Source organism: Pleurodeles waltl, chromosome 6 (genome assembly GCF_031143425.1).
Source record: "Pleurodeles waltl isolate 20211129_DDA chromosome 6, aPleWal1.hap1.20221129, whole genome shotgun sequence".
Taxonomy (NCBI): domain Eukaryota; kingdom Metazoa; phylum Chordata; class Amphibia; order Caudata; family Salamandridae; genus Pleurodeles; species Pleurodeles waltl.
In genome coordinates this window covers 220,033,221-220,177,399 of record NC_090445.1, presented here as the reverse complement: position 1 = coordinate 220,177,399, position 144,179 = coordinate 220,033,221, and the positions used below count along the sequence as shown (strand labels likewise).

The 144,179-nt window shown below is 46.7% G+C and overlaps 1 protein-coding gene across 1 annotated transcript; it reads left to right on the top strand.

Annotated features, from left to right (window-relative positions):
• Positions 1 to 72,481: 72,481 nt before the first annotated feature.
• CCDC43 (coiled-coil domain containing 43) lies at positions 72,482 to 143,517 on the top strand. The gene is made up of 5 exons (XM_069237922.1): positions 72,482 to 72,726; positions 97,423 to 97,513; positions 109,151 to 109,286; positions 141,877 to 141,932; positions 142,691 to 143,517. The coding sequence occupies exons 1-5, from the start codon at positions 72,496 to 72,498 to the stop codon at positions 142,876 to 142,878; spliced, it is 702 nt and encodes a 233-aa protein (XP_069094023.1). The 5' UTR covers positions 72,482 to 72,495; the 3' UTR covers positions 142,879 to 143,517.
• Positions 143,518 to 144,179: the final 662 nt, after the last annotated feature.

Sequence of the window (144,179 nt, the reverse complement as noted above, 5' to 3'; positions counted from 1 at the left end):
GCTCCTTCCAGCAACTGCAACATTTCCCCAGCTGTGCAGTCTCTGAGAATGGCAAGTCTGCAGTCTGCACCAAGAAGCAACAAGGAATCTCCCTTGGAGTGAAGGGGTCACTCCCCTGCATTCACGAGTACCAACTGCAATGATGACCGGCCACGTGGATCCTCTCTCCTGCAACTCTGCTTGGATCTTGTGACACAGGTGGTGGTCTTGATTGGTCCACTTGGTCCCCTCTACCAGCTGTCCAACTTTGGAGAATGTGAGTCTTTGTCTCTCCTTGCAGGACGGTACCCCTGTGCACCGCGACTCTTGCAGCTACCAAGGTTTGTTGGCTCTTCTTCCAAGGGATCTTCAGGCTCTGTGTAGCCCTGTTGTGTAGCAATTTTAGTTATAGCTCCATGCACGTTATTTTAACACACTAGGGGCCGCTGTGCACTTTAACCTAGATATATTTTATTCAGTTTCGCTTTATTATTATTACAATAACCATTTTTACGGTCTTGTTTAGTTTCACCTATCTAACTGTTTTTGCCTAGGCCAGCACTCTGTTCTTAAACAAGACATTCTTGATCACTCTGTGCTTCATTCAAGGCTGCAGTTGGGTACATTGCCGGCGAACATGGTAGAAGTTTAGTCTCCAACATTCGTAGAAAATACACATCCTTACTTAGGGACATTTTTTCAGAACATCAGCTGTGTTATTATATAAACACTTCCTTGTCCCTTACACGTTAGAGGGAGATTCCAGCCAGGGAACCACGACTGTCTGCTGATTGCTGAATGATTCGCTACAAATGCTAATGCAGACCAGGCCTTTGCTCAGGTATGGGGGTTAATGTCTTCCCAGGGGAACCTGAAAGGCAGAATTAGAGTTTAACATGCTGTGCTCAAATTATAACCTAGATAGGATATAGTCCATAGATTATAGTGACAATATGATAGCGTTGTTTTTATGCTTCACTCTTCTCGTCACAATTCTGATACTGTCATGTTGTGTCATCCTGGTTATTGCAGCTCATGCTTTGCTATCTAAGATGCAGTTGTTTTATTAAACTCATCATTGAAACATATACTGCTTCTGTTTGTCATTTATATATGAGACTAAGTTGTAAATGAGAGAACCGGATGCGACCTGAGTGACCGCAACTTCCCTGAGAAGCCTAGTATGTCATGCTCTTAGCTGCCCAATCATCACTATCCTGTGGTAGGGATGAGGCACTGCTAGTTAGCCGGAGCAAAAACCTGGATTAGAGCGACATGTGTCACCCGCAGTGGGTTAGACTCAGTCTCCCACCCCGCAGGCGATTCTGCTGCTCGAAATCCAGTAGTCTCATTAGAATAATGAGAGCCTACGTGACAGCCCCAGCCTCCAGCACTCTTTCCTGTAACGCGTGGTCTCCTGCCTGCTACTGCACAGTCCTTTCACAAGGTTTCTCTCTGGGTTTGGGAAAAAACAGGTACTTACCTCTTCTCTCCTGGTCGCTGGGGGGCACTCTGGTACTTACCTTTTGGGGTCCCTAGTTTCTCCATCCCCCCATACAGATTCCACTTACTTGAGTGGGGGTCCATCATTCGTATTCCATTTTTTTAGTATATGGTTTGGGCTCCCTCTAGGGTCACCACTGTCTATTGTTATTGCACTGCTTTCTATGCTCATTCCTGACAACTAATGTGTATATAATAGTGTATTTACTCACCTGCTAGTAGAGTATTGCCTATATAGTATTTTAGTATTTGTGTCACTAAAATAAAGTATCTTTATTTTCGTACCACTGTGTGGTTCTTTCATGTGTGTAAGTGCTGTGTGACTAAAAGTGGTATTGCATATGCTTTGCATATCTCCTATATAAGCCTTGGGTGCTTATCTACAGCTACCTCTAGAGAGCCTGGCTTTCTAGACACTGACTACACCTCACTAATAGTTGATACCTGGACCTGGAACACCATAGGTGCTCACCACACACCAGCCAGCTTTCTATACAGTATGCTCTGCTGTTCCCCGCAAAGTTAAAGGTGATATACAAAGCATGCACTTACTTTTTCGAAACACAAGAAAGTGCCTGGGACTGGCTGGAGGTACATTTCATTTTCCAGACACGCCAGGGCAAAATAGGGCCACACTGAACTCACCTAAACCTCAGAGGGACAGGGGGAGGAAGCGGCGCCCGGTCACACAGAGCAGTCCTAAAATAGCCCCTTCACCGCAGCAGGCCCAAGAAGGACAGCAGGCAGCAAGAAGAACAGTGGGCAGCAATCACAGCGGTAACATCCTCCTCTGACCTTCTGGTCAGCGTCTGTTGCCCTCCCCTGTGCAGCTCTACCTGTTGCTGCTGGCTCTGCTTTGAGCGAACTGAGAGCCTGCTTGACTCTCAGTTCGAGGCCCATCTCCACCTGCAGGCTCCAGTCTGTGCCTCATCCCTGGTGGCCATCTGCAAGTAAGTATCTTCTGTCTCTCTTTACTCCTGCCTTTTACTTTTGCCTTTACTTCTGACCTTTACTTTTATATTCTTTGTCTTTTATTTCTTTTTTCTCCCTCTTGTCACTTTTTTCTCTTCCTTTTCTGTCCTGTATTTTCCCTGCGTCGCTGCTGCCCCTGTGGCCCCGCCCCCTCTCCGTGAAGCGCTTTTTCTGCCATCTGCCCCCCCAGCTAACTGGACCTCCTGCCTCCCCCCCTTCATAATGGTGGCCGCTGACACACCAACGGCAAGCCCATCTGTGCCTGCACTGCGCCCAGCACCATGGACCCTGGTTCTCACCACATCCGCCAGTTGGACGCCAGCACTCTACGTGCCCTCAACCGGGAATGATCCTCAGCCTGCCACCTAGCTGACCCCAGGAACACTCATGGACCTTTTTCATGCTGTGCATATTCCAGCACCCTCCACAGACTACCTCATGATCCTGCACCAAGCACGGACGACCACCTCAAGTGCCTACTCCTCAACACACGTTTGCTCCTTAAGCACGCAGTAGAAGTCTGGGGCCTCCTCAACTTAACAGCCCTGAACGTAGCCTTCTTCACAGAGACATGAATCACCCCCACCGCTGCCCCAGACATTGCCACGGCCATCCTGGACAATTACAAATTCATCCACAAGGACAGAGCGAACCGGCCTGGAGGAGGCATTGCCAATGTCTACAAGAACAACCTCCGCCTGACAACCAGCAACGAGTCTCAGTCACCCCAAGAACACCTACACTTTCAGATTCAGACCAACCCCAACGCCTTCCTCTGTGGCACCCTCATCTACAGGCCGCCCGGACCCCGACACCAGTTTTGTGAAGACATCACCGACCTTGTCGCCCCCCAAGCGCTCACCTCCTCCGACTACATCCTACTGGACAACCTCAACTTCCACCTTGATACCCACACTGACCCCAACACCATAAACCTCCTGGACAACCTCACAACACTCGGCCTCAAACAACTCCTCAACGTCCCCATCTACAGAGTCAGACACATCCTCGACCCCGTTTTCTCAGCAGAAGACAACATCACCATCTCTCACACCTCCGAACACTATTGGACTTACCACAAGTGCGCCCACATTACCTACACAAAGAACACTGCACGTCACTATGCTCCTATCCCCTCAGCAGACGCCAGGGCAGAGTTACAGAAGCACTGCTCACCAACGCTCTCAACTACTCCCTCCCACCAGACGCAACAGACGCTAATGAAGCCTCACTCAATCTACACTACTGGTTATCGGAATGTGCCAACAACGTGCCCCCCTAAGGAAACCAGCAGGAAATCGACAGAGCAAAACACAAAAATGGTTTACGGCAGACCTACAGGAATCCAAGCACACCTGCAGATGACTGGAACCGAAATGGAGGAACAGCAATCAACCGAAGACCCCACAGCCTACAAGAATGCAGTCACCACGCACCACCAGAACATCAGAGCCACCAAAAAAGCCACCATTCAAGCACTCCTCAACACCAGCACTCACAACAGCAAAGAGCTCTTCACCATCGTCAAAGAGTTCACGAACCCCAGGACAGACACCACATACATCCCTCCCTCCCAAGACCACTGCAATGAATTTGCCACCTTCATTCACTGAAAAATCCAGGACATTTACGAAGGCTTCAGGAACAAAAAAAACGCCAGAATCCCTCACCACCACGGACCTAGGACCTCACCAGATCCTGAATTCCTGGACCCCCATTACCAAAGCAGACACTCAAAGACTGATTAACTCAATCCACTCTGGAGCACCCTCGGATCCGTGACAGTGAAAGGCCTTTGCAGTGCTTAAACTGTTTTGGTAGAGTGATGAGGTGATACAATGGGGGCTTGCTGAAAGCGATGCACTTCATCGCAAAGTGTTTCGAGGACTCAGGAAAAAACCTATCTCCTTGGAGTTGGATGCCCTCCAGGAGGGGTTTAAAGTACACGATATGGCACTTGCTTGACCATCCTAAAATACACATGCACTGCTCCTAATGCGTACACTACTCAACTAGCACTACCCACATACTGCAAGGTTCATCACTGCATGGCAGTTGCCCTGCCCATTTCCCTTCTAACCCCTCCTGGACAACAGGCTGATTGGATAGAATGCTTCTTGTTTTCTTTCTCACATGAGGCTGCAATCCATCTCTTCTCTTCCTCTGTTGCTACACACTGGTACTCTGCAGTTGGGTGACATGGTTACTTGGGTATGGGGGATTAGTTTGAATTCTCCTCTTTATTTGTTTATAAGTTGCGATTATGTCACTAACTATGATGTAATTGGCGATTACATGTGCCATTGCCATGATGTACCCGAAATGCATATTGTTGAAGTTCAGATGTAATGTAACAAAACACAATAAAATTTGTTTAAAAAAAAGTGAATGCTCATTGCAGATCTTCACACACCTTCTGCAGAGCTAGCACTTCTGCTGGAATAAACAATTCACAGTGTACTAATGGAGGCAAAGGGCCTGATTTAGAGTTTGGCGGACGGGTTACTACATCACAAATGTGATGGAGATCCCTTGTGCTCAATTCGATTCCCAATAGAATATAATAGGATCATAATACAGCAGACTAGATATCCGTCATGTTTGTGAGAGAGTAACCCCATCCTCCAAACTGTAAATCAGGCCTTTAGTTTCTGTGATTGTGTAACCAGCTTGGAGGGAGTAGGGGAGGATCAAAGGCACCTCGAGCAGAATTTTTTTTAATTATTAATCAACACGCTATCAGCTTCCAGGAGCTGATAAACTTGACAAATTTGTGACTCTGTGATAATGCCCCAGGTACTTACCGGTAATCTTCATGACCCTCCGTCTATCTCATCTTCGTCACAGTTATTACAAAACAAGATAATGTTACCTAATGACAGGTACAAAAACAGGATCCTTGAGTGCTAGCCCCACCCACCCAGCCTGTCTGCCATAAGGGGGCTAGCACTTCTGGCTTCTCCTGTAAATATCCAAGCCCTCATTAAAGGACTGAAAGATAGGGATGTAATGGCTGTGATGAGGAGAAGATGGACTTAGGGGGATTAACATTACTGGTAAGTAACTGGGACATTACCCCTATGTTTTTCATACCATTCATTACAAAATGAGGGATGTAAGGAAATGCCTCCTTGGCATGGTTACCCCCTGACCTTTTGCCTTTGCTGATGCCAAGTTATGATTTGAAAGTGTGCTGAGGCCTGCTAATCAGGCCCCAGCACCAGTGTTCTTTCCCTAACCTGTACTTTTGTTTCCACAATTGGCACACCCTGGCATCCAGGTAAGTCCCTTGTAACTGGTACCCCTGGTACCAAGGGCCCTGATGCCAGGGAAGGGCTGCAGCATGTCTTAGGCCACCCTGGGGACCCCTCACTCAGCACAGACACACTGCTTGCCAGCTTGTGTGTGCTAGTGGGGATAAAACGACTAAGTCGACATGGCACTCCCCTCAGGGTGCCATGCCAACCTCACACTGCCTATGAAGTATAGATAAGTCACCCCTCTAGTAGGCCTTACAGCCCTAAGGCAGGGTGCACTATACCATAGGTGAGGGCATAAGTGCATGAGCACTATGCCCCTACAGTGTCTAAGCAAAACCTTAGACATTGTAAGTGCAGGGTAGCCATAAGAATATATGGTCTGGGAGTCTGTCATGCACAAACTCCACAGCACCATAATGGCTACATTGAAAACTGTGAAGTTTGGTATCAAACTTCTCAGCACAATAAATGCACACTGATGCCAGTGTACATTTTATTGTAACATACACCCCAGAGGGCACCTTAGAGGTACCCCCTGAAACCTTAACCAACTACCCGTGTAGGCTGACTGATTTTAGCAGCCTGCCACACACCAGACATGTTGTTGGCCACATGGGGAGAGTGCCTTTGTCACTCTGTGGCCAGTAACAAAGCCTGTACTGGGTGGAGGTGCTTCACACCTCCCCCTGCAAGAACTGTAACACCTGGCGGTGAGCCTCAAAGGCTCACCCCCTTTGTTACAGCACCCCAGGGCACTCCAGCTAGTGGAGTTGCCCGCCCCCTCCGGCCACGGCCCCACTTTTGGCGGCAAGGCCGGAGGAGATAATGAGAAAAACAAGGAGGAGTCACTGGCCAGTCAGGACAGCCCCTAAGGTGTCCTGAGCTGAAGTGACTCTGACTTTTAGAAATCCTCCATCTTGCAGATGGAGGATTCCCCCAATAGGGATAGGAATGTGCCCCCCTCCCCTCAGGGAGGAGGCACAAAGAGGGTGTAGCCACCCTCAGGGCTAGTAGCCATTGGGTACTAACCCCCCAGACCTAAACACACCCCTAAATTCTGTATTTAGGGGCTCCCCAGAACCTAGGAACTGAGATTCCTGCAACCTCAGAAGAAGAGGACTGCTGAACTGAAAAACTTGCAGAGAAGACGGAGACACCAACTGCTTTGGCCCCAGCTCTACCGGCCTGTCTCCCCACTTCTAAAGACACTGCTCCAGCGACGCGTTCCCAGGGTCCAGCAACCTCTGAAACCTCAGAGGACTACCCTGCATCTAGAAGGACCAAGAACTCCAGAGGACAGCGGCTCTGTTCACCAAAGACTGCAACTTTGCAACAAAGGAGCAACTTTGAAACAACACACGTTTCCCGCCGGAAGCGTGAGACTTTGCACTCTGCACCCGACGCCCCTGGCTCGACTTGTGGAGAACAAACACCACAGGGAGGACTCCCCGGTGACTACGAGACCGTGAGTAGCCAGAGTTGACCCCCCTGATCCCCCACAGCGACGCCTGCAGAGGGAATCCCGAGGCTCCCCCTGACCGCGACTGCCTGCTTCAAAGACCCAACGCCTGGTAAAGACTCTGCACCCGCAGCCCCAGGACCTGAAGGATCCGACCTCCAGTGCAGGAGCGACCCCCAGGTGGCCCTCTCCCTTGCCCAGGTGGTGGCTACCCCGAGGAGCCCCCCCCTTGCCTGCCTGCATCGCTGAAGAGACCCCTTGGTCTCCCATTGATTTCTATTGCGAACCCGACGCTTGTTTGCACACTGCACCCGGCCGCACCAGTGCCGCTGAGGGTGTACTTTCTGTGTGGACTTGTGTCCCCCCCGGTGCCCTACAAAACCCCCCTGGTCTGCCCTCCGAAGACGCGGGTACTTACCTGCTGGCAGACTGGAACCGGGGCACCCACCTCTCCATTGAAGCCTATGCGTTTTGGGCACCACTTTGACCTCTGCACCTGACCGGCCCTGAGCTGCTGGTGTGGTAACTTTGGGGTTACCCTGAACCCCCAACGGTGGGCTACCTTGGACCCAAACTTGAACCTTGTAGGTGGTTTACTTACCTGCAAAAACTAACAAACACTTACCTCCCCCAGGAACTGTTGAAAATTGCACTGTCTAGTTTTAAAATAGCTATATGTCATTTATGTGAAAACTGTATATGCTGTTTTGCTAATTCAAAGTTTCTAATGTTCCTACATGAAATACCTTTCATTTGAAGTATTACTTGTAAATCTTGAACCTGTGGTTCTTAAAATAAACTAAGAAAATATATTTTTCTATACAACAACCTATTGGCCTGGAATTGTCTCTGAGTGTGTGTTCCTCATTTATTGCCTGTGTGTGTACAACAAATGCTTAACACTACTCCTCTGATAAGCCTACTGCTCGACCACACTACCACAAAATAGAGCATTAGAATTATCTCTTTTTGCCACTATCTTACCTCTAAGGGGAACCCTTGGACTTTGTGCATACTATTCCTTACTTTGAAATAGTGCATACAGAGCCAACTTCCTACAAGGGATAACAGCTGAAGTAATTTGACAAACTAGAAACAAATGATAACACATGCCCTCTTACGTATGCAACACCCCAAGGTTTAATGTAAGCCAAAAGACTAAACAGAAGTACAAAATTCACCACATTATAATGTAGAGTTAAAAACACCTGTTCCCAAACTCAAATGCAAATCGGAGACATTATTTAAGTGGAAATGTTTTTAACAAGAGTATGCTCTAGTAAAAGCTTAAATAGAAGCCCCATGAACGCCTGGGATTAAATACCCCTACATTTCTACCCAGGAAGTGGCCAACCCCCTTGTGGATTTCCTTGAATCAACACATCTCCAGGAATGTCTTGCAAAGCCAGCAGGATAGTAGATTTAATCCACTTGCTGGGCCGTAGAAGTCACCAGTTCACCCCTTCCAGAATGCTCAAAAGTGACAAACAAGTAATCAGTCTTCCTGTATTGTTGAGACCTGTCAACATAAATCAAAAGAACTCTTTTAACATCTAGTGGCTCAACAATTGTTATCCTACATTCAAAGGAAAAGGGGAGAAGGAAGGAAGAATTATTTCTTGAGATAAATGAAAGACAGAACGAACTTTAGGGACAAACGTGGGATCAGGTTTTAAAATGGCCCAATGTTCCATAATTTGAATAAGGAGAAGACAATACCTTAAGGCCCCCAATTCACCAATCCTCCTAGCTGAGGTGATAGCAATCAAGTAAAGAACCTTAAAAGATAGAGATTTTGTCTACAGTATTCAAAAGTTCAAAAGGATAATACTGTAAAGCCCTCAGAATTGAATGAAGATCCCTAGCCGGGAAGACTGAATTTCTCACATGCCGCACCACCGAGAAACTTTTAAAAATGTTTAGAAATTAAAGAATTCACCACAGAAGGTACAGGAAATTCTTTGCAAGCCTTTATAGTGAATGATTGAGACTTCAGAGTTGAAAGAGAGAGAGTTCCAAATTAAAACCATGCAGAAGAAAATGCAGAATAGCCGAAACCTCATAAACAAGTGCTGAAAGACGGTGTGAGGAACACCAAGGGCCTCGTTACGACTTCAATCAATCAATCAATCAGTGTTTGTAAAGTGCAACTACTCACCCGTTAGGGTCTCAAGGTGCTGGGGGGGGGTGTAGCGTGTACCAGTTAGGTGGATTAAAAAAGCCATGTCTTCAGTTCCTTTGTGAAGCTGAGGAGGGAGGTGGCTTGTCTGATGTGGATGGGTAGGGCATTCCAGGCGGTGGCTGCGCGGTAGGAGAAGGAGCGTCCTCCTGATCTGGTTTTCTGATGCAGGGTACTTCTGCGAGAGAGAGCTGGGCTGAGCGTAGGGCCCTGTGGAGTATGTGGAAGTTGAGTCATTGGTTCAGGTAGGCTGGTCCGGTGTTGTGGTGGGCTTTGTGTGCGTGGATGAGGATCTTGAAAGTGATTCTTTTCTCTATGGGGAGCCAGTGCAGTGTACGTAGGTGTTGCCAGATGTGGCAGTGTTGAGGTAGGTGGAGGATCAGTCTGGCGGCGGCATTCTGGATTTATGGGTGAGTTTTTTGTTGATTCCAGCATACAGTGCGTTGCCGTAGTCCAGTCTGCTGGTGATGAGGGCATGTGTGACGGTCTTTCTATGTTCGAGGGGGATCCATTTGAAGATCTTCCCGTAGGAGGCAGAGGGTGCAGAAGCAGGTGGAGGTGACTGAGTTGATTTGATGGTTCATGCTGGATGATTCTGAGGTTGCGGGCTTGGCTGGCGGGGGTGGGCAGGTTTCCGAGGGTGGGTGGCCACCAGGAGTCGCTCCATGCATTGAGTTGAGGGTCCATGATGAGTACTTCTGTCTTGTTTGTGTTGAGTTGAAGGCAGCTGTCTGTCATCCAGTTGGTGACTGCTTTCATGCCTTCGTGGAAGTTGTGTCTGGCCTTGTCGGGTTTGTTGGAGAGGGAGAGTATGAGTTGGGTGTCATCGACGTAGGAGATTATGTTTATTCTGTAGCTTCTGATGAGGGTGGCTAGCGGGGCCATGAAGACATTGAACAGCGTGGGGCTGAGGGAGAATCCCTGGGGCACTCCGCAGGTGGTGGGTGTGGGATTTGCGAGGAAGGGGGCGAATCTCACTTGTTGCGTTCTGCAGGACAGGAAGGATTGGATCCAGTCGAGGGCCTTGTACCGGATGCCCGGCTTCGCGGAGTCTTCTTATCAGGGTGTGATGGGAGACTATGTCAGAAGCTGCTGAGAGGTCAAGGATGAGTGGCGCCGTCTCTTCCTTGTCCAGTAGGGAGCGGATGTCGTCTATTGAGGCCAGGAGGGCTGTTTCGGTGCGGTAGTTTGACCTGAATCTGGATTAGGAGATGTTGAGGATGTTGTGGTTTTCTAAAAACATGGTGAGTTGGCTGTTGACTGCTTTTTCAATGACTTTCGCAGGAAATGGAAGTAGGGAAATGGGTCTGAAGTTTTTGAGGTCGGTGGGGTCTGGCGAGGGTTTCTTGAGGAGGGGGTTGATCTTGGCGTGTTTCCAGTTGTCGGGGAAGGTGGCGGCAGCTAGTGAGCAGTTGATGGTGAGGTGGAGCTTGGGGGCGATGGTGTCTGCAGCTCTGTTGAAGATGTGATGGGGGCATGAGTAGTTGGAGGCCCCGGAGTGTATACGGCGGTCCTTTTACAAGACCACCGAAGCCACTGCAGGCAAAAGACTGCCATATTAGAAGTCCCAATCCGAAGGGGTGGGTGCATCGCCAGCACTGCCACGGCAACAGAACTCCGCCCGCAATATTACAAGCCGTAATATGGCTTGGCGGAGTCCAGCTGGTGTGGTGGTGCTGGTGATGCAAGACCGCCATGACCCATGCCCTCCCGGACGTCCTCCTCGATGGAGAAGGTAAGTGGGCGTCCGAAAGGGGGGGGGTAGAGTATGGGGGTCATTCTGACCCTGGCGGTCCATGACCGCCATGGCGGAGGGCGTCGGAAGCACCGCCAACAGGCTGGCGGTGCTTCCTTGGCGATTCTGACTGCGGCGGTAAAGCCGCGGTCAGAAAAGGGGAGCCGGCGGTTTCCCGCCGGTTTCCCGCTGGCCCAGGGAATCCGCCATGGCGGCGCTGCTTGCAGCACCGCCATGGGGATTCCGACCGCCTTCCCGCCAGCCTGTTTCTGGCGGTGTCCACCGCCAGAACCAGGATGGCGGGAATGGGTGCCGTGGGGCCCCTGGGGGCCCCTGCACTGCCCATGCCACTGGCATGGGCAGTGCAGGGGCCCCCTAACAGGGCCCCACAAAGATTTTCACTGTCTGCTTTGCAGACAGTGAAAATCACGACGGGTGCCACTGCACCCGTCGCACCCCTGCAACTCCGCCGGCTCCATTCCGAGCCGGCTTCATTGTTGAAGGGGCTTTCCCGCTGGGCCGGCCGGCGGTCTTCTGGCGGTCGCCCGCCGGCCCAGCGGGAAAGCCGGAATGGCCGCCGCGGTCTTTCGGCGGGAACCGCTTGGCGGGCGGCGACCGCCGACCGCCGCGGTCAGAATGACCGCCTATGTCTGTGTTTGGGTGCGTGTGTGTATGTGTATGTCTGTGGAGGGGGGTGGTGAATGCATGTGTGTTTGCGAGTGATTGTGAATGTGTGTGTGTGTGTGTATGTGCACGTGTATGTGGGTGTCTGTGTTATGAATGCGAGTGAGTGGGGGTGTCTGAGTGCATGTTTGCAAGTGAGTAGGGGTGTCTGTGTGGATGTATGCATATGCTGAATGGGTGTGTATGTGAATGCATGCGTGCATGAAGAGGGTTGGGTGGTGTTTGTGAGTGTGTGAACAGGTGGGGGGGATGTGTGCATGTGTGGGACATGTGTGCAAGTGTGTGCTGATGAGAGCAATGGAGATTCCTGTCTTCGGGTGCGTGACCACCAGTGTTTTCGTGGCGGGGTGACCGCCATGGAAAGCCTGGCGGTTTACAGTCTTGTAATCCGGGAGGCAGGCTGACCACCGGTCACAGTGGTGCGAGCACACCGGCGGGCCAGACTGAGTTGTGGAGGCTTGTCGTCTCCCATGCCCCACAACTCGTAATGTGGCGTCCTTCCACGGCAAGGCTGGCGGTCTAATGAGGGCCCAACTGTTGAAAGACGTCCAGTATTTTGAGTAAGATTCTAACGTGGAAAGCCTTCTGGAGTTCTGCATTATCTCCACCAAAGAAGATAGACCCTTTGCCAGGAGACTGGACATCTCAATTTTCAAACTGACAGAGTGAGTTGAAGTCGGAAGGACAGAACAGTTGACTTGAGGAGTGAAGGAGACTTTGGAAGTACTCAAGGAGGAAGAAGTGACTAAGATGTCCACAAGGGAAACCACAGTATCCGTGGCCACAAGAATATGATCTTTCTGTGCTGGGACTTGGAGAGAACCTTCTGTATCAACAGGAATGGTGGAAAGGTGTAGAGAAGATGAAGCCACTTCAACACCAATGCGCCCACTCTCCAGGCTCCTTCCTCCGGAACCGTGGAGCAGAATCTGCAAAGGTGAATTCTGTCCCTTGATGCAAACAGATTTAGACAAGTTTTCCTGAAATGTTTGCATATCTTTTGAAAGGTTTATCTGGACATTGTCCATCTTGACTAACACATTTTTCTGGAGCAGAAGATGCTGAAAATACGTCACGGCTCGGAAAATTACCATAAGCTCTCTGCAATTCGATGACCTGTGACTCTCCAAAAATTACCATTTGAACTGGCAAGCTTTGCTCAGCAGTGTTGTTCCCCAACCAAGGCTGCTTGCATCCATAGTTAGGGAATCTAAGTTCATCTACAGTCTCCTGGTAAGAGTCTGGGCATCTAGCCACCAAAGAAGGCTGTGTCTGACCTTTGAAGACAGAGGAATAATGTTGTCCAACAAATTCACTGATGAAGACCAGTGACTGTTGAAATGCCACAGGAGAGTTCAGAGATACGAGTTTGCCCACTAAGGTTTATGAACAGCTGCAGCCATGTGACCCTGAACTTTCAGCCATTGCCTGGCAGGAGCTTGTTCCCTTGAAGTTTGAGAACCGTAGACTGGAGACAGAAGATTCTCTTTTCTGGAAGAAATACTGTCCCCAGATCTGTCCTCAACCGAACCTCAAGGAACAATATATCAGGAGATACTTAGATGGAAAAAGCTGGCATTTGGAATGTTCAGTAGAAGGCCCACAAGAGAAATTGTTGCTTTTGTTGAACAGCCAGCTTTGGTCCAGGTCTGCTGCATGTAGTATCCAGTCGTCCAAGCATTGGAAGACATGATCCCTCAAATATGTAGGTGAACTACAAGTGGAGCCATCATTTTCATAAACACCATTGGAGCTGACGTTAGGACATAGGGGAGAACCTTGAATTGCCAATGATGGCCCTCTATCACAAACTTCAAAAACTTGTGATAAAATTTTGGAATCGGAGAATGCAGGTACGCATCAATGAGATCCAAGCATGTAAGAAAATAGTGGCCAGTATTAGGAGAATAATTCTCTGTAGAGTTTCCATTTTGAACTTGATGTTCTGAATGCAGTTGATGAGATTCTTAAAGTCAATGACCAGTCGATAATCCTCCAAGGCTTTTGGGACTAGAAAGACAATGGAATAACCCCCTGGCCCACTTCCTCCCTGGGGACTGGAACAATGGCTCATTTCCTCTGAAGAGCTAATTCTCCCTCCACCAAGGCCTTCCTTTTGAGAGGACTCTGAGGCAGTGTATTATGTCCCAGTACAAACTGAAGCTGACAAAAAGTCTGTCAAGTACCCTTTCCTGACGACTTGAAGAACCCACCAATCTGTTATTATGAGTTCCCATTGAGAAATTAATTGCTGAATTCATCCTCTGACCCTTAATGAAGGGTCATCTGCCTCAGCATAATCAGCAACGCTGATTCTTCACATCTACGTCTTGCTACTCTTTCTTATAGGACTTAAATGATAACGGTTTGCCTTGAGACTTAGAAGATTGGTCTTGGGTCTGTTACCTCCTAGATGGTTGACAAAATTATGATTTTGACTCTAAAGAATGTGAACCACTTGAATACTGCCATTGGAAGTTGTAGGGATGTCTTCTTTCCTTGAAGATTCGATGGAGTTTATCCTTTAGCTCTACACCAAATAATCAGAAACCTTCAAAAGGTATTTTAAGTGTTCTTGCCCTCTGAGCAATAAGAATTACCATGGCACTGTCTCCAGGCTGCCAGACTTGGGGAGATAAGAGCAAACCATTCCTCTACAATTGCGAAATTCAATAAACCCCTTCTCAGGCCCTCACGAAGGAGGCTTGCACCCCTCAGGCCCAGCCTCGGAGAATAGTGAAGCCCCAATATGGCCCAAGCTAGATCTTGGTTCAGAAAGAGTGCTTTTTATATTTTGGTGTAAAACCTTTCAGTTGTTTTTGAGCACTTAATGTTAAAAAAATGTGTTTATCTAGGGACGTGGAGTCTCCACGGATCCCAAAGATCTCCTGCTGAGTTCTGACTGGCTGTCACCACCTCAACCAGTAAGTGATGGCAGCCATATTCGGATTCGAGACATGGGCCAGAGTCCCAAGAAAAACCTAATAAGGACAAAGGTGGCAGGGCAAGAATACCCTGGGTCTGGTAATTTCTTTTTAGATTTTGCTGTCAATTCATGAAGAATCCACTGTACACAAAACACAGCCTCCTGAGCATTTAAAAATAAACCCACATGGGGAGGGAAGTGTGACATTTATATAAGGGGAAGGGGCACATGCCCACTCCTCCCTGAGCCTCCACAAGGCCCCTCTAGGTTTTCATTGCAGCAAATCAGTCCAGGCACTGCAGCCAACCCCCTGTAGCCACTCAGCCGTGTGCTATGCAGGGCCTATGGCCACAAGCAGTGGGAGTTGGCCACACGGCCTGGCCTGCGGTCACGCCCTGCGGCCAACCCCGTTTAACCACCCAACCCCATGCCACACACGGCTTTTGGCCGAGTACAACAGCAGTTGTTTTTGGGACCTGGCCTGCAGCCAGGCCCTAGGCCAACCCCCTGTAATCACACCAACCTCGTGCCAGGCACAGCCCTTGGCCATGCGTAGCGAGAGTTGGCCACAGGGTCTGCCCTGCAGACAAGCCCTGTGATTAATCCCTTTTAAGCTCCAATGCAGCACACATAGACCCAGATTCTGAAAGCAGTCATCCAATGCAGGTAAGCAGCCAAAAATGCTGTGCTGCATGACAAGGAAAGAGTAGAAGAGCACTATATTCACATTCATATAGAGTCTAGCATAGGTTTTGTACAGGAAAGGTATTCTTCCTGTACAAAATACTATGCCTAGACAGGTGGAAATGATCTTCCTACTTTGCAGGTGTGCTGTTCAGTGAAGCACACATTGAAAGTCGTAAAAGCACAGATAAATAAAAACATTTCTCCATTTAGCACCTGCTTTTCAGCAGCGTAAATTTTTGGCGTTAAACCTTTTCTACTGATGTTTCAGAATAGGGTTTGGCGCCCAGTAGCATGGGTGGTAGTACAGGTACGCCCATGTAAACCCATGTAATGCACTCTTGATGCACAGTAATGCAAAGCAGCGTTTCACACTGCTTTGCCACCCAAACCAACGCAAATACCAATTTGTGTTGGTTTGTGAACCACAAAAAAAGTTTAGTGTCGGTTTAGTATTACAAAAGTAACGCTAACCTAATGCTAAACATTTGAGAATCTGGCCATAGAAAGAGGAAAATACTGGGAGAAATAATGTTATTTCTCCCCATTGCACCACTTTAACGTCACCCCTGAGGTGGTGTAGGAATCTGGCGCATTCCCAGCCTTGTAAATCTGGGAATATGTCAGATTCCATGCATGCTGGTTAGAAACACCCACAGCAACAGCCATGGAACTCCCCTTTCATGCAGTTTTTGCGTGACAGGGGCCCATACTTACAAAGCCATGAAAAGCCTTGCAAGGTTGTATTGTATGGCCTTGTAAATATGTGAGGGCACACTGTGCCACCAGAGCATAAAACAATTATGCTCCAGTGCCGCAGTGTGCAGCTAGGGACTTGAACATTAGACCCTTTGTCTCTTTCTAGCTCGGAGTGGATGGCACTGTGCTAATCCTACGCTTAAAAACCTTGCCAGAAAAAGACATTTGAGGTGAGCAAATCTAGATTGTTGCTAGTGTTGAAGGTGGAGCTGCTCTCCACCTAAATCTGGGAACTACCCACAGTTCTCTCAACTTTTTTGCATAATGCATGCATCACTCTTGCCCTGAAAGGGCTTTGTTTTAATATATCTCTATACTGTTGTTGGTGATGTTCCTAGGAGGAGCCGGGACATCACCAATATTTGTTTAAATGTTGTGGGGGGCTGCAGAGAGCTCTGCAGCCCTCCGGCAGTAGCAGCAAACAAATATTAGTCTCCCAGGTCATTGAAACCATGACCCCTGGAGAACTTACAATTGTTTTCTAAAGCATTTCCCATGTTGGAGCTTTTGCTCTACAGCTGGGATTGCAGTCCCAGTTAGGGGGCTGTTGGATTTTATATGTTAAAGATATATTGCATAAATTACATACCCTTTATGGTGTTATATTTACTGCTGCATTTTTAGGGGTGTAAAATGTGAAAAGGTGAAACATATTTGTTTTATGGTTTTTCTTTTAGAAAAAGTAATATATCTATGACTATTTTCACAGTTTTCACCCCCAAAATGTAATATTAAAAACTGTGTAAAGAGAGTCACGTGTAGTTCAATAAAACTTTATTAAAACATAGATTTGATCACAATTATTGGTAATTTTTTGGTGAAAGATGACGTATCTGCTTTATATATAGGGTTGGTTTTGGTGTGGAGGGGTGGGGAAAAGTAGAGATTTGGCTGCCTATGGCCAACCCCCTGCTGCACACGACCAAAGCATATATATACAATATATATATACACAATATTCCAGTAGGAAATATTCCAGTCTTCCAAAGTTGCATTTTCCTTTTTTACATACAGTACAATTGGTTAAGTTCATTACTCTGCTTAACAAAGGGGTTTGATTATTTTTGTCTCCTGGGCAAAATGGCCATTAAATCAATTTTGCTAATGCAAAGGCAGTCCCTTTATAGTTCAGGATCACTTTACTGTAGGTATTCACATTCCTCTTTATTAGTATTGATAAAGGTAAACACTTCCCTAAAGTCTGTGCTGCAGAACTCATGTCCCTCACCTTCTCTCTCAGATTTATCATGTAAACAAACGTTGGTACTGCTCCCCACCAGGCATCTCTGCACAGGGCAAGTTCACTGTGTTTAGTAAGCAAGGGCTATATCTTAAAGCATTTCAGTCCTCCAAAATTCTCACATCCTCCTCATTGATGAGCCACTTTGAGCAGATTAATATGGATACCCGTCAACCTGTTGCCTCTGAAATGGATGTGGGAGCAAGTATAAGCGAGTGATCCCATAAGAATGAATGGAGAAAAAAAATGTTGACGTTAATACAAGTTTGCAAAGAGAGTGACATAATGGAAGCCTATGGAGGCTTGTTGTTTTCTAGGAGTATGAATATCATTAAATCATTCAATTAATCATCGTATTTGTAAAGCGAAGGCTTATCGCCCTGGGGGGTATCCAGCACTTAAGGTTGTTGCTCTGTATCCAAGCAACTCCTCGAAGATCCATGTCTTGAGTTTTTTTCTGAATTCAATGAGGTTGTGCTTGGTGCAAGGGGGTGGGGCGGGATCGTTCCAGTTCTTGGCAGATTGGTAGGAGAAGGATCGCCCTCCGCAGTGGCTTAGACAGATTCTCAGGACATGGGTGAGCGTTCTCGAGCGGAGCTCCTTGGTTGGTTTGTGGAAGGAGAGTCTGTGGTTGATTAGCTTGGGTCGATGTTCTGGAGGACTTTGTAGCTGATGGTGAGAACTTTGAATATGCATCTCTTGTGCACCAGTAGCCAGTGTAGACCTATAAGGTTGGGGATGATGTGGGTTCTTCTGGGAAGGTCTAGGACATGTCTTGCTGCTGCAATCTGGATGGTCTGGAGGTGGTAAATGAGCTGGGCAGGGAGTCTGGCGTAGAGGGCGTTTCCATAGTGAAGTCTGCTGGGCTTGAGTGACCGTCTTTCTGGTTTCGAGGGGGAGAGCCAGGATTCCTGGTGCTGGGCATGGTCCGGGCGCGGATGGGTCCAGGCGGGCTTGCTTTTGGTGCATATGCTACACAGCCGCATGATTAAGTAGGTCAGGGATGGGAGGGGTGCAGTGGGAGGGGGGCGGGTGGGTAAACGTTAGAGCAGAACGGCAGGAAAGGCAGCAGGGGCACAGGGCAGCAGCCAGAAAAAAAGAGAAAAAGCGGGGAAAGCTGCCACAGAACGCTCTAAACGTGAGTGACACTCGCGTGTCCCCCATGAGGTTTAGTTGACAGGTATGAATATTGCTTTGGACAATGTAAGTCCCTTCATTTGCATCGTCCCCCGGTCAAAAAAGAAGCTGTACATTTGGTGTACCACTCAAGCCCGGTGTGGGAAACACAACTTCATTATTGTTCATAAAGCAGGACAATTAGCCAGCCTGAAGCAGAGTGGCTGCAACCACAGCAAGATGTAACCTACCACTTAGCCCTCAGATCAATAGAAAGAATTTAAGATCCATCCAGGAGTACGGCTGTTACCGGGTAAAATACCAATCTGGTATTTATTGTATGTCCATGCCAGTAAATAAAACTGGGAAAAGCAGTGAGTAAGGAAATGCCTCCTTGGCATGGTTACCCCCTGACTTTTTGCCTTTGCTGATGCTACGTTATGATTTGAAAGTGTGCTGAGGCCTGCTAACCAGGCCCAAGCACCAGTGTTCTTTCCCTAACCTGTACTTTTGTTTCCACAATTGGCACACTCTGGCATCCAGGTAAGTCCCTTGTAACCGGTACCCCTGGTACCAAGGGCCCTGATGCCAGGGAAGGTCTCTAAGGGCTGCAGCATATCTTATGCCACCCTGGGGACCCCTCACTCAGCACAGACACACTGCTTGCCAGCTTGTGTGTGCTAGTGGGGATAAAAAGACTAAGTCGACATGGCACTCCCCTCAGGGTGCCATGCCAACCTCACACTGCCTACAGGTATAGATAAGTCACCCCTCTAGCAGGCCTTACAGCCCTAAGGCAGGGTGCACTATACCTTAGGTGAGGGCATAAGTGCATGAGCACTATGCCCCTACAGTGTCTAAGCAAAACCTTAGACATTGTAAGTGCAGGGTAGCCATAAGAGTAAATGGTCTGGGAGACTGTCATGCACGAACTCCACAGCACCATAATGGCTACACTGAAAACTATGAATTTGGTATCAAACTTCTCAGCAAAATAAATGCACACTGATGCCAGTGTACATTTTATTGTAACATACACCCCAGAGGGCACCTTAGAGGTGCCCCTGAAACCTTAACCGACTACCTGTGTAGGCTGACTGGTTTTAGCAGCCTGCCACACACCAGACATGTTGCTGGCCACATGGAGAGAGTGCCTTTGTCACTCTGTGGCTAGTAACAAAGCCTGTACTGGATGGAGATGCTTATCACCTCCCCCTGCAGGAACTGTAACACCTGGCGGTGAGCCTCAAAGGCTCACCCCCTTTGTTACAGCACCACAGGGCACTCCAGCTAGTGGAGTTGCCCGCCCCCTCCGGCCACGGCCCCACTTTTTGGCGGCAAGGCCGGAGGAGATAATGAGAAAAACAAGGAGGAGTCAATGGCCAGTCATGACAGAACCTAAGGTGCCCTGAGCTGAAGTGACTCTGACTTTTAGAAATCCTCCATCTTGCAGATGGAGGATTCCCCCAATAGGGATAGGAACGTGCCCCCTTCCCCTCAGGGAGGAGGCACAAGGAGGGTGTAGGCACCCTCAAGGACAGTAGCCATTGGCTACTGCCCTCCCAGACCTAAACACACCCCTAAATTCAGTATTTAGGGGCTCCCCAGAACCTAGGATTCTAGATTCCTGCAACCTAAGAAGAAGACGACTGCTGAACTGAAAACCTGCAGAGAAGACGGAGACAGCCAACTGCTTTGGCCCCACCTCTACCGGCCTGACTCCCCACTTCTAAAGACACTGCTCCAGCGACGGGTTCCACAGGGACCAGCGACCTCTGAAGCCTCAGAGGACTGCCCTGCATCTAGAAGGACCAAGAACTTCCGAGGACAGTGGCTCTGTTCCACAAAGACTGCAACTTTGCAGCAAAGAAGCAACTTTGAAACAACACACGTTTCCCGCCGGAAGCGTGAGACTTTGCACTCTGCACCCGACGCCCCCGGCTCGACTTGTGGAGAACAAACACCACAGGGAGGACTCCCCGGTGACTACGAGACCATGAGTAGCCAGAGTTGGCCCCCCTGAGCCCCCACAGCGACGCCTGCAGAGGGAATCCCGAGGCTCCCACTGACCGCGACTGCCTGCTTCAAAGACCCGACACCTGGCAGAGGCTCTGCATCCGCAGCCCCCAGGACCTGAAGGATCTGACCTCCAGTGCAGGAGCGACCCCCAGGTGGCCCTCTCCCTTGCCCAGGTGGTGGCTACCCCGAGGAGCCCCCCCTTGCCTGCCTGCATCGCTGAAGAGACCCCTTGGTCTCCCATTGAATCCAATTGCGAACCCGACGCTTGTTTGCACACTGCAACCGGCCTCCCCCGTGCCGCTGAGGGTGTACTTTCTGTGTGGACTTGTGTCCCCCCCGGTGCCCTACAAAACCCCCTGGTCTGCCCTCCGAAGACGTGGGTACTTACCTGCTGGCAGACTGGAACCGGGGCACCCCCTTCTCCATTGAAGCCTATGCGTTTTGGGCACCACTTTGACCTCTGCATCTGACCGTCCCTGAGCTGCTGGTGTGGTAACTTTGGGGTTGCCCTGAACCCCCAATGGTGGGCTACCTTGGACCCAATTTTGAACCCCGTAGGTGGTTTACTTACCTGCAAAAACTAACAAACACTTACCTCCCCCAGGAACTGTTGAAAATTGCACTGTGTCTAGTTTTAAAATAGCTATATGTCATTTATGTGAAAACTGTATATGCTATATTGCTAATTCAAAGTTCCTAAGTGAAGTACCTTTCATTTAAAGCATTACTTGTAAATCTTGAACCTGTGGTTCTTAAAATAAACTAAGAAAATATATTTTTCTATACAAAAACCTATTGGTCTGGAATTGTCTCTGAGTGTGTGTTCCTCATTTATTGCCTGTGTGTGTACAACAAATGCTTAACACTACCCTCTGATAAGCCTACTGCTCGACCACACTACCACAAAAGAGAGCATTAGAATTATCTCTTTTTGCAACTATCTTACCTCTAAGGGGAACCCTTGGACTCTGTGCATACTATTCCTTACTTTGAAATAGTGCATACAGAGCCAACTTCCTACATTGGTGGATCAGCGGTGGGGTACAAGACTTTGCATTTGCTGGACTACTCAGCCAATACCTGATAACACGACTAAGTTCCAAAAATTGTCATTAGAAACTGATTTTTCAAATTTGAGCTATTTTAAAAAAAAATTAAAAGTCCTGCTAGGGCCTTGTGTTAGTCCCTGTTAGCATTTCTTTTAGAGTTTAAAAGTTTTGTAAAAGTTTGAATTACGTTCTAGAGATAGTTTTAGATTCTTAAAAAGTATTCCAACTTTTAGAAACATAGGGGGTCATTATGACCTCGGCGGTCTTTTCAAAAGACCGCTGAGGCCGCGGGAGACAGAATACCGCCATTGCCGGCGGTATTTCTGTCTCCATATTATGACATTTCCGCTGGGCCAGCGGACGGTAACAGTGTTACCGTCCGCTGGCCCAGCGGAAATGTCACATCAACATTGCAGCCGGCTCGTAATAGAGCCGGTGGCAATGCTGATGTGCAGCGGGTGCAGTAGCACCCTTCGCGCATTTCACTGCCCGAAATTCGGGCAGTGAAATGCGCGACGGGGCTATGCCTGGGGGCCCCTGCACTGCCCATGCCAAGTGCATGGGCAGTGCAGGGGCCCTCAGGGGCACCCACCGTCCTCTTACCGCCGGGCTTTCCATGGCGGTGTGTACCGCCATGGACAGGCCGGCGGTCGGGGACTCATAATCCCCAGGGCAGCGGTAAAATGGAGGGGCCGGCGGTATGGCCGTGGCTTTTCCGCCACGGTCATAATAGCTGGCGGAAAACCGCCAGCCTGTTGGCGGTCTTACCGCCAACATACCGCCGGCCGCCAGGGTCGTAATGACCCCCATAATGTCTAATGCAGATGAGAATGTGATGGAACTCGACATCACCCCTTACCTGAATCTTAGGATGAAAGAGTTAAGGTCTCTCTGCAAAATAAAAAGATTAGAACTGGTTCAAACCCTACCAAATTACAGCTCCAGGAGCTTTTGGCAGAGTTTGCCAAGAACAACCCCTCTGAGGATGACCTCACAGAGGAGGAAACTAGTGATGTGGAGGAAGTCCCACCTCCAGTCCTAGTTAGGGTGACCAGGGCTCCTCAAGCCCTGGTTCCAAATGTGATAGTCAGAGATACTGGTTCTCTCACAGGAGAGTCCAGCAACTCTGGAAACATTGAGGACAGCCTCAATGAAGAGGACCTCCTGCTAGCCAGGATGGCCAAAAGATTGGCTTTAGAGAGACAGCTCCTAGCCATAGAAAGGGAAAGAAAAGAGATGGGTTTTGGTCCCATCAATGGTGGCAGCAACATACATAGGGTCAGAGATTCTCCTGACATGTTGAAAATCCCTAAAGGGATTGTAACTAAATATGAAGATGGTGATGATATCACCAAATGGTTCACAGCTTTTGAGAGGGCTTGTGCAACCAGAAAAGTAAACAGATCTCACTGGGGTGCTCTCCTTTGGGAAATGTTCACTGGAAAGTTTAGGGATAGACTCCTCACACTCTCTGGAAAAGATGCAGAATCTTATGACCTCATGAAGGCTACCCTGATTGAGGGCTTTGGATTCTCCACTGAGGAGTATAGAATTAGGTTCAGGGGGGCTCAAAAATCCTCGAGCCAGACCTGGGTTGATTTTGTTGACTACTCAGTGAAAACACTGGATGGTTGGATTCAAGGCAGTGTTGTAAATGATTATGATGGGCTGTACAATTTATTTGTGAAAGAACACCTGTTAAGTAATTGTTTCAATGATAAACTGCATCAGCATCTGGTAGACCTAGGACCAATTTCTCCCCAAGAATTGGGAAAGAAGGCGGACCATTGGGTCAAGACTAGGGTGACCAAGACTTCCACAGGGGGTGACCAAAAGAAAGGGGTCACAAAGACCCCTCAGGGGAAGAGTGTTGAGACATCCAAAGGGAAAAATAGTAAAGAGTCTTCTACAGGGCCCCAAAAACCTGCTCAGGAGGGTGGGCCCAGAGCCTCTTCACAATCCAATTTTGGGTACAAGGTAAAAACTTTGATCCCAAAAAGGCCTGGTGTCGTAGCTGTAATCAGCCAGGACACCAAACTGGAGACAAGGCCTGTCCCAAGAAAGGTTCCACTTCTAACTCTACTCCAGCTAACACTGGAATGGCCAGTCTTCAAGTGGGATCAACAGTGTGCCCAGAGCAAATCAGGGTTCACACTGAAGCTACACTAGTCTCTGAGGGTGGGGTGGATTTAGCCACACTGGCTGCCTGGCCCCCTAATATGCAAAAATACAGGCAGCAACTCTTAATTAATGGGAAAAGTGTAGAAGGCCTGAGGGATACAGGTGCCAGTGTCACCATGGTGACAGAGAAACTGGTTTCCCCTGGTCAATACCTGGCTGGACAAACTTATCCAGTCACCAACGCTGACAATCAGACTAAAGTACATCCCATGGCTATGGTAACTTTAGAGTGAGGAGGGGTCAATGGCCTGAAAAAGGTGGTGGTCTCTTCAAATATCCCTGTAGACTGTTTGCTTGGAAATGACCTGGAGTCCTAAGCATGGGCTGAGGTAGAACTCACAACCCATGCAGCCATGCTGGGTATCCCTGAACTGGTGTGTGTCAAGACAAGGGCACAGTGCAAGGCTCAGGGTGAAAAAGTGGTGTTGGAGCCTGGAAAAAGGGCCCAACCCTCCAAGAGAAAAGGAAAGACAACTGGGGAACTAGTTGCAACACAACAAGAAAAAGATAACCTCTCTTCTCAGGAAGAAGTTCTGCCCTCTGAGGGAACTGAGCCCATGGAGTTAGAACCTTATCAGGTTGAGCTCCTAGGCCCAGGGGGACCCTCAAGGGAACAGTTGTGTAAGTGGCAAGAAACCTGTCCCTCTCTTGAAGGCCTTAGGCAGCAAGCTGCTGAAGAGTCCAATGGAAAAATAACAGGAACACATAGGGGGTCATTCCAACCCTGGCGGTCGGTGTTAAAGCGGCGGCCAACCCGCCAACAGGCAGGCGGTAATAAAAATGGAATTCTGACCCTGGCGGGAACCGCCAACACAGACCGCCACTTTAACACTCCGACCGCCACGGCGGGACAAACAAACAGCGCGGCGGTCACCGCCAACAGACAGGCGGCAGACAATGTACCGCCCACACTATCATGACCCACCAATCCGCCACCTTTTCCGGGGCGGGCGCCCCGCCGATAAAAACACGGCGGAAACAGACTACGAACGGGAAAACGCTCACCTACACACACTCCACGAGGAATCTGGACAGCATGGAACCCGAATTAAACATCCTACCAGCCATTGTCTTCCTGCTCCTCTACCAGGAGCACGAACGCCGGCGCAGAAGACAACGGTGAGTACTGCACCTACGACACAGGGGAGGGGGGAGGAGAAAAGGTTACGGGCACACACATACGCGACACACCCACCCCCACCCTCACCCCCCAATCCCTACACACCAATGCAGAGCAACAAGTCAGAGTGACACCCCCCAAACCCCCCGGAATAATGCAAAGACAAAATAAAATGTTCATTAAAATTGAAGTATATTAAAGCATATTTGAACTTAAGTGAAATATGAAATTTATCAAATAAATATATTACAACATGAACAATATATACATAGTCCAAAAGTCCGGCACCTATTGGCTACATTCCATTGTTCGTGGGCCAATGTGCATAAACACATGGGCAAAGCCCACACACGAGACCCGATTCCATTGGAGAGAACACTGCTGGGGCATCAGATAATAAAACCACAGGCACCTCAGGGGAAAGGGAAGGGGGGGCACCTCAGCCACATGAGTCCACGACGCCAGATCCACGAGGGGCCTCCATGCCCACTGTACCATCCTGGGGAGTGCAAAGCCACAGTCTCTCAAGTCTCTACAGTGGGTGGATTGCCCATTCTACCATCCTGGGGAGTGCAAAGCCACAGTTTTCCAAGTCTCTACAGTGGGTGGATTGCCCACTGTACCATGCGGGGGAGTGCAAAGCCACAGTCCATCAGGTGGATTACAGACTCCACTGGTTATGGAGGAGGCATGTTGGCCAGAGTGCATTGTGAAGCCCTGCCCGACACAGATCCGGCCCTGCCAATGGGCCAGCGGTGCTTGAGATGAAGGGCCCAGCGGAGCAGTTCAGAGACGGCGGTGCCCAGCGGAGCAGTGCTTGAGATGAAGGGCCCAGCGGAGCAGTGCTTGAGATGAAGGGCCCAGCGGAGCGGTGCTTGAGATGAAGGGCCCAGCGGAGCAGTTCAGAGACGGCGGTGCCCAGCGGAGCGGTGCTTGAGATGAAGGGCCCAGCGGAGCGGTGCTTGAGATGAAGGGCCCAGCGGAGCAATTCAGAGACGGCGGTGCCCAGCGGAGCGGTGCTTGACAGGAAGGGCCCAGCGGAGCAGTTCAGAGACGGCGGTGCCCAGCGGAGCGATGCTTGAGATGAAGGGCCCAGCGGAGCGGTGCTTGAGATGAAGGGCCAAGCTGAGCGGTGCAGAGACGGCGGTGCCCAGCGGAGCGGTGCTTGAGATGAAGGGCCCAGCGGAGCGGTGCTTGAGATGAAGGGCCAAGCGGAGTGGTGCAGAGACGGCGGTGCCCAGCGGAGCAGTGCTTGAGATGAAGGGCCCAGCGGAGCGGTGCTTGAGATGAAGGGCCCAGCGGAGCGGTGCTTGAGATGAAGGGCCAAGCGGAGCGGTGCAGAGACGGCGGTGCCCAGCAGAGCGGTGCTTGAGATGAAGGGCCCAGCGGAGCGGTGCTTGAGATGAAGGGCCCAGCGGAGCAGTTCAGAGACGGCGGTGCCCAGCGGAGCGGTGCTTGAGAAGAAGGGCCCAGCGGAGCGGTGCTTGAGATGAAGGGCCCAGCGGAGCGGTGCTTGAGATGAAGGGCCAAGCGGAGCGGTGCAGAGACGGCGGTGCCCAGCGGAGCGGTGCTTGAGATGAAGGGCCCAGCGGAGCGGTGCTTGAGATGAAGGGCCAAGCGGAGCGGTGCAGAGACGGCGGTGCCCAGCGGAGCGGTGCTTGAGATGAAGGGCCCAGCGGAGCGGTGCTTGAGATGAAGGGCCAAGCGGAGCGGTGCAGAGACGGCGGTGCCCAGCAGAGCGGTGCTTGAGATGAAGGGCCCAGCGGAGCGGTGCTTGAGATGAAGGGCCCAGCGGAGCAGTTCAGAGACGGCGGTGCCCAGCGGAGCGGTGCTTGAGAAGAAGGGCCCAGCGGAGCGGTGCTTGAGATGAAGGGCCCAGCGGAGCGGTGCTTGAGATGAAGGGCCAAGCGGAGCGGTGCAGAGACGGCGGTGCCCAGCGGAGCGGTGCTTGAGATGAAGGGCCCAGCGGAGCGGTGCTTGAGATGAAGGGCCAAGCGGAGCGGTGCAGAGACGGCGGTGCCCAGCGGAGCGGTGCTTGAGATGAAGGGCCCAGCGGAGCGGTGCTTGAGATGAAGGGCCCAGCGGAGCAGTTCAGAGACGGCGGTGCCCAGCGGAGCCGTGCTTGAGATGAAGGGCCCAGTGGAGCGGTGCTTGAGATGAAGGGCCAAGCGGAGCGGTGCAGAGACGGCGGTGCCCAGCGGAGCGGTGCTTGAGATGAAGGGCCCAGCGGAGCGGTGCTTGTCACGGCGGGGCCCTGTTCAGCGGTGCTTGTCACGGCGGGGCCCTGTTCAGCGGTGCCTCTCACGGCGGGGCCCTGTTCAGCGGTGCTTCTCACGGCGGGGCCCAGTTCAGCGGTGCTTGTCTCGGCGGGGCCCTGTTCAGCGGTGCCTCTCACGGCGGGGCCCAGTTCAGCGGTGCTTGTCACGGCGGGGCCCTGTTCAGCGGTGCCTCTCACGGCGGGGCCCTGTTCAGCGGTGCCTCTCACGGCGGGGCCCAGTTCAGCGGTGTTTCTCACGGCGGGGCCCTGTTCAGCGGTGTTTCTCACGGCGGGGCCCTGTTCAGCGGTGCCTCTCATGGCGGGGCCCAGTTCAGCGGTGCTTCTCACGGCGGGGCCCAGTTCAGCGGTGCTTCTCACGGCGGGGCCCAGTTCAGCGGTGCTTGTCTGGGCGGGGCCCTGTTCAGCAGTGCCTCTCACGGCGGGGCCCTGTTCAGCGGTGCCTCTCACGGCGGGGCCCAGTTCAGCGGTGCTTGTCTGGGCGGGGCCCTGTTCAGCAGTGCCTCTCACGGCGGGGCCCTGTTCAGCGGTGCCTCTCACGGCGGGGCCCAGTTCAGCGGTGCTTGTCACGGCGGGGCCCTGTTCAGCGGTGCCTCTCACGGCGGGGCCCTGTTCAGCGGTGCTTGTCACGGCGGGGCCCTGTTCAGCGGTGCCTCTCATGGCGGGGCCCTGTTCAGCGGTGCCTGTCACGGCGGGGCCCAGTTCAGCAGTGCTTGTCTCGGCGGGGCCCTGTTCAGCGGTGCCTCTCACGGCGGGGCCCAGTTCAGCGGTGCTTCTCACGGCGGGGCCCAGTTCAGCTGTGCTTGTCTCGGCGGGGCCCTGTTCAGCGGTGCCTCTCACGGCGGGCCCTGTTCAGCGGTGCTTGTCTCGGCGGGGCCCTGTTCAGCGGTGCCTCTCACGGCGGGGCCCTGTTCAGCGGTGCTTGTCTCGGCGGGGCCCTGTTCAGCGGTGCTTCTCACGGCGGGGCCCAGTTCAGCGGTGCTTGTCTTGTGTTCCTAGGGAACCAGATCTGGCCAATAATTCCCGCTCAGTCGCCATCCGAACTTTCGCTTGCGGGGCCCTCCTGTGCTGGAGTCCTGGGCCCGTGGGTGTCCTCCGTCACACCCCAAATGGGGCTGGTGGGGCCCTCCTGGGCAGCTCGTCTGCTGCCGGACTTGTCCGCCCTGCTGCCCTTGCCCGCCTTGGCAGAAACTCTGGGGCCCTTGCCTCCCTTTGTGGATGGGCCAGGTGACGGTGCAAGGGTGGTGTCCTTGGGGGCAGCAGTCTCAGGCCTGTCGCGCTGGCCCTTCCCTTTTTTGGTTCTTTTCCCAGGGGGTGGGCTGGCTGTCCCCTTGCTGCTGGCTGATGTTCCTGCCCTAGGAGCTGGTGGACTCCAATAGCCCTGAACGATGGTCCTAGTAGGTGCAGGGCTTGTGGTGGCTGAGGTGCTGATTGGAGTCTTATGAGATGGAGGGGGTGGGTCAGTTGTTGGAAAGAGGTCAAGGTTGGAAAGGAAAATCAATTTAGAAGGACAGGGACGGGTAGTTGTAGTGGGTATGGGAGTGGAGGAAGAGGATATGGTTGTAGGAGAGTGAAGTCTGGTGTCTTTGGGTGCAGGTGCTTGTGCTGGAGGCTGCCGTGAGGTGGATGGCTGTTGGGTGGGTAGCTGCCTGTGTTTGTGTGGTTTGGAAGAGGGGGTGACAGACACACTGGGAGAGGACACAGGGGACGTGTAAATGGCAGTGGGGGTGGTGACTGCACGTGTGCGGACTGTTCTGGTGGGTGTGGTGGTGATGGACGTACTGGCTGATGGTGGTGTGCATGCAGGTGTGAGTGGAGACGTCACAGGGAGGGAGGAGGGAGATGAGGAGGAGGGGGACACAGAGGAGGCAGTAGCTGTTGGCATGTCTGCATGTGGATGTTGCTTGGGTGAATGCTTGTGTGATCTGTGGTGCTTATGTCTGGATGAGCTGCCCTTGGGTGTTGAGGTGTGTGCAGACTGGTCTGTAGGTGTGTCTGGGATAGGCAGAGGAACAGGGGAGTGGGACTGGGTTGAGGAAGTTGGGGGGGGAGGCTAGACACAGGGACAATTGCTGCCGTCAGTGCTGAGGCCAGAGCGTTGAACGATCGATGATGGGCAGCCTGACCCGAATGAATGCCCTCCAGGTATGCATTGCTCCGATGCACCTCCCTTTCTACCCCCTGGATGGCATTCAAAAGGGTAGACTGCCCAACAATGAGCGTCTGGAGGAGGTCAATGATCTTCGCACTGAGGGCAGCAGGGGTAACTGGGGCAGGACCTGAGGTGCCAGGGGCGAAGGAGATGCCCGGCTTCTTGGCCGTGCGGGCACGGGGCGAAAGCTGAGGGGCTGCTGGGAGGGCGGAGCTGGTGCGCTGGGTGACGGCTGTACCTGTTGTTGCGGTGGGCACGGATGTTGCCGCCACCACCAGGGAGCTCCCTTCCGAGGACGTGTCGGTGTCGCTGACGTCTCCACGGGTCCCCGTTGTGGAGCTCCACTCGCCCTCCGTCTCACTGTTGTACTCGGAGTCGGTTGCATGGCCCTCCGGAGCCATGTGAGATGCAGCTCCCTCGTGCGCCGATGCCACTTCTCCTCCGCCTAATGATGCTAATGCACACATGAACAGGAAAACCAAAAAAAAGGGGGGGGTGAAGAAAGAAAGACATGTTGAGTGCATGCATTGGCGGCACCGTTGGCGGAGAGGACAGACACAGAAGCCCCCTGCACTACGCCGCGCACTCGGGGTACACTACTCAATTATTGTGACTTGGCCTACAAGTCTATGGACGACAAATGCACACATAGGTGAGCCCGGACCATGGATAGCTGTACTTAGCACCCTACAGAGGTGGGGGGCGGGGGCACAGTGCCATGCCAAACGGAGGGGCCTAGCCTACAGAAACCGCCCTGGCCTAGAGATAGCCACAGCCCTCCTCCCCCACCCAGACACCTCCACTGTGCACTAATATAGCAGAATGTGCTGATACTCACCCCCTTGTGTCTGCTGTGATGTCCTCACGCGCCCATCCAAATCGGGGTAGGCCACCGCCAGGATCCGGGACATCAGGAGGGTCAATTGCCGTGTGACACCCCTCCTAGGTTGGGAGGCCATCCCCAGCAGAGCCTCGGCGGTCTTTCTGCTCCCGCGGCGGATGTCCTCCCACCTCTTGCGGCAGTGGGTGCCCCGTCTGTTGTGGACCCCCAGGGCCCGGACGTCCTTGGCGATGGCACGCCAAATGTCGATCTTCTGATGGGCGCTGACCTATGTGACATGTACAGGGTGGAAAAAGAAATATCATCACTTTTCTGCATGGTCGATGTGAGTGGCCCCCCCTCCCCAACCTTGCCATGTGGCACATGCTCTCATCTGTCGTGCGTTGCACTCCTCATTCGCTCCCCTCCCCACCATCTTACATCCACCCCACTCAACACAGGCATAGCCCATACTACGTGCTCCCTGTGTACTCACCTGTTGGTCTGGAGGACCGTAGAGTGGCGCATACTGGGGGAGGACCCCATCAACAAGTTTCTCCAATTCCTCAGATGTGAAGGCAGGGGCCCTTTCCCCAGTCGCAGCAGCCATTGTATCTTCCAGACCGAGGTCACAGCAGCACTTGCAGTATAGGTCCTCTCCTGTGGATGATCAGGTCTCGAGTGATTAAGCAGTTAGAAAATGGCGGTCACGCCCGTGGAGGTGCGTACCGCGATGGTGCGTACTGCGACCGCCGGCGCACATCGTCATTGGCTCCTGAGACCCATAGGGTTCAATGTTAACCAATGCTGCTTTGCGCCGCGGTCTTCGACCGCCTACCGCCACGGTGTGCCACGCCAGCGCATTGACCTCACATCCCATTGTCACACTTTACAGGTCAGGCAGCAGCCATTTCAAGGGCCCACATGGCTTAATTTCTACTGCGTCACACAGGCCTAGGCCTTGCATTGCCACTCATACAAGCCATTCAATGCATAGCGAATCGTGTACTGTGCAAGCTGTGGTTACGTACCTGTGGGTTGCTTGACTCTGTGCTCCATGTTGTCCTTCCTAGGCACCGTCCGCTGGGACTTGCGAGGAGATGGAGGAATCCTCCCGTGTACAGACCGCTGGTGGACCTGTCGACAATGGAAGAAAGACATGTCATACTGACATACAGACTTGACCGAGCCACTATACAGGAACTGTGTGCCCAGCTGGAGCCAGACCTGATGTCCCCCATTCGCCAACCCACAGGGATTCCCCCTCTGGTGCAGGTTCTGTCAGTACTCCATTTTTTGGCAAGTGGATCATTCCAAACAACAGTGGCCATATCATCTGGGATGTCTCAGCCTATGTTTTCTAAGGTTTTGTCCAGAGTGTTGTCTCCCTGATGAAATACATGCGGAGCTACATTGTTTTCCCTGAGGTGGGCGATTTGGCTACAGTGAAGGGTGATTTCTATGCCCTTGGACATATCCCCAACATCATTGGTGCCATTGATGGGACCCATGTAGCTTTGGTTCCCCCCAGTGGAAGTGAGCAGGTGTACAGGAACAGAAAAAGTTATCATTCGATGAATGTCCAGGTGGTCTGTTTGGCTGACCAGTACATCTCCCATGTAAATGCCAAGTTCCCTGGGTCAGTGCATGACGCGTACATCATGCGAAATAGCAGCATCCCTTATGTGATGGAACAGCTACAGAGACACCGTGTGTGGCTAATAGGTGACTCTGGTTACCCCAACCTGTTGTGGCTACTTACCCCAGTGAGGAATCCCAGGACAAGGGCAGAGGAACGCTACAATGAGGCCCATGGGCGAACTAGGAGGATTATAGAAAGAACCTTCGGCCTCCTGAAGGCCAGGTTTAGGTGCCTGCATATGACAGGTGGATCCCTAATGTACTCACCAAAGAAGGTGTGCCATATCATCGTGGCCTGCTGTATGCTTCACAACCTGGCTTTGTGACGCCAGGTGCCTTTCCTGCAGGAGGATGGTCCAGATGGTGGTGTTGTAGCAGCTGTGGAGCCTGTGGAGAGTGAAGAGGAGGAAGACGACGGGGATCACACAGACAACAGGGACACAGTGATACAACAGTATTTTCAGTAGCACACAGGTACGAATCAACCACGCCATTTTACATTTACTTAAAGTCTCCTGCCTCTCTACTGTCTGAGTTCCCCCCCAGTTCCTGTTAACTGAGTTGTGACTTTCCCTTCCGTTTTCAGAGCTGTGGGCCCCACTGCGTGACCTCTGCTTTGTTTGCCCATGGACTACAGCTGTGTGACAGTGGTATGTTGTCATCACAATGTAACTGAACATTTTTGCACCGTTATGTCTAATACATTTGTTTAAAATACAAGCAGACTCCAGATTTTTTAAGTGCAATAAGTGATTTAATTAAAGTGCTACATTTAGGAACATGATTGTAAAATGGTGATGGGTGATGGTGGAGTAATGTCCATGGCAGAGTCCAGTTCTCAGTCTCACAGGTGCATTGTCCATATGCCTGTGGAAGGATGGAGCAGGGGCAGTTCAAGGTTGGACAGGGTGACAATGTGGGACAGTGGGATGACATCAGGGGGTATTGTTTGCTGGCGGGGGTCTTGGCATCCTACTCTGTCTTCTTGTGAGATCTCAGGTTCCGCTTGCGGGGTGGTTCTTCTTCTGCAGGAGTTGGGGTTCTGGTGGCCTGTCGTTGTGTGGGGGCCTCCTGTCCACTAGCGCCGGTGGAGGTGGTAGGCTGTTCCTGGTCCAGGCTAGTGACAGGGGCCCTTTGTGGTGCCACATGGTCCCGCAATGTGGTGACTATCTGGTTAAGGGCCACGACGATGGTCCCCATTGCGGAACTAATGTTCCTCAGTTCCTCTCTGAACCCCATGTACTGTTCCTCCTGCACTACCTGGATCTCCTGGAACCTGGCCAGTACCGTAGCCATCGTCTCCTGGGAGTGGTGGTATGCTCCCATGATGGAGGCGAGGGCCTCTTGGAGAGTCGGTTCCCTGGGCCTGTCCCCCCCCTGTCGCACAGCAGCCCTCCCAGTTCCCCTGTTTCCCTGGTCCTCTGTCCCCTGGACGGTGTGCCCACTACCACTGCCCCCAGGTCCCTGTTGTTGTTGGGGTGGTGGGTCAACCTGGGTGCCCTGTAGAGGTGGACACACCGCTGATTGACGTGTCCTGGAGACAGAGGCATGGGCCCGCTGGGTGGGAGCTATGCTGGTGTTCCCAGAGGGGGTTAGGTCAGGTGTAGCCTGTGGCTGTCTGTGGGGAACCGACTGTCCCGAGGTCCCCGATGGGCCGGGCTGGTCATCTGGGTCCAGGGAGACAGACCTGCTGTCGTCACTGGGGGCCTCTTCTGGGGGTGGGATGGACATCTCTGGACCCTCCGTGGCGGTGTGGTGGCGTTCGGGTCCTGCAGGGGTATAAGAGTATGGTCATTGCTTCTGTGTGTGGCATTTTGTGTAATGGGTGGGTGCCCGTGTACCCCAGTGCTGGCATTCCCTTGTGGGGGCTTTTGTGACGGTGGCTTGTGGGGGTCATGAGTGTGTGCAGTGAGCATGCTTTGGGGACGCATGCAGGGCTAGGTATTGGGATGGGTGGGATGTGATGGTGAGCCATTTGCAAGGAGTTGGTGTGATGGGGGTGGGGGTGAGGGTGGGGGTATGATTTGGCATGCAGGTGGGGTGGGGGGAATGAAGTAGTGGAGATTTGCCTTACCAGAGTCCATTCCTCCGCCTACTCCTGCGAGGCCCTCAGGATGCAGGATGTGCAAGACTTCCTCCTCCCATGCTGTGAATTCTGGGGGAGTAGGTGGGGGTCCGCCGCCAGTCCGCTGTACCGCGATGTTGTGCCTTGATACCATGGAACGCACCTTCCCCCGTAGTTCGTTCCACCGCTTCCTGATGTCGTCCCGATTGCGTGGATGCTGTCCCACAGCGTTGACCCTGTCCACTATTCTTTGCCATAGCTCCATCTTCCTGGCAATGGTGGTGTGCTGCACCTGTGCCCCAAAGAGCTGGGGCTCTACACAAACTATTTCCTCCACCATGACCCTGAGTTCTGCGTCAGAGAACCTGGGGTGTCTTTGGGGTGCCATAGGGTGGTGTGGATGAGGTGAGGGGTGGTGTATGTGTTGTAGAGTGTGGTGAGTGTGGTGGTGTATGGTGTTTTGTGCGTGGAAATTGTGTGGGTGATGTTGTGATTTGCCTCTGTGTGATGGTCTACTCTATGCTGTGCTGTCTCTCTCTGTCCTTCTGTCGCAAGTGTGGTCGTAAGGGTTTGTGGGTGATGTGGGTGTGTGTTTTATATTTAATTGGGTGTGTGGGAGTGGTGTGTGTATGTGTCTCAGGTGTGTATATTTTGATTTGTCCAATGTGGTTGTGTTTTGTAAAGGAGTGTGTATTTTGAGCGTGGCGGTGTGTACCGCCAATGGAATACCGCCGTTGAAAGACCGCTGCAGGGATTTGTGGGTCGGAATGGTATGGGCGTATTTCTGTTGGCGTGACGGTGGAGGTTTGGTCATCGCCAGTTTCCCGCTGACCTTTGGTGTGGCGGACTTTTGTTGATGTCGGGTTTTTGGCGGTTTGCCAGTTGCGGGTCAGAATGACCGTGGCGGTTGACCGCGGCGGTGTTATGGCGGTCTTCTGACCAGCGGTAAGCGCCTTTTACCGCCGAGGTCAGAATGACCCCCATTGAGTCTATTGGGAAGACGGACTCCTTTACACTGAGGCAAGAGATCCCAAACCTGCTGCCACTAGGAGAGTGGTAGTGCCTCAGGAGTTTAGGGAGTTCATTCTGACCTTAGCTCATGACATTCCTCTTGCTGGGCATTTGGGACAGACCAAGACGTGGGAGAGATTAGTCAACCACTTCTATTGGCCCAACATGTCCCAGAAGGTAAAGGAGTTTTGTGTCTCCTGTGCCACCTGTCAAGCCAGTGGTAAGACAGGTGGGCACCCAAAGCCCCCCCTCATTCCACTTCCAGTGGTGGGGGTCCCCTTTGAAAGAGTGGGTGTGGACATAGTGGGTCCACTTGAACCTCCCACAGCCTCAGGGAACCAATACATACTAATAGTAGTTGATCATGCTACTAGATACCCAGAAGCAATTCCCCTTAGGTTGACTACTGCCCCTGCAGTAGCCAAAGCACTCATTGGTATTTTTACCAGAGTGGGATTTCCTAAGGAGGTGGTGTCTGACGAAGGTACCAACTTTATGTCAGCATACCTGAAACATATGTGGAATGAGTGTGGGGTGACTAACAAATTCACCACACCATACCATCCACAAACCAATGGTCTTGTTGAAAGGTTTAACAAGACATTGAAAGGCATGATCATGGGGCTCCCTGAAAAACTCAAAAGGAGATGGGATGTCCTCTTGCCATGTCTGCTTTTCGCTTACAGAGAGGTGCCTCAGAAGGGAGTAGGGTTTTCCCCCTTTGAACTTCTGTTTGGTCATCCTGTAAGGGGAACACTAGCTCTTGTGAAAGAAGGCTGGGAGACACCTCTTTATGAGCCTAAGCAAGATATAGTGGACTATGTACTAGGCCTACGTTCCAGGATGGCAGAGTATACGGAAAAGGCAAGTAAAAACCTTGAGGCCAGCCAACAGCTCCAGAAGTTTTGGTATGACCAAAAGGCTGCTATGGTTGAATTTCAGCCAGGGCAGAATGTCTGGGTTCTGGAGCCTTAGGCTCCTAGGGCACTCCAGGACAGATGGAGTGGGCCTTACCCAGTGCTAGAAAAGAAGAGTCAGGTCACCTACCTGGTGGACCTGGGCACTAGCAGGGCCCCCAAAAGGGTGATCCATGTGAACCGCCTCAAGCTCTTCCATGACAGGGCAGATGTGAATCTGTTGATGGTAACAGATGAGGACCAGGAAGCTGAGAGTGAACCTCTCCCTGATCTCCTCTCCACAGACCCTAAAGATGGCTCAGTTGATGGAGTGATCTATTCAGACACCCTCTCTGGCCAACAGCAATCTGACTGTAGGAAGGTCCTGCAACAGTTTGCTGAGCTCTTTTCCCTAACTCTGGTCAGACACACCTGTGTACCCATGATGTGGACACAGGAGACAGCATGCCTGTCAAAAACAAAATATTCAGACAGTCTGACCAAGTTAAGGAAAGCATCAAGGTGGAAGTCCACAAGATGCTGGAATTGGGAGTAATTGAGCACTCTGACAGCCCCTGGGCTAGCCCAGTGGTCTTAGTCCCCAAACCTCACACCAAAGATGGAAAGAGAGAGATGAGGTTTTGTGTGGACTACAGAGGACTTAATTCTGTCACCAAGACAGATGCCCATCCCATTCCAAGGGCAGATGAACTGATAGACAAACTAGGTGCTGCCAAATTCTTAAGTACCTTTGACTTAACAGCAGGGTACTGGCAAATGAAAATGGCACCAGGAGCAAAAGAAAAGACAGCATTCTCCACACTTGATGGGCATTATCAGTTTACTGTTATGCCCTTTGGTTTAAAGAATGCCCCTGCCACCTTCCAGAGGTTGGTGAATCAAGTCCTTGCTGGCTTGGAGTCCTTTAGTGCAGCTTATCTTGACGATATTGCTGTCTTTAGCTCCAGCTGGCAGGATCACCTGGTCCACCTGACGAAGGTTTTGAAGGCTCTGCAAGTAGCAGGCCTCTCTATCAAGGCATCCAAATGCCAGATAGGGCAGGGAACTGTGGTTTACTTGGGACACCTTGTAGGTGGAGGCCAAGTTCAGCCACTGCAGCCTAAGATCCAGACTATTCTGGACTGGGCAGCTCCAAAAACCCAGACTCAATTCAGGGCATTCCTTGGCTTGACTGGGTACTACAGGAGGTTTGTGAAGGGATATGGATCTATAGTGACACACCTCACAGAACGTACCTCCAAGAAAATGCCCAAGAAAGTAAACTGGACTGTAGAATGCCAACAGGCCTTTGACACCCTGAAACAAGCAATGTGCACAGCACCAGTTCTCAAAGCTCCAGATTACTCCAAGCAGTTCTTTGTGCAGACTGATGCCTCTGAACATGGGATAGGGGCAGTTTTGTCCCAAACAAATGATAATGGCCTTGACCAGCCTGTTGCTTTCATTAGCAGGAGGTTACTCCCAAGGGAGCAGCGTTGGAGTGCCATTGAGAGGGAGGCCTTTGCTGTGGTTTGGTCCCTGAAGAAGCTGAGACCATACCTCTTTGGTACTTACTTTGTAGTTCAGACTGACCACAGACCTCTCAGATGGCTGATGCAAATGAAAGGTGAAAATCCAAAACTGTTGAGGTGGTCTATCTCCCTACAGGGAATGGACTTTATATTGGAACACAGACCTGGGACTGCCCATACCAATGCAGATGGCCTTTCCAGGTTCTTCCACTTAGAAAATGAAGACTCTCTTGGGAAAGGTTAGTCTCATCCTCTTTCGTTTGGGGGGGGGGGGGTTGTGTAAGGAAATGCCTCCTTGGCATGGTTACCCCCTGACTTTTTGCCTTTGCTGATGCTAAGTTATGATTTGAAAGTGTGCTGAGGCCTGCTAACCAGGCCCCAGCACCAGTGTTATTTTCCTAACCTATACTTTTGTTTCCACAATTGGCACACCCCGGCATCCAGGTAAGTCCCTCGTAACTGGTACCCCTGGTACCAAGGGCCCTGATGCCAGGGAAGGTCTCTAAGGGCTGCAGCATATCTTATGCCACCCTGGGGACCCCTCACTCAGCACAGACACACTGCTTGCCAGCTTGTGTGTGCTAGTGGGGATAAAAAGACTAAGTCGACATGGCACTCCCCTCAGGGTGCCATGCCAACCTCACACTGCCTACAGGTATAGATAAGTCACCCCTCTAGCAGGCCTTACAGCCCTAAGGCAGGGTGCACTATACCATAGGTGAGGGCATAAGTGCATGAGCACCATGCCCCTACAGTGTCTAAGCAAAACCTTAGACATTGTAAGTGCAGGGTAGCCATAAGAGTATATGGTCTGGGAGTCTGTCATGCACGAACTCCACAGCACCATGATGGCTACACTCAAAACTGTGAAGTTTGGTATCAAACTTCTCAGCACAATAAATGCACACTGATGCCAGTGTACATTTTATTGTAACATACACCCCAGAGGGCACCTTAGAGGTGCCCCCTGAAACCTTAACTGACTACCCTTGTAGGCTGACTGGTTTTAGCAGCCTGCCACACACCAGACATGTTGCTGGCCACATGGGGAGAGTGCCTTTGTCACTCTGTGGCTAGTAACAAAGCCTGTACTGGGTGGAGATGCTTATCACCTCCCCCTACAGGAACTGTAACACCTGGCGGTGAGCCTCAAAGGCTCACCCCCTTTGTTACAGCACCCAGGGCACTCCAGCTAATGGAGTTGCCCGCCCCCTCCGGCCACGGCCCCACTTTTTGGCGGCAAGGCCGGAGGAGATAATGAGAAAAACAAGGAGGAGTCACTGGCCAGTCATGACAGCCCCTAAGGTGCCCTGAGCTGAAGTGACTCTGACTTTTAGAAATCCTCCATCTTGCAGATGGAGGATTCCCCCAATAGGGATAGGAATGTGCCCCCCTCCCCTCAGGGAGGAGGCACAAGGAGGGTGTAGCCACCCTCAAGGACAGTAGCCATTGGCTACTGCCCTCCCAGACCTAAACACACCCCTAAATTCAGTATTTAGGGGCTCCCCAGAACCTAGTATTCTAGATTCCTACAACCTAAGAAGAAGAGGACTGCTGAACTGAAAACCTGCAGAGAAGACGGAGACACCAACTGCTTTGGCCCCAGCTCTACCGGCCTGACTCCCCACTTCTAAAGACACTGCTCCAGCGACGCATTCCACAGGGACCAGCGACCTCTGAAGCCTCAGAGGACTGCCCTGCATCTAGAAGGACCAAGAACTCCCGAGGACAGCAGCTCTGTTCCACAAAGACTGCAACTTTGCAACAAAGAAGCAACTTTGAAACAACACACGTTTCCCGCCGGAAGCGTGAGACTTTGCACTCTGCACCCGACGCCCCCGGCTCAACTTGTGGAGAACAAACACCACAGGGAGGACTCCCCGGCGACTACGAGACCGTGAGTAGCCAGAGTTGGCCCCCCTGAGCCCCCACAGCGACGCCTGCAGAGGGAATCCCGAGGCTCCCCCTGACCGCGACTGCCTGCTTCAAAGACCCGACACCTGGTAAAGGCTCTGCATCCGCAGCCCCCAAGAACCTGCAGGATCTGACCTCCAGTGCAGGAGCGACCCCGAGGAGCCCCCCCCTTGCCTGCCTGCATCGCTGAAGAGACCCCTTGGTCTCCCATTGAATCCTATTGCGAACCCGACGCTTGTTTGCACACTGCACCCGGCCGCCCCCGTGCCCCTGAGGGTGTACTTTCTGTGTGGACTTGTGTCCCCCCCCCCCCGGTGCCCTACAAAAACCCCCTGGTCTGCCCTCCGAAGACGCGGGTACCTACCTGCTGGCAGACTGGAACCGGGGCACCCCCTTCTCCATTGAAGTCTATGCGTTTTGGGCACCACTTTGACATCTGCACCTGACCGGCCCTGAGCTGCTGGTGTGGTAACTTTGGGGTTTCCCTGAACCCCCAACGGTGGGCTATCTTGGACCCAATTTTGAACCCCGTAGGTGGTTTACTTACCTGCAAAAACTAACAAACACTTACCTGCCCCAGGAACTGTTGAAAATTGCAGTGTCTAGTTTTAAAATAGCTATATGTCATTTATGTGAAAACTGTATATGCTATTTTGCTAACTCAAAGTTCCTAAAGTTCCTAAGTGAAGTACCTTTCATTTAAAGCATTACTTGTAAATCTTGAACCTGTGGTTCTTAAAATAAACTAAGAAAAGATATTTTTCTATACAAAGACCTATTGGCCTGGAATTGTCTCTGAGTGTGTGTTCCTCATTTATTGCCTGTGTGTGTACAACAAATGCTTAACAGTACCCTCTGATAAGCCTACTGCTCGACCACACTAACACAAAAGAGAGCATTAGAATTATCTCTTTTTGCCACTATCTTACCTCTAAGGGGAACCGTTGGACTCTGTGCATACTATTCCTTACTTTGAAATAGTGCATACAGACCCAACTTCCTACATTGGTGGATCAGCGGTGGGGTACAAGACTTTGCATTTGCTGGACTACTCAGCCAATACCTGATCACACGATTAAATTCCAAAAATTGTCATTAGAAACTGATTTTTGAAATTTGAGCTATTTTTAAAAATCTTTAAAAGTCCTGCTAGGGCCTTGTGTTAGTCCCTGTTAGCATTTCTTTTAGAGTTTAAAAGTTTTGTAAAATTTTGAATTAAGTTCTAGAGATAGTTTTAGATTCTTAAAAAGTATTCCAACTTTTAGAAATATAGGGGATTATTACAACTTTGGAGTAGGTGTTAATCCGTCACAAAGTGACGGTAAAGTGACGGATATACCACCAGCCGTATTACGAGTCCATTATATCCTATGGAACTCGTAATACGGCTGGTGGTATATCCGTCACTTTACCGTCACTTTTGGGACGGATTAACACCTCCTCCAAAGTTGTAATAACCCCCATAATGTCTAATGCAGATGAGAATGTGATGGAACTCGACATCACCCCTTACCTGAATCTTAGGATGAAAGAGTTAAGGTCTCTCTGCAAAATAAAAAAGATTAGAACTGGTTCAAACCCTACCAAATTACAGCTCCAGGAGCTTTTTTGGCAGAGTTTGCCAAGAACAACCCTTCTGAGGATGACCTCACAGAGGAGGAAACTAGTGATGTGGAGGAAGTCCCACCTCCAGTCCTAGTTAGGGAGACCAGGGCTCCTCAAGCCCTGGTTCCAAATGTGATAGTCAGAGATACTGGTTCTCTCACAGGAGAGTCCAGCAACTCTGGAAACATTGAGGACAGCCTCAATGAAGAGGACCTCCTGCTAGCCAGGGTGGCCAAAAGATTGGCTTTAGAGAGACAGCTCCTAGCCATAGAAAGGGAAAGACAAGAGATGGGTTTTGGTCCCATCAATGGTAGCAACAACATAAATAGGGTCAGAGATTCTCCTGACATGTTGAAAATCCCTAAAGGGATTGTAACTAAATATGAAGATGGTGATGACATCACCAAATGGTTCACAGCTTTTGAGAGGGCTTGTGCAACCAGAAAAGTAAACAGATCTCACTGGGGTGCTCTCCTTTGGGAAATGTTCACTGGAAAGTGTAGGGATAGACACCTCACACTCTCTGGAAAAGATGCAGAATCTTATGACCTCATGAAGGCTACCCTGATTGAGGGCTTTGGATTCTCCACTGAGGAGTATAGAATTAGGTTCAGGGGGGCTCAAAAATACTCAGGCCAGACCTGGGTTGATTTTGTTGACTACTCAGTGAAAACACTGGATGGTTGGATTCAAGGCAGTGTTGTAAAAGATTATGATGGGCTGTACAATTTATTTGTGAAAGAAAACCTGTTAAGAAATTGTTTCAATGATAAACTGCATCAGCATCTGGTAGACCTAGGAACAATTTCTCCCCAAGAATTGGGAAAGAAGGTGGACCATTGGGTCAAGACTAGGGTGACCAAGACTTCCACAGGGGGTGACCAAAAGAAAGGGGTCACAAAGACTCCCCAGGGGAAGCGTGTTGAGACATCCAAAGGGAAAAATAGTAAAGAGTCTTCTACAGGGCCCCAAAAACCTGCCCAGGAGGGTGGGCCCAGAGCCTCTTCACAATCCAATTTTGGGTACAAGGTAAAAACTTTGATCCCAAAAAGGCCTGGTGTCGTAGCTGTAATCAGCCAGGACACCAAACTGGAGACAAGGCCTGTCCCAAGAAAGGTTCCACTTCTAACTCTACTCCAGCTAACACTGGAATGGCCAGTCTCCAAGTGGGATCAACAGTGTGCCCAGAGCAAATCAGGGTTCACACTTAAGCTACACTAGTCTCTGAGGGTGGGGTGGATTTAGCCACACTGGCTGCCTGGCCCCCTAATATGCAAAAATACAGGCAGCAACTCTTAATTAATGGGAAAAGTGTAGAAGGCCTGAGGAATACAGGTGCCAGTGTCACCATGGTGACAGAGAAACTGGTTTCCCCTGGTCAATACCTGGCTGGACAAACTTATCCAGTCACCAACGCTGACAATCAGACTAAAGTACATCCCATGGCTATGGTAACTTTAGAGTGAGGAGGGGTCAATGGCCTGAAACAGGTGGTGGTCTCTTCAAATATCCCTGTAGACTGTTTGCTTGGAAATGACCTGGAGTCCTCAGCATGGGCTGAGGTAGAACTCAAAACCCATGCAGCCATGCTGGGTATCCCTGAACTGGTGTGTGTCAAGACAAGGGCACAGTGCAAGGCTCAGGGTGAAAAAGTGGTGTTGGAGCCTGGAAAAAGGGCCCAACCCTCCAAGAGAAAAGTAAAGACAACTGGGGAACCAGTTGCAACACAACAAGAAAAAGAAATCCTCTCTTCTCAGGAAGAAGTTCTGCCCTCTGAGGGAACTGAGCCCATGGAGTTAGAACCTTATCAGGTTGAGCTCCTAGGCCCAGGGGGACCCTCAAGGGAACAGTTGTGTAAGGGGCAAGAACCCTGTCCCTCTCTTGAAGGCCTTAGGCAGCAAGCTGCTGAAGAGTCCAATGGAAAAATAACAGGAACACATAGAGTCTATTGGGAAGATGGACTCCATTACACTGAGGCAAGAGATCTCAAACCTGGTGCCACTAGGAGAGTGGTAGTGCCTCAGGAGTTTAGGGAGTTCATTCTGACCTTAGCTCATGACATTCCTCTTGCTGGGCATTTGGGACAGACGAAGATGTGGGAGAGATTAGTCAACCACTTCTATTGGCCCAACATGTCCCAGAAGGTCAAGGAGTTTTATGTCTCCTGTGCCACCTGTCAAGCCAGTGGCAAGACAGGTGGGCACCCAAAGGCCCCCCTCATTCCACTTCCAGTGGTGGGGGTCCCCTTTGAAAGAGTGGGTGTGGACATAGTGGGTCCACTTGAACCTCCCACAGCCTCAGGGAACCAATACATACTAGTAGTAGTGGATCATGCTACTAGATACCCTGAAGCAATTCCGCTTAGGTTGACTACTGCCCCTGCAGTAGCCAAAGCACTCATTGGTATTTTTACAACAGTGGGATTTCCTAAGGAGGTGGTGTCTGACAGAGGTACCAACTTTATGTCAGCATACCTGAAACATATGTGGAATGAGTGTGGGGTGACTTACAAATTCACCACACCATACCATCCACAAACCAATGGTCTTCTTGAAAGGTTTAACAAGACACTGAAAGGCATGATCATGGGCCTCCCTGAAAAACTCAAAAGGAGATGGGATGTCCTCTTGCCATGTCTGCTTTTCGCTTACAGAGAGGTGCCTCAGAAGGGAGTAGGATTTTTCCCCTTTGAACTTCTGTTTGGTCATCCTGTAAGGGGAACACTATCTCTTGTGAAAGAAGGCTGGGAGAGACCTCTTCATGAGCCTAAGCAAGATATAGTGAACTATGCACTAGGCCTACGTTCCAGGATGGCAGAGTATATGGAAAAGGCAAGTAAAAACCTTGAGGCAAGCCAACAGCTCCAGAAGTTTTGGTATGACCAAAAGGCTGCTATGGTTGAATTTCAGCCAGAGCAGAAAGTCTGGGTTCTGGAGCCTGTGGCTCCAAGGGCACTCCAGGACAGATGGAGTGGGCCTTACCCAGTGCTAGAAAAGAAGAGTCAGGTCACCTACCTGGTGGACCTAGGCACTAGCAGGGCCCCCAAAAGGGTGAATCATGTGAACCGCCTCTAGCTCTTCCATGACAGGGCAGATGTGAATCTGTTGATGGTAACAGATGAGGACCAGGAAGCTGAGAGTGAACCTCTCCCAGATCTCCTCTCCACAGACCCTAAAGATGGCTCAGTTGATGGAGTGATCTATTGAGACACCCTCTCTGGCCAACAGCAATCTGACTGTAGGAAGTTTGCTGAGCTCTTTTCCCTAACCCCTGGTCAGGCACACCTGTGTACCCATGATGTGGACACAGGAGACAGCATACCTGTCAAAAACAAAATATTCAGACAGTCTGACCAAGTTAAGGAAAGCATCAAGGTGGAAGTCCACAAGATGCTGGAATTGGGAGTCATTGAGCACTCTGACAGCCCCTGGGCTAGCCCAGTGGTCTTAGTCCCCAAACCTCACACCAAAGATGGAAAGAGAGAGATGAGGTTTTGTGTGGACTACAGAGGACTTAATTATGTCACCAAGACAGATGCCCATCCCATTCCAAGGGCAGATGAACTGATAGACAAACTAGGTGCTGCCAAATTCCTAAGTACCTTTGACTTGACAGCAGGGTACTGGCAAATCAAAATGGCACCAGGAGCAAAAGAAAAGACAGCATTCTCCACACCTGATGGCCATTATCAGTTTACTGTTATGCCCTTTGGTTTAAAGAATGCCCCTGCCACCTTCCAAAGGTTGGTGAAACAAGTCCTTGCTGGCTTGGAGTCCTTTAGTGCAGCTTATCTTGACGATATTTCTGTCTTTAGCTCCAGCTGGCAGGATCACCTGGTCCACCTGAAGAAGGTTTTGAAGGCTCTGCAAGCAGCAGGCCTCTCTATCAAGGCATCCAAATGCCAGATAGGGCAGGGAACTGGGGTTTACTTGGGACACCTTGTAGGTGGAGGCCAAGTTCAGCCACTCCAGCCTAAGATCCAGACTATTCTGGACTGGGCAGCTCCAAAAACCCAGACTCAAGTCAGGGCATTCCTTGGCTTGATTGGGTACTACAGGAGGTTTGTGAAGGGATATGGATCTATAGTGACACACCTCACAGAACGTACCTCCAAGAAAATGCCCAAGAAAGTAAACTGGACTGTAGAATGCCAACAGGCCTTTGACACCCTGAAACAAGCAATGTGCACAGCACCAGTTCTCAAAGCTCCAGATTACTCCAAGCAGTTCATTGTGCAGACTGATGCCTCTGAACATGGGATAGGGGCAGTTTTGTCCCAAACAAATGATAATGGCCTTGACCAGGCTGTTGCTTTCATTAGCAGGAGGTCACTCCCCAGGGAGCAGCGGTGGAGTGCCATTGAGAGGGAGGCCTTTGCTGTGGTGTGGTCCCTGAAGAAGTTGAAACCATACCTCTTTGGTACTCACTTTGTAGTTCAGACTGACCACAGACCTCTCAGATGGCTGATGCAAATGAAAGGTGAAAATCCAAAACTGTTGAGGTGGTCCATCTCCCTACAGGGAATGGACTTTATAGTGGAACACAGACCTGGGACTGCCCATGCCAATGCAGATGGCCTTTCCAGGTTCTTCCACTTAGAAAATGAAGACTCTTGGGAAAGGTTAGTCTCATCCTCTTTCGTTTGGGGGGGGGGGGTTGTGTAAGGAAATGCCTCCTTGGCATGGTTACCCCCTGACTTTTTGCCTTTGCTGATGCTAAGTTATGATTTGAAAGTGTGCTGAGGCCTGCTAACCAGGCCCCAGCACCAGTGTTCTTTCCCTAACCTGTACTTTTGTTTCCACAATTGGCACACCCTGGTATCCAGGTAAGTCCCTTGTAACTGGTACCCCTGGTACCAAGGGCCCTGATGCCAGGGAAGGTCTCTAAGGGCTGCAGCATATCTTATGCCACCCTGGGGACCCCTCACTCAGCACAGACACACTGCTTGCCAGCGTGTGTGTGCTAGTGGGGATAAAAAGACTAAGTCGACATGGCACTCCCCTCAGGGTGCCATGCCAACCTCACACTGCCTACAGGTATAGATAAGTCACCCCTCTAGCAGGCCTTACAGCCCTAAGGCAGGGTGCACTATACCACAGGTGAGGGCATAAGTGCATGAGCACTATGCCCCTACAGTGTCTAAGCAAAACCTTAGACATTGTAAGTGCAGGGTAGCCATAAGAGTATGTGGTCTGGGAGTCTGTCATGCACAAACTCCACAGCACCATAATGGCTACACTGAAAACTGTGAAGTTTGGTATCAAACTTCTCAGCACAATAAATGCACACTGATGCCAGTGTACATTTTATTGTAACATACACCCCAGAGGGCACCTTAGAGGTGCCCCCTGAAACCTAAACTGACTACCCGTGTAGGCTGACTGGTTTTAGCAGCCTGCCACACACCAGACATGTTGCTGGCCACATGGGGAGAGTGCCTTTGTCACTCTGTGGCTAGTAACAAAGCCTGTACTGGGTGGAGATGCTTATCACCTCCCCCTGCAGGAACTGTAACACCTGGCGGTGAGCCTCAAAGGCTCACCCCCTTTGTTACAGCACCCCAGGGCACTCCAGCTAGTGGAGTTGCCCGCCCCCTCCGGCCACGGCCCCACTTTTTGGCGGCAAGGCCGGAGGAGATAATGAAAAAAACAAGGAGGAGTCACTGGCCAGTCATGACGGCCCCTAAGGTGCCCTGAGCTGAAGTGACTCTGACTTTTAGAAATCCTCCATCTTGCAGATGGAGGATTCCCCCAATAGGGATAGGAATGTGCCCCCCTCCCCTCAGGGAGGAGGCACAAGGAGGGTGTAGCCACCCTCAAGGACAGTAGCCATTGGCTACTGCCCTCCCAGACCTAAACACACCCCTAAATTCAGTATTTAGGGGCTCCCCAGAACCTAGGATTCTAGATTCCTGCAACCTAAGAAGAAGAGGACTGCTGAACTGAAAACCTGCAGAGAAGACGGAGACAGCCAACTGCTTTGGCCCCAGCTCTACCGGCCTGACTCCCCACTTCTAGAGACACTGCTCCAGCGACGCGTTCCACAGGGACCAGCGACCTCTAAAGCCTCAGAGGACTGCCCTGCATCTAGAAGGACCAAGAACTCCCGAGTACAGCGGCTCTGTTCCACAAAGACTGCAACTTTGCAACAAAGAAGCAACTTTGAAACAACACACGTTTCCCGCCGGAAGCGTGAGACTTTGCACTCTGCACCCGACGCCCCCGGCTCGACTTGTGGAGAACAAACACCACAGGGAGGACTCCCCGGCGACTACGAGACCGTGAGTAGCCAGAGTTGGCCCCCCTGAGCCCCCACAGCGACGCCTACAGAGGGAATCCCGAGGCTCCCCCTGACCGCGACTGCCTGCTTCACAGACCCGACACCTGGTAAAGGCTCTGCATCCGCAGCCCCCAGGACCTGAAGGATCCGACCTCCAGTGCAGGAGCGACCCCCAGGTGGCCTCTCCCTTGCCCAGGTGGTGGCTACCCCGAGTAACCCCCCCCTTGCCTGCCTGCATCGCTGAAGAGACCCCTTGGTCTCCCATTGAATCCTATTGCGAACCTGATGCTTCTTTGCACACTGCACCCGGCCGCCCCCGTGCCGCTGAGGGTGTACTTTCTGTGTGGACTTGAGTCCCCCCCGGTGCCCTACAAAACCCCCCTGGTCTGCCCTCCGAAGACGCGGGTACTTACCTGCTGGCAGACTGGAATCGGGGCACCCCCTTCTCCATTGAAGCCTATGCGTTTTGGGCACCACTTTGACCTCTGCACCTGACCGGCCCTGAGCTGCTGGTGTGGTAACTTTGGGGTTGCCCTGAACCCCCAACGGTGGGCTACCTTGGACCCAATTTTGAACCCCGTAGGTGGTTTACTTACCTGCAAAAACTAACAAACACTTACCTCCCCCAGGAACTGTTGAAAATTGCACTGTCTAGTTTTAAAATAGCTATATGTCATTTATGTGAAAACTGTATATGCTATTTTGCTAATTCAAAGTTCCTAAAGTTCCTAAGTGAAGTACCTTTCATTTAAAGCATTACTTGTAAATCTTGAACCTGTGGTTCTTAAAATAAACTAAGAAAATATATTTTTCTATACAAAAACATATTGGTCTGGAATTGTCTCTGAGTGTGTGTTCCTCATTTATTGCCTGTGTGTGTACAACAAATGCTTAACACTACCCTCTGATAAGCCTACTGCTCGACCACACTACCACAAAAGAGAGCATTAGAATTATCTCTTTTTGCCACTATCTTACCTCTAAGGGGAACCCTTGGACTCTGTGCATACTATTCCTTACTTTGAAATAGTGCATACAGAGCCAACTTCCTACACAGTGAAATAAGGTATTTTGAAATATTATACACATAAAACAGGAAGCACATTGCTAAAGGTAAACATTTCCCTAACAGGTCCTCGTGCCATCTCCCCTTGCGACATGTCTCCTGCCCAGTTCCTCCCGCAGTCCGCTCCTCGCTCGTTTGTTTTGCTGCTTCACCCCATCTGCCTTATTTGCTACTGACCTCTGCTTGTCTTTCTCTTTGCTCCTCTCTTCTCTCCGGTTACTCGTTTGTTTTGCTGCTTTTCCCAGTGTCTGCCCTATTTGCTATTGACCTCTTCTTGTCTTCTCTATCCTTTGCTCTTTTCTCTCCATTACTTGTCTGTTTTGCTGCTTTACCCCCTGTTTGCCTTATTTGCTATTGACCTCTGCTTGTCTCCTTTGCTTATCTGTTATACTTGTCTTTTCTCTCCTTTGCTCATCCAATTTGCTTGTCTTTTCTTTCTTTTGCTCATCCGTTTTGCTGTTTGCTTTGCTGTGCGCTCGCCGCCTGCTTTCCGCCTTTTCCTCCCACCTGCCTCCCACCACCCAGCGCCCCTCCTTTCCCTAGGACCTACTAAATGGAGGCCACAGCGTGACCCCATTGAACTGGTCCTCTTGACAGCTCTTCTGGTGACAGGTCTTCAGTTCCTCCCACAGTCCACTCATCCCTTGTCTATTTTGCTGCTTCCCCCCATCTGCCTTATTTGCTGCTCACCTCTGCTTGTCTTTTCTATTCACTCCTCTTCTCCCTCCAATTATTTGTCTGTTTTGCTGCTTTGCCCCCTGTCTGCCCTATCTGCTATTGACCTCTGCTTGTCTTATCTCTCCTTTGCACTTTTCTTTCCGTTACTCATCTGTTCTGCTGCTTTGCCCCATTTGCCTTATTTGTTATTGACCTCTGCTTGTCTTTTCTATTTTTTGCTCATCCATTTTGCTTGTATTTTCTCTTCTTTGCTCATCTGTTTTGGTTGTCTTTTCTCTAGTTTGCTTATCCGTTTGGCTGTTTGCTTTGCTGCGCTCTCCCTGCGTACTTCCCGCCTGCTTCCCGTCTTTTCCTACCTCCCGCTCCCATCACTCAGCACCCCTTCCTCACCCCGGGACCTACGCACCAACAGCAAGCCTGTCTGCACTTGTCTGTTCCTGGACCGCACCCAGCACCAGGAACCCTGACCCTCCGACCACCCACTGCTACCCCGCCAAGCATCTCCTGGCCCTGGACCCTGGGTGCCTCAACAGCAGTTCCTGCACCACTTTCCCTCGAGCAGCCAAAGGACCTTTCACTGCCACTTTTCCTGCAATACAGCCCTGCCAGTCCCCAAAGGACCCTGTGCCACCGCTGCCTGGAAGACCTTGAACAACTTGGAACTGCTCCAGTGCATCATGATCAACATCATATTCCTCTTCAAAAATGTGACAGACATATGGGACGCCATCACCACCCTCGCCACCAACATAGCTTTCATCACCGAAACCTAGCTCAGCCCCTCCTCAAACCCCGATATCACCACAGCAACACCTGTCAGCTACAAGTTGTGACACCGACACCACACCAACAAACACAGCGGACGCATCACCATCATCTTCAAGGAAACTGTCCGATGTTTTGCCACCAAATCCATGCTCAAAGGTGTACACACACTCGACCCCATCTTCACCTTCAGCAACAGAGTCAAATTTAGCAACGTCACAAAAATCACCTGGATGGACCACACCATCATTCACTTCACCATCTTCGACTCACAGAATACCATAACCAGGCACCACAGCTGCTCCCACCGCAGCTGGAGCAAGGTAACAGAAGCACAAAGGTCTAAGATCATCAGCTCCACCCAACCCAAAGCCTCTTCAGAACTATAATAGGCTGTACAGAACTTCTCCAACTGGATCACCGAATGCGCTAACAGAGTCATCACGATGAAGACAGCAAGATCCAACAAAACCTCAAGACAATCCAGCTGGTGCACCCCAGCGCTAAGAACCACCAAGTCCAACTGCTACTAACTCAAGTAATGATGGCGCTCCACCAGAATTCTTCCGACAGAGCCACACACAAAGCAGCCCTCAATAACTACCACAGGTACATCAAGGAAGCCAACAGAGCAGCCATCACAGCCCACATTGACACAGCAGCCAATCACACTAAAGAACTATTCAAAATAGACTAGGAATACTCCAACCCAGTAGCCACAGAGAACACAATTCACCCTTCCCAGGTACTCTGGAACACCCTCTTGGACTTTTTCCACAGCACGATTGCTGCCATCTACACCATCTTCGAACCCTAGCCCACAAAACTCAACATCAGCAACCTCGGCCAACCATGCACACTAGCCATACGATCATCAAATGAAGTCCGCTCACCACACACACCACCATAGCCATCATGTCGTCCATCCACTCCAGAGCACCTACCAACCCATGTCCCCACTGTTTCTTCAAACTCAGAGGCAATCAAATCAGCTCAGAACTTGCCAGCATCCTCAAGCCACCATCACCACGGCATCCTTCTAGGACAGTTGGAAACATGCAGAGATCAGACACCTCCTAAAGTGCTTCTGGGCACCGACAGCTGTCAGTGGCCTCTGCCGGGTGTTAGCCATTACATCTGCACTGCCCCTGGGATGGTGGTCTGACCCTATGTCAGACAGCAAGCTAGGCACCCTGACCTATTGGTCATGGTGGGGTTACTCAAGTTGTGGGTAGCCTCTTTGGGTAAGCTGGGGATTGCCCTGGCTAAGATAGGGTTAGCAGAGGTGAACACCTCTGATCCCAAAACAAAAAGAATGGGCGAGGACACTAAAGAAGCATACAAAGGGTATTTCGAATTGGGTCCTATCACTGTTGAGGTAGGTCAGTTCCTCCGAGGGAATGACCTATATAGGAGAATGTAAGGCTGAGTAGGCCTTGCGACAATCCAACCTGTTCTATTACTCATCCTCGGAACCTACGGCAAGGTGCTAGAGAGGGTCCGCAAGGGCTGCAGCATATATTGTGCCACCCTGAAGGACCCCTCACCAAGCACATGACAGACTGGCATTGCAGGCTGTGTGTCTTGGTGAAGACCAAAATGAAAACATGATGTCACACATCCCTGTCTGCCATGTCCCCTGACACTGCATGCAATATATGTAAATCATCCCTACAGCAGGCCTTACAGCCCTAAGGTATGGTGCATTATATTACATGTGAGGGCATATCTGTGAGAGCAGATATGCCCCTGCTATGTCTGTTGATTCTTAGACATAGTAAGTGGACAAGGAAGCCATTCTAAATGCATGCACTGGACACTGGTCAATACGAGTTACGCAGTTACATGATGGATTCACTGAAGATAGGGATGTTTGGTATCAAACATCTCATATTGATAAGCCCACACTGATTCCCATGATAGGTTTATCAATACATGCACCCACAGGGCACCTCAGAGGTGCCCCTTGAAAACCCACCTGCCTCTGGTGTGCTTGCTGACTGGTTCCTGCCAGCCTGCCACCCGAGACACAGTTCTGGCCCCCTAGGGTGAGAGCCTTTTTCTCTCAGGAGGCCCAGAACAAAAGCCTGTCTGGGAAGAAGGTGTAATAACCCCTCCCACATGATGGCCTGCTGATTAGCCTTCCTAAGGTTGCAAGCCTCAAAGGGCTGCCGCCTTTGAAATATGAATCTAGGCTCCTCCTTAAAGGAGAGGAAGTCACTCCCCAGTCCAGAGCCACTTGAACCTAGACACGTGGAAAAATTAGCTAGTCAGGTAGGCGTGCCACCTCCAGGCTAGTACCACCCCTAAGGTGGGTAAGGCCAAGTTGAACATGATTTTTCAGAGGTAGCCATCTTTGAGATGGCATACCAACAAATTCTGGGACAGGGTTATGCCCACTTCCTTCAGGAAGTTGTCATAAAGGGGGAATAGTGACCCCAAGGGTTAGTAGCTCATTGGCTACTACACTACACACCTCTAATGCCCCTAAATCTGAAATTTAGGAGAGCACCACAGAAGCAGATGCTGACGACCTAAGAAGACCAAGGACCCTGAAGAGCCGCGAAAGCAGAAGAGGAGAGGAGCTGACCTGGTGCCCACCCCACCGGTCTGTATGAATCACTTGTCAAAAATCTGCAACAAAGTTGACTTGTCCTGCAGCTGTTACTCCAGAAACCCAGGAGGACTGCCTGCTTTTGAAAAAGATTAAAGGCCTCTTGTGAACAGCAGACCTGTTCTCCAGCAAACTCCAAAGAATGGACTCGGAAGCCTCCAGAACCGCTAAATCCTGACACCTGAAGTCATCACTGCACCTGCCGTCTCTGACCTGAGTTGAAGTGGACCACCGGTAACAACAAGCTTCGCAGCCCTCCAGAGTCCGAGTACATCATGGCTTCACCCCTACTGGACTCCACAACGATGCCTACAGCCTCTGCTCACAGCTCCTCCCTCTACTGTGACCACTCTGGTAAGGAAAACCCAACACCTGAAGACACCTCTGCACCTGTCACCCCTGGGTTATGGAGAAGAGGACCAAAGGTGCCTACCTGTGCCTGAGCTTCGTGAGGCCTGAGCTGCGCTGTTGGTTCAGTCCAACTGACCTCCTGGCCAGAGCCTGCAGCGTCCATTCGCAGTGACTGATCTCCATTGACACGCATGGACACCCAACGCTGTTTTGCACCCTGCACCCGGCCGCCCCGTGCCGCTGGTGGTGTACTGCTAGTGCTGCCTTGAACCTTGCCACTACTCACCTTAACTCCTGGAGATTGGTCTTGTAAGTCATTGTACTCTACCTGTTTGCAGAACTTGTTTTATCTCCCATAGGATAACATTGCACAAGTCAGAAATTGCACTGTGTCCACTCTTTAGAGTGAAAAGAATTCCTATTTAAAAACGTACTTACCTGAACAATTTTTCTCTAATGCCTAAATATATATATAAACACTTCCTATTTTTAAAAATTGGTGTGGATCTCCTTTTTGAGTTGTGTGTCTCATTAATGACTATTGTGTGTATTTGTGGATGTCTTACACTCCTCTGTGTTAAGCCTAAGCCTGGTCGACCACACTACCTCCAAATAGAGCACTTTGGGATTGCATAGCCCTGTCCACTCATTGTGGAACCCTGAGAATAAGTTTTTTTCCTGTCTCCTGTTTCTTGACACTTACTAGATAAGAGTGAGTCTAAAATAGGAATGCAAAGAGCCAGAGCAGTCAAGTCAAAGCTTTTAATGCGCTGCGGCGGGTACATATACCAATGCGTTTAAAGACAGACACACAGGCAGATTGAACAACAAACAGACTTTTTCATGCCGTTTTATACTTCATCAGACAAAGAAGCTTCGTTTACACGAACCGATTCTAGCTAGTTTAAACATTGCATGCAAGGAGAAAGGGTCTCTACTGATAACCTTTCACCTATAAGCATACTTTGGAATGTGTTATCTCCACCAGATGCTTCCCCAGAAGGGAGTTGCAGGAAACAATGCAGACAGGACCTTGAAGCAAAGGGGTCCCCGGCGCCCCTGGAAGATTAATAGCATAGGGCCAGATGTAGCAAGCCTTTTGCGCCTCGCAAACTGCGAAAAACGCAGTTTGCGATGCGCAAAAGGCCAAACGCGATGCACAACCGCAAATTGCGAGTCGGTACTGACTCGCAATTTGAGGCTGCGACTCGCAAATAGGAAGGGGTGTTCCCTTCCTATTTGCGACCGCATCGCCATGCTGAGTTGCTTTGGGACCGCGAATGCGGTCGCAAACCAACCCGCAGTTACCATCCACTTGAAGTGGATGGTAACTCATTCGCAAAAGGGAAGGGGTCCCCATGGGACCCCTTCCCCTTTGTGAATGCCAATAAAAATATTTTTTCAGAGCAGGCAGTGGTCCTATGGACCACTGCCTACTCTGAAAAAACCAAAACCAAATGGTTTCGGAATTTTTTCTTTTTGCAGCTCGTTTTCCTTTAAGGAAAACGGGCTGCAAAAAGAAAAAAAACTGCTTTATTCAAAAAGCAGTCACGGACATGGTGGTCTGCTGTCTCCAGCAGGCCACCATCCCTGTGAGTGCCTAGACTCGCTATGGGGTCGCAAACTGCGACCCACCTCATTAATATTCATGAGGTGGGTCTTTGCGACCCCATAGCGAGTCGCAGAAGGTGTCTGAGACACCTTTCTGCATTACATTTTGCGAGTTGCAAATTGCGAGTCACTAGTACTCGCAATTTGCAACTCGCAAAATGTTTTCTTGCTACATCTGGCCCTCAGTGCTTTTCAACACATATAACAGAAATAACATGAAAGCACTTTACAATGGAGTCACTAATGCTAAATAATCACTGCAGTCATGAAAGGCATTTCGGTTACATTTCCACAATCAGCCCTGTTAGCATTAGTACGAACATTTTACAAAATTGTGGTGACATGAGTCTGATAAGTCTATTTTCATAAAATCTCGAATCTGTTGCCCTTGAGCAATCTGAGCATTGGTGTGGTGTACAGAGGCAAGGGAGGGTCGACAAGCATCTAAACATTAAGTACAGATCAAGGGTAAGCCATTAATGCAAAGGCAACATACCATCAACAGTCCAGCCACTACAAAAATGGCTAGTATTATTTTCCATCCCTACATATTTAACAGTTCTTTGAACCATCCCAACCAAATCCACTCTCCAGTATCTTGGTGTATTTCAGTGGCTATTTTATGTAAACTTTGGATAGCAGTATTCACACTAGGGGCATTATCTGGTATGAATATGCAACAAGAACTACCAATGAGCCTACAGACTCCTCTGCGTTCTGCTAAAATAATATCTAGCACCATACGGTGTTGGAGAGTCATTAATCTATTAGCTTGCATTTCTACGGTAATATTAGCTAAGGCTCCTGCTGTTTAATTTATGACTGCCTCCATCACTCTCGTCAGCCTCCAAATCTTCTTGCTGTTAACTGCTGGGCCCCAGAAAGGAACAACGCTCATTAAGACGTCCTGGGGTACCTGGGAGGCTGTGTCAGTCTGTTGTACCTTCACTTCTCTTTTCCCTATTTTGTGTGTTTTGTAATAGTTAGGAGGGGCCACATAAACAGGTGGTATCAAGAATGCCAAATAACAAGCGCCCGACCATCCTGCTGGTAAGCGACAATAGGCATTGTTTCTGCAAACAAACACAGTTTGAAAACTGATGGGGCGTTGTCTCATTCATCTCTATTGATGTATTACATCTACTCTTTCCCACCCATTCCATCCCATTTTGGGTGAAGCACAAAGCTGCTATTGTACTAGTAACTATTACACTATTTCGCACCCTTTCCTCATGTTCTGATATCACAAATGAATTATCATAGCCATCGTATTCCTCTTCCTCCAAATCATTACCTCTTCTTCCATTATCCACCCCATATGTACTATTTATTTGTGGTAAGTAACATACTATTTATCTCTGATAAGTAACTGAGATATCCTGGTATGCCTTTGGCAGAATCCAGTTGTGTGGCTAAAAGTGCACCAACTCTTATGGGTGTAGCTACTCTACACGTTCCATTGAATGAAAAGAGTAGTAAAAGGCATTCCTTTCTGCATTGTGGGTGGTAGTAGGGAGCATATCCAAAAATGTGTTTTGTTGACTATCTGATGCACATTATGTAGTGTTTTTACACAAGAATAATTGTTAGCATACTTTTCTCTATGGTCCTGTTTATGGGGCGACAACGTGTGGAACTGGTGCTCGGGAGATGAAGTTGGTGCGGTAATAATCTTAGGCACAGGATATGCCCATTCCAACCAAAGAAACAATAGTGACAAAAATATACAAATCAGAAAAAAAATCATAATCAACAATATTTTCCTTCTTCTGCTCACAGGTGTATTATCACTGTGCAAACATAACTTTTGTTCATATCAGAGGGTAACCTTCCAAAGGAGCGCAGAGATATGTCAGTAACTTTACCCATCTGTTTCTAACTATTCAGCTACTCTATGCTACTCTATCTTATCAAAACTATAAGTCCTCAGAGTCTTTTAAGCCCCTCTGGCAAGCTTATGTACAGGTCCAGACATTGGCGGTCTTAACCACCAGCATGGGTTGCTGTCCCTCCAGGAACTGTTTCTTCTTTTACAGTCTAATTCCCAGTATGCTTTCTGGGATGCAAATTATACCGGGGTTCAAAGTCAATATCAAATAATTCAGGAGGGGGAAGGGATTCTGAAATATGCTCTTTCAAAAGTATTATCTGATCATGAATCATTACCTCCCCGTCCCCAAAAGGTACTTGCTGAGGTATCTGTTCTGTCTCGTGATCAGGCACATTGTCTCTCACCCACTTGTCATATGGTAAAGGCAAGGGGCACTTCTTAATGTGTGAGGCGTGTATCCAATGCTTACGCCCTTGACACTTCACAGCTGTCTGTGTGGTAAGTAAAACCTGGACTGGTCCCTTCCAGCGTTATTCAGGAGTATATTTTCGCTGGAAATTGCTCACGAATACCCAGTTGCCAGGCTCCAGAGTGTGTCCAGGTCCCTCCAGTCGTTTTGGAAGTGACTCCTTCACCTGAGTGTGAATCAAACATACGTCTTTAGTTAGCTGAGCACAATAATCAATGAACAAGGGATAATCAATATCAGAAAAATGTTCTGGTCTTGGTACACCCCAAACATTGGCAGGCCTCCCCATCACTACTTCAAGTGTGGATAAACCCATTTTTGAATGAGGGGTGTTCCGCATTGACAGAAGTGCAATAGGCAGTGTATCAGGCCACTTCAGTTTTGTCTGTGCACATATCTTAGCCAATTTATTCTTTAATATACCATTGTAACGTTCTACCAATTCCGCTGCCTGGGGATAGTAGGCAGAATGACATGTTTGCTTTATCTGCAAACCTTTGCATACCAAATCCATCACCTGTCCAGTGTAATGACATCAGTTATCACTCCAAAGAATTCAAGGTAAACCATATCTTGGAAAGAATTCTTTGAGTAGCATTTTGTCAGTACTGAGAGCTGAGTTATCCCATAGAGGATAGGATTCCACCCACCTACTGAAGGCACAGATAACAACCAATACGGATTTGAGTTTATTCACCCTCTCCATTTCAATGAAATCCATCTACAAGACTTCAAAGGGCAGATCTGGTGGTGCAAAATGACCAGGGGATATTGGAGTGCCTTTCCCAACGTTATGTGTCAAGCATATTATACATCTTCTGACATGAGACTCAGCAGCCCTTGGAATTTTGTTATTATGCCAGACATGATCCAATGTCCCCACAATACCTTTAGAGCTAATGTGAGCTGGAATGTGAGCAGAAGAAACAATTGCATTAACATATGCATCTGGTAACATCCTGGGCCTTTCAGACCTGTCTACCCAACAATCCTCATCATCTAACCTAGCACATGGCGTCCATGTCTGCAATTCTTCATCAGTAGCGGTGGTCTGTTTTTCTTTTATGCACTCTACTGTCTGATCAACCATAGGTGTATCTGGGAGCCATCTAGCAGTGCCTACCACATACATCAAACTCACCTCTGACCTAGCAGTGTTCTTAGCAGTCTTGTCTGCGAAAGCATTTCTCAGAGCAACCTCATCCACTATTTTCTTGTGTGCACTACACTTTACTACTGCTAGCTTGTTGAGTAACGTTAATGCATTCAGTACTCATACAATTAAATCGCCATGTTGTATTTTTGTTCCATGAGAGGTCATAAATCCTCTCTCTTTTCATAACTTGCCAAATGGATGAACCACTCTGAATGCATATTGGCTTTCAGTGTATATATTTACTGTCAATCCTTTACTAAGCTCACAGGCTCTAGTCAAAGCTATGAGTACTGCAGCCTGAGCCGAATGATGGGGTAGTTCACAAGATTCTACCACAGTTTGTAATGTGGTAATGGCGTATGCAGCTGTGGTGGTACCATCAGGTAATTTAAAACAAGACCTATCCACATACAATTCTCCCTGAGGATCAGAGAGAGGTGTATCCACAAGGTCTACCCGTCCCTTAGATTCCTCTTAGTTGTTATTATGCAATCATGAACAACATTAATTGAACCTTCAGGGAGGGCAGCACTGTAGCTGGGTTGAGGGTGCTGCATCTCTTCAATTTGATATTGGGGGCAAACAGGGTCAGCTCGTACCCTGTTAATCTTGCATTGGTTAGGTGTTGGGTTTGTGTTTTATTCAACAAGACATCAACTGCATGCAGTACCAGTACTGTTAGTTTGTGACACAGCACGTAACTTTCAGACTGTTTGACTGCAGCTGCTGCTGCTGCCATAGCATGTAAACATTTAGGCAAAGCTTTTGCTACGTGGTCCAAGGTAGAAGAAGAATATGCCCATGGTCTATTGTGGCCTCCATGAGGTTGTGTTAGTACTGCCAAGCTGCAACCTTCTCTCTCATGCACAAACAAAACAAAATCCTTGTCATAATCAAGATTACCCAAAACTGGAGCATTGCACAAAGCAGATTTCAATTCCTCAAAAGCTTTTTGGCATTCATTATCCCATGGCAAAGGCATGCTAAAATCTTTAAGCATGAGCGCGTGAGAGCGTGAGAGCAAGCAATGGTTTAGCAAGTAGTGAAAAGTTAGGAATCCATTGTCAACAGAAAGAGGTGAAGCCAATAAATGTACGCACATCATGGTGAGTTTTTGGGCGCTGTATGTTTTGTATAGCTGCAAAGCATTATGGATGCAAGCGTCTACCCCCCCTTCGACAGGAGGTGCCCTAAATAGGAGACCTCCTGTTGACAATACTGTAATTTAGACAAAGAAACTTTGTGGCCTAGAAAAGCCAATTGATAAAACAATTTTAAGGTGGCATTTTGACATTGCTCTTTAGTATCAGATGCTATTAGCAGATCATCAATGTATTGCGGTAAAACAGAGCCAGTGGAGGGAGTGAACATATCCAATTGTCTTTTTAGGGCCTGAGAATAAATACTAGGGGACTCTGTGTACCCCTGAGGAGCGCGACAGAGCACAAATGAACGATTATTTTGTGTAAATGAGAATAAATATTTACTTTCTTCAGCTATACGGATACTTGTAACCAGGCGTCTATCGCCACGGTTACGAATGGTAGCCCCGGGCCGATGGAGTCGTACCCTGGGGGTACCTACAAAAGAATATCCGACCCGGAAGAGCTCTCTGACCGTGATATCCGGGACACGAAATCGCTGATAAAAGAAAAAGAGAAGCCAGAGGGGGGGTGTCCCAACACATCCGGAGAAGAACCGTGTGGAAAGACGGAGACAGAGCAGAGAACGGCGCGAGGAGCGGAGGAAAGGACCGAGTCCAGCAAGGCAAACGCCGGTGAGAACGCAAACGACGGGAGGAGCGACCCCAAGACCGAGGGAGGCCTGGAGAAGGGTCAGAAGACCCCAACAGAGACGCCGAGGAGACCCGAACAACGCCGCCACATCACCGGAGGGGCGTGGCTCACACAGGTACGATCCTACCTCAAATTTAAGTTCAGGAGTTTAAGGGGTGATTCACTATACATGTATTCCTTCCACACCCTGGCACACCTACCCTTCCACACCTTTATTAACCCTTGCAACCCTTCAAACCAACACCTGCACTTACCTGTTTTTCCTGTTTTTTCTTTGGGGAAATCGGCCAACGACCTCTGGGGAGAAGCTCCTGTTCCTCCCGATGACCATGACGACAGGGTCCTGAACGCTGGGTAGAAAGTCCTACAGGAAATAAAAGCCCTGTTGTTCTCTTTACGGGGAAAAGGAAGAATACCAGAACAAAGACATTTCCTAAAGAGAGACCACATATAAAGTGAAGGTTACACTTAAAATATCCCAAATAAGAGGAATTGTGAAATCAAGGTCGCTGCCTACAGAGTAATTTACACATCCAACCATATACAGAGTGGGAACCCACTACAATACTAAAAAACACGTTTTTGAGATCTATTATGGTGAAAAAATTAGCTGTGGATTGGATAGACGCTTCCAAGCATGGAGACCAGAAACAACAGCAACAACATTGAGAAATGCATTTCTTGAGTGTACTCATTGTTCCTCCTAAAAGCAGAGTAAATCAGTAGAGTAACTCTTACCAATATACCAATCAGGCCTGTTTTCCAAACAAACATTAATTTATACAATAACACATTTCTTGCAGTTCAGAAAAACCTCACCCAAAAGTTTGCGAAGATCCGGGTCTATGCATTCGGGCAAATCTGCCTTCTGAATCAATCACTGGGTTACAGACTCAGCCGGGGTAGTCCCAATTGCAGAGGGACAGCCTTCTGGGACTTTAGATGGCAGCTGCGAGAAACTCGTCTTCTGTGCAGGGGCCCCCACGGTCCGCGGTCTCAAGTTGCTTCGCTTCTGCCACAGTGCCTGCGCCTGTTGAACTCCCCAAGTTGAGTTCCGGGTTCGGCACCATTTGAGAATCGGGTTTTTTCTGTCTCCTGTTTCTTTACAAGAGTGAGTCTAAAATAGGAATGCAAAGACAGACACACAGGCAGATTAAACAACAAATAGACTTCTTTGTGCCGTTTTATACCTCATCAGACAAAGAAGCTTTGTTTACACAAACCGGTTCTAGCTAGTTTAAACATTCCGTGCAAGGAGAAAGGGTCTCTACTGATAACACATTCTAAAGCATGCTTATAGGTGAAAGGTTATCTCCACCAGAAGCTTCCCCAGAAGTGAGTTACAGGAAACCATGCAGACAGGACCTTAAAGCAAAGGGGTCCCGGGCGCCCATGGAAGATTAATAGCATAGTGCTTTTCAACACCTATAACAGAAATAACATGAAAGCGTTTTACAATGGAGTCACTAATGCTAAATAATTACTGCAGTCATGAAAGGCATTTCAGTTACATTTCCACAACCCCTGGACCCTTTACATAGTATTGTCATACCACATAAAGGGCCAATTTCCTACATCCACTAACTGCTGTGGGAGCATAAATGTGATATTGATCAGCTGTTTTTCAATGCTGTGTCTTTGCCCTGATTTCATGAGCCATGCAGCGATACACGTAGGCTGGGTAAAAGTCTGAGAACTGTTTATGCTTTTAAGCTTCTCATTTGTTTTCAACAACTGATGGAGCAGATAGGTAAGAACTAGATAAGAAAGAACAATGAGACCAGATATTGAAACCGCACCTGTCCTCACACCGTGATAATGTATTAATGCTCTGCTAAGATCCCTCTTTGTGTTTGTAGAAAGCTTAACTTATGAAACCAACTGTCTGCACACACGTCTGACTCTGTTTTTTCAATGTATCTCAATGTAGTTCAAACAGTATATAAAGATTGCACCAGCTGCATCTGGCAGACCATACTTGGAAGCTGACCGAGTCCTATCTCTGAAGCTCGAGCTTAAAATAAACATACTTCCACTACTGTGTTTGACTGCTGTTTCTCCTTAACAGACATGTGTACCTGATTTGTGCATTCTCACTGCCATCCCCATCACAAAGCTGTGTCTACGCAGCTTGAGGCAACTTGCAACTGCTCTGTCTGAGAAATTAAGGCATCAATTTTGTATATGCTAAGCAATCATACGCACTGCAAAAGTACACCTGCTAATCATTTGAATGAGCTTGAACGAAAATATGCGTTAACTCACAGCCAGGGAAAGAAGATACAAGGTAGGCTATATGCTTGAGCAGGAACTGTTTATTCCACTACTAATTGTTTTTCCATTAATCTAAATCCTGACAAACTCAAAGGTTAATTCCACTGCCAATTACATTGCCTTTTACTTCAGCCTGACAAACTACAAACACGAATGGTCAACAAAGTAAGGATAGACCTCATGACTGCCAGTGTTCTATCACATACTCAGCTGAAACTTTCCACTTGCAACATAAACATTAGACATTTGAATTCTGCCCCATTGTTACCGGGTGCTGTCACAACCTCCACTAGGCTGGGGCAGTCCCAGTTACAAGGCTAAACACATATCAGCAAAACATTGGCGCACCATCTTTGCTTACATTCCTGTAGCTGACTAAACACTTGCGGGTGAGAACAAAGTGAATATCAGGGGAGCCTTTTCAAAACAATAAACTGACCAGCATTCTGCTTCTCAGTATAATGGACTACAAGAAGGTAATATTGTACATTAGCATAAAAATGCTCACCCCTAGTACTTCATACAGTTCTGATCACAAAACCAAAATGATGGTGTAGGAAGCTGGCTCTGTATATACTATCTCAAAGTGAGAGATAGTGTGCACAGAGTCCAAGGGTTCCCCTTAGAGGTTGATAGTGGCAAAATTAGATAATACTAATGCTCTATTTTGTGGTAGTGTGGTCGGGCAGTAGGCTTATCAGAGGGCAGTGTTAAGCATTTGTTGTACACACACAGGCAATAAATGAGGAATACACACTCAAAGACTTAACTCCAGGCCAATAGTTTTTATATAGAAAAATATATTTTCTTAATTTATTTTAGAACCACAAGATTCAAGATTTGAGATAAGTACATAAAAAGCAAGGTATTTCACACAGACAAGTATAGAATTTAGATTTAAAACAGTAGTACACACAGTTTAGGTTAAAATGGCAGTAAGCTATTTTAAAAGTGGACACTGCAAAAATCAACAGTTCCTAGGGGAGGTATGTTTGGTTAAGCTTCTCAGGTAAGTAAAGCACTTACACAGTCAGTCTCCTGGGCATAGGCAGCGCACCGTTGGGGGTTCAAGGCAACTCCAAAACCACAGCACCAGCAACTTAGGGCCGGTCAGGTGCAGAGATCAAAGGAGGGCCCAAAACACATATGCGCCAATGAAGAACAGGGGTGCTCCGGTCCTAGTCTGCTTACAGGTAAGTACCTGCATCCTCGTGGAGCAGTCCAGGGGGGTTTTGTAGAACACTGGGGGGGACACACACAACCCCACAAAGCACACCCTCAGCGGCACAAGGTCGGCCGGGTGCAGTAGGCAAAGTAGGCGTCGGGTTTGCTATTGAAAGCAATGGAGGGACCCGGGGGTCACTTAGGCAATGCAGTCAGGGCACAGGGGGGCTTCTCGGGCCAGCCACCGACTGGGCTAGGTTGAGGGCCACCTTCTGGTCACTCCTGCACTGGTAGGTGGTCCCTCTCGGTCCTGGGGGCTGCGGGTGCAGTGCTTGGTATAGGCGTTGGGTTACTTGTTACCAGGCAGTCGTGGTCAGGGGGAGGATCCTCTCTACAGGCGTCACTTTGGTGGTGCAGGGGGGTCGACTCAGGGTGCCCACGTCGTCGTAGTCACCTGGGAGTCCTCTCTGCAGTGTTGGTTCTCCTGAACTCGAACCGGGGGCGTCGGGTGCAGCGTGTGAAGTCTCACGCTTCCGGCGGGAAGAGAGAGTTCATTGAAAGTTGTTTCTTTGTAGTAAAGTTGTTGCAGGTTTTGAACAGTGCCGCTGTTCTCTGGAGTTTCTTGGTGCTTCTGGTTCAGGGCAGCCCTCTGAGTCCTCTGAGTCCTCAGAGGTTGCTGGTCCCTGTCGGATGTGTCGCTGTGCAGGTTCTTTGAGTCTGGAGACAGGCCGGTAGGGCTGGGGCCAAGTCAGTTGTCGTCTCCGTCGTCTCCACAGGGCTTTCAGGTCAGCAGTGCTTCTTGTTGTAGGTTGCAGGAATCTGATTTCCTGGGTTCAGGGTCGCCCTTAAATACTAAATTTAGGGGTGTGTTTAGGTCAGGGGGGCAGTAGCCAATGGCTACTGTCCTGGAGGGTGGCTACACCCTCTTTGTGCCTCCTCCCTGAGGGGAGTGGGGCACATCCCTATTCCTATTTGGGGAATCCACCAAACTCAAGATGGAGGATTTCTAAAGGCAGGGGTCACCTTAGGGGCTGTCCTGACTGTTGGGTGGCTCCTCCTTGTTTTCCTCATTATCTCCTCCAGTCTTGCCGCCAAAAGTGGGGGCAGTGGCCGGAGGGGCGGGCATCTCAACTAGCTTGGATGCCCTGGGGTGCTGTAACAAAACACAAGAGCCTTTGAGGCTCACCGCCAGGTGTTACGGCTCCTGAAGGGGGAGATGAGAAGCACCTCCACCCAGTACAGGCTTTGTTCCTGGCCACAGAGTGACAAAGGGACTCAACCCATGTGGCCAGAAACTCATCTGGTTGTGGCAGGCTGGCAGAAACTGGTCAGCCTAGCACTAGGAGTCCGACTGGTATTCAGGGGGCATCTCTAAGATGCCCTCTGGGTGTATTTTACAATAAATTCCACACTGGCATCAGTGTGCGCTTATTGTGCTGAGAAGTTTGGTACCAAACTTCTCAGATTTCAGTGTAGCCATTATGGAACTGTGGAGTTTGTAATTGAAAGACTCCCAGACCATATACTCTTTATTTCTACCCTGCTCTTACAATGTCTAAGGTTTTGCTTAGACACTGTAGGGGCATGGTGCTCATGCAACTATGCCCTCACCTGTGGTATAGTGCACCCTGCCTTAGGGCTGTAAGGCCTGCTAGAGTGGTGGCTTACCTATGCCACAGGCAGTGAGAGGTGGGCATGGCACCCTGAGGGGAGTGCCATGTCGACTTAGTCATTTTCTCCCCACCAGCACACACAAGCTGCGAGGCAGTGTGCATGTGCTGAGTGGGGGGTCCCCAGGGTGGCATAATACATGCTGCAACCCTTAGAGACCTTCCCTGGCCACAGGGCCCTGGGTACCAGGGGTACCAGTTACAAGAGACTTATCTGTGTGCCAAGGTTGTTCCACTTATGGGAACAAAGGTACAGTTAAGGGAAAGAACACTGGTGCTGGGGACTGGTTAGCAGGGTCCCAGCACACTTTCAATCATAACTGGCACCAACCAAAGGCAAAACATCAGGGGGTAACCATGACAAGGAAGGCATTTCCTTACAGTTGGGCTCTGGAATATTGCTGAGACAAAGGCTGGCAGGACATTACTGGAATCATCCTTGCAGCAAATCCTGCTCCACAAAGCAGCATTAAAAAAAAGAAAAAACATGCCACCCAGATCCATGTCATCATCATCATCATCATCATTTAACTTTATTTCGGTAAGTAAGAAAACATACCATAAAAGTACAGTACAAACAATGACAGTTAAATATTTAAAAAACACAGAAAATACATACACTGTAGAGAATTAAAAAATACAAGAAGGTTAAAATCCCACCGGATAAACAAGAATGAGTTTTTTAACAATAAAAGGGTCCTCTCGGCAAGGGGCCACTTCCCAAGATCCATAAATACTCAATAATATAATTAAAAAAAATAAAAAATAAAGACTTTATGCTAAGAGGAAAAATGTAAAATGTCATCACAAGTAAGTAGAAGTACATAAATAAGTATAAAAACTAACTACCCTGTATTTTTCTTTAAAATACCTAATCAAAGGCGCCAGATTGCTTCGAGACATTTTGCCACTGGAAAAACTACTTGGACAGATGGATCAGATTTTAGAATTCTCTCAGCATGAAGATGAGACCTGACACCAATAGATTTGCAAAGCGGGATAATCCAAAGGGCTCTTTTTTTGAAGTAAGCATGGCAAAAAAAGAAAACATGTGCAACAGTCTCTACCCTTTTACAACCCATCGGGCAAAACTTGGAACTATTGGTAGAACTAGGCCAATTGTACGTCAAAGAACATAAGGGGAGAGACCCTACTCTGAATCTAACGAAGAGAGCTCGCGCAAAAGGAGATAGTGCAATATCCATGAAGGGCTCAAGTTCATAATTACATTTGATTGATAAGAACTTGTCCGACATGGAGAGTGGGACAATCTTAGCAAATTGCATAATCTGGACATTGTGCCAAAAAGCATCCTTCAGAACCTGTGCAGCATTTTTGGGAATGGAGAATGGATCCATCCAGTAGGACCCTAAGCCTAGATGAGTTAGAGACTGTTTAACATAAACACACCATTTGGTTTTAGTGATAGTGTTATGGCCCACCAAGGGCAGAAGCCCGCAGCAAAATGGGGATAGAGCATCTGTTGACCAAAGTCGAATCCAGAATAACAAGGGCCTTAGGGCAGCAGTCTGCGAGATAGAAAAAAGGTTTAGATCCATTCGAATGGGCAAAGATGGAGTGCTGGAGGGAACTTTAAGCAGCATTTTCAAAAATGTATTTTCTGCCCTTGCCAAGTCCACCAGACTACAATGGCCCCAGAGCTCAGCACCATAAATGCTCCCCCCCCTAGCTTGAGCTTTGTATATTGCAAGGGCAGGGGACATTGCGAATTTGGGCGATCTAGAGGCAAATCTAACAATGCCGCCCGCCCTTTGCTTCAAGCACAGTAAGGATTTCTGGCGCTGAGCGTGCCAAAGATGTGAATCTTCCAGTTTGATGCCCAAGTAATCGAAGGTGCCCACTCTTTCCAGAGGGACACCTTCTAAGTACACCGGCCTCTTCATTCTGCCCCTATTATCCCCAAAGACCATGTATTTGGTTTTTACTGAATTAATTTCCAACCCTTGGTGCTTACAGAAGTCCATAAAACGGGAGAGCAGTCTTGAAAGGCCCATTGCAGTTCGTGAAAGTAACAGAGTGTCATCCGCAAACAAAAGGCAAGGGAACTTTTGCCCACCCACACTTGGAGCGTCACCATAAGGATCTGAAAGATATGGGATGCATGCATTGATGAACAATAAGAATAGAGTAGGCGCCAGAACACACCCCTGCCTCACACCGCGGGCTGTAGGAAAGGCTGGGGACAATTCGCCAGCCAAACCCCAACGAACTCTGGCATAATTGTCAGAGTAGAGATCTTTGATAATGTTAATCATAGGGCCCGGAATTCCAGTGGAGCTCAGAACCTCCCAGAGCTTGGCACGCTGGACAAGGTCAAACGCAGATTTCAAATCAACAAAGGCCACAAATAAGTGGCCTCGGTCAGCGTCAACGATCTTCCATTTGATGGTAATAAAACGGAAGACCTGATCGATGGTACTGACCTTGTCCCTAAATCCAGCCTGTAGATGGCTTAAAACCTGATTTTTCGATATCCAGTACTTAAGTCTAGCTAGGAGCTGGAAAGAGAAATTTTTTTGCAGGTTATCTAATAGACTAATTGGTCTATAGTTCCCTGGGGTGCTCTTGTCTCCTTTTTTGTGGATGGGAACGATAATTGCCATCTTCCACGAGTCCGGGTAAGAACGAGTTGTCAAAATGCTATTCGAAACCCTGTTGATATACCGGGTCCATACAGGTAGATCTGATTTATACAAATCCGAAGGGATACCGTCTGGACCGGGAGCCTTCCCTGTTTTTTGGGCACGAATAGCCAACTCTGTTTCTTTTAATGTGAAAAGCGAGACAGCAGAAAGACACAATGGAAGATTAGGAGAAGAGTTGTCCAGATCCGGGCAGAACCCATACAGATCCCTGAAATGAGAGAGACAGGTTTCTGCATCAATGTGACACTCAGGGGTGGGTGAAAGGGCAGGGTCTCTACGGGAGACCAGAGACCAAAAAAGTTTGATATCACGAGCACTGGCCGCCTCCGCCAGGCATTTCCATAGATTTTCCTCGTGTTTAAGTTTAGATGACTTACAGATAAAAACGTAATTACGTCTTGCATGTACAATGGCATCCCTATTCTTTGACTTTAAGGCTTTGGACAGAAGGCTCTTGGCCTCCCGACACTCCTTATCAAACCAGATCTATGTCATGTGAGGTCAGAATGCCATCCAGAATTTTTGATGCATTCACCCTAGACCAAGTGCTGAAAAGTCCATGTGATCCTCCCAGAGACTAGGAGGTAGGGCTCTGCTTGATTTAAGCCCCAATCCGCTTAAACTTTCTCAGTTGTCACTCGCCGGCAGTTGATGGATAAACTGCTGCGTGCACTGCTCCATTACTAAATACACCATCATAGTTTGATTAACCTATTGCTCATTTTCCCTGCTACCAATTACTCTTTGTCTGAACCCTTAATATGGAATGGCTGGGAGAAATTTACAAAGCTACAAACAATCAATTAAAGTACAGTTGTCCAATAGATCAGTTCAGTAGAGTCATTAAAGAGAGTTTTCGTAGTTTAAAATATTTATTAAGTAGCATAGTTTAAAAATAAAAAAAGTTACAGAAGGCCGCCCGCCCGCCCAGCGGGAAACCCCCTTCCACGAGGATGCCGGCTCCGAATGGAGCCGGCGGACTGGAAAGGGTGCGACGGGTGCAGTTGCACCCGTCGCGATTTTCAGTGTCTGCTATGCAGACACTGAAAATCTTAGTGGGGCCCTGTTAGGGGGCCCCTGCAGTGCCCATGCCATTGGCATGGGCACTGCAGGGGCCCCCAGGGGCCCCACGACACCCGTTACCGCCATCCTGTTCCTGGCGGTGAAAACCGCCAGGAACAGGATGGCGGTAAGGGGGTCGGAATCCCCATGGCATCGCTGCAAGCAGCGCCGCCGTGGAGGATTCCCTTCCCGTTTCTGACCGCGGCGGTCAGAATGCCCATGGATGCACCGCCAGCCTGTTGGCGGGGCATCCGCGGCACTCTGCCCTGGCGGTAGTCAACCGCCAGGGTCAGAATCAGGCCTTCAGTCTGCAACATTAACTTCAATTCTCACGTTTATCAATCTCATGTGCTTAAGGCTATCATACTGTTGCAATACAATTTCTCTCTCAGCCTCAAAACAATAGCTGCAGTGAAACTAATAACTTTGTCTTAGTCAATAGCTCTAAAGCTGATTGGCTCGCGCAAAGTTTTCTACACTCAAACCGGCTCTCCTTAGTTAGAGCAGTCAGCTCAGTGTGGCCACTCTAGAATACCGTCCCAATCATTCTATGACTCAGTTGTAGTATAATGCCCTCTGGTCATCTGTGACCCTCAGCTCCGACAGCAGCAGCGGCAGGAGGAGTAGTGGTCCAATGCAGAAGTCACTGTGGTCGTCGTCCTCTGCCCTTTTCCTAGGACAACTTTTATAATTACTTTGATTGCTACATTTATTAACATAACTATACATTTCTTGAGATGTTGCAGAGCTAAACAATGCTTCTCTTGATAAACAGCAGGGAATGGATACTCGTATTTCCTTTGACATGCATTCCTTTTCTTCTGCATGAACAATTTCTTGTGTTGCGACCTGGTTTTGTGAGTCGCAATTTGCGATTCGCAAAATCCAAATTGCAAGGAGATGCTGCAAAAAATCGCAAATTGTGATTTTTCGCAGAATGGCATTTTGCACATGCAAAATACCATTAAAAGAAACCAGGTGGTAACCTGGTGCAAAATTAAAAAATGCATTTTAAATTGTACATGTAAAGCACACATGCCCTTTTGGCATGTGTGCACCTTACATGTCCCCAAAAATGTTTTTGGGGTGTAGCAGAGGGGGCCTTAGGCCCCCAGCACCCTGGGGTTTTGCATTTCCAAAATTGCGATTTCTGAATCAGAAATCACAATTTGGGAAATCCAAAAAAATTGCAGATATGGGCCAACAGGCCCATAGCTGCGAATGGGGCCGGTATCTCAATTTGCGATTCGGTAATAGCATTCGCGATTTTTTTAGAAATCGCTATTACCGATTTGCAAATGTGATACATGGCACTTTGCGAGTCGGAAATAGCGATTTCTTAAAAATCGCTATTTCCAAATCGCAAAGGGCCGTGATGATACATCTGGCCCATAATGTTAAGCTTTCTATCATATGAGCGGATTGTTATTTTCTAAATACACGTCAGCGCATACAAGAGCAGTTTAGTAGGTGGGAAAGGATGTAGTTAATGCTGGTTCTTAAGACACTTTTGTAGCATCTTTCAAGTCATGAAGAGGTTATAGAAGAAACACTTAATAGAAGTATGTGCCAGCCTAGCGAGTTCTTTAAATCATGCAGCATGGGTTACTTAAAGTTCAGAGCATGCTCTTAAACGTTGAAGCAACAACAGTTTCTGGGTCTAGCAATCCAATCTCACGTTAGTAATTAGTAATTGGATTTTAATTTTTCTATTGGGGCCTTTATCAATGTATAAAGGTATTTTGAGTTTTAAGACAGTCAAGTGGCAGACTCTCAAATCAAATCAAATCAAATCATTAACATTTATAAAGCGCGCTACTCACCCGTGCGGGTCTCAAGGCGCTAGGGGGAAGGGGTTACTGCTGCTCGAAGAGCCAGGTCTTGAGAAGTCTCCGGAATGCGGAGTGGTCCTGGGTGGTCCTGAGGATGTTGGGGAGGGTGTTCCAAGTCTTGGCCGCCAGGTAGGAGAAAAACCTCCCACCCGCCGTGGAGCGGCGGATGCGTGGGACGGCGGCGAGCGCGAGGCTGGTGGAGCGGAGAAGACGGGTGGGAGCGTAGAAGCTGAGGCAACGGTTGAGGTATTCTGGTCCCTTGTTGTGGAGGGCTTTGTGTGCGTGGGTGAGACGGAAGGTGATCCTTTTGCTGACGGGAAGCCAGTGCAGGTGTCTCAGGTGTGCGGAGATGTGGCTGTTGCGGGGTATGTTGAGGATGAGGCGGGCGGAGGCGTTTTGAATTCGTTGCAGACGTTTCTGGAGTTTAGCGGTGGTTCCAGGGTAAAGGGTGTTGCCGTAGTCCAGGCGGCTCGTGACGAGGGCGTGGGTCACGGTCTTTCTGGTGTAGGCGGGGATCCAGCGGAAGATCTTTCGGAGCATGCGGAGGGTGAGGAAGCAGGAGGATGATACGGCGTTGACTTATTTGGTCATGGTGAGAAGAGGGTCCAAGATGAAGCCGAGGTTGCGTGCGTGGTCTGAGGGGGTCGGTGCGGTGGCCAGGGCCGTGGACCACCAGGAGTCGTCCCAGGCGGTCGGGGTGTTACCGAGGATGAGGACTTCCGTTTTGTCTGAGTTCAGTTTCAGACGGCTGAGTTTCATCCAATCCGCAACGTCCTTCATTCCATCTTGCAGGTTGGTCTTGGCGCTAGTGGGGTCCTTGGTGAGGGAAAGTATCAGTTGAGTGTCGTCGGCGTAGGAGGTGATGATGATGCTGTGTTTGCGTACGATGTCGGCGAGGGGACTCATGTAGACATTGAAGAGTGTCGGGCTGAGCGAGGAGCCTTGTGGGACGCCGCAAATGATCTTGGTGGGGTCTGAGCGAAAAGGTGGAAGGTAGACTCTTTGGGAGCGGTTGGAGAGGAAGGAGGCGATCCAGTCCAGGGCCTGGCCTTGGATCCCGGTGGAGCGGAGGCGGGTTATTAGGGTGCGGTGACAGACGGTGTCGAAGGCAGCCGAGAGGTCGAGGAGGATAAGGGCGACTGTTTCTCCGTTGTCCATCAGGGTTCTGATGTCGTCTGTGACTGAGATGAGGGCGGTTTCTGTGCTATGGTTGGCTCGGAATCCGGACTGAGAGGGGTCGAGAAGGTTGTTGTCTTCAAGGAACTCTGAGCTGCAGTACAGCACTGCCAGAGCAAAACAATTTTAGATTAAATGCAGCCTCATTCAATGTGCCTCCTGCTTGGTCACAGATGCACTTGAATGCGTGACTAATGCATTTTATTGAGATAGCGCAGACACGGGCACTAAAATGCGTTAGTCTGACACCTTATGTATTCGGCAGGGCTACACTTTTTTCAAAACTTCCCTCTGTCTAGTTTCAGAATGTTTGCATGTACGAAAATGAGGGCATGTATGTAGTTGTGACAATAGTAAGACAAACCTGCCTAATTAAACTTCAGATATGTCTCTGGCTAGTTGCCCGTAGTTTTGCCCTCAGCCAGTTTTGTGGTTATTACTACCTGCTTTTGATAGTTTAAATTCTCTACAAGTTTCGTTGCTTTTGCATCTGAACTTCTTTAGAATTCTACTAAGGACATGAAGGCGAGTATTATGCTTGCTTCTCGCTTGCTTTGCTTGTATAGCAGGCATCGTACAATCAACATAACTTCGAGGGTTACATATCGCATGAATCAGAATTAAACCACAATAGACCCCACCACCTACATCATTGCGGCAAAAACCATCGAAACAATAACGAATTTAGTCTTTAATAACACGGTCCGGTTTGCCGCAGCATAGCAGAACTTATATCAGCAGCTCGTCCTGCAATGTGCAGTATAAACTCCATCTTAAGATGGCTTCTTCTTGTACAAACACCGCCTATTCGAATATTGTGGTGCGCAAATGAATAGATACAAAAAACGGACGAGCTGACTCACTAGCGGATGAACTACTTTTTAGGGCCACAGAGCTTGATGGCCATATAGTTCTGGTCTTCTTTCTGAGATGGAGCAGCATTAAGATTTTAAGAACATTAACATTTACCGTTTTCCTTGAAATTGTAGGCTGTCGATATTCTTTCAAAAGAAAACGACCACATCTGTGGGTTTAAATACAACATCTGCGCAGCTTTCAAGCTATCAGCAAAGTTATTGCTACCAAACAATAAAGTGCACGATACTCGTATATACTGCCGTACACTTTTGTTTGGAATGTTGAGGTACTTATTAAAAATATAAAAATTCTTGCAGTTGTAGTTCGCGGTTCCTGCAATTCTAAGTCTGAGCCTGTGTTTGCGCGAATTAGTCCGTCTTCGATACCCCCGCTAAACGGGCATGCTCAGTTTAGTTTCCCGACAGTGCAGGCAGCGAGGCCGGCCGGCCGGCAGAGCACTGACTCTGTGTGCAATGGAGTCGTCCGGCTTCCAGGAATGGCTGGAACGGCGGCTAAACGCGCTGGAGATAGATAGCGCCGTGTACACGGCCTATATTCAGGGTCTGCTGCAGGAAGAGGAGAACGACGAGGACAGACTGGAAGCATTGCAGAGCGTCCTGTGTGCTTTCTTGGTGAGAAAGAGGGAAGAGGGGAGAGGGGGAAGAGGGTTTTGGAAAGTAGGCGGTGCGACTAAGAATAGACGTGGGCAAGAGAGGAGGCGCAAGGGGTGCAGGGTGAGTTAATAAAGGACAACACCTTTACAGCATAGTGCACTGTGAAAAATATGGCGGGTGCTGAAAAGGGCATGTATGATGAGAGGCTGGAACATTCTAAAACAGGAGTGAAAGGGAACAAATCCGGACGTGGTCGTGAAGAGTAATTTCAGTGTATAAATGGCCCCAAAGCATTGTGGAAGGGCACATTTCGGGTGGAAGAGGAACCTAAAGGGTAGAAGAAAGGGATGGAGAGAGCCAAAACATGCGAAAAGAGAGTGAGAAGGGCTTGCTTGGTCTTCTTTCTGTTTTTCACCCATACCGCCCTCTATTTAAGATTGCCTGTCTCATCATTTGATTTGGTTAAAGGCGAATGAGGCCACACCTAAAGATCAGCCACCTGCTGCTCATGATAGGCACCAGAGTTTCTCCTCTGGTCTTGACACAGCCTCTGATAGTGCCTTCCAGATCTCTCTCGCAGACTCAGTTAAGCTCTCTGAAATTTATGTTTCAGGCACCTTTCAGACCCTCCTTATTTGTCCGTGTTTTTGTAAGATCCTAAAGAACACAGTCAGTAATTGTACAATTATAGCATCACAACTTTTATGTAACGCACAGTTGTCATTTCCATCTCTTGTTGTTGCACATTTGGAAATATGTGCTGTTGCACATATTGATATTCATAAAATAAATGTGCTTCTTAAGAAATAGATAAGACAATCTTTCATGCAACTGTTTTCACAATTCACAAATGTGGTCCGTGACGATAATTGGAACAAGGGCCGCAGAGACAGGCGCTGAACAGTGCATGTTTCCCGCGACCGGATTGCCACAGGACAATTAAAAGCATTACTTGGAATAACGAGCACAATGACCTTCACGTTCTAAGCCTTGAGAAAGCCCCCGGCCCACAAGCCACTCAAAGGGCAAAACTCGTGCTGAAATTACAGCTGTACATGATTCAGTTACCTGCTGTATTAGATATATTTTCAAGGGAAATAACAGCTGTACTTGATACGTTACCATAGAGAAATACGACAAAATACGACATTGTTAACATCAAAAGGCTGTATTTGATCTATTACAAAAAAAAAAAAAACGTAAGCCAAAAGACAACAATATTTGTGAAGTGTAGAAATAGATGTATTGAGAATTCTTTTACAAAACATACGTTAATCTTGGCAAATGCACACACTGTAGTCGAGTTCAACTGAATTAAGAGGAGGAATTGGCCCAACCTTCATAGGAGTGTCATACGTTTCCTCGTGACAAATCGCTGAATACTAATTTTGAAGGTATTAAAGAGCAGGTTAGAGGTAGTCGGGCCTAAGATTATACATAGAGATAGATATATATTTGTCCGCCTGGTACACCAGACCTCAAAAATCAGAAAGCCAAACATTTGGTACTTTAGCAGCCTGGCTCTGTCCTTGCATGCCAGCTCGATTGTAGCTTTTGCTGGGGGCAACTAGGGGTGATCTCTTCCCACCTAGGTTGTGAATTGCACTTGCACCTATAATGCCAACCTTATACTCGCATCTTAACAGCAAAACGCTTACCTGGGAACTAGTCCCTAGCTGTACTTGCTCAGTCACTTGTAGTTTACCCCTTTAGAAGATTCTGACAAGGGACTAAGGGGGATTTCTGATGAAGCCAGAGCACAGCAGCGTGGGTAGATTCGATTTGTGAGCCGACGAGTGGGAAATCAATGTGCCAGAGAGTAATTTAATTGCAATTGCACATACAAGGTAGTTATGACTCATGGGGGGTGATGTATATTTGCTGGAAAGTTTAGTAAAGAACGATAGGGGGATTGTGCTGTTTTCCTGACCTCTTCTTATTTTCTCTAGATGAGTGCTATTACTTGGTGTAGAATATTGCATTAAAGAGAAGTGTGAACTTCACAGTCCTTTACCCACACTTGGTTAGGGGGTGAACATGTGTGAATGTTGCACAAAAAGGTAGAACAAAAGTTGGCCCAATTAAGTGGTTCTGGGAAATAAGTGAGTTGCAAAGAAAAGGAAGGGGTGAAGGGTTTGAAGGAGGTAATTACAGTGCACACATTCAGGATAGTTGTACATGATGACAAAAAGTGGAGCCCAAGTGGTCTGTAAAGGCACTACACAACGTAGGCCCCACCTACCCAAACATTCTCATCTCCTTCCACCAACCACCCAGACACCTCCTTTCTGCAGGACTCGTACCCAAATACATCCCACGCATACAGAGAACCAGAGCATGATGATGGGCATTCTATTACATCGCTCCTAAAGCATGGAACGACCTACCACTCTACACTAGAGAGTTTCGCAAGAAGCAGAAGACATGGTTGATCAAGTAACCAACCTAGCCTAGGCAGGGCTAGGTACATACACTTGCTCAGCACCAGTGGCGGCTTAGGGAGGGGGGCGGGCGGGAAACAAACAAACACACACACACACACACACACACAAACAAACAAACACACACACACTCTTTCACACATAGACATGCACGCACGCACCAAACATTCATTTTAAAAGTTCACACACACTCATTCTTTCATGCACGCACATCCATTAACACTAATACCATTCAAACATGCACGCACGCACCAAACATTCATTTTAAAACATCAACACACACACACTTATCTTCAGCCTCGAGGTCCCAGGAGGGCTGGGACTGCTGCCTTCCCTCAGCCAATGAGGGAAGGCAGCAGTCCCAGCCTCATCACATAGTGGGATGGGGCCAGTGAGACTGCTGACCCCACCCCACTCTGTGACAAAGTGTTACTGATTGACACTCGCCCTGGGCGCTTCAGGGCTTAAACCTGAAGCGCCCAGGGCGAGTGTCAATGGGTGGCGCTTTCCTCGTCACCCAAGGGAGGGCCTCGAGGCACCTTTGCTGAGCCGAGGAGGTCACGCCCATAGGAGCTGTGACCTCAGCCCAGCAAAGTTCAGCTCAGACAGCCAGGAGTCTACGCAAATCGAGCATGTCTCACTCCTGGCTCTCTGAGCTGAAAATGAAGAGTGTCTGTCAGGTTGACCTTTGTTCAGCCTGACACACTCTTCATGAGAGGCAAAAGGTGGGGGGGGAGGGGTGTGGTCCCTCCGCCCTAAAGGACGGGCCGCGCCTGCTCAGCATCAGGATACCTTTACAGGTGATCGAGTACGTTACAACTGTCCCTTCGCCTGCATTCAAAAGTAGAAGATATATGGACTTAGCCAGGCATCTAAACAACAAATCATAATAAAGAAAACCAACAATATATATACAATTCCATTCCCAGTCAAAGCTGCCACAATTTATTGGGGGTAAAATGCCCGAAAATCACTAGTGGATGCAGAATTTGCTCTGCAAGGTGCAAAATTCTACATGCGTTGCCCCGGTTCTAAGTTTAAACTCGGAATAGGAGGTATTTGTCAGGTCCAGTATAATACCTCATGCTTGTTTACTCCACTTGGACCCGGGGACTAAAACTCAATTTCCAAAGTTGAAGCTAAATTATTATTCTTGTAATTGAAAATGTGACTGCTGTAGTGTTTTCCACATAGGTTAAATAGTGGATGTGATAAATACTGAACCCTGCCAAAATTCATTGGCATGGGGGGGATGGTAATGCAATGTAAATACTGAGATATGCAAAATTCTATACAGTAGGCAACAAATCCTGCATTTTCTTGCCACATTTGAGTTAAAAGTCAAATGTGTCGTGTTTGCCTTACCTAGACCTACATTACGCGTTGTCTGCATAGTCTTGACTTCTGCACAAACCCCTGTTTGTATAGGATGTTGGAATTATTGGGTCAATAAAATACATATCCTGCCAAATTTTGGCAGGCCAAATTTGCTGGTATTTAACAGAGAACAAAAATCCTTGTAATTACCAGAACAAGTAGCAAACGCCAAAATTCCCATTATCCCCCAAAAGCTCGTAAAAATGCCTATATATATGTCTATATATTCCACCGGATTAAAAGAAAAAAAAGAAGAAATTCAACCCCCTGCGAAGTGTGATATTGCGCCCTCCAGTGGGCCACTTGTAATTAACTGCCGCATTGGTGTTTACCAGGACTACAAAATAACTCAACCCTCTGTTTTGTGCTTGTAATCTGAGCCCAAAAGGTGTGCTGGGGTACGAGGAGTCTTGATTTGCTCACAATATGCAAGCAAGTCTAGAAGTCCTGCTCAATAGGCATTACCAAATGCTGTTTTCAATTGTTTTCTTATAGTAAAATAAAATGTTTGCCACTTGCCACTTACTACTGAAAAGTAATTCTATGCAAACTGTCATGTTTTCTCTTCCTTAGTGCCCTGGCAACAAGCAGCCACATAAGACTACAAATAGCCATCTGCCTTCCAGTGTCCACGAATAGCCTGTGTAGCAAGTGGCTGTGCTGTACGACACCAATGAATCTTGTTTCAGCACATACCCCAGAGAGGCATCCATGTTTAATAAGAGTGCCCTCTCTCTAGACACGCCCACCTATCCGTTTTGTTTTCAGGTTGGAAATCCGCCTATCTCCCCTGCTTTTACTCTGGTGTAATCTTTTGTACTGTTACAGCTCAGAAGCCGTATTTTAATCCTTAGTAGATAAGAAGACATGTTTTTGACTCGCTTTGTAAAAGGATTACAACGTATGTTCCCTCCAAAATCCTTCATCATACCTCACTATGACCTGAACATAGTTTTGATCTTCTTGATGTGCTTGCCCTATAAGCCCTTGCACAACTGCCCGTTGAGCTCAAAACAGCCTTTCTTGTGGCCATTATATTGGCCAGGAGGGTTGGTGAACTGCAGGTACTTTAAGTGCAACCTCTTTACACATCTTTTTTCCAAGACAGACTGGTTTTGAGAACACATACCTCTTTCAACCCCTGTGGAGTCTGATATTGCGCTTTCCATCGTGCCACTTGAAATTAACTGCAGCGTTGGTGTTTACTATAACTGCCGAAAGTCGTAACACCTTTTCATGTAGGCCAGAGCATCACATTGCCTACCTTCTTTGCTCTGCCTCACTGTCCTTGCAGTGAGGAGGAGAGACTTCACCTGCTGGACCAAAAAAGAGCATTGTCATTCTACATTGATCATACCAGAGAGTTCAGAGTAGATGATCAGTACTTCATTGGGTTTGTCAGTGCGAAGAAAGGGAAGGCCATGCAGAATCGGACCATCTCGTGATGGATTGTGCTCTGCATTAAAATCTGCTATGCACTGGCCAAGAGCAATCCCCAAGGGCTATACAGGCTCATTCCACAGAGCCAAGGCTGCAACCACAGCTTTAGCTCGTGGAGTCCCTGTCCTGGAGATCTGTCACGCTGCCAAGTGGCATCTCTGCACATGTTTACCAAGCACCACTGTCTAGTCAGTGAGGTCTGTTGTGATGGGCACTTTGTCTGTTCAGCCCTGCAGGACCTCCTGGTCTAAATTTGTTCACAGTCCTACCTATGGGGAGGTAATGCTTGGGTATCTATTCTAAGGCAAGGAATCTGTGCCTAGGAGTCTCTATCACATGAACAAGTTATTACCTTTGATAGCTCTTTTTCTGTTAGAGACTCTATCTAGCTGCAGATTCCTTACAGGCCCTCACATCCTCCTTGCTCCGCGAAATGATTTTTCTATATAGGATAACCCTTATGACATTGTTCGTGTCTGCTCCCTGGTACGTTCGCAACCTTTATGGCTCTGCGCTTCTGGCATGCAAATGTTGCAAAAAGTAACTGATTTCAGGGTGCTGGGGTGATGATGTCTATATAGACACCACGCAGGCCACTTCCGGTGTGGACGACCACCTGCCGGCACACAGAAGTACTGCTGGAAAAGGTTCCGGTTTAACGCTTAGGGAGTATTCTATAGTAAGGAATCTGTGGCTACATAATGTCTCTACCAGATATGGCGTTACCGAAGGTGAGTGACTTGTTCAGAAGGCCTTCACAAGTGAATTCAGTTCTCAAAAGTTCTGTGATAGACAAGCATTTTGGTGATGTTTACTCTCTCTGACAAACCCTGGGGGTAGATGATATACACTTTTATAATCCTTGTAGACCCTCACAGGAGGAATTGTATATTAATTTTCCAACTGTAATTTTGTACATATTTGTAATGTTATGACTATATGCATGACTGTTGATTTATGGCCTAGCTTATGCACAATACAGTAGGCCCTAGTTGGTTATGGCATAAAGCCAGTGATAAAGCATATAGGCCTGTTTGGCTCATTGGAAAAGTTATGCCAGGTACCATAGATCTGATCAGTGTATTATGAAAAGTCATGACGAGGGCAGTAAGACTAACTTATTAATTGTGAAACGCATGTGACGAATAATAGACTTAGGGGTGGATTGGTATTAAACTGTGTTAAAACTGTTAGACAGGATATTTTGTAAGCTAGAATTGGGTTTTCTGATTCAAGTCTGCCTGTTGGGAAGATAGTGATTTTAGCACCGCAAACCCTTTGTTGATGCCATTTTCAGGGAAAAAACACAAGCCTTCTTCTGCAGCCTGTTTTTAAAAATAAATAAATAAATTTTCGTTGTATTTTGACTAATTTCTTGGTCTCCTTCAGGGGAACCCACAAACTCTGGGTACCTCTAGAATCCCTAGGATGTTGGGTGGGGGGGTGCGGGGGGGGGGGGACGCAAATTTGGCGTGGGTAGCTTTTGTGGACAAAAAGTTATGAGGGCCTAAGCGCAAACTGCCCCAAATAGTCAAAAAAAGGTCTGGCACCCAAGGGGGAAAAGGCCTGGCAGCGAAGGGGTTAAGGATACCACAGTGCAAATCTATAGATATGAGATTTTTCAACACAATTTTGGGACATACCCCATTTTTACTATTTTTTGTGCTTTCAGCCTCCTTCCAGTTAGTGACAGAAATGGGTGTGAAACCAATGCTGGATCCCAGCTAAATATTTCTGAAAAGTAGACAAAATTCTGAATTCAGCAAGAGGTAATTTGTGTAGATCCTACAAGGGTTTCCTACAGAAAATATGAAATGAAAAAATATTGAAATTGAGGTGAAAATAACAGCCATTTTTCTCCACGTTTTACTCTAACTTTTTCCTGTGATGTCAGATTTTTTTAAAGCAATATACCGTTACGTCTGCTGGACTCTTCTGGTTGCGGGATATATAGGGCTTGTAGGTTCATCAGGAACCCTAGGTACCCAGAGCCCATAAATGAGCTGCACCTTGCAATGGGTTTTCATTCTAATCTGGTTATACAATTGCTGAAATATAAAGAGTGAAAAATAGGTATCAAGAAAACCTTTGTATTTCCAAAATGGGCACAAGATAAGGTGTTGAGAAGCAGTGGTTATTTGTACATCTCTGAATCCCGGGGTGCCCATACTAGCATGTTAATTACAGGGCATTTCTCAAATAGACGTCTTTTTTACACAATCTCTTACGTTTGAAAGAAACAAATGTAGAGAAAGACAAGGGGCAATAACACTTGTTTTGATATTCTGTTTTTCCCCCAAGTCTCCCGATAAAAATGGTACCTCACTTGCGTGGGTAGGCCTAATGCTCGCGACAGGAAATGCAACATGGACACATCAGATTTTTACATTGAAATCTGACATGTTATTTGCAAAGTGCCTACCTGTGGATTTCAGCCTTTAGCTCAGCTGGCACCTAGGGAAACCTACCACACCTGTGCATTTTTGAAAACTAGACACCTAGGGGAATCCAAAATGGGGTGACTTGTGGGTCTCTCACACACCTCAAAATTTAGCTTTAAAAAAAAAACACTTTTTCCTCACATTTCGGTGACGAAAAGTTCTGGAATCTGAGGGCAGCCTCAAATTTCCTTGCACCCAGCGTTCCCCCAAGTCTCCCGATAAAAAATGATACCTCACTTGTGTGGGTAGGCCTAGTGCCCGTGACAGGAAATGCCCCAAAACACATCATGGATGCATCAAAATGATCAAATACAAAACTGTTTTTTGAAAGGGGGGTGGGCACCTGAGTTTTTGGTCCTGGGCTCAGTAGCCATATAGGGAAACCTACCAAACCCAAGAATTCCTGAAAACTAGACACCCGAGGGAGTCCAGGGAGGTGTGACTTGCATTGATTCCCCCAGTGTTTTCTTACCCACAAATTTCCTTCCATCCAGCATTCCCCCATGTCTCCCGATAAAAATGATACTTCACTTGTGTGGGGGCCCAGTTGCCTGCAACAGAAAAAGGCCAAAAACCTGTAGAGATTGAGGGGATAGCACAGCGAGTTGGTAAGCACATATTTCTCTTTTATACATCTTTAGGCTGCCTCTGCTTTGGGGACCCACACAAGTGAGGTATCATTTTACTTGGGAGACTGAGGGGAACGCTGGGGAGTAGGAATTTTGTGCCTGAGGTGATCCTACAAGGTGATCCTACAAAGAAAAGTCAGGAAAATATGCTTTTTGTTAAGCAAATTTTGAGGTTTGTAGAGGAGTCTGGGTAAGAAAATGTTGGGGGATCCACGCAAGCCACACCTCCTTGGACTCCTTGGGGTGTCTAGTTTTAACAAAATGTCTGGGTTTGGTAGGTTTCCTTAGATGAAGGCTGCACCTGGGACCAAAAACATAGGTGCCCCCTCCCCCCCAAACACAGGTAGTAACGTAATATATCATTTTGATGTGTCCACGTACTTCTGTGATGTTCCAAACACTAAAATTGGGAAAAGAAACACACTTAGGTTATGTTACAGGGATGTGGAATTCCTATCGCCCGACGCCCGGGACATCTTGTTTGGGGTCAAGGGCAACAAGTTTTTATGTTTACTTTGTCCTTGGGACAAGTAGGCCCAACCCTCTGCAGCACAAACCCTTTGGCTGCCTGTTTACAGAGAGTGGAACTCTCTACAGTTGAGGTAATGTGTTTCCAAAAGATAATGCTGTTCGAACTTGTATTTATGGTTCATTATTTGAAAACCTTCATTATTAGGGTGAGTGCTGTAAATAAATGTTTTAAGGTCACACTTCACTACTGACGTTGGTTCCAGTGCAAATAAAAAAAACGTGTATACACATGTTTGAAAAGTTTAGGCTATGAGGTTAAGTATAATGCTCCCAGAATGCTCTCTGATTAGATGCAAATGAGGTGTCATTTAGTAAAATGTTTTGATGCATGCTAGTATTTCCCAAAAATATTTCTATTGGAAAATCAGTGTAACCATTTTCAACACGATTATGGGAAGCATGAAAATAAACAAACACTGACAAAGCCAACTGATCTGACATATTTTTATAAGTCTTTTAGTTTCATCAATGCGTGTCTTGTTCTGACATGGCTTTTGTAACACTTTATTGTTGTGGGAGCTACCAGGCCCTCAACATTGTAACAAACACTGGCAAAAAAAACAAAAAACGTTTTTGAACTCTAAAAGCACACGTTGCCACCAGTGGCATAACAAAGGCCCCGCAGCCGCCCTCCAGGGGGCCCCTTCAGCACAGCACCTACCCTGAGTGAGTCTGGAGAGGGGGCTCCTCCATGTTCTTTGCAAAGGGGCACCCTCCAGTTTCGTTACGTCACTGATTGCCACTGTAGTTCCTGACACTGAACAAAACTACTTTGTGTGCCAATATGCTCCTTGTGGAAGAGAAGAATGCGATCACTCACAGTAAAGCCAGCCGAAAGAGAGAGAAATAGAAGTTTAATAAAAACAAAATGTCTTTAACACCAGACCTAATTAGGGACCAAGACCCACATGTAGGTAGCTTTTTGCATGTCGCAAACAGCGACTTTCGCTGTTTGCGACGTGCAAAAAGCACATTGCGGTGCACAAACCCAGTTTTGCGATTCGGTAACCTGGTTACCGAATCGCAAAACGGGTTTGCGACTCGCAATTAGGAAGGGGTGTTCCCTTCCTAATTGCGACTTGCAGTGCAATGTAGGATTGTTTTGCGAACGCGGGCGCAAACCAATCGCAGTTTGCACCCATTTTAAATGGGTGCTAACACTTTCACAAAAGGGAAGGGGTCCCCCTGGGACCCCTTCCCCATTGTGAATGTCACTAAACATTTTTTCAGAGCAGGCAGTGGTCCGTAGGACCACTGCCTGCTCTGAAAAAATGAAACGAAAACTTTTAATTTTTCGTTTTTGTAATGCATCTCGTTTTCCTTTAAGGAAAACGGGCTGCATTACAAAAAAAAAAAAATGCTTTATTGAAAAGCAGTCACAGACATGGTGGTCTGCTGTCTCCAGCAGGCCACCATCCCTGTGAGGCCGCCATTCGCAAGGGGGTCGCAAATTGCGACCCACCTCATGATTATTCATGAGGTGTGCATTTGCGAAGCCCTTGCGAATCACAGATTGTGTCAGGGACACCATCCTACATTCGGATTGCGAGTCGCAAATCTGAACCTACCTACATGTGGCCCCAAATTCTTAAAGAAAGTCACAAAAGTGCACCCATGGTATATGTCGTACCCCTATAAAATATTTGTGAACTGTATTTTAGCATGGGTAAATACACATGTGTAGATTTGCTCATGTGAAAATCTATTGAGCATTTGCAAGTTCATTTTCCCTCCAGCCACTTTCTTCCCAACCCTGGAAGAAGTTCTAATTCTGCCATTGTCAGGAGTAAATGTCCAACCTTTCTTATTATGGGAAAATATTAGAGAGAAGCTGGTGAAGATCTTTAAAACATGCAGGTTAGTAGGTTTGCAGACTCAAAGGCATTCCAGCCCTGGAACTATTGCTTACTGCTTCCTCCAGCCCCAGTATGCAGATCTGCAGAAAGGTGGAAAAATAAGGAAATTGCTACAGTAGGGATTGAAACTGCAAGTATTCAAGCCCTACTATGGTAGTAGCCCTGGCATAATCAGAGAGGCTATTATCAGAGCTCTTACATAATGAGATTGCTGCCATAATTTGGCTCCACACTACATGGCACCAAAGGGACAAGTAGATTTGAGAAGCAACCTGTCCCGTGGACAAGTAGATATTTTAATAAATTCCACACCCCTGTGTTAAAAAGACCCCTCACCCACCAACCAAGTTGGTGGCATGCTTCATCATCGGGGCCCCACCTGTGACACGCTAGGTGCTGCGACGCCTGATTACAGCGGAGCAGGTCTTGTCATTTTTACCACACATACTGGTTGGATTTGGCATGAGGATGAGTGATGGTTCAGTAGATCAAATTTTATTAACGAGACATTTCACAAAAATGAAATGCACTGTTAATAACTGAAAGGCCAAAAAACTGAACCAATGACTCACAGCTCGTGAGCTGTAAAGCCGCGTCAAGGCACCAACCATTTTACAATCCATTCACACACCTTTCATACACGACCATTCACGCCGCCAGCCACGGGCCCAGCATATTACAACACTTGCATCAACCGACAGCGCCACTCAAGAGCGCATCACTTACATATGCCCACATGCCTGATACAGCAATCACACTAGCTGATGGGAGTGTGTGGACTGACGTTTGGCTGGCACCGCCAGCCATGCGCCACGCCACGCACACCACCAGGACAAGCGCCACCCCACGCACACTGCCAGCCAAGCGCCACCATACGCACACCACCATCACTTTTATTTTGTTTATAAACAACAAAGAAACCACTAACTAATTATAAAATAAGTACAAAACTACAAACGCTCTAACTGAAAACATGACATAAATGTGAAACTGAACATCAGAAAATGTAAAACAGGCAGTTTACGCTCACGGTATTTCCCCCAATTTTATTTGGGTGTGGTAACTCCTGAAATAGCTGGCCACACACAGCCCAGGCTTTGAAGGGAAATCGGGGCAGTACAATAAGGCTCTCTATCACTGACTCCTGAAATTTAACAAATTTCATCCTTGACTCAGGTGAACAATCCTTGAACACAATAAAAGCATTAAAAGTTGCCAAATGAAATAAATGTAGGGCCAACTTTTTATACCACATGTAAGACCTACGAAAAGCAGTGTAAGGTTCCAACCTCTGATCTATTCTATCAACACAACCCATGTGCTTATTGTAGTCCAGAATGCACACAGGTTTGCGCACTTCGGCACCCTGACCCCAAACAGTCACAGGGGAACTACTCTCATCATGGATAGTAGATAGCATATACACATCCTTCCTGTCTGAAAATTTCAGAGCTAGCAGCTCATTATTCCGCAAGGCACTGCCCTGCCCCCTCTCAAGTTTTTTTTTTTACAGACAAGTTCCGGTTGGAACGGATTGTGCGATAAGCAACAGTGTTCACTCTAAACAACTCCTTGAACAACTGCACTTCAGTGTAGAAATTATCTACGTACAAATGGTGACCTTTTGTTAAACAGTCATCTACCAAGTTCCCACACAATTTTCTCGCTAACTCCAAAAGTGGGCGGACCACTGGGGGGGGTCAATACTGGAATCCCTACAAGTGTAGACCTGGAAATTATACACATATCCTGTACTACTTTCTGACAGCATATACAATTTAATTCCTTACCATGCCCTCTTACTAGGAATGTACTGCTTAAAAACCAAATGCCCCTTGAATAGGACCAAAACTCGTCCACACCTATCTCTTTGCCTGGAACATACACCTCTGAAAACCGATCTACAAAATGATCAAGGACAGGCCTGATCTTAAAAAGATGGTCTCAATCGGGGTGATCTTGTGGCAAGGCTAAAGTATTGTCTACAAAATGCAGCATACGAAGAAGAAGCAAATAGCGATTACGAGTCATAGTTGCAGGAAATATATCCGTTGCCATCAAGGGACTAGTAGACCAATAAGAAGTGACGGCTTCCTTATCAACCTCATCAAAAAAGTAAAACCTAAAAACTTTCATCTTCCAGATTTGTGAGAACCCACTGGGTAGCTCTAGACTGAGGCCTAAGGCTGGCAGCGTTGTCCTTGAAATATTGTTCCGCATAAAATTAGTCTGCTCAACAATCTCTTCCAAAAATACATTGTCCATAAACAAGTGAAAGTAATTGACTGGCAAAATGTTTTCCGTATTGACTCTACACCCTGGGAGACCAGTAAATGCAGGTAACTGTGGCTGCTCCATGTTTGGGGCAATCCAGGTGTCAGGTCTTCTAATGGGAAACCCTTTAGCCCCAGGCTGCTGCACTCTTGGCACATCAATGTCCTCCTCTAAAACAGGCCCTTCATCTGCACTGAGAGTGGCTTCCTCATCAGAAGAATCCTCTCAGACAGAAAACTCACTGCCAGAATCTCTCACTTCCTCCTCTGCCTCAGATGCAGAGTCAGTCTTATAATCATGGTCAGAAGATTACTCCAAAAGGATGCCAACAACCTGCTGAGCGGTCACTCTGCGGCTAGCCATGATCCTTTCTAACAACAAATGGATTGGCACCAACAACCAGCACTGTCCAAAATACGTAATAAACAAAGTGTAGCTTTATCACAAAGAGTTATGTACTAAAAAACTATACCACTCAATTGCTTGAAAAAGCTAGACTCACCAGCAACTACTCTGCACAGACACAGCAATCACCAATGATATCCCTCTAAAAAGAAAAAAGCACAAATATCCTTGTGCACAAATCTAAGGACAATTTCACACCCAATCCTGCATTTAGTACACCACCTACAAACATGTCATTCGTGCATGTCAACAATACTCCTTTTGAGTAAATTGCTTTTACTTACCTAAAACATGCAACTATGCAAACCGCAGGACAACTACTGCCAAAATCGCAAGGATCCACAGCAAAGAAAGCAAAGGCTTTGAACTAGAACAAAAAAGAAGAAATAAACTGTTATAACCACAAATACAAATACTTCACCAGTTGTCAAACACCCCGCCACCAAGAACGTAGAAATTTTCCCTGGTGCCTAAGTGGCTTCTGCCCCCCTTGGGGGCAGATGGGCCTAAAAAAAAATAGGCCGTTCTGCCCCCAAGGGGGACAGAAATGGCCATCAGTAATGTGCCCCCCTTTGGGGGGCGACCCTTGCCAAAGGGGCTGCCCCCCACGCAAAACACACACACGATCCCTGGTGCCTAAGTGGATTCTGCCCCCTATAGGGGCAGATGGGCCTTAAAAAAAAAAAAAAATAGGCCGATCTGCCACCAAGGGGGGCAGAAATGGCCAACGGCTTTGTCCCCCCTTTTGGGGGGGTGACCCTTGTGAAAGGGGGCGCCTCCAGCACAAAAAAGCTAAGGGGAACAAAAAAAAATTCCCTGATGTCTTGGGGCAGATGGGCCTAAAAATAAAATCGGCCGATGGCCATCAGTAATGTGCCCCCCTTTGGAGGGGTGACCCGTGCCAAAAGCCCCCCCCTCTCCTCCCCCACACACACACAAGATCCCTGGTGCCTAAGTGGATTCTGCCCCCCTTGTTGGCAGATGGGCCTAAAAAAAATAGGCCGATCTGCCCCCAAGGGGGGCAGAAATGTCCAACAGCTCTGTGCCCCTTTCGGGTGGGGGGGCGACCCTTGTTGAAGGCAAAAAAACAAAACAAAGGGGGGAAAACCAAATCACTGATGTCTTGGTGGCTATGGGCCTAAAAAAAAACAAGTAGGCCCAAAGGGCGGCAGAAATGGCCAACACTAATTTTCCCACTTTGTGGGGGCGATCCTTGCCCAAGGGGTGCCACCAAGACCCAAAACACACACACAAGACACAATCACTGGGGCCTAGTGGGGTTCACAACCCCCCCTCCCTGGGGTGAGAATGGCCAAAAACATGGCTGATCTAGCCTGGGGGTGGGAGGGGGGATTCCCACGGGGGGAGAGCTAGTGACCCCCCCCACCTCCCTTCCTACCCCTGTAGCCATACACTTCAGCTCCGTAGATAGTCACAGCTGCTACCTTAAATCTACATACACGCAGGATACTGAGAGATTGCCCCCCCCCCCCAACAATCTTTTCTTTACAACTAATAACAGCAAATACAGCTTGCTTCAGAGTGGCTACAGCCTTTTTATTTTATGGTGGTTCCAAACAAGCTTATTATCAAAGGGTATGCTGTGGTAGTAAAATTTATTCACCCACTTTAATGGTTCATTGTTAACATAGAATGCTCTCCTCAAGGCTGCCTTAGGTTTCGTAATCATAACCTTCATTTTTGTAACCTTGATGGTTAGCTGCTTTTCTGTGCTATATTCTTCAAAGTTCTTGTATAAGTTTGTCCACTGAGAGATTGATCAATGAAAGGAGAATAGCATTGTCTGGCAACAGAAATACAGATATTTTACTCCAGAGTATTGGATTGTCTTATGTTATGTTCTTCAGAAGTGGGCCAACATCTTTCAAGAATAGCGAAAAAAGCAAGGGAGCTTAGACGCCACACTGGAGGCACCCCTGTAGGAATTGAAAAACTCTCCGTAGTGTCCCCATTCCCCTGCCGATGAATCGATAGTTAAGCTTTGTAGTGCTTTTTATATGGGGTAGCTTATTTCCAGACCATCCAGTGCAAACCATGATTGATCTCTATTTACCAGATCAGATGCGGATTTGGGGGCGGGGGGGGGTCAATAAACGTTAAATACAACATATTTAACACATTTCTTAAAAAGTAAATACAGATGCATGACCTGCTCAGTGGTTCCAAGACCTTTCCTGAAGCCTGCATGGTTATCAGCAAGGATGTTTGTTTTGTCTGTCCATTCTTGTATTCAATTAAATAGAACCTGTCCATAGATCCTACCTGCCCCATTAAAGAGTGGCATGGGGCAATAGTTGTATGGACTAGCTTGTGCTCCCTTCTTATGAATCAGCACCATTGTCACAGTTCGCCATGACTTGGGGGGTATATTTGAACAGATCTCAGAATGTGATTAATTACATCCATAAAGACAAGGGCTTACAGTGAAGGGGCAAACTTAAAGAAGTCTACTCGTATTGGACCTGGCCAGGGGCTTTGTTTGATTGTTGTTCTGCAATGCATTTTCTATCTCCACAGTTGTAATATCAATGCTATTATTCTCTATGTATAGTTTACGGCCCCTATTTAAGCTTTGTGTGGACATGATTTGGTTATAACAGGAGCACAGAACCTTCTTTTTTTTTTTCTTCTTCTTCTTCTAAATATTAGTATTGATTTTACTTACAACAAGGTCAGTTGACATTTTATTTTGAGGAGATTAGCCTGCTTTGGCTTGAGAACTCCCATAGACAGTACCTGGATGTTCCTTTTTCATTTGAGGATGTGATCCAAGCTATACAAAGTTTGCCAGGAGATAAGGCTCCTGGACTGGATGGCCTTAAACCGGCCTTCTTTAAGGAATACGCAGATGTTCTGGTGCCGCACCTTCTCAAGGTCTACGCTGAAGCACTTGAGAGGGGAGTCCTTTCGGCCTCGCTACAGGAGGTTCTTATAGTGACGTTTCTGAAACCTGGGAAGGACCCTAGTAGCTGCGATTCGTATCGGCCACTCTTGCTAATAAACATTGATAACAAGATCTTGGCAAAGCTTATTGCGACGCGCCTGCAGCCTTTACTTGCATCCTTGGTCTTTCGACACTGTATAACTTGCGTAGCTTTTTTGCGATTTATAGCAGGATCGAGCCTGACGATCGTGCGGTGGCAGTCGTTCTGGATGCCGCGAAGGCTTTTGATTTGCTGGATTGGTCGTATATGTTCACCCTGCTGGCCAGAGCGGGTCTTGGCGCTAGATTTAGTCAACTGATTCTCTTATTGTATTCCCAGCCGACTGCCCGCTTGAGAATCAATGGGATGCTGTTGGCTCCTTTTTCTATTGCTAGGGGCACTCGCTAGGGTTGCCCCCTTTCGCAGCTACTCTTTGCGGTGGCAATGGAGCCCCTTGCGGCATGGCTGCGACAGCACCATAATCATAGGGTTCTGGCGTTTCGGTAGCATCCTATTCTAATCCCTCTGTATGCGGACGACGTTGTGCTGTAAGTCCGTGACCCGCAGTTGCATCTGGATGTTCTGCTAGATGAGGTTGTTCAGTTTGGCCGGCTCTCCGGGATAATGATTAACTGGTCCAAGTCTGTGGTGCTACCTCTTTCTGATGCCACTGTGCAGTGCCGATCTAGTTATCCCTTGAAATGGGCAGATGGGCAGGTGTGCTACCTGGGTATTTGGCTGAGCCGGAAGATGGACGAGCTGTGGTCAGCTAACTACGGCGCGGCAGTTGCGTGGCTGGAGGATAAGGTGGCGGTCTAGCGCTTGCTGCCATTGTCGCTGACCGGGTGCATAGCGATAGCAAAGATGGTGGTTTTGCCCAAATTCTTTTATCTTTTTGTCAATCTGCCTCTGATGCTCACGATTGGCTTCTTGAGGCGGTTGCAGTCCTTGCTTGTGACCCTTGTGTGGGCGGGGGGGACAGCCCAGAATTGCATGGGAGACTCTGACTCTACCGTTCGAGCAGGGAGGGCTTGCGCCCCTGGATCTAGAACGTTATTATTACTGAGCAGGCCCATTTTATACATTTCTGGCTGCATCCTATACGCTATTTGCCGCACTTGGCAGCAGAACATGACTCAATTTGGCCAGACAGACTGGAAGGGGTACTTGGAGGACTGCCTATGCCCTGTTGATGGGATGTGGCTACCGTGATGTGCTTGGTGCAGGCTTAGACATGTTTGCTAAAGCGGACAGGGGTGCGCGTGGTCTTTGCGCCTTCGATGCCGGTGCGTGTGGCAGTATGCCTCCCCCACTGGAGGATGGCCAGATATCGGAGCACCTCTGGGAGTTAGATATGGTTACTTTGGGGTCCTGGTCCTTGGCAGGAACGTTTAGCTCCTTGGAGGATGTGCTGGGAACGCACAGCGACACCGCGTTACAACGCTCTTTTTTAGGATCCGGGCCTTGCTGCGGGTGCGATACTCCTGCTTTCCAGCCAAGCCTCTGCTGTGCCGTGCGCTGGACTTATTGTACAAGGTGCCGACCGTTCGCCGTCTCATTCCGAGCCTGTATGCTTGCTTGCAGACCTCGGAGCCCCTGGCTGATTCTAAGGCCAAGGTACTCTGGGAGGCAGACTTGGGCGCGCCCATCTCGTAGAAAAAAGTATCTCTATTGTCCAGCAAAGTCAGCCCAGGTGTTCAACATATCAATTCAGGCGTACATGGATGAAGGAAGAAATACAGTCTAATGCAAACAATCATCCTTTCGCCCTCATTCAAAAGTAGAAGGTACATGGACTTAGCCAGACATCTAAACAACAAATCATAATGAAGGATAACAATAAAAAAAGAAGAAAAACAACCAGCTCAGCTCGCTGTCCCGCCCCACACCTCCTTCCACCCCATTCCCAAGAAAGGTACAAAGTGTATCTCCTGTCTGGTAGTCTGATTTCCCAAAGAGCAGCTGCACGAGGTACGGCGCCTAGCCATCAACAGTCTGATCAGGCGAAGTGAGCGCAGCTGTCAGTCGGGTCAAGTAGTGATCCTACTTTTCCATGATGTTACATCGCCCATTCCTGGCCATGGCATCCGCCCAGACCGAAGGCTCCGCCGACACTGAGCGGACCACATCCATCTTCCAGGCGGTGATCAGAGGGGCAGTATCTGCCTTCCAGGACATGGTGATGCGGTGTTTCGCTAGTACAAGGACTAGGCCCTGAAACACCATCAAATGTTTCATCCTTTTCGTCACTACCCCAGAATTGAGGCAACGTGCGGGGTCATGTGGCAGAATAGAGGCAGTTATTTCTAATATACAGGCGATCACTGTTTGCCAAAAGCCGACTATAACCGGGCACATCCACACCACATGAAGAAAGTCTGCCTTAACCAGGCACAGAGCTTCATAAGATGTTGTACCCACTCCTGAGCCACAATGCATTGATCCTAGTTATTCCTAAGTCCTTTAAAACCCCAAGAAATAAGATGAGTGACCAAAACCTATGAGATTTTTTCCTACAGCCACTTGGCTGTCAGTCTCCCATATTTTGTATTGCATCGCAGCTTTTTTTCCTCACTTATCAGTGCCTTATAATGTTGTCCCAAACTTGTAAAGATTGACTCGTCGTCTCTAGAATTAAGTCGACTTACTAGAGCACAAGACAGCTCCTTCTTCTTGGACCACTATTCCTGATCGAACCAATTGACCATTCGATTACCATTATTAGTATTAATGTTATTTTTAGTAGTTGTAAAGAAGGTAGATATGTTACGGGTAATGTGCTTGTTTAGTTTAACTGCTCTGTTCTCTTTACCTCTTTCAGGTGCTGTTAACAATTCTTCCAAGCTGTGATTAATTAAATTCATCATGCTCATGGCAACACTGTTGTAAATAGTTAAGCTTCTCCTAACAACCCTTCTAATACATAGCTCAGGAGTTGCAGGATAATGTTTTAGTTCATATTTCTCATTAACTTGCTTTAAAACTTTATTACAACGAAAAGCAGAGCAATGAGGGCATTATGATCTCTGGTTGTAAAGGTACCCGCATGTCCTATACTGTAGCCCAAGCTTCAGTTCTTATCGAGATGTAATCAGTGAGGGATGAACTTTTATGTCTTCTATAAGTCATGCGTGCTAAGGTACTGGATGTAGTTAGTCCATTGAGATACCTTAGCCACAAATCAGCATCCTAGGCATAAAATATTCCTCCAGCTTCTTAGTCCCTTTGCTCTGCTGTATAACACGTTCAGGGACTACTTACAAAAACTTGTCTTCAGGAGACTGTGCTACCATGATTGGCATTACCCAAGGACACGTTAAAATTGCCACAAACTATCTATATTGGGGCATGCTCTACAGTCTGATCTCATCAGTTTTTAAGAGCATCCAAGATTTTTAGCGCTATAATTCTTCCCTGTTGAAATATAAACTTCACTATATCAATAATTCCTTGCATGGGATAGTCCCCACCCAGTCTAGGATGTAATATGTTCTAAGTCATGCTTGGTACAGTGAGGAGTTCCACAGATGTTTGTAGCATTAAAGACACCCAAGTGATTTAACCCGCTGATGGACATCCAGGTGTAAGTTTACTCGACGGAACATGGTATAAAATGTATCCTTCCATGCTAATGTCTGCCATAGCCCATGTCTCTTGTAGACAACAGATGCCATTTTGTTTGATAAAGGATTGCCATTCTAAACTCCAAAACTTGGTCAGTAGGCCAAATTTCTAAACTTGGTCTTTAGGCCAAAATATTCCAGCTTACTATTATTAATACGTTTTGCCTGCTTCCCACTTCTATTCTTTCCCACTGTAGATCTCTGCTCTGATGTGGCTCAATTTGGTGGGTGATACTAAACTCTTGCACTATGTCTTGTGGAAGTTGTGGATCTGGTTGTATTTGCAAAAGCTGCAGTTAGCCATGCCCAGATGTTATGAATTGGATCATGGCCAATTTGATTATAATTTTCTCTCCCTTTAGACCAATCACAGACCACCCTCTCATTCTCCTTTTTTGTGAAACTAGTTGTTTGGCTTCACATTTGATTTTTTTGTTTCGGTAAGATATGATGGGTCTCATAGATTACTTTAGATTTTTGTTGTTGGGTAACCCCATACAAACCCAGAGTGTAGAAGATCTGCACTGTGATAATACTACTTGCTAAACCTTTACAGGAGGATATATATATATAGGCCAAGTAGATTAGTAAATAACCGGCAGCCTCGAGTTTCGAAGATGGCCCATACTTTCATACCTGGTTCAGACGATTGTTGTGTCTAAATACCAAGCCTGCTATTTCTGTCACAAACCAACTGTGTGTATCAGAGAACAAGCACAGCCCCACAACTGATGAAGGCCATTTGTCGCCCCCACATCAAACTTCGGTTAAAAGGGGCGCTGAAGTGCCCATCCTGTCATGATAGCACTGGCTCAGCGATCTTCTCTCTAATGCCTACCTCTCTGCGCTCACTTTTGATACACGGAGGCATATGAGCAGCAATTAGGAGACAGTCAGAAGGAGGTAGCTAAATGTTTTTTTCTGCTACTTCAAAATAATAAACGGTGTTCTTTAAGAAAAACATTACGTGATAGCAGGCACCAATCTTCTACACTAGAGGTTCTTCTTACCGTTTGACTTCTGCGGACCCCAACTGAATTATTACTGTAGTCCGGGACCCCCACTGAGTCATTATGGAAAGCCATGGGCCCCAGGCCTAAGCAATTTTGATTATTTGAATCTCAAACAATACACAAAAATACAGAAACTAGTGTACGTCAAACAATGCTTTAATATTTTTTTAATTCCCAAATATAGAAAAGTTTTTTTTCCCAATTGTTCAATTTTGCTTCACTTGAGTATACTTTATTTTGATTTGTTAATTTTTAATACGACATAATTTTGTAAACAGTTGTGGACCCCTGTGTAGGGCTCGTTGACAACCAGGGGTCTTCAGACAACAAGAACTGTGCTAGACGCTCTTTTTTGTTTATAAGGAATAACAATGATATGCTTCAGCAGAAATGATCATATAACACACATGCATTTGCATAAGCTTGATTATCATATTTGCTCGAAACAACAGAAGAGCCAAACAGCATGCTAGGAATGTATATTTCTCTAACTTTCATTCCCAATCCAAATAAGAGAGTTCAGAAGGTAGAAACGGAGTGTTACAACAATAGGTATAATTGTATTTTTATTGCACGCATATGCTTCCCATTTTAGGTCGCACTTTTTGTTTTTGTCTGCTGTTTTTTAAACATTTTATTTATTTTTTGTATGCTTGAGTTTGCAAATATGTTTTAAAGTAGATGGGTAAGTAGGATACTGCAAGAATGAGTAAGTGGGTAAAACAGTCAATCAAACAGGATTTGTAAAGCTCATCTAAGCACCCTCAAGGGTATAAAGGTGCTTGCCGGTCTCAGCAGCTCACTCGAATAGCCAGGTCTTGAGGGCTTTACGGAATTCCAGATGAGAGGTGATGGTCTGAAGATGCAAGGGGAGGCTGTGTCAGGTTTTTGCTGCTATTTGGGAGAAGGCACACCCTCCACTTCTGCTTCGATGGATGCATGGACTGTGAGCAAGTGATAAGGAGGAGGAGCGTAGTTCTCTTGACGGTTGGTGGAAATTCAGGCAGTGGTAAATGTGGGCAGGTCACTGGTTGTGTTGAGATTTGAGTTCATGAGTCAGCAGCTTGAATAAGCAGCTCTTCTGCAAGGGGAGCCAGTGGAGTTTCGTGAGGTGTGGTGTGATGTGGAATTGTCGGGGAAGGTTGATGATTAGTCTGGCTGTGGTACTCTGTATGGTCTGAAGTCTTTGTGGGAGTTGCGAGGCGATCCCTATTGTAGAGAGTGTTGCTGTAGTCTAGTCAATTGGTGATGAGGGCTTGTCACTGTGCACCTGACAAGGCCTACCTCTCGCTTTCCACAAGTGTTTTTTTGGAAAAAGCAAGGTTTTCAGATGCTTTCTAAAGCAAGTAATATTCACACGTGATCTAAGACTGGCCGGAAGCTTATTCCACCGTAGTGCAGCCCATAAACAGCATTTTCCTGAATTTTGGCGCACATAGTAAATTAGATGTGGACCGCAAATTCCTCGGTGGCCTATAAGGTCTGAATTTCTGTCGTAACAACACAAGTCGCCCTGTCTTATTAAAGATTTTGTAGCCCACACACGTTGATTTGAAAATTATTCTGTCTCACCCGGAGCCAGTATAGCTCTCTGTCAGTGCTCTTGAGAAAGAATCATATCTCGTTTTTTTTAATGCAAGTTTAGCTATCATTGTTTGAACTCTTTGCAGCCTTTTAATCAAATAGTCTGGTGCACCCACTAAGAGAGCATTGCAATAATCAATTCTACTTACGATGATGCTCTGAACCGCGAGTTTTCTTGCTGTCTGAGGCAGCAATATACAATTTTTCTGAGGTTCTGGAGTAACCCAAAGCAGGTGGCCGCAGTTTTGTTGTTATGATTATCTGTGGGTAGCTTATCATCTACCTGCACTCCTAGGTTCCTTACCACTTGGGCCATTTTAAGGTTATCGCGGTTGATCCAGTGCCAGAAATTATTCGGGTGTAAATAGGGATCCTTGGAGGAAGAGCAGCATAGAAACTCAATTTTTCCTTCATAGAACAACTTTAGTTCAGCCATTTTCTCATCTCTCTTTCAAGCAAATATGGAATCCTTTAGGTGGGGTAAGGCTAGTCTTGTCCAGAGACAGCTGTGTATCATCTGTGTAATTCACAAAAGAGATCCTATATGATCTAATGAGTCAGTAGTGGGTGCAGATATATGTTGAAGACAATGGGGCTTAATGCTGAACCCTGTGGAACCCCATAATCTGTTCTCTTGAATTCTCTGCAGAAGAGAGGAATTGAAATTGCTTGGTTTCTTCTTTTTAAATAGGATTCAATCCATTCCAATAGTTTGCCTTCTGCGCCTATTTCCCTCATTCTGCATGACAGTATTTTGTGGTTAACAGTGTCAAACGTAGCTGACAGTTCGAGTAATATCAGGACTCCTGTTTGGCCTTTATCCACAGTCATCCTCAACTCATCCATGGCCAGAATCAGCGCTGGTTCTGTGCCATGTGCTGGTCTAAATTCCATCTGATCATTTTCCAAAATGTTGTAATTTTCCAAATAGCTTGCTAGCTTCTCATTAACATATTTCTCAACTATATTTGCTGGTTAAGGGAGTAACAATATGGGGTGATAATTACTGAGGTCATTTGTATCAGCTGTAGCTTTTTTTCAAAAGCGGGGTAATTAAAGCTTTCTTCCAGGCTTGATGTACTGTGCTGGTCATCAGGGATTGATTGCAGATCTTTAAAAGACTCAGACATAGATCATCCGCCCAGACTTTCCATATGTTGGGTGGAATTGGGTCAATAGAGGAGATTGTCAGGGACAGGGATTTAAATTCTTCAACATTCATTAACTTAATTCTCTAGTTTTGATCCCACCACTGCTGGGTGCGTACTCCTCGTAAGCCTCTCAACAGAAGGTGGACCTTCCTCTGCTGTGACACTGTTTCTCCTCCATAATTATCTCAATTGTCTCTATAAAGAACTCCGACAAGTTATTGCAGAGTTCCTGTGATGATTTTATCTTCGGTTTCACACAATGTGGGTTAACTGGATCTCTTATTATGCCAAATACCTTTCAAGGCCTACTCATTGCTTATGCAATTGATTTAGTGTAATAACTCTTTAGCTCTCCTGATGTAATTTTTATAATTGTTCAGTGCCTTTTTTTAATAACAGCTTATTGTTATCTAAGTATGCCTTTCTCCACTGTCTCTCAAGTTTATTACATTTCATTGTAGTCTCTTTAGGAGGGTACGGATGTTGTCTATGGCTGTGATCAGGGTGGTCTTGGTACTGTGATTGCTGCAGAAGCTGGATTGAGAGGCGTTGAGTTGCACAAATGCAAGGATGAATGACAATGTGCATCTATTATCACGTTCTGAGTGCTTAAGCTCACCACTGACTTAGAGGCACTTTGATTTATAAGCCAGACCAATTGGCTTGAAAATGCTGTGTAAGCTGGCAAGCAAGATTATGTTGTCTTATGGAAAACACGTCAAGTGATAACCTCATGGACCATTTCTTCTCAAGGCTATGCTGAACTTAACTAATTTGTATAATAATTTTCTTAAAAGAGAAAAGTGAAGCACAGTAGACGTTTCTGGCTAAATGTCCTCTGTCCCAATAATTAAGTCTCCCTTAAGGGAAAGATTTTGGCTTAACAAGGTGCTCCACAATTTGTAGCTATACTTGGATGGCCCCATGTTTTATGCAGGAGGGTAAGTAACTGAATATCAACTGCTAACATTCTAGCTATGCTCTAATTTATCTTTTTCCCCTAGGAGGAAGTTTCCTTAGACGATGTTTGCCAAGAAATTTTCAAAAAATGGTGTGAAGCTGAAAAATCATTACAATCTCAAGAGAAGAAAGAAGGTATTGCTGTGAGCTCCACTGGGGTAAATTGACTGAGTGCTTTGCAGACTTCTCCAGGCAATGTATTTTTGTAGTTCGAAAAGGGACGGAGGGCTGTTGTTTCTTCCAAATACATCTCGATCGTTATAGTTACAATGTTATTTTGTGTTTATATTCTACCAGTAAATAAGTAAAACACCCGATACGGTACATTGTGGTCAGAACTATAAGCATAGTTGAACAAACCTTCCTCAGTTCTTTTATACAGGGGCTTTGCAACCGTGGCCCTTGATTACTATTATCATACAAGGTTTTCAGGCTAGCAACCACTGTAAATATCTATTTTGATTTCTAGCAAGTACACTTATTTAGTTTGGACACCCTGAAGGCCTGGCACGAGCAATACATACCACTTTTTTTTTGTCATCTTTCTTTACCTTGCTCAGTCCTTTTGACTCTGTTGGCATTTCTGTGTTTCACCTTGGTGGGACTAGGCAAAAACTCTTCCCTGATGCCTCTTGTTAGGATGGCATATTTTCATGCATCACTGGTCTTCAGCAAGGGTCAGAGAGGTGCCACCACAAGATATTCTCTTTCCAGTCCAGGCTTCGCTCGGGGCAGTCTGCCACATTTGTCATACAGCGAGCTGACTTTGAAGGATAAATATGTGAGCCAGTATCCATGAGTGCCTTCCTCAGTATTCTAATCTTCTTTTTATTACGATTGCTTGCAGATGATGCGGGAGTAATGCATCTCGACCTAAGAGCTGTCCAAGCTACTCGTAATATTTGTTGGCTTTTCTAAGTGAAGCTTTCTAAGAGAAAACTTAGACAAAACCTTTTGAAAAAAGGAAAAAAATAAACATATGTATTAGACTGAAAACTTAAATGATTAGGATTCATCTCCATTTATACACCAGCCTCTTCATTGAAGAACATCTCCTCTACATAGCAATCCTGTAGACTCACTGTTGCGTGAACCAGCATTTACGCCCAAACTGGAGATTGAATAGTAGACAGTCCAGAATAAGGGCGTGCCTAGTAAAGGCTATCTCACAAAGTCCAAGAAAGGCTAATAAAAGGAAAGGAAGGGAAAATGTGATGCTTACGAAAAGGGGGCTATCCCCTGTGGCAAACTTAAAAGAATCAGCCAGAAAAGAATAATATCTGCTAAAACTTAACACACTTTCTGATGCTTCAAAGTTTCCCGCATCTGCAAATAAAAAGTTGAATTAAGAAGCATTATGTGAAGGCTGCATTCTCTCTGCACATGAGAAGATAAAAGGACAACAAAGCGAAGGACTAGGGATGATACGGAGAGAACAGCAAATGATAACCACACTTCTTTTTTTTTTTTTTTTTTTTTTTTTAAGTTTTAATTTTTCAAACATAAGTACTTGACCAGTGTGTTTCTAACAGTTGCTATTTCATTATAGCCAACATGACTATCTGAACCATCAAAGGAAAGAATTTTGGACAGAAAGACGTTGCCAGTGTATACAGCTAACCTTTTTTTATAAAGCAGATGGGCCTCACTTGCCTGTAAAAACGAGCAGGAGGCAGCATGGAACTTGGCAACTATGAATTGCCTTTTATTTTTAATAAATACGTTTTAAGAGTAAGCTGTCCAGCGATGCCTGAAGTTCTTTTGTTTAAAATGCCTCTGCAGCACTCATGTGGGAATGTGTTCTGGGAATAAACAAACGTAGCAGGTTTGTGGTCGTACTAGGTTTGTTTTTAAGTGCTATACTAATAGTACCGCCATACATGCCACACTGTGAAATACGAGTAGAAGCAAATATATATATATATAGGTGTCACAGTTAGCAGCTTAGCCCTGCTAAAGTCTACTTATCTACAGGGAAACAAAACGTGTGGGCATTAATCACTGAATTACAGACTCCAGCTTGTACGAAGTATTTGTAATGGACACATTCACAGAAAACAGCAAGTTCTCTTCAACTTAGCGGAGACTTACTAATCACTCTGGCACAAAATAGCATCAGACAGCAAGACTAGTCAAGGTTGTTTTGCATTGGGGTGTGCTGGAGGTCTGCTCAGTAGTATGATTCAGCTTCAACGAAGCAGTACATACAGCTTAGAATTTGTCACTACTGATCTCTCTATAGAAAAAGAAAAACCTCACCTAAGTGATATTTAACATCCTTTGTATAAGGGTCCGTACCTGGCGCTGGAAGTGGAGGGCATCATGCACATATATAAACAATATCTGAGACTCTTAAAGAATGATGCTGGGGTGCTCAAATAGCTATAAGTAAAACATATTTCACAAAGTACTACATCAAAAACAATTTTGCCTCAAAAGAAAGAACAGATAACTTGAATTTTCATCCTTTAGCCTAAAAATATATTCACTCAGTCAGTGCATCAAAATGCAATAATAAAAAACATACTCTTATTAAATTTACAGTTATTAATATTTTTAGGCCTTGGGCAGACAGATAATGCCTTGTCTGTTTGAGACATTTTGTTTAGGTATAGGGGGCATATAGCCCGCCCATTGCTTACCATATGTTGGCTTCATTGTCTCTCCCTTTTGCTTGGTTCTTATTGGTCAGTTGCTATATGATTCTGTCCTCTTCATGTGTTTGTTCCTTGTCTAGAGTCTGGACATATTACTTGTGTGCTTCTGCTAATTTTTAGGCTCTGCTTCTATCATTGGGTTTAAGCAGTGTACCAGAGCCCGTCGTTTTCAACTGGCTTCATTGTACTTCTCGCTATCCATGTTCCACCTCCTGTCCGTCTGCCTGCCCTCACCAGCCCTCCCTTCTTTAGTCATCGGTGTTGCTCTCACCTTACGCACACTCTTCCTCTTTTGTCCCCCATCCCATCCTTCCCTCCCTTAACTGTCTGCGTTGGCCCCCTACTCGTCAAAACAAGAAATGCACTATGATGCGGATACCGCTGGCTGCGTCATATTTTTCTCCTCCACATTCCGCTGTTGTCTGTCTTCTTCTCCTTCTCCCTCCCTACCTCAGCAATAGAATAAACACGCATTGGCCAAGCCAATAGTCCTCGGCTGTGCAGGAGCCTTTGGCTTTGGCAATGTGTTTTAGTCATGTTGTACTTCAGAGTGGCTGCTGTTCAACTTGGCTAAAACGTTTGTGGCATAGAGGACAGTGCCATGGAGTGTCGCAGTGTGGAGTGTCGCGGAGTGGTGTTATGTGCTATAGAGTACAGTGCAATGTTGCAGAGTAGAGTGTTTTGGGATGCAGTGGTGTAGAGTTACATAGTCTGCATTGGCCTAGAGTGGTGTAGATCACAGTGGTGCAGAGTAGAATAGAATACATTGAGGTAGAGTGCAATGGTGTAGAGTTGGGGCAGAGTAGAATAGAATTCAGTGATGTAGAGTGCAGTGGTTTACAGTATAGTGGTTAGAGGGCAGTGGAATAAAGTATAGTGATGCAGAGTAGATTATAGTGGCGTAGAGTGCAGTGGTGCAGAATGTATTGATGGATAGTGCATTGGGTTTGCGTAGATTAGTGCAAAGTGTAGTGGTTTTGAGTACAATGGCGTAGAGTGCAGTGGTGTAAAGTGGTATAGGGCATAGTGGAATGGTCTATGTTATATATATATGGTATAGTGGCAGAGTGCAATGGTACAGAATAAATTAGAGTGGCGAAGAGTGCCGGGTAGAGGGGCATATAGTGCATTGGATTAGCGTAAAGTGGAACAAAGTAGAGGACAGAGGCGTAGAGGGAGGTGGTGCACAGTAGATTGAAATTGAGTGCATTATTTTTCAGTAGAGTGCAGTGGGGCAGGGTAGAATGTAGTGGCGTAAGAGCAGTGGTGCAGAATAGAGTGGCGCGGAGTGGTAAATAATTAAAGTGCATTGGTGTCGAGTGCAGTAGTGAAGACTGCAGTAGAGTGGCATGGAGTTTATTGGCATATAGTGGTGTAAAGTGGCATAGAGTACATTTGCATAGAGTATAATAGAGTAGAGTGCAGTGATGTGGAGTGACGTAAAATGGAGTGGTGCAGAGCTCAATGGAGTGGTGTAAAGTGGAATATGTATGGTGTGGTTGCACACTACCAGTACAGACAACACATTTTCAATTGAAATGACCATTGCATGTGCCCAAACATTCAGTTTTACTCATAAAAAATATACAGTTGAGATGTCTTGATCATATTAAAATATTTGTTACCACCACTCTTGAGAATTACAAAAAGTGCTTCATTTGGCTTTATAAAGAAAAAGAAATCATTATTTCACATCAGGATTGTCACGTCACATTAACCCACTCACTTTGAAGTTAGAGCAAGAAAAGTAAACACCAATCTTCTTTGGAAGACAGAGCCTGGCATTTGATCTCTCAGAACAAGATTTAAAGGCATCTTTGCAGAAAGCAAGCACTGTGGAAGACAGTAAATAGGGTGTGCTCCTTTGGGAGGGACGTACTCGAGCTGGGCAGCCGAAAACAAATAAAGCCAGCAAATAGAAAGCAAGCAAATGTGAGTTACAAACCACAAATCCAGTGTTAAGCAATGAGCGGAAGGCAATCTCGGGGAAGTTTTCTGAATATGCCCAAGATGTCTTTCGCAGGCCAGACAGCTATGCTGCCTGATAGGCTCAGACCTAAAAAAAAAGGGCATCAGTGCCAGGCCAAGAGGGCTTGCCAGCAAGGAACGAGCCTGGGAACCATATGCATCTGCTCTCCTCCCTTATGTCATCAAGTCTGCTGCCGGTTATTGATGGACAGTGTTTAAACTGTTTTCTGCAATGAGGTAATTATTAGTCACCTTAAACAAGTTATGTTTGGTTAGTTTACTTTTTTCGAGGGTGCTCAGGTGTTCTGCCCCGTGTTTTTTTTTTCCTTCACTAGCACAAAAGGTATTTATTCCCTTTGTGCCTTTGTTTGCGTTCATTGAACCAACTCCACACATAACAGCAAATGTAATTGAATAGGGGAACTTTGATTACCAAAGTAGTTTTGTAAATGTTGTCAATATGACACTTTTCTATGTGTTGTTGTCTGTGCGTTCCAACACTGGATAATGTTCTTCTCACAGTATAAATACATCACCAAAACATGTTTAGCCTTTTGTTTGAAATGTTGGAAGGGAATAATACTAATGTATTACTGTTTGGACAAAATAATTCTGACAAACGGTGGACATTTTGGTGTCAAGTAGTTTTACTGAATATGGATGTGTCTTTTAAAAACAATATTATTTGCAATTTGTTTGAAACACTTGTGCAGAGTTAGTGCAAACGACTGCTCTCCGGATGTTCACTGTGAACGAAAAAAGTGTCATGATAACTGTCTGTGGCTCGAATGACCGGGCTTTCCAGATCACTGTCCATGTCTTTTTACAGAGATATTTCTAGGGATAGCATGTTATTTTATCCTGTAGAAAGTACCAACAGAATTGTAGAATGTCTGTCAGTCTAGCTGTCTATGTATCTACTTACCTGCATTTCTGTCACATTCATATTTACAGCTGTTTATTTACTTGTCCCTTTTGAAAAAATGCTTTTGTGGAACACTTTATATGTTACGTCAAACCAATTGAAATCGTTGCTTATCTATCTGACTGACCCTTCTTCAATTTTCACTCTATAGGAACGTTATGTATAAAGGCAGCTATTATTTATAGTGCTTAAAATCTGCAAAACCTCAGTATTTCGTGCCATATAATACTATTACATTTATGGATGTTACTATTTTAGTGTCATCCATCCCTCCATTCTCTTACTCCCTCAGGTCTATTAAACTGACTGATGCCATACTGTACGTTGACCCAGCGAAGCAGAATAGTAAATAGTGAACACCAGATATCACTCCGAATGATAGTGTGAAGTTGAGATGTAAAAGTATACACACCAGACCTTAATACATTATACACCTGTAATGTTGTCCTGTCTTTCAAAGTACCTTTCTGTATGTGGAAAAGTAAAACTGTTGAGCTAGTCCAAGACAAGTTTGTTTGGTAGAGTTCGGGGTGGGGGTGCCATGCAGGCAGATGGATCACAGCATATGATCTCACTAGAAGCCAAACTGGAAAATGTGCTGGCGGCAATAGAGCACTCCAGAATGTCGCTAGAAACCAAAATTGACAGTGTGGCCTCGGACCTGATGTTACTACATGCGGACCACGGTGAACTAACGAATAGAGTGACGATAACTGAGCAAATGCTAAAATGCGTACAGCCACAGACCAGCAACGTGGTTGCTGCTCTAAAGACTTTGCAGGACCAAGCCGGGACGCTGGAGCGAAGGGGCTGGAGACGCAGAAGAAAGATTGTAACTAAATAATATTCGAGTGGTAGGCCAATGGTGGCCAATGCACGTGTAATGTTTTTTCCCAGATTACACAATAGCAGTGCAGAAGCAACAAAGCTCCTTCATGGCAGCGAAGAGGCGACTCCAGGGATTGAATTTAAAGTTCTCAGTCTTGTTCCCTGCATGGCTTCGAGTGATTGAAAGAGACGCATCGCACTTTTTCGACTAGCAGAACATGTCTGCCAATCATTGGATGGGCGCGACACACATGCTGTCAGGCGTGAAGCAACAGACAAATCAACTGCTGGGGAAGAGCCAGTAACGGCCGTTGTCGCCACCGCACCGGTGGAAGTAGGTCGCACCTAACTTAAAAGAAATCATAATGGAACAACCACAAGCACTGCACCATGCTGCAACCATCACCGAGCACACTCCTCTCACGGACCAAGAAGAATGGCCCAATACATTCCTCCAGTGACAAAAGTTCTGTATCTACCTGGCTGTCCCATGCTGAGTCGGGCTGCTTCCTGAAGTCACCCTGCAGACAGCAGAGAACATAATATGACCCTGATGACGGTGTGTGGGGTCAATGAACAGTAAATATGCTGGTATGCAGAGACGCAGGCGGAATAGACTCAAGCCAGCACAAGTCAAACACTTTGGGGAACAAATATATATTGGACCCGCTCGTGTGAGGGCAGAGTGAAGCAGTGGGGCACAGAGAGAGAGCGCAGCCCTGGTGGTCATTTCGACCGCACTGCTGATGTCTATTAATTTCCGAGCACTAGGGGCTTGTACCACTATCAGCTGTTGGCCCCTTACAGAAACCGGACAGTAGTTGAGCAAGTTTGATTTACATTCGATGCTCACTGGTATGGGTGGGTATTTGATGGATACATGTTGTAGGCATGGTCAAACACACACTTGGCAACACCACAGGTCAACATGTACCGCTGCAGGGTATGTAGTGCACGGCTGGCACACCCAGTCTCCCCCCTCACCCCCCCTCCACCTGCCCACCACCCCCGCAAAGAAATCCTTACTTGTTCTGGCATGTCAACACTTAAAACACTGACGTGGAATGCCAGAAGGATTCACACCCCTAAGCATAGATATGCCATGTATTCATACCTTCAGCGCTACCTTGTGGGTATAGCCTTTTTGCAAGAATCACACCTAGTACAACAAGAAGCTACTAGATTACAAAAGTGTTGAAAAGGGCAGGTTTGCGCTACTGGGTACTCGTACGCCTGCGGGGCGTTTAATTGGATTAAACCAGGCTCCCTATTCGCCTCTGAGGAAGTGGTTGCGGATCCAGAGGGCCGTTTTCTGCTTGTCAAAGGTAGATTAGACGGTCAACACGTGTTACTTGGCAGTGTATGTGCTCCTAATTTGGAACAAGCAACATTCCTATGGTCGATTTCCTAAACCCTCTCGTGCTGGAGCGACCACCATGGCTTATTGGAGGCGATTTTAATACTGTGATAGGTAACCCATTAAACCGTTCATTTCCCCCACTGTCCTGCACTGCTGCATCAGCTAACGCCAGATCATTACAGGAGTAGCTCCACAGCTGGGACCTGGTGGATTTCTGGCACCCCAGCATCGACACAGCTAGAATCTATTCGTACTATTCTGCACCACACTCATTGCACGTAAGAATTCATAGGCTCGTGTGTTCATGCAACATACTTCCGAAAATTACTGATGTAGCTTACCTTGGATGCACTCACTCTGATCATAACCCTCAGTATCTGCAGTTGGACTGGTGACTGGGCTTCTCACCGGTTCCGACTTGGCACCCTTAGCCCACGACATTGGAGGTCCCCCCATTTCGAGATTCAGTCGCCGCGGCGATTACTGAATACTTTGACAGAAAACTGGATACCACTGGGAGGCGGTCCCTGGAGTGGGACGCTTTCAAGGTCACACTACGAGATCACTACATGGGCCTGTGCTGGAGTATATGACGGCAGTTAGATGCGGGGGTCACGGACCTGGAGCCGAGACTAGTGTGGCTTGAAAACGAGACTATAAACAGACTTAATTAACAGAAACAGACTAGTTGAGGCACACAATGTGAATGTCTTACCCTACTAGAAAGGCTGAGGTGCCACAACTATGTGCTGCACTCAGCTAAACCTCACGCAACCGCGGACGGGTCTGGCACTCTCCTGGCAAGGCTGATCAGGCGCAAAGACATGAGTGCACCCATAGTAGCACTTCACCCCTCTAAGGGGGCACATATTATACACGCAGAACGAGATTCATTGCAAACTGACTAACAGAAATACCACAGTCTACCATTCAGACCTGGTGCCTACATTAGAGGATATTGCATCGTATCTGTTGGGTGTGCCACTCGCGGTGAACAAAGAGAGGAATGGGATGTCCCGATCACACACTGCGAAATACGCAAAGCAATAAGATCATTGGCGACAAGTAAGACAGTCTGCCCTGATGGACTCCTGGCGGAGTTTTTTACAAGGCATACACCCCGCTTCTGCCGCCTCGGTTATCTGAACTGTATGTGGAGGCACTGGAGGCTCCCAAAATCTCAAACTCTCCAAACAAAGCACTTATGGAACCACTGCCAAAACCAAATAAGGACCCCACGGTTTTGGACTCTTACCGACCACTGGCACTTCTAAATACAGATTATAAAATCCTGGCAAAAGTACTGGCGGAACGCTTGTCTCCATTGGTCCCCGACCTGGAAACTGTGACACTATCACTCACAATTTTATTATATATATTTTTTTTATATATAAGCACATCACTTGTGCTTTCCCAGTCCAATATTTTCAAATTCAAATCTGCATGCATGTCATTATTGACTTGAGCAGGTGGCCTGCTTGACGGAAATTCGACTTCGGGTGTTGGGAGATACACAAGTTGGTTGCATACTAAAGCTACTGTGTGTTTTCTTTCATTTAAACCCCTGAAAATCCTGTTCAAAATAGATGGGTGATGGAGCCTGGTTAATGTGCCGTTCAGAGCAGTTGTTTCACTGCCTGGGGAGCTAACTACTTGTTTGAAAAACCTAGGGTTAGTTATGTATGTCTAATGAGGAAATCTGCAGAGAGGAAAGTTTGTTTCTGATCCATTCAGAATGTGATGGCCATGTAGTTTAAGGTGATAGGTTACTCCTAAAGACGTGTACGCTGTGATCTGTTCAGTTTCTTTTTCCATTTGAAACTTGACCTATGTTTACCATATGACAATACTTTTGTATTAGTATAATTAATTAGTAAATCATTCTCAGCGCTACACTCTCCCAGTCATTTTAGCTGTTTTTTGAAGAGTGGGGGTGAATATCTGACATTGTTCAGCATTCCCTCCATCACTTGTTCTTCTTGGACTACAATAATCAAAGGCACAGTGTGTCTTGAAAATACATGTTATATGTGTACATGTTGTATGTCTTGTCTTAAACAAATCTAGGGAATAGAATTGACCATGGGCACATAAATATTTATTTGTAAGTCATGTTGAAAGCCCTGGCCTCTTTGGCCTAGCAAAAATAGGGGCTGAAACATGTTGACATTTAGAGTGGGGGCGTAGGTTCATAATTTGTATATGCTCCCCAGTCTTTCCATTTTAATCATACCTATAAAAAAACATTAATGAAAGGGATACCTTAGGTGTTTTTCTAGGTATTTTTTCAGCATAAGACCCCAGTAGAAAAAAATATCTTAAGTGCTCTATAGGATATAGTGGAGCCCATCCTGGTTTTTAGGGACCAGGATGAGACCCGAGGATGAAGCATGACACTAATAGAGTGTGGGAGATGGTAAGGGGGGGGGGTCTTTGAAACAACACTGAATGATGGCATAGATCAGGACATCACTCTATATACCTAGATTATTTTCAAATTGCTGTGGTAGTGGGCCAAAACAAACTGTGTGTCGGACACTCAAGGTGCTAAGAGTGTACTGCATTTGGTCCTTACATTAGAAGTTGCCACAGCCTCTCTCATCACCCAACAGTACCATCCAAAGACATAGCAAGGGGGCTACTCCTTATCCGTGAGAAACTTGCAGCAGAATAGCATCCCTGTGCTGTTGGCATGCAGCAACACATCATGTCTGTTCTTCAGATCTTGTGTCCCCATTCTCCTCCCTAGGTCCCCAGCAATGGACAAAAACAGTGATCCTGGGAACAGCTGAATATTCATCCCCTTCATTTTCCTCTGATATATGCACCTTCATTCCTATTGCTGCCTTTGTCTTGCATGCTTGTTCACCCCCTTTGCTGTTCCTGCATTGTATGCTTCTTTATCTCCCTTCCTTCTTTGCTTGGCCATGCATATTTCTTTGTCCCCCTTCGTTCTCCCGCCTTACATTGGCCCTCACATTGATTCCTGCCTTTCTCTATCAGTTTATCCGTTCACCTGATAGTGTTACTTGTTCCTGTTTCCACTTTGGTACAGCTGTCTTTGAAGTTTCAATTGTTCCCATTCCTGCACTTTCCTTACGTGTTTAATCTTATCTGCTTCCTAAACCTTTTCTCCTTTGTTCACCTATTTTCATACACAGTCACTTTTATTCTGCATTCGTCTACCCATCCAACATGCTCCACTGCCCTCTCCCTGTTCCTATTTTCTGCGTGCTCTCCTATCTTCTTGCTCTTCCTTCTTTTCCTCCTCTGCCCAGTATGTACCCCTATCCTTGCCTCATTCTTTCCTGAATTACACCTTTTTCCTGTTTCTGTGTCATACATGCTTACTCATTGTTCTCCCTTGCTAATCCATCATGTACTTTTTTTCCTAGTAAGTATTCTAAAGTATTGATCTGGCATTTTAGCCACATGCTGCATAATCATCCTTCCTGTTTTACTACCATCCTCTGCTCTTTTGTTGAGAATACTCCATCAGTCTTATCTAAGACCCTGTCCTACATGTGGGAGGGAGTCTCACACCCTGCACCTTCCTCCTACATGCTGTCCCTTGTCATAAATGCTCCTTGCACCTTAGATTAGTTACTGCCTGGAACTGATTCTTCAAGCATCCTAATTAGTCTTTAACCAGCTTCAAATCCTTTTATCTCTCCTATAATTAATAACTGTTCGTGTGTTTCTATGCTACACTCAGTATTTTCTTTCATTAACTTTTTATCTGTTCCCTAATGAGCATCCACTTTTATTCAGGTCTTAATTCATCTAACACCTAATCATTCACATTGCAAAAAATGTGCAGAACTTTGTGTGCTTAAACCCAATTTAGTGTTGGTCCTTTCAGTAATTTGGTATGTATGTGTAATTGAGCCGGACCAGTCAGAACTGAAACCTGTGACTTGAATATCCTGCATACCAACTGGGGAAAAAAAAATGGATGGTTGGATTCCTGCAAAGTTTTGCTATGGTCACCTTTTTGAGATTTGCTTTAATTGAACCAATCTTCTTTTGCCTAGATGAGATCCAAGCGATTGCAAGCATGATGGAGAAGCAAGCCCAGATAGTGGTGAAGCCAAAGGAAATTTCAGAGGAAGAGAAACGGAGGAAGGCTGCTGTCTTGGCACAGTATGCCAACATAACTGATGAAGAAGAATATCCTTTTTCCTACAATCCTGCAGTGAATATAATTGAAGACATTTTATTAATATAGAATGTATTGTGTTCTCCATGGTACTAGCAAAAGAATATATTGCCATTGCACACATGGTCCTCTGGATGCTAGAGTAAAATTAGAATATTAACTTGGGGACTCGATTTATAAATTGGCAGTATGTACACTGCTTTGCAAAAAAGTATACATACCGCTAATATGAAAGTTCACCCGCCTGACTTAAATGCAAGTGGACCTCCAGTTTGACCATGGTGAAGACTACTCGTCTCCACCGTGGCCAGACTTCTCTGAAGGCCCTGGAGAGTAAGGGCTGTCAGAGAAATGGCTACATTCTCATCCAATGTAGATGGGTAGACATGTAGCCATTTTGTACTGTTTCTTACTGCCGGTGAAATGTGGGAGTAAGGACCAGTAAAATCCTTATAATGCTCCCCTGCAATGGGAGAAGACACCCATGGCGATGGAAGCATTATATTTTTTATTTTCAAAAAGAAAATCCTGTTTCGGGATTTTCTTTTTTAAAAGAAAAAAATGCTCCTTGCCATAGGGCTGTTTCCTTCCAACGCAGCCCTGTAGTGAACAGTAAAATCCTTGTCGGTCATTTATGAATTAGGTGGGCAGCTTCTCCACAATAAGAACGGAGTAATTTACTCCATTCCCTTGGTGGACCTACCAAGAAATAAATCTGGGGCTTGGTCTTCTAAATTCCATACAAGCAAAAACCTTCTGTTTCAAATTTAGATCTTGAACTGATCCTCAATAGCCTCTTATTCCAAGCGTGTGCTCCATTGCCACTCAGACATTTGTCAGAACCATGCATAATCAGTTTAGTCCAAACAAAGTGTTACATGACAGCACTCACTTAGGGTCCACTTTGGGTGAGGCACAAATGTCAGATTGTAAATAGATTTTAGATATATAACCTGAATATACAATGGAGCAAGCATTTCAAAGCAGAATTTGGTTTAAATCTTTTTATTCACTATTAGTAGAAGATGATATACAAACACAGTTTGGTCATCCTCTGTGAACTGCAACCTATGCCCTCAAAACAATGATCATTTGCTGCATCAAAATCCCACATTTATAAAACACAGTTGCTTCCATGGGACCAAGTGTCATACTATGATGCACAAAAAATATTGAATGTACCACAAAGTAGGCTGAAAAGAAAGCCATATAAAATGTATTTAATTTATCACAAAGGAGGTTGAAAAGAAAGTGTAGACAATGTGTAATAACACTATGGAATGATGTTTTCGCCAACTGCTACCCATCTCATGAAATTTCCTTGGCTCCTATAAGCACCCAAAGGAATTTCAGGGTCAGTGACGCTAGTTCACTACCTTGCTATTACTCACTGTTAGCAGGCAAAATTTCTGGCTAACATCTGCTAGAAAGAACATGTAGCACTTTTACAGAGTGCCACCCTCCGCCTCACCGGGAAAGCAAATGATAACTCAATGCCCTTTGCTACAAATGCATCTGTCACATCTAACAAAGACCTGCTCCTGGCTAAAGTATCAGGAGTCAAAACTGTGAATAGCAGGAACCGACGGTCCCCAAGTATCCTTTTTTTTTTTTCTTCAGGTTGAGCTTTCGAAGCCTGTTGTATATATTTTGTGGGCTTACAGCCCACCCACTGCTTTTCATTTGTTTGTTTCAGTGTCCTTTAAAAATCCCTGCTTGTTAGTGGTCAATTCTTCCTCTTTGTCCCTCATTTTTGTCTTTTGATTTTATAAGTATGGCGCCCCAAAGCTGGTAATCAGCACCACAAGGACCTCGGTATGTAAAGCCTCTGCCATGTGCATTTGTTTTTTACTATATATATTCTCAGCAAAGCACTAACCATTGCAATGCGAATTGTCACGCAAAACAGGACAGAGCTAAGATTTAAAGTTGGCTTTGTGGCTCGAGTTTGTGTGGCATTGTCTTTACTGTTTCCATGTTGAGAGTTGCTTGGAGTAGCCGCTCAGAGGACACACCGATCCAAACATTTGTTTCTCTTCTTATTGGCATATTTTTAGATACAAAGAGAAAAAAGGGAGCACACTGCCTCACACTCAAGCAAAAATTTAGCCCCAATGCATCATGGTAAATGCAGTCACTTCGTTTTGTGCTGAAAAAGTAATTTCAAGCAACCCCACAGACTTGGCTGCTCTCTGCTGATGACGGGCTAAACCCAGAAACACGTGTCCAGAGATACACAGCACTTGCTGCACCCACTAAGGTGAAAGACTTTTGATTACTTTTTCAACACAAAACGAAGTGACTGCATTTACCATGATGCATTGGGGCTAACTTTTTGCTGGAGTGTGAGGCAGTGTGCTCCCTTTTTTCTTTTTGTCCATATTTTTAGATACCTTGAAGAATATAACAAAAGCCAGACTTTTCAGATCTCGAGCGCACAACTCTCCCCGCATCACTTCTTGCACCGCCCCTGTCCTAACATCACTACTTGTTTTTACTATCAGGGTCCTCTTCTGTAATGGCTTTCGGATTCTGCCGACTTTGGCTTCTTTCATTTTTCTCTTGCCACCTGCAGTGGGTCTGTTGCTCTCTGAAGCCGGGATGAAATGCCTTCCTGTATGGCCACTAAAGTACATAGTTCAGGTGGGCTGATGACTCTTGCCTACTGTATGCCCTACTCTGCAGGAATGGCACTATATGGCCAGCACACACACATGAACAGAACTGCTTCTCGGTGCTCCGGTAGACCCAAGTCACTAAAACAAGAAGGCTCACTTAAGCAATGATGATTCAAACCGGCGCACAGGTCCTGGGTCCAAAAAACATAATTTACCTATACATCTCTGTCTGCTCTAATTTTATATAATTCCACCTCGAGAACCGAACATCTATTGCAACAACCTGTTAGTTTCCCTCAGCGGCTTGGGCTGGGGAGCAAGACGCAGTCAGTTCTTTTTACACCCTCCAGTGCTACTGTAACAAACCAATACTGGATATTTCTGCTTTTAGGCCCGTTTTTGGGGAAATGCTTTCACTATGTGTTAATGTCAGAACGTGTTCATACTTTCAAGCTTCCTGAAATGTTATAGCAATACGATATTTGGCCCAAAGGTGTGAAATTCCCTTTCTGTTCACATTCATTATATCTTTAGGCATGTGGTGAAAGACTGACTGTATGATTAACATTTGCTGTCAAGCTGCTCCACTGTCTCTATTTTGTGCCTAAAGGTGGGTCACTCAGCAGTGTGCACTTTGTTTAAAAAAAAAAAAAAAAAAAAAAAAAGAATAAAAATTAACCACACTTAGTTTGATGCTGCCACAATCAGCAGAGAACAGGAAAGTGGACAGGCTGCAGGGGCACAGCGGAGTAGATCTCTCAAACTTCCTACATCCCTAATTCTTTTTCTCAAGGCCTTACTAATTGTGGAAACTACAATGCCCAGGTGTACATTGTAATAGATTTATGCCCCAGTCTCATTGCAAATATATTTTGAAACCGTTTCAACTTCAAGCAAGCTGGCTATCATTATTTGTTCTGTGATAATGTTGTTAAGTGAAACAGCCCTGCCAGAGGCCGCTTTCCAGTCTCTTCTCTAGCCCGATGAAGCCAGCGCAGGGAATTTAAATGGATATTCTCAGATGAGCAGTGGGGCAAAGACAGACAGTCGAGTGTAAGACCTCTGCAAAGTGAAAGGTGCAGGTTACAGGGGCAGGAAAAACCTGACTGCAGTCCTTTAGTGCCACTTGAAATTTGGCAATCAGTGTGTTTTATGCAGTTTTGTCGACCAAACAAATCTCCCAAGATGTGAGTTGTTCAATTTGCTATTGGCCTCAGTTCAATTAGCCCTAAACAAAAATGCTCCAGCATCACTTTATCTGCTTAACTTGACTGCTGCTTCACAAACCGAAGTCTGCCTATAGCCTTCCTTTGCTCCTACTTAATCCCTTGGACTCTAATTATCCATCTGTCAAGTTTTCTCTCCACAGCCTTGCATTAACAATAACCAATGTCTTTTTTTTTTTTTTTTTAATCGGTGCGCAAAAGTTACCTTCTCTGCATGTGATTCATGAATCATCATTCAATTCTGCAGCAGCCTCTCGATCCTTGACTGCACATTCAACTGCTTGGCTAGAAAAAGTCCTCTTTCCAAGGCTTCTTCTTTGACATGTTTGTTTTCCACAAGAGCTTAACAGTTAGCTCCACAAACCCGCAAGTAGACCACATGATATGAACAACCAGCACCAGTCATGCCTCTATGGCTTGATTGTATCCAGTGCCTCCCATTCGTTCTCTGTCCTATTGGAGTCCTAGCTCTTTCTCCACCGGTAAAATCTACTACCTGTTATTTCTCTGGAGTCCATGAATAAAATGTTGCAGCTCCAATCATGTTCCAGCTCACAAAGCTTGAATCATCTGTGGTACCACACAGTATTCTTGTGTTACCAGAACCAATGTTGGATGCCTGTGACAGTTTGGTCATTGTGGTTCCTTGACTTCCATGTATGACGTGCACCCCTGCGTATAGGACGGGGTACGAAGGCAGCTCTACATCTGTTGGCGTTCCCTTCAGAACAAGGTCACTGTTTCAGCCCCTTAGACCGCTCTAACAGCCACAGGCGTTCCCAAGGGCACTGGCAGGAGAAGGAACTGTGGTCACTGAGAAGCACCCAACACTTGTGACCATCTTGGCATCAGCTGTCCCCACCCCTAAGAGCAGAAACAAGGGAGTAAAGAATGTGTGGTGGTGCGCTTTAGCTCAAGAAGGCTTTGAGGGCAGTGTGATGTAAGAAGCATTCCAAAATAGACCCGGGCATTCCAATTATGTGTGCCTAAACGTAATGTGTTCGAGGCATGTGTAGCCTTACATACGCATGCTTTGCATACTCCTGCCATCTAGTGTTGGGTCCAGATGTGTGCAAATTGTTTTCCTTCGAATAAGTCTTTCAAGTCACGCGGTAGAGTGACTTCTCCTATTGGTGATTGTGCACATGGGCATCAACTCCATTGTTAGTTTCTTTCTGCCGTCGGGTTCCGGACCTGTGTACCTGCGCTCCAGTTCAGCACCATCATAGCGCTCTTTTTGGTTTGTGCAATAGATCAAGTTTTTCACTCTGTGTATTGTATATCTTTTCGCTCGAGTCGGTTCGCTTGGACTTTGGCCTCTTTGGGGGGTTATCTTCAGCTCCATCAATTTCTCCAAAAAATACATAGCTGGTGATGGAACAAACTCCTTTCCATGACGTATCCACAGACAGATTTACAACCTGTCTGAAGCCTGTGTTTGTCTCCAGAACACAGAGAAGAGGGCTGCAAGGCCTGGCGCTCCCTCTGATCTAAGAAAACTCGTTGAGACCACTAGCCACGTCTGCTCAAAACATCCAGGAGGAGCATCAGGAGATTCGGTCATGAAGAAGTCTAAGAACACCCACAGCCATTGGGGGAAGAGGAGGAGGCATTCTCCACTGAGGGCAGTTCTGACTCCGACCCCTGGGTCAACCTAGAAATTCTGGCTCTGCAAACCATGTGTACCCCCTGTCCCTCAACACTGCACCGATCATCCCAAAAAACACTTTGGCCCCTCTGGAAAAAGACAAAAGACCTCGGTCCACCACTGCCTTCTGGCCATGGTTAGCACCGAGTAGCTTGATCAGATGCCCCACTCTCCGGCTAGGCACCAAAACACAAACCAAAGAGTTTGGCCTCAAGTACTTTTGTGCCCACCCGATCCTCTGTACCAAGCCGATCATCAACGCCGTCCACCGCTTCAACGCAGAGTGGCTCTTCGTTACCAAAACTGGGTCGTGCCCAAAATCTTCTAAGCCAACCTCATCGATAGGTTCAGGCAAACCAGTGGAGCACATTTTCCGTAGACTCCAAGAAACAACTGGATGTCAAACAAAAGACAATTCACATCCAGCCTCACACCGGCCGGATCCTTGAAACACTCTCGACACCCACTCCTACTCCAAAGAGACCACTTTCTTTCCAGGAGGCTCTGGACTCACCAATGCCAACAAAACACCAGAAGAAAGCAGACAAAGCCACCAGACCATTGCCTCCTCCAACACCCTCACCACCTCCTCCAATAGTACCAGCCTCACATTCTCAACCACATTCTCCAGAAAACCCATTAGAAATTTAACCTAAAGGGTCTCCACATTATGACAACTGGGGAGGGTGGGGCACAAGGCACTTTTGAAACACCACCATATAGTGACTGCTGGGACAATTATGACGATGATTCTCCAGAGGACACAAACCCAGATCCCCGCCCGTCCCTCCCTTCCTGATGATCAGGAGTTTATAGGCAGTGTGGCAGTGTATCATGACGTACAGCTCCATGAAGAGCCTTTAGAAGAGAATTTCCCCCACTCACTGGGCTACACACTATCCCTATGCTTAAAGGCATGCTTAGACACACTGAGGACATTTTTAAAGATCCTGATACGGCTAGAGATATCGTCCCAGGAGTAGATAAAAAAGTATAGGGCCTCACCGTCTGATTACCATATGTCTCAGGGGCCAGTTACCACCAAAATCACTTGTCATTACCACTGCATGCAAGCACTCAATTCCCAAACTAGCAGAGATGCCTAGCTGCCTGACAAGAAGAGTAAGCTTAATGATGCTGCAGAGATGAGTGGTGCAGCGCAATCCAACAATCATTGGCGAATTGCCAATTCAGTGGGCCAACTTGCCTGTTATGATCGTTCTTACTGGGATGAAATAGAGATTCTACTCTAACATCTCCCAGAGAAGCACAAGTAACGAGGACAACAACTTGCCTCGGAAAGGAAGCTTATTTTTAACACCTCAATTTGGTGTGCCTTAAACTCTGCTGACATTGCAGCTAGAGTCATCAATAACAGCATCTTACACAGACGTCATGCGTGGCTTCGTATTTCTGGTTTTAAACCAGAGCTGCAGTAGAGTGTCCTAAATATGCCTTTCGACAAAGAACATCTTTTTGGTCTCCAAGTAGACCAAACACTAGAAAAATAAAGGCTACAGAGACAGGGAAGGCAATGGGGGCCATCCACACACCAACCACCCATGACTCCTTTCGATGCCCCAAATACCGTGGTGGTTGCAAAGCAACCTTTTCTGACACCTACTTCCTATCAATGCAATCCAGGTCAAACTACCTCCCACAAAAATTATTTCTTTGGCTCCTTCAGAGGTAATAATGCCAAAGGCAGAGATAAGGGTGCTTTCCCACATGGGTCAACACCCACTGCTAAACAGTGACACCCCCCCCATCACTTCTGGCCATATAACACCTTTCGGGGGTCACCTATAAGATTTCCCACCCACATGGCAAGCAGTTACATCAGACCAGTGGTTGTTGGACATTATCCAACACCTCCCAACATTCTGCCTCACACTCACAGGCTGTCAACGAGACATCCGGTATTGCTCAAACAGTATGTGCCAGCTCTTCTTCTCAAAGGAGCTACAGAATCCATCCCTCTATGTCATAATGGTTCAGGGGTAAACATTCTATACTTCCTAATACCAAAAAGGACGGATCGCTGCGGTGAATTTTAGACCTCAGGCCCCTAAACAAGTACCTCCGGTCAGAGCACTTCCACATGGTTACCTTGCAAGACATGAAGCCACCTCTCCAACACAGTGACTTTACGGTTACACTAGACCTAAAGGATGCCTGTTTTCACATACTAATATACCCAGCACATCGCAAATATCTCAGGTTTGTAGTGGGCAGCAAACATTATCAGTTCAAAGTCCTACCTTTCGGGGCAACTACTGCACCTCGGGTATTCACCAAATGCCTAGTGGTGGTAGCAGCCCATCTACGCAGAAAAAAAGTGCATGTTCAGGCTTATCAAAGCCAGCACTCATGAACAGTTTCAACAACACACTCCGGTTACAATAGATCTGCTCCAATGCTTAGGGTTCTCCAACAATATCACAAAATCTCACCTTCAACCTCTGCGGTTTCACCCAGACCTTGGGCCTATTCTAAACAGACAAATAGGATTAGCCTATCCCAATTGTGCAAGAATCAAGAGTTTCCAAACATTGTTTCAGACAAATCAACAACTCGCAGTGAGGAGACTCGTGCATCTCCCAGGGATGATGGCCTCCTGTGTTGCCGTAGTACCCCTTGCATTGGTTACTCCAAAGCCTAGTAGGACAGTGGTCTCAGTTACAGGGTCAGTTAGAAGATCTAGTGATGATAGACCGCCACACATAACTCCCTGCAGTGGTGGAATACCAACAACTTATTACGAGGGCAGCTTTTCCTCAGCCCTGTTCCCCACCTCACTGTCACAAAGGAAGCATCACTCATGGGATGGGGTGCACACTTGCAGGATCTCACATTACATGGTCTCAAGGACACCAAACACCAGGGTCCCCACATCAGCTATCTAGAGCTTCAAGCTATTCACCTAGCATTGAAAGCATTCCTACCTCACCTAATTGGCAACGTTGTCCTAGTCCGGACAAACAATGACAACCATGCATTATCTACAAAAAAAGGGTGGACCCATTCTCTACAATTATCTCACTTATCTCAGATAATTTGGAGATGTGCTTTGCATCACATCATTCAACTGTTAGGGCAGTACCTTCCAGTAACAGACGACTTTGCAGACGTCCTCCGCAGGATGCAGCAACATGTCCACAAGTGAGAACTCCACCCCTAAGTCGTCCTTCTATAATTTCTTGGGGGACGGGGTTCCCTCTTAGCAACTGTAGAAAACGCCAAATGCCCAAATTTCGCAGCCAGGTTCCCACACCCACCATCTAAGTGCAACACACTGTAGATTAATTTGTCAGGAATATTTGCCTATGCTTTTCCCACTCTCCTTCCATTTCCAGCTCGAAAGCTCAGGCAGACATTGCTCACTCTAGTACTAGTGGCTCCGACATGTGAACCAGGGCTGACGGGCCCAATATTACTGGACCTTTCTGTAGTCCCCCACAAGGAGATTCCCAACAGGCCGGACCTTGGCACTCAGAACCATGGAGAAATGAGGCACCCAGATCCCAAGGCTCTCAACCTGGCGATTTGACTTCTGAGGTCATAGAATTTGGTTACCTGAATCTACCACCTGAATTTATGGCTATTCTCAGGGAAGCTTGTAGTCATGCCACACAGCTAAATGGAAGAGGTTTGTTTGTTATTGTCATTCAAAAGAAATTGATCCTTTTAATTTCACTGTACAAAACACGGTCTTTTACCTGCTTCATTTACAACTCTCTGGGCTAGCATTCACCTCCATATGGGTACATCTCACTGCATTAGCTGTCTATCTACAAAATAAGCAACACATGTCTCTATTCAAAATACCAGTCATTAAAGCCTTCATGGAGGGGCCTGAGAGTAGTTCGACCACGGGTTCCAGCTGCACCTTCATGGAATCTTATCATTGTTCTTACACAACTCATGGGCTCTCCGTTCAAGCCCCTGCATACCGGTCTCCTTCAATATCTTTATTGGAAAGTGTCATTTTTAATAGTTATTACCTCACTTAAACGCGTTAGTAGGCTTTAGGCGTATACCTTGGAACAAACTTTCTTCCATCTCCGAGACAGGGTGGTCCAATGCACCAAACCTACATTTCTACCAAAAGTTTTTTCTGACTTTCACCTCAATCAGTCGAGTTACAGTTTTTTCTCTCAACCAGAATTGATTGTGGAGAGTGCTCTCCACACATTAGATGTCAAAAGAGCCCTTATGTTCTACAAAACAATTTTTTTTTAGAGACATTAAACCACTATTTGTTACTTTTTCACCACCTCAAAGGAAAGCCTATATCCAAATCAGGTGTTGCCAGATGGATAGCTAAGTGCATTCAAACATGTTTCGCTGAAGCCAAATTAACTCTTACCTGCAGCTCCTAGAGCACACTGTACTAGAAAGAAATGAGCGTCCTTGGCTTCCCTAGGAAACATTCCAATAGCTGACATATACAAAGTAGCTACATGATCTACACAACTTACTTTCACAAAACATTACTGTGTGGGTGTTCTAGCACACCAACACGCTAATGTAGATCAGGCAGTGCTACGTACACTTTCAAAAGCCCTTTTATAATACAGAAAGTGTTTTTCAAGTCATAAAAGGACTTTTGTACATGGTCATACGCCATTCTGTGGCATTAACCCCTGTGTTTTTGTAAATTGCAGCGTTTGCAACCTCAAAATGGTTTTGTGCATCTGGTCCCCTAGTTCTCTAACTTAGTTCTAAAAAAAAATCTTATAAGAACCCACATAGTGATTGCTACTAAAGGAGCATTCAGCAAGTGTTGAAAATGACCTAATTTCCATTAAAAGCCAGTACTGAGATCTGTGGGCTTCCAAAATCCTTGATCACTGAAAAGCTTACAAATTTCAATCACCTGCTCTCATCTTATATCACACTTCTCTACCCATCATCATATGTCCTGTCTCCATCAATCTATCCTCCATTCCCACTCTGACTCATCCCAAATCCATTCTACTACTTTCATCTCCTAAATAACTCTGCCTAAGCTATTCCCTCCACTTCCACATCTAACCCACCAAACCTCACTTTACTACCATGATCTCCCAAACAACCCTACTATATTCTCCCTCATTATTCTCACCCTGCTACTATGATCTCCCTAACCACTTCCACAGACTCTTCCCTCCTCCATCCTACCTTTACTCATCCCAAGCCTAAATCCTTTTACCATAAACTCCCAATTAACACTTCTGGATTCTTTCCTCCTCCACCCCCCCCCCCCCCCCCCCCCCCCCCCCCCATTACTCCAGTCAATCTAACTAACAAACTCTCATATCCACAGCTCAAATGCACTCATAATAATACTAAAACTGTACTCCTATTTCCCGATACTAATCCGCCACTAATTCTTGTTGGGTTCCGGAGTAGCGTGCTACTTGCCAAAAAGCGCTTTGACGCCTCGTCAGGGGTAGTAAGCTCTATATAAATACTATTACAATATAATACATGTACTCCCACAGAGCACAGTAAGTGATGGGACATCGTTGAAATGGCACTAGTTTGAAGAAGGCACATCTGTCGTTACAAAACCTCTGAGAATCAGTGACAAAAGTAGGGTTAAAACCTGCTATGGTAACAATTAAGAGCTGAAAACCTTCTAAATTCGCCACATATGCCTAAATACTCTCAGTCCAGGTAGATATCAGAGAAACATAGATTTTGGGTGTTTTTGGGCTGTAAAAGAAAAAGCTCCTTTGGATCGCTTGTAGAAGTGTAGCACATGCCTGATACAAAACTTGCTAGCAAGTATCAAAATAAGCAGAAGACGGAATGCCAAATAAACAGACCAGAGCTTTGATCCCTTTTCAGTTAGACCCCGCAATGCTTAAATTATTTTTGCAGTGCTACAAGTTATACGCTTAGATAGGCCCAAGGCTCTTCTTGTGGGTAGAATGCATTAAGACCATCCGAGTCTAAATACAGTTTTCTCAAGTAAAATGGCAGACTTGGTGGGATAGCAAAATGGCAATGCATTTCAAAATGTGTAAACGTGCAATAACATTAAGGCTTTATTGGGTTTTAACTAGATATAAAATGAGATTGTCAGCAGTGGCTCACTAATAGCAGTGTCAGGACTGCACCACTGCCCCCATTTCCTGCTTCCTTTCTCTTTTTAAAGTTGTATTTCGGGCAGTGTGCCTATCAGGCCATCACTAGTCTCTGATCCTTGCTCTGCACTATGGTCAGGCAGAGACATGTCAGTTCGCACAGACACATGCTCTAGCACACGTGCCACATTGCAGCATTTTCTTGGATTGTCTAATATCAGCCCAGGGTCTTTTGCGACCAGAGATGCTGTAGGATGGGGAGTTGGCAGAAAGACAGGTAAACACAGTAATCACACTAGCAGACGTAGCGATGAACGGGTGTTTTATTCAGGTAGACACAACTTCAGCGTAAAGCCCTTCGCCAACCAACGACCTCTTCTCACTTCCTCAACCGTTGGCCCGCTTCACCTTCTACGCCGTTCTCCCCCCGCATTCCACACAGCGTTCTCCCACAACATTCCCACTCGTGCCAAGAACACCCTTCTACGTCGCTAGGATACCATACCACCTTCCCCATATCAATTTTCACACTAAGACATAACACAACTAAATATAACTCTACATGGTCTTAAACATATTATTTATGCAATATGTTATGTTAGGACTATGTAGAGTAATATGTATGCAATATATTACTTTACATAGTCCTTAAACCACAACGGCCTTGTTACATTTTTTTTTTTTGCAGAGTCTCCACTGGATCTCGCAATTTAGGAACGCATGCAATAGTATGAGTGTCTTGAGCAACAACCTTCGGTGAGATGGTTTGAGTGTCTTGAGCAACTGCACTGGGTCCAAAACACTTGGCCACCCTATTCATGTTCCATATCTGGTGGTCGTCCGTTTTCACAGCATTCTCAAACAGTTTTATGACCTTTAAAATGAACCTTGAACTTGGATGGTTTTCCTTCCTTTCTTGGAGATCTAATGTTGACGTAATCCCCTTCATGCAGCGCAATTTTCTTTTTCCAGCCTTTCACGCGTCATATCTCAATTTACTTTTATTTTTAACTTCTCTTTCTCTCTCCCTCCAACCTTCAATGTTATCTACCTGATCATCAATCTCTTTCCGTTTCTCCATTACCCACATGGGTTCAATCTCGCTGCATGGTGCCCTACCTTTGAACAGTTGGAAAGGAGTCACCCCTGTGGTGGAATGTGGTGTTAATCGATATTCACGAACTTTCTTCCTCACTTCACCTTCCCACTCAACCCCATTAACATGTGCCAACTGCATGCACTCTTTCAGTACCTTTATGAAGCGTTCAACAACCCCATTAGATTCTGGGTGATAGAGAGCTGTTCTTTTATGTCTAATGTTCCTTTCTTTCAAGAAAGACTCAGTTGATTCAGAGAAAAACTGCACCCCATTATCAGTCAGTAACGTAGAAGGAAAACCCTTTCTCTCAAACAAGTCGTCTAGAAAGTTAATTATGTCTCTTGATTCAACTGAGTTCACAAATTTGATTTCAGGCCAATGCAAGTACATATCCATGTAGACCCAAACGTATTAGTCAACAGATTTTAGTCTGACTGGGCCTAAAATGTCCACAGCTATGTCAACCCAGGGACCAGAAGCCTCCTCCAGTGTGACCATGGGTTGAGTTCTATGTTTCAATACCTTATCAGAACGCGCACACACATGGCAATTTATTCCCTTTCTACCATCGCATCTATGGCAGGCCACCAGTAGGTATTCCTTGATCTCTTCTTTGTTTTGGAGATGCCCAAATGGCTTGAGTGGGCTTGATCAACGAGATTCTTTCTCAAGGTTACAGGTGGGAATAACTTGCTACCCCTCATCAGCAGCCCATCCACCACTGACAATTTATTCCGACATTTCTTCAACTTGTTCTTCCCTCACACCCCAACCATTCTTGATCTTGTTTAGTATTTCTTGCAAAATGATGTCCTTTGACAATTCTTCCTCCCACACCAACTCTGATATCATTCCTCCAGTAACAATACAGACCTTTATTTCTTCATCAGTCGCAATTTCTGCAAAACAGCCTCCTTCAATTGTCTCATCATCCTTTCCTGTGTCTACACATAGTCTTGAAAGGCAATCAGCCTAAACATTTAACGTCCCGGGCATGTAGGAAATTACGTACTCCAATTCTTGCAATGCCACTACCCACTTCCTGATTCTATGTGAGACCATATCAATCCCCTTTTTCGTAAATACCTCTCTGAGAGGTTTATGGTCAGTTACTATCTGAAATTTGTGTCCCCACAAAAACTTCCTCAATTTTCTCACTGCCCAAAATACACTAAGAGCCTCCTTTTCAACTACTGAGTCATTGAATTCTGCCCCTTTCAAACACCTTGATGCGAAAAGTATTGTCCTGATTTGACATTGTTATTTTTTTTTTTTGTGATAAGACCACCCCAAGTCCTTTGGAGCTGGCGTCTGTCATCAAGATAATTTCATCACGTGCATCAAAACTCCCTAAATCCGCCGCCTCATCCAGGCTGACCTTGATATCCTGATACTCTTTTTCACATACCTGATCCCACTTGAACTCTGCCCCTTTCTTTAATAACTGTCTCATGCAATATGTTCTTTCCGCAAAACGTGGAACAAATTTATTGTAGAACTCTGCCATCCCAAGAAACTTTTCTTCTTTGTTTTGTGGACTGGGTAGATTTTTAATAGTATCAACTAGACTCGCCTTGGGACGAATTCCTTTCGCCGAAATTTCATGACCCAAAATACTCTGTATTGGGAATGTTTATCCTACACTTCTCAGCTTTTAGCATTAGGCCATTGATTCGTAGTCTCTCTAAAACCAATCTTAGTCTGTCATTGTGTTCTACTAAGCTGGTCCCTGTGATTAGAAGATCGTCCTGATACACTTTCACCCCTTCCGTACCTTTGAAAATCTTTTCCTGGCCTTCTGAAATACCAATGCCGCTGAAATTAATCCAAACGGCATCCTAAGAAACTTAAAAGTGCCAAAAGGCGTTATAAAGGTGGTCAGTTCCTGGGAAGAACTATGCAGCTTTATCTGGTGATAAGCGGAAGTCAAATCTAGAGTTGAGAAATGCTTTGCCCCACCAAGGGAACACAACAACTCTGTTATGTTTGGGAGTGGATAGTGATCTATTATGTTTAAGTCTCTGAGATCAACACAGAGTCTGGGCTCGCCATTACCCTTCTTTGCCATAACTACAGGTGCCACCCATTCCGAAGCTTCGACTTCTTGAATGATCCCATTCATGACAAGTTTATCAATTTCAGCTTTCATTTTGTCCCTTACTAACAAGGGGACATTCCTTACCTTTGCTGTCTTGGGCAGTGCTCCAGGCTTAAGCCTAATCTGATGTACATAGTCCTTGAAACAGCCTAAATTCTTGCTGAACACATCTGGAAACTCGTTCACCCATACGCACACATCCTCAGACAGATTGAACTGCAGGGATGTCTTTAAGCCTAACCGGAGGGTCTTCATTTGGATCTAGCAGAATTCGCAGATCACGTTGGTGGAACCAACTGATTAAGGAGTCACCTTTTATGGAGATATACACTTTTGCTGGTATGAGGCGTCCCTTAAATTCTATACTCCCCCAAAAGTAATCCAGCAACTTGATTGGCTCACCTCCATAAACTTTAGGTCTCACATCCGGTTTTAATAAGTCAAGCGTTCCCTTTAGATACTGGTCATAGAATGTTTTCGGTACTAAAGTTATTTTTGCTCCAGAATCAAAGAGAATTTTGACTGGTTTACCTTTGACTAAGATGGACTCCACAGGACCATCAGAAGACCCAACTTTTGTTTGTAAAACCTGTACAACATTCACTGCCTCGGCATCACTCGCATGACTATCACACCATACCTCTCATTTTTGTTTTTTGTTATTCTTTAACCCGCAGCATTTTGCAAGGTGTCCGGTCTTACCACAGCTTTTACAGACCATCCTCCAAGCAGGACACGCCTTGTTATTGGCCATGTGGCCGATACCCCCACACCTAAAACATTTCCCAGAAAATGTGTTCTTTAACTTTACAGATTCGGCTCCATATCTATTGTCAATATGGCTACACTGTATTGTTTTCACAGTGGCTCCTTCTTCCTTCGTTGTGTCAACTAAGACAGTGTCTTTACGAAGAACTTCAACACATTTCCTGGAGTGTTCACAGGTTTTGGCTATAACTAAGACTTCATCCAGGGATGGGTTGTCCTTTTGCCACATGCACTCTTTTGCCTTCTCTAGAGAACAGCCCAGCATGACTTGGTCCCTTAACCGTTCCTCATAGGAATTTCCAAACACACAAGTAGAAGCAAGTCTTCTGAGTTCCGTTATATATTGTTCCGTTGTCTCACCTTGGTGTTGCATCCTCTTCCCAAACTGATACAGTTCGAGAACAGTACTTACTTTCGGTAAGTAATGCAAGTCCAGTTTCTTTACACATATGTCAAATTCATTAAGGCCGGTACAGTCACTATCCGAATGATCCGGGAGATTTTCAAAGACTTCCTGGCCCTCAGTGCCTAAGCAGTGCATTATTAAAGATGTCTTCCTTTCCGCACTCAATGAAGTTCCACACACCCTAGCATAGTTGTTAAAAACGTTTTTCCATTTTTGCCATGGAATGGGCGGATCACCAGGAGAAGACAGAAAGAACGGTACAGCTGGTACGAGTACCTTGTATGGTCAAAACAGTTGCTTTGTTAATAGCAGGATGTGTTAGTATGATGTGTTTTACACCGCAAGAAGAATAAAAATGTGACCAAGATGACCAAAATCTGTCCAGGATGCACAGAATTTGGTCTGAGATTAAAGTGTCTGATATGAGTGCATGCGCTATAGAAAGGATTCATACACTGAAAAAAAAATGTGAGAATGGGACACACTCACATATAAATGCGTCCAGTAGTGTCTCAGTTGCTAAGGAGACAGAGCAAAGGAGACGCGTTCAGTCATGAAGCATTTATTCGGCCTTGTTGCCGGTGAAAGACGCGTACAGCCAGAAAGCGTTGTTGGTTACTGTTGCCGGCCTGGAAAATGTGTTCAGTAGCGTCGGAGACGCGCTCAGTTGCTCGGCCCTCGGTGAAAGACGCGTACAGGCAACTGCGTCGTTGGTTACTGTTGCTAAGTGTGCGCACCTTTGGTCCTTAAGCGATAAATCTCGTGCGCGACCAAGCTCGAGTGGTGCAGATTTGACAAAAGATAAGGTACCTTGAATCTTCAATAGTGTTGCCTCGTTTACATAGTCCATAAATCACAATGGCCTCGTCGTGTTGTTAGGGCTCAGCTCATCAGTGTCAAGTTTCCTCAGTGCCGCCTGCACATCGCTCGTCGCCAAATGTAGGATGGTGAGTTGGCGGAAAGACAGAGAAGCACAGTAATCACACCAGCAGACGTAGCGATGAACGGGTGTTTTATTCAGGTAGACACAAGTTCAGCGTAAAGCCCTTCGCCAACCAACGACCTCTTCTCGCTTCCTCAACCATTGCCCCTCTTCACCTTCTACGCCGTTCTCCCCCTGCATTCCACACAGCGTTCTCCCACAACATTCCCACTCGTGCCAAGAACGCCCTTCTACATCGCTAGGATACCACACCAGCTTGGAGCCACACCCACCATTGACGCACAGCACCCTCACTGATTGAACACAGCACAGGCCCTTTAGGATTAAGCCCTGTGCTTCCCGAGGCCATGTAATAATCAGTGAGGATGCGCCTTTCTCAACTTGTCCCGGGATGTGGGATCGTAATTCCCTCTGTCATAAGCTGAGAAATGGGTGGTCTCACATGAAGCCCTGGACCAACTTGAGAGCCTCTCACAGCACGCTACTCAAATTCTGACTCCAGTCTCTTCAGCTAGTATGTTAAATGCCCACTCCCATGATTGTACCTACGATCGAATAAAGGTGTTAGATGACTAAGCCATGAAAGTCGAAGTAAAAGTCTTGCTATTTCTGTGGTGAAGGGGCCTGTATGGAAGTTCAACATCCTATCCTTTATCCCAGGGAGGGTATTCCGGGGAACAGATAGCAGTAGTCTTGTTTAGAATATTTACAGGCCTTTATCACCGCTAATCAGCTCACCGGCCTCTGGCTAACTTGCGGTTTGGTGCAGTTTAGTCCTTAACAGCCGATATCCCACAGAAGGTTAACCAGATGCAAGCAGATTAGCACTGCTTCTCAGTGGATTGTTCTTATACAGCCGATACAAGTAAGGAATGGAAGACACATGGCAGTCAAACTATGGTGTTCAAATATTTTTACAGTCCACAATATTACCACAAATTGCTTGCACCAAACATAAAGCTTTCAATCTCCCATATTTTGCAAAACATACAGTGTTCTTTTACAAGCTCAAATATGTCCCGATTTGAAAATGTGTGTCTGATTCACCAGTGGGGAAATTTCACTACATTTAGGAGGAATCGGTCACAGGGGATCAGACTAAAATTGTAAACAAGAAGAATAGATTTGTGCTGCTCCACTGTTGGCACTATATTTAATGTTTTTTTTGGTGAGCAAGCTTTATTCATCTGAAAACCTGCTCTCCAGCTTTTCTATCTCGGGCCCCATTAACACCCAACTGAGAGCACACACATTCCATTTAGAGGGGGTGGGCCAGGTTCATTGAAACCTGGAGGGCTCATTAGTTTTTGCAGTAAAATCGTAATATAAAAAAGACCCCAAAACGCAGCTTTTCCAAGATATTGGCATAAAATACCGGTCCTGAAAGAAAAGATCAGGTCGGGAGGAGAGGTGGTGTGCTGGCCCATCAGATCTCACATTTCAAAACACAGCAGTGAAGTGCACAGCACTTCATAACTGGTTCCCTTCGGTGTGCTTAGTCACCATAACACATTTTAAGGCCTGTTCTTACATTTTCCAAATAAATGTTTTCATATGTGTTTCACCAACTGATGCAAACTTACACTACAGTATCTGGATGGCACATGTTTTGCTCGCATATATGCTCTGTTTTTATAAACTACATAACCATGCCATAAAATATTGACTTTGGTATTGTGCCCTTTCTGTTCAAGTTGTGTACCAAGTGTTGCAAACATTAGAGCTTCACATGCGTTATTTTTTATTACTAGGGACCTTGATTTCAGGTGTTTTGTATTGCTGTATTGAGTATTGTGCATTATACATTGTTTAATTTTTACTTTTCCGACTTAAATTGGTACAGTGCATTTATTTTGTACATAAATATTTAGTACATAAGATATTATTAACAGGTGTGTTAATTAATTCCCTGATTCTTATTTACATCCACTCGTCCTTCTCCACCTGCCTGGATGTTTTAAATATTGTCTTTCTGAGGGTCATTCCCCGCCCCTGTTTTAATCTTGACCAGGACATCCAACTGATCTAGTAGAATAATTTGGCAGTGCAAACAGTGGTGAGAAGAGCGGCAGTGGCCTGGGAACAGCAACAATCAGGGTGGAGCTCAGTACAGTATTCTCAGATGCTTTAGTAAGGTGGGCAGCAGCTCCGGATACATAGTGGGATACATAGTCGGATACATAGACAGAGCCCAGCTGCAACTGAATCCAAAGCAGATGAATAAAATACTATGGGCTTTTTCCGGTCCCCAGGATCTTGTACTAAATCCATTATGGTCATGACAGTACAGGGCAGGCGCAGAAACAGAGGTTTGTTTTATCTGCACAAATGCATTTACAGCTTCTCTAAAGCACTGCAAATGTTTGGGACTATCTTTTGCCATGGCAGTGTACCAGATCAACCACCCTTTACAGTACTCAGCCATAACCAAGAAAAGTTTGTGCCTGGGAGGCAGTCGCTGGATGGAGCAACTTGCAAATGGCTTCAATCCTTTCCAAAAGGCAGTGCTGTCCCACAGAGATTTCATGATCAAGATAATGCATCCCAGGGAGGCAAATTTGCAGTTTCTGATGGATACAACTACCTGTGGATTCCTCACCTGATGAATACTCCCATGGCGCCAGCATTTGACGGAAATCTTCTTACTAGTCTCTGCACGTCGACGAGGACGTCACTCTAGCCCACGCGACGCCGTCTGACGTCATACAGGCAATAAGAAGTCCTCGCCGACGTGCCGATGACAGTTCCCTTTTTTCCGTGCATTCGAAACGGTTATCTTCGAGGGAGTTACTGTTACCTTCGTGGTTACAGTGTATTGTCTGCTGCGTAGTCTTCTCTGCGGTAACAATGTCTCAGAGGAAGTCGGGTTTCAAGCCCTGTCGAGAGTGTGGGGGCAAGATGTCAGTTACAGATCCTCACTCCGACTGTCTATGGTGTTTGAGCTCCGACCACGACGTCTCGACTTGCGATTCATGTCAACACATGAATCCGAAGGCCCTCAAAGAGCGCGAGGCCAAGTTATTCATGGCAAAGTCAAAGAAGAAGGAGAAACATCATAAGAAGTCTTCTTCGCCAAGGTCTCACCGGCGTCATCGAGACTCCCGGCGCCGTAGAGACTCACGACGTCACTCCAGCAAGGAGTCTCATTCGAGGTCACCTTCGGCTCGGCGTCGGAGGACTTGGGAGGTCAGCCCCACGGTCACGCCGCATCCATCGGCGCCGTTGCCCTCTCCGGCGTCACCGACTTCACCTGGTCAGGCGTCAGTGATTGAGGTGGTGCAGCCTCTTGTGTTTTCTCCGGCGTCGCAGACGTCGAGGCCGGCGTCGGGGTCGCCCTCGATCCAGGCACCCCAGTATCCGGTTTTTCCCACTCCTGGAGCCGATAGTACCGCGTTTCTTAATGCGATGTATACCATCTTTCAGCAGATGGCTCCAGGAGCTGCTCCGGCTGGTCCTTCGGGGCCCTTGGCCTTTTCGTTGGGTGATCCTGCGCCTCTTCGGCCGGCACCCTTTATGCCCTTTCTCCCTTTTGGGAATGTGGGCTCGGCGCCGGTGCCGGCGTCGGTGGCCGCTCCGGTGGCTTCGGATGTTTCGGCCCCGGAGGTTGCCCCTCCGTCGAAGTCAGGATTTTGCCCGGTGACTCCGGTTGGTCCATCGGCTCCAAGACCTCGTCCTCCGGCTCCTGCCTCGGCGCCGAAGCTGCCTGTGGCGCCGGACGCGGCGTCAGATGCTTCTGGAGATCGGCGCCGTTCTTCGATGTCGGCGGAGGCCATGTCGACTCCGCGTATCGAGGAGAGACTTCATTCGAGGAGGCGTGCTCTCCGTCTTTTAGAAGAACAAGAGTACCAGCGAGTCCTAGAGGAGGGAGAGATTGAGGACTCTGGAGACGGACTGCATGGTCTGGATACAGCCAGTGGGCTGGACACTTCCCCTGAGTGGGACCTTTCATCTCCAGGGGAATATACGGAGGAGGCTGCTTCCTTTCATGCTGTGGTGAGGAAGGCAGCGAGCTTTTTGGACCTGCCTTTGCCGGTGGCAGAGGCAAAGCAGAATTTGCTGACAGAGGTATTGCATCCGGCCTCTGCTGCAGCTGAGCCTCTCTTGCCATTTAATGAGGCTTTGCTGGATCCGGTGTTGGAGGTGTGGAAGAAGCCGGTGTCTTCCTCGGCCGTTCATAGGGCTGTGGCCAGGAGGTATCGAGCTGCACCATCTGACCCTGGCTTTCTCTCTAGACACCCTACGCCGGAGAGCTTGGTGGTGCAAGCCTCCTGTTCCTCAAAGTCAGCGCCTGGTTCCTTCCCGACGGTGCCTGGAGACAGAGACTCCAAGAAACTGGATGCGCAGTCCAAGAAAATATTTTCGTCATGCAGTTTGGCGTTGAAGGCCACCAACGCCACGTGCATTCTGGGGAGGTACATCCATGCGCTGATGGATGATATTTCGTCTTCATTCACGGAGCTTCCCCAGGGTCTTTTGGATGTGGTCTCGGACGCCCAGGCTGCCGCGACCCAGATTATCCAGTCTGGGCTGGACACGACCGACTCGGTGGCCAGGGCGATGGGCACGGCTGTGGTGGCAAGAAGACAGGCCTGGCTCCGAAACTCAGGGTTCTCTGCGGATGTGCAGTCGACCCTGCTGGACCTCCCGTTTGATGGGGACAGACTGTTTGGAGCCAAGGCAGATTCAGCCTTGGAACGATTTAAGGAGAGCAGAGCCACAGCCAAATCGTTAGGACTGCAAGCTCCTTCTTCCTCTGCCTCTTCTAGAATTTTCAGGAGGTTTCGGGGATTTGGGCGTGGCTCTTATTCCTCTTCCTTTCGGGGGAGGTTCCAGCAACCCGCCTCTTCCCTCCCCTATAGGTCATTTAGAGGGAGGGGGAGGGGTGGGGTCCGTACCAGAGGAGCCTCTCAACAGCACTCTGCCTCTTCCTCGTCCTCTGGAGGGGTGCAGCAGGGGAAGCAGCCTTAGGCTTCCACCGTTTCCCACTCACTCCTCTCCTGTAGGGGGAAGATTACAGCGTTTTCTCCACAAGTGGAAGTCTATCACAACGGACACTTGGGTTCTCGGCATTGTGGGAAAAGGCTACGCCCTTCCCTTTCGGGAGTTCCCGCCCCTCATCCCGCCCCGCCCATCTTATTGTTCAGAAGAACACCTCCTGTTGCTAGAACAGGAGGTTCAAGTCCTCCTTTCAAAGGGCGCGGTAGAGTTGGTCCCAGAGCAGGAAAAGGGTCGAGGTTGTTACTCAAGATACTTCCTGATTCCCAAAAAGGATGGTCAGTTGAGACCAATCCTGGATCTGAGGATCTTGAATTGGTTCCTCAAACAGGAAAAGTTCAAGATGCTGACCCTAGCACAGGTGCTTTTGGCGTTGAACAAGGAAGATTGGATGGTGTCTGTCGACTTGCAGGATGCTTACTTTCATATCCCGATACTCAAGTCGCACAGGAAGTATCTCCGGTTTGTGGTAGGGTCGCAGCACTATCAGTTTGCGGTCCTCCCGTTTGGTCTTACTTCAGCACCTCGAGTCTTCACAAAGGTGATGTCAGTGGTTGCGGCGGAGCTCAGAAGGAAGGGGATAGCAGTATTCCCTTACTTGGACGACTGGTTGATCAAAGCCAAGTCCCCGGAGCTTGTGTCGCATCATCTGCAGTCAACAACCCAGTTGTTGTTCGACCTGGGCTTTTCGGTGAACGTGCCCAAATCTCACCTGGAGCCCTCTCAGCGCCTCCTGTTCATAGGGGCAGTACTGGATACAACATTGAGTCGAGCCTTTCCTCCGCCTCAGCGGATTCAAGATATTCAGGAATTGGTTCCAATGTTTCGAAATGGAGCGGTAGTTCCAGTCCTCAAGGTCCTTCGTCTGCTCGGTCTGTTCGCCTCCTGCATTCTGTTGGTCACGCATGCTCGCTGGCACATGAGGGCTCTTCAGTGGTGCCTCCGAAGGCAGTGGTCTCAACACAAGGGAGATTTAGAAGGTACTGTCAAGATCTCCAGAGATGCTACTGTGGAATTGAAGTGGTGGATTGCGGGCAACAATCTTTCACAGGGGAAGCCGTTCGCGCAGTCGCCACCAGTGGCCACGGTAATAACGGATGCCTCCACCCTAGGATGGGGAGCTCATCTGGGGGATCTGGAGATCAAAGGGCTTTGGTCTCCAGAGGAACAGGTGTTTCATATCAATCTGTTGGAGTTACGGGCTGTACGTTTGGCTCTCAAGGCCTTCCTCCCATCCCTTCGTGGTCAGTCGGTACAGGTCCTGACGGACAATACTACCACGATGTGGTACATAAACAAACAGGGAGGAGTAGGGTCGTACCTTCTCTGCAGAGAAGCTCTTCGGCTATGGTCCTGGGCAAAGGACCATCAGATTTGCTTGGTGGCAAATCATCTGGCCGGGGTCTTGAATGTACGTGCGGACAGTCTCAGTCGCCAATTCTCGGCAGACCACGAGTGGCGTCTCCATCCAGATCAAGTCTGTTTAATCTTCCAGATGTGGGGGTTTCCTCGGATAGATCTGTTTGCCACTCGGGAGAACGCGCATTGCCCGTTATTCTGCAGCCTCCAGTATCCGATGCAGGGAGCGTTGGGGGGCGCGTTTCAGATAACCTGGTGCGACCAGTTGCTTTACGCGTTTCCCCCCATACCCTTGATTCCCCGAGTGTTGAGGAAAATTCGCCAAGACCGGGCCCAAGTCATCTTAATAGCTCCGGATTGGCCAAGGAGGGTATGGTACTCCGACCTTCTCCAACTCTCACTGTGCCCTCCGCTCCGTCTCCCTCTCAGGGCAGACCTCCTCTCGCAGTCGCAGGGGCAGGTTTTACACCCCAACCTCCAGAGTCTGCACCTACATGCTTGGAGATTGAACGGGGCAACCTGAGTTCCTTCTCTCTCCCGCCTGATGTAGTGGATGTTATCTTAGCGGCCAGGCGACACTCCACTAAATCTATCTACGCTAATAGGTGGTCTAAATTTGTTATGTGGTGTGGAGAGAGACAGATTGATCCCTTACATGCTCATCTGTCACATGTTTTGTCTTTTGCACTGTCTCTAGCGCAGAAAGGTTGTGCAGTAGCTACCATTAAGGGTTATTTGTCGGCCTTGTCAGCCTTCATTTGTCTTCCAGACCAACCATCGTTATTTAAATCCCCTATTGTTCTCAGATTCTTGAAAGGTCTTCTGAATCAATATCCTCCAAAACCATTCGTTATGCCTCAATGGGATTTGTCCTTGGTCCTGACTTTCCTTATGGGGTCCCCTTTTGAGCCTATGCATTCTTGCCCCTTAAGGTATTTGGTTATTAAAACAGTATTCCTGGTAGCTATAACATCTGCAAGGAGAGTGAGTGAGTTGCAGGCCTTATCGGTTAAACCCCCTTATATAACGTTTTATGGGGATAAGGTGGTGTTGAGGACCAAGGCTGCTTTCCTTCCGAAGGTTGTTTCACCCTTCCATTTGGCTCAGACAATCACTTTGTCCACGTTTTATCCTCCGCCTCATCCTTCAAAGGAGGAAGAAAGACTACATCGCCTGGACCCAAAAAGGGCGTTGAGCTTCTATATCGACAGAATGAAGGATATCAGGCTGGAGGATCAGCTGTTTGTCGGATACGTGGGCAAGAGGAGAGGAAAGGCAGTCCACAAGAGAACACTCTCCAGGTGGGTTGTTCTTTGCATTAAAATCTGTTACTCTTTGGCAAAGAAGGATCCGCCTGAGGGCATTAGAGCTCACTCCACCAGAGCTAAGTCGGCCTCTTCGGCCTTGGCCAGGGGTGTTCCTGTGGTTGACATCTGCAAGGCCGCAACTTGGTCGTCCCTTCACACTTTTGTGAAACATTACTGTTTGGACTCTGAGGTCAGAAGGGACGGTCATTTTGCACGGTCAGTGCTGCAGGATTTCTTGGTTTGACCATTTAGGCACCCACCGCCGGGCGTGGTACTGCTTTGGGACTCTATTCATCAGGTGAGGAATCCACAGGTAGTTGTATCCATCAGAAGAACGAGTTACTTACCTTCGGTAACGACTTTTCTGGTGGATACATTAGCTACCTGTGGATTCCTCACGGTCCCACCCGCCTCCCCGTTGCCTTTTTGGTCTCTCCAAGCAATCCTTGAGTGTGCTCCTTTTGGTCTTCAAAGTTGCAATACATTTTGCATGTATGATATTTGTATATATGTGTATATTTATATATAAATCTATATATATATTGGGTATATACATGATTCGTATGTATAAATATATTTATTTGTTTAAAAAAAAAAAAAAAAAAAAGGTTATATTAAATCTACAGCTATTTTATTGCAATGTTGTGTGATTTACAATATTAAGAGATGTTGCTTTGCTCTTTCATTGCATTGGGTTATTATTATTATTCTCATGCACGTAAAAAATGTTGGTACTGTCATCGGCACGTCGGCGAGGACTTCTTATTGCCTGTATGACGTCAGACGGCGTCGCGTGGGCTAGAGTGACGTCCTCGTCGACGTGCAGAGACTAGTAAGAAGATTTCCGTCAAATGCTGGCGCCATGGGAGTATTCATCAGGTGAGGAATCCACAGGTAGCTAATGTATCCACCAGAAAAGTCGTTACCGAAGGTAAGTAACTCGTTCTTCTCCTTTGAAGCCTTATACCCCTTTGTAGACAAATGAGTGAGGAGGCAGACTGAGTCAACCTTGCACTGATATAAATTGAGAGGACAGCAATAAATCATCAGTATGCTGCACCATTCCCATGGGAAAGACCAAGTGTCCAATCTTACTTTAAAGCTTGGCAGAAGAACAAACTGAGGGGTCCCCAGCGACAATAGTTTGGATTAATCGCATGCAGATACTGCACAAATTTGTACAGATCGGTCTTGCCTTCAGGAAGAATTGGCTTGCTACATATGCATTACCAAAAATATTTAGCTGTTACTGTACTTTTTATACCAGCTTGACAGTTTGTTCCATACAGTGGAGCTAGCACTTTCTAGGTCGAGCGTAAGCGTTCAACTTGGTGTATACTTAAATATACTTATACTGTGGGTTTAAAGCAATTTCATTTGTTGGTTGCAGTGTCCTTTAAAATTTCTTGCTTGTTAGTGGTGAGTTCTGCCTTTTTCTTCCTCCTTTTTCTGTTTCAGAGCAGTGACCAACTACTGTATTATTTCACTTTGGTTTCTTTATTGCTGTGATGGACTATTTTTGACTGCTCTTTAGTGCTCCCCTTTCACTGCGGATGTTTTAGGCTGGTAGCTGCCTGTGTTTTATTACAGCATTCCGTTCCTCCCACCTCCTCCCATGTCGCTGACATTTGTTTTGGGTTTATTCCAGTGCTGACCTCATTTACCTCTGGCTCCTAAAAAAAAGCCTTATTTTACTATACAAACACCTGGTCGATTAGCTCACTGGTAGAATGTAGCTAAACCTAGAAGCAGTGATCTGAAACTTGCTTAGCATCGCATTGCATCGCAGAGAGTCTATCTGTCCAGAGCCCCTCCCTGCCAGCACTCATGGCATCCACACACACGGCATTGCTTATATCCTTTATTGGGGCCATAGAGCCTTCTCCGGCTTCTCTGCTAACTTCATTAGAGCTTTGTTGAAATGTGAGGCAAAAATGCTTGCAAGGTGTTTGTTTCTGTTAAAATACAAACACTGTCCTTGGCCCGAAGGGTGAAATTCCCTTTCTGTTCACATTCAGTATATTTTTCACTTTGTTTGCTTTGCCAACATTGTAGACCGGCCTGCCTTCTGTTTACCTTGTTTTTTTGTTCTTTTCCTGTCCTCGGTTTTGCCAGCGGTGGTGGGTGATAACCAGGCTCAAACTCAGTTACATGGAGACAAGCTACTTTCAAGACAAACTGATCTGCCTATGTATTGTGGAATTTCAAGCGTAGGGGTCCACCTGAGCCCAGTGCCTTCCCAGTTAGTAGCCCCACCAAAACCCCTTACCAAGCTATAACTTGTTAACTTCATCATTCTCCAAAAAATGCATGTGATACGAAATATAAAAATATAAATGCATTTAATAGGAATTTGTAATGTCATGCTGTCTTTCATTAGCCAAGTCACAGTGAGATTCCATATAGAAATGTCTTCTTGCGCCACCTGCTGAGGCCTGAGAATCGAATGCTTGAATTTATCGCATGATCTGATTCACAAACACAGCAAAGCAAACTGAAGTCGGTCAAGATTGCGGATATCAAATGGGCGATTACCCACAAAGTCTCACATAAGCAATGGGCAGCGGTCGAAGTCATTTAAAAAAGTATGGGAACTGTGATATGTGGGCAGGTTGAGTGAGCGTGGGGATGGGGATTTAAGGGGTGGCTAAAACATCAAATAAGTACATATAAAATAAAGCATAAAGCTTAAATACAAAATGAATGCAAGTTAAGTTAATCAGTCGGAAATCTGTACTGTGTGAAACCACTGCAGACATCTGTGTCTGTAACTTGAGAGCCACAGATTTGAATCCTAGTTTGGGCAGTAGAGAATAGTGACTTGTATATGTTTAGTGCTAAGAGATCCCAGTCTGTGACAGAAAGCACTGTGAATATTTAAGTCATCACTTTAAGCTTGTCTATCTGTGGGCTTTTAACCACGCCCACTGCACACCCATCACTATCACTCGTTCATGGGATTGTGTTTCAAAAATCCTTTATCATTGGTAAATACTTAACACTTGTCCCTCCTTGGGGCAGTTTTGTTACCGCCTTGGCCATAGATCCTGTTACCTGGATAATTGCACGTTTGCCGATACGTTTGACTGCGAGCGAACTTCTTTTTCCCTTTGTGTGTCTCCTTCGCTCATGCTTATGGCGGCCATGGTGCTTTGAATCTGCTTGCAAATGTCAACTGTTTTACTTTTCATTTTCAATTTATGTGGCAAGAAAAGCCCAGTTAGGAATTTACAACGCTAATAGCTCTAACTGGAGCAAACGCGAGACCCATTGCATTGCAAATGCTTGTTTTATATGCAGTAATGCTAAGGCTATAGTGCTTTTTAAGCAGATATAAAAACGAAATCACAATTTTTAATACAAACAGGGTTGTATAAGAGTTTACACCTTTAGGGTAGACCATGACTGGCCAATTTCACAGGTTTTTGGTGGATCTTGCATTACTTTCTTTAATGTACACTTGCCACCATGTACATATATGCATACAAATAAATGCACATAGTCCGACATTATTTTCTATATGTGTGCTAGCTAGCAACTGGATTTTTAGTTTACAGAGGCTGTTAGATAGGAGTGTGCATTCCGGCAGCACACCTTGGCTAAATTAAATAAAAGAACACATCATTTAATTGTATCCCTCTGAAGTCTTCAGAACCATGTTTCGAGGTGCTAAACGAAAACTTAATCACATCTTCCCAATGAACTTTGTAATGTAAAAGGTGACCTTTTTCAAGGGTCAAATATAAAAGAGAAAATGAAATTCAAAATGAATTGAAGTGATTGGTTACGCTAAATTATTTTTCTGCTGCAGAGTTTATTCAACCTATGTTTTGGAGGAAGAATGGTGCAGGTACACTTAACAAAAAACATATTCACTCATGTTAAATTATGGAAAAGATATGTCTGAGGACAGAGTCTTCATACAAGAGCCATTCCGGGGGGGGGGCAATATTTTATTACATCATTCAGTGTCCGCATTCTAGACACCAGCTCAAACATTAAGGCATATAGGGAATTGGTGGGGGTGCTGCAGGATACTGCAATACACCAAGCCTTTTAAGTTACTTTTGGAGATAATACATGTGAATGAAAAATGTGTGGTTATGAAACCCATCTTCCTGTTATCCCCTGACCTACCCTAGAGCTCTCCATTGTGATGCAGAGTTCTAGTGCAGAGCAGCTACTCAAGGAGTGTGAGGTCCTATTAGATTCAGTAAGTCACACATATGCAGCGATGCCATTTTGCTGCTCTTTAAATATAAAATCTTTAGTCCTATCAGTTTCACCCCTTAAGAGTCTCTTTCCACCTGTTAATTGAGGATCATTTATTGCAAGTAATCGCTCTGTATTTCATACCAGAAATATTGTTTCCATAGATTACTGTGTGCTGCTGCTGTTGCCCTTTCATAACACTGAAAATAACCAGTGTTTTTACTCTACTTATTGCTACCTCTTATGAGTAAAAGAATATACATGAACCATTGATTATAATAAACATATGTTAATCTAAAAAAAAAAAATCCGTTGAAGTTAATAATCTGGTAAAGCACCTGACGTTTTTAAAAAGTATAGTACACCCTGCACATTGGCTAATTATGGGTGATTTTAACCTCTACTTATTTCATAATCCTGGTGAGGACTGCACAAGTTACCGGAGAATGGTACACTATTGAATGCCTTGCACGAACAAAGGAAACTTCTAAAAAGAAAATGTGGTCTTTTAAAAAAACATCAGCAGGAAACCCTCTGGGCCAAGTTACACTACGCGTCGAAATCTCCAAACTCAAAGATTCTGAAAGTTAATTCCATTTTAAAGGGTTTGAAAGCAGCCAACAATGGCAATATAACTGAAGGAGTTTGGGTGGACCACCTCAAGTCACAGCCAAGAGAGCTTCCCACTGGAGAAGCACTTTAACTCACTGGGAGTCCAACACTTGGGAACCCAACGCCCATAACACCTTGACAATCACACTGCTAGAGATAGTAAAAATCATCGGGAGGTCGCGAATGGGTTGCGCGCCTGGGCCCAATGGTCTACCACAAGCTTTGTTTAAACAAGGAACAGAAAGATGGGCAGATTTCCTGTCTCCAATGTTCAGTCACATGCTTATAACTGGGATTGTGCCGGCAAGTTGGAAGGGCTCAATAATCCACCCCAAATACAAGGGAGAGAAGGCTGCCTCTCCAAGCAATTACAGACTAATTGCCCTTCTGGACGTCCACCTCAAGTACTTTTAGGTATGTTTGCTGCAGCATTTAGAGGCATGGACTGCAGATAACCACATACTCCCCATAAATCAAAGCAGATTTACCAAGAACCAGGGAACGTTAACAAACCTTATGGCACTGGGGCTGATTATCAACAGAGCAAAGGCAATTAGTGTTCCCACATACTTGTGTTTTGTTGATTTGAAAGCTGCCCTTCATTGCGTCCCCCGCTGTAAACTGTGGGCAAAACTACAGCAATGGGGGCTGCCAGCACCCATTTTAAATGCCATTCTATTGATTTATTTGGATACATGGGTGAAGGTTAAACTTGGGGGAGGTTCGTATCTATCTAGGGCAGTCAAAGCGACAGTTGGGTTAAAACAAGGCTGTGTTCTGGTACCAGTTCTTTTCAATCTGTACATAGCAGGCCTCTCTACCAATTTAAACAATCAGTCGGCTCACTCCCCCTCCCTTGGTGGTCAACAATTATCCAACATGCTATATGCAGATGATCTGATATTGCTTAGTTACACTACAATTGGCATACAAAAACTGTTGAACAACCTAGAAGGATATGCTAGAATAAATTAATTAGAAATAAATCAAAATAAAACTAAAATGATCGCCCTTAATTGTAGACCCTCTAGCCAACACGTGGTATCTGAACGGGAAGATCATAGAGGAAGTAACCTCGTACAGATACCTAGGAGTTATGATAGATGCAAGAGGCATCTATGTGCCCCAAAAAGAAGCGATAAAAAGCAAAGCACAAGCATTAACTCATGCCTTTGGCATGCTTGCAAATACCATTCGTGGCCACACTTTGAATCCACTCACTGCCCTAATGAGAGCAAAATTACTTCCAACTCTCGCCTAGAGAACTGAATTAATGAGGGTGACGGAGGAAGATCTTTTGGACAAACTTCTGGTAAAGGCATATAAACGTGACTTTGGGCTACTGGGACATGCTTCCCCGGCCCAGGTCAGACTGGAATTTATGCTGGTCAAACAGTCACTGGCTCGACTCTCCGCATATATTAAATGTTGCTAAAAATGATGTTATCCCACAAGGGGGACGCTGGCTAACCTAGTGTGGCAGGAAATTAACATGGAAAAAGGTAACAGTAATTATAAAAACTATCTGGAACAAAGCCTAACACAGCTAAATCTAGTTGATGTATGGGATCAGTTGCTTCCTAGCCCAGCCTTTAATAAAGCAGTGAACAAAATTAGCACATTACATAGCTGGATAGAAGATAGGAAAGAATTGGCCAAAAGGTCTCATGGCTGGTTGGTTCTTAACTCATAAAATATTCAAAGAATCACCATTATTGGCTGCCCCCTACTCACTAAAAATTAAACAACCCTTTTTAAAACGAAGGCTGGGCGATAGTCCAACGCTAGACCTAATGCCAAAATGGAATAAGGTATCGCAAATAGACAACCAGGAATGCCGCCCCATGTCATCTGGCGGTAGAAATCCTAGTGCATGTGGTCTGTATCTGCCCAGCTTTGGCTACAAAAAGAAGACAAATACTGAAGAAAGAACTAAATGAGTTAGGGGTTAGATCGTGTAGACAAGCTCTAATTGAAGCACTTAACCCTAGCAACACAATACTGAATATCGGGCTTGTCCAATTTTTGGAAATTTTTCTCTTTCATCACCCCGCCAGAAACTAGTGGATAGAATCCACACCAGGGGTGTTGAAACATTTTTTTTACGAAACATTGGGACCAACGACTGTGGAAAAAACAGGGTGGAAAGAGGCAGGGCGGTTCCTCCATGTATGTATGTATGTTTTTAATCTCCCTTGCAACAAATTTCTATACTCTCAGTTGGCGCTAAGTGGGGACATCCTGCCCAACACACTAATTATGTCATGTTTTATGTTCTACAAATGTTATTATTGTATTTATAATGTTTTGCGTAATTCTATGTAGAAGGAATGCTTTTTATGGTTTTAATTAACTAATAAAATAAACTACCTCTTATGAGTGAATTGCAGGTTGTGTCTTATCTTACTGAGCTGTCTTAGACTAGAAATCCGGTTTCTGAATGTGAGATGCATATCGTGGAGGTGGTACCTTCCAGGGCTCTGGCCGGCGAAACATATGCCTGATGTCTAGAATTCCCTCACAAATAACAAATCCATCCTGCTGAACTGTGCGTGAGGAGAACAAACAGTTCATTAAAACCATTGACCTCTCCCGAAAGAAGAAAAAACACAAACATGTTCTCTAACGGGTGCTGAAGTAACTTGGATTGTGAAACCGGATTGCAGGTGGCCTTGCTGGGCTTGAGAGCCACAAGGCAGGAATCCCAAGTCAGTTAAATGCAAGAGAGAGAGTGCATATCATGTCTATACACAGCATTCTACAAAATAACAAGCAATGGCAAAGCCAGTAGGGCGGGCTTTTTCAAATTATTGGCTTTGCCAGTGCCTTTTGCCAATGTTGTTCAGCACTGTCAATAAGTAAATGTTTTTTGCTGAAGAGAAAAGTGTAGTGATTTGTGCGTACATAATGGCGCTATAGCGGGGCTGGCAAGATGACGTGTATTCATGTGTCCCCAAACATGTTCACCCATGTGGTAATATAAGGCCGCCCTTTTGATTTCCTATTTCTTTTTTTAATTTAGTATTCCAATGTGGTGTAAACTAATCTTCGCGTGGTAAATACTAAATAAATGCATGTAAGAAAAATTGGGGAAAGCAGTGGGCGAGCTGGGGAGGGAGCAACACAGCATGCATAGGGAAACTTTGTGGGGGGGGAGTAGAACACGAGGGAGAGCAAGAAAACACATGCACTAGTTTCATCTGAATGTTGGGTATTACTTCCTTAATTCGTAGCACTGAAGAGGATGAAGCGAAAGGAGCAGCTGCCACTGTGAACATCCCATTGGAAAAATGTATCCTTTGCTTACTAAGTGTCAATCGCTTATCAGTATGTTTTTTAATATTTTTTCTAACTCTCAAAGTGCATGCTTAATATTTCTTCGGTGAAATAGAAAGCATGATTTCTGCTATCCTTTGTACCTGAAGTAAGTATTCCAAGTGGCTTTCATCTTGCAAATCCACTCAAACTTGTTTACTGGTATGTTATACCAGTGACACAATGATGCCATTAACTGAATGGAATTCTGGGCCACTTCTTAAACGTTGATGGCATTAGACCTAAGTAGAGTATGTGTGAACCTCTACTTACGAATCTTCATCTGAAACTCAGCCTCGTTCCTGGATGTTCATTTTATAGAGTCATGCTAAAGTTCCTATTCATAATCTTTAAAGTATTTTCGCAGGTGGGTTTTCATGCGGTGAATAGTGTGGTGAAAAAAAGTCTGACAGTCATCCAGTCGAAGAGTAGACAAGATAATGGTTAAAGTTAACTCTGAAGAAAGTGGCATGGCTTAAATGTTGGAAGACCCAGAAACTTTGTAAACTATGGATAGGTGAAAAATCGTAATTAGGCAAGATATTGTTTTCACACCAATAATCAGTAGTTGCATGTTTCACGGGAAGAACATATCAAGTCATTCAATTAACAAGGCATGCATCTACTTATTTCGTAGCTTAAAAAAGGGCCTTTTTGATGGGTAACTAAACCGGTCTACTGTGCAGGAAGTCAGGATGTGACAATCAGCGAACTTTCCTCTTAACTGAATTTCAGCTCTGTTTAAAAATACAAATGTGGATGACGTCATCAATGCAAGGAAGATTGAAAAAGAGTCCCTTCGAGAGGAATCTCAGAAGAAGAAGGAGCAGGACAAGCTTCAGAGAGAGAAGGATAAACTGGTTAAGCAAGAGCGTAAGGAAAAGGAAAAAAAAAGAACACAGAAGGGGGAACGCAAGCGATAACACACCTGCACAAAGACTTGCCAGGACTTTCCAAGAGTTTAACGCTGTGCTGTATAAGTAAATTCAAACATCAGTTGGGTTAGAACATATGAACATTAACAACAAAGATCCAATACATTTTTATGCAAGGTGTGCCAAGTGATGATATATACTGTATCTTGTTTCCAATATATCTGTACCAAAGGACTACAGTATGGTACATCATTTTACTCCCAAATCGGAGTTTGTTTACTATTCAGACACCGAAAGAGCCCAGTGGAAGATAATTTTTATACCAGGAACTGGTGCCACCAGTCCCGTGGAATTGTTTCTTTGCTTCCAGAAGACGCTCAGAACGCTTCTTTAATGCGGCCTGACTTTTACTGTACTCCCCAGTCAGACGAGCTTGTCACAAATCTTGCCTTCACATCTATGTGAATTATGTATTTTTATTATGAAAACAAATTCTCCTTTCATAAGTGTGCAAGTTTGTGTGCATGAAGATTTTCAGTGTGTTGAGTCATTTTTAAATCTCATTGTTTGCCGGGCTCCTGGTCTTCCAAAGTGTCTTAACTGCAACTTTCAAACCATTATTGTGTGGATCTCGTTTCATTCGAGAACGTCCCAAGATCCTGATTAAATAAAATTGATTCATACCTAGTTATAACGTTTCTTTTATTTGCAGTTACACCATTGTCCAGTTGTATTGTTTCAGGTGATTCCAGTTTAATGTGGATGCCAGTCTGTTAATTCATGCTTCATTGATTTCACTTAAATTGTACAGTTTTTAAAATGTTGCTTTCCATGCAAATATAGTTTGGTGTACCTCAGGTATGCCTGAGAAGGTGTCATTGCCAATGTGGTATGGAGAAAGCTGAATTTGAGCCACTTTAGAAACTTTGACAAAAAACACTAGCTTCTGGTCATATTTTTCTGACAATCCAAATTTTGAAAATGACTGTGAATAATGACTTCCTTTTATCAGTGTAGTTGTGTTCTTTCATGGTTTTTAGGTCTTGCTTATGCGGGAGATTGTATACCAGGGGCTTGCAGCCTGCCCATTGCTTAACATTCATTGGTTTCATTGTCACTCTTTTTTGCTGCTTTGTAATTGGCCAGCGCGTACTGACTTCAGTTCCACTTCTTACAGCTGGAGCATGGACCAAGTACAGATTGCTTCAGCTTGACTTCTGTCCTTTCACTGATCGCACTGCGATTGAGGTACTATTATTTTCAATTATTCCCTGTCGTCCTTGTTGAATCTCTTGCCACTTGTAGCTGTTTTACTGTTCCACACACACTTCAAAGAAGCACATGTCCTG

Excerpts from the sequence above, each read along its gene's own strand:
- CCDC43 (XM_069237922.1), top strand. The coding sequence starts at position 72,496 with ATGCTCAGTTTAGTTTCCCGACAGTGCAGGCAGCGAGGCCGGCCGGCC. Across the intron at positions 72,727-97,422 it reads GCGTCCTGTGTGCTTTCTTG|GAGGAAGTTTCCTTAGACGA; the intron begins GTGAGAAAGAGG and ends TTTTTCCCCTAG. Across the intron at positions 141,933-142,690 it reads GAACATCCCATTGGAAAAAT|CTCTGTTTAAAAATACAAAT; the intron begins GTATCCTTTGCT and ends ACTGAATTTCAG.